General features: G+C 47.1%; 1 protein-coding gene across 1 annotated transcript; it reads right to left on the bottom strand.

Moving 5' to 3' along the window:
• Positions 1-44,165: 44,165 nt before the first annotated feature.
• Positions 44,166-138,225, bottom strand: HS3ST2 (heparan sulfate-glucosamine 3-sulfotransferase 2). The gene is made up of 2 exons (XM_021686822.1): positions 137,738-138,225; positions 44,166-45,524 (listed from the first exon to the last, which is right to left on the bottom strand). The coding sequence occupies exons 1-2, from the start codon at positions 138,223-138,225 to the stop codon at positions 44,906-44,908; spliced, it is 1,107 nt and encodes a 368-aa protein (XP_021542497.1). The 3' UTR covers positions 44,166-44,905.
• Positions 138,226-144,179: the final 5,954 nt, after the last annotated feature.

Raw genomic sequence — 144,179 nt, 5'->3', positions numbered from 1 at the left:
AAACAACAATTTATTTTTGTCTCTCATGGTTCTGTGGGTTCACTGGACTCAGCTGGGTGGTTCTCGCTTGGGGTCTCTCATGCAATTGCACATAGGTGGCAACTGGGCTGCAGTCATGTGAAGGCTTGACTTGTGCTGGATGTCCAAAATGTCCACTTGCATGGCTAGCAGTTGATGCTGGCTGATGTTTGGAATCTCAGCTGGGGCTCCAGGCTGGGGTGCCTACACAGGGCTCTTAGTGTGGTGTGGGCTTCTCAAGGCTTGGAGGCTGGGTTCTGAGAAGCAGCATCTTGAGAGCAAGCATTCTACAAGGTCCAAGGAGAGGGTGCAAGGCTTCTTATGACTTCATCTTGGAAGTCCCAGGACTCTTGCTGCATTCTATTGGTCCAACAAGTCGCTAAGAGAATTCCAGATTCAAGAATGGGGCAATAAGACCCACTTCTCAATGGGAGGAGTGTCAGAGAATGTGTGTTCATCTTTAATCTGCTGCAGAGGCCAATCCGAACAAGCATGAAAATGTTTCCCCAGCATCTCAGCAGAGATGATGAGGGTGCGGTGGACCCTGGGTGGGGGTTTTGCAGGGCAGATAAGGCTGAAAGGATGGGGAGGAAGAAAGGGGGACAGTAAGGCAGGCTCCAAAGACCCCTCATTCCTCTAATCGTCATCATCATCATCATCATCATCATTAGCTTGTTAATAAAATTAGCTAATACTTACAGAATGCTGTCTATGTGCGAAGTTGTTCACAGCAATCCAGTGGGGTAGTGACTGTTATCCCTATTTCAAGGAGAAGAAACTGAGCCATAGAGATACTAAATAACTACAGCAAGTCCACACAGCATGTAAACAATAGCACTGGGCTTTGAACAAAAGGAATCCAGCTCTAGAGTCCCTACTTTCAGCCACAATCCTACGCAACCTAACATTATTGCCCAATTAGCCATTACTGAGGACCTGCTATGTCCCAGGCCCTGTGTTAAGTTCTTTGTTATCTCATTTAATACCAAATGGAAATGAGGAATATTGCTGGAACTCAGCTCTGGAATCCTACAGTGGGTATAATTGCCACTAATTCTACCTGATTCAGCCTCCCATGCCATTCATTTTCTATTGCCTGTGCCTAGGATTTACCAGTGGGTAGGGGGGTGAGTGACTGTCACAGTATGAGCACTAAAGACAGATAAGCCAAGTGAGTCCTGTCACTCAGGCCACCAAAGTGAGACATGGCTCAGAGTTTCCCAAGGCAGCCACAGAGGCTGTGTGTTGGAATGATCCATGGCCTGATGGGTACAGCTCAACTGGATCTAGACAGTGTAGCTGCATCATTGTTTAAGGAATTCAAATATAAAATATTATATGCATATAATGAGTAAGGTCATGTATGATTATACTGGTGTACCACTTTTTGACCCTCTCACGCACCACTGCCATAGACCAGATGAGTAGGTCTTGACTATAAACAAAGATGTTGGTGTGCTCTTAATTCCCGAAGATGGGGAGAGATCTGTTGTCAAAGAGCCTATCCCCATCCTCACTCTAGAATTAAGAATGCCCCTGGACATGAGGGCTGACCTTCCCCCTGAGTGCTAATCTCTCCATGCATGGACAACACCTTGCTTACTTAGGTCATTATGCAAAGACACAGTGATCAATAAAGGTCTGTGAGGAATGCTATCACCAGGCTCCACTGCAAGGTGCTAAGGAATTGATTCCACCCTCAAACTGTCCCTGGGGGCAAGCATGGTGATCTCTTAAATGGAACAATGGCAACAGTGTCATAATCTACAACATCCATTAAAACAGAACTTTGTTGCTGCTTGGGTCAGGGGCAATGGTTGGTTTACCTTTGTCACAGGTTCTCTTAGGTACAAGCACCAACATCTCAATGAAGCTGAAAGACTTGATTGAGTTTGACAATTAAACCAAAACACGTTTACACTTCATTCTTCAACTGATTCCCAGATAGCCTGGAAGGTGAAGCTAATGCTGGAGATCCTGTATTTGTAGTGACATTTGTAGGCATTTCTGTGGTGGTTTTCAGCAGCCTGAACAGATTCTGGGTTAGGGAGGTAGTGGCAGAGGAACAGGGGATTGAGAGTGTGGGTGGCAAGCAGTTAGCTGAAATGAAGGATTGTGGGGTCCAGGCCGGTTAGGGAAGGATGTGAACCCAAGCAGTTCACAGGCTGTGAAAAAGAGGACAAGACCCTGAAGGCATCAATGGTATTGGAGCAATGGAGAGGGGAAGAGATCGCAGCTGGAGAATTTAGCATTTATGACACAAGGCACTTTTAGGAGATGCTGAGAAGTTCCAGGTATGGCTCAAGTTGGTATACGGGAGACATCACAGTTGTGGGGTTTAAGAACTGGAGGGCTTTTTGTTAGACAGGTCATCCTCATGGACACTGACATTACCCAAGCTGTAGGGGAGTGTCCAGGAGATCAGGGATGTCAGTGATGAGGCTCCAGGGATATGTGGTCAGGCAGCATGGGCTGTTTTTTTGCTTGGGGTTGGAAGAGTTAGTGGGGAAGAACCTTGGGATAAAGTGAGGATGGGAAATACCTAGAGGATAGATTATCTTTTTAAAAAAATTTTATTTATTTATTTTAGAGAGAGAGAGAGAGAGCACGCATGAGCAGCAGGGGCAGAGGAGAGGGAGAGAATCTCAACCAGACTCCGTGCTGAGTGCAGAGCCCAACTTGATCTCAAGCCCGGCTTGATCTCAAAACCCCAAGATCACAACCTGAGCCAAAACCAAGAGTCAGAGGCTTAACTGACTTTGCCACCCAGGGACCCCTAGAGGGCAGATGTTCTAAGCTCTTTGTATCTTATATAGTGGCCAAGAATGGCGGAGCTGTCTGGTGGTATGAACTGCCTTCAAATTTCTGGCTCAAGCTAATACTTTTGCAGGAGTCCAAGAGGTGTTGGCTGCTTCTGACTTTTGCTCAAGGTCTCACTTAGTTAGTGGGTCTTGAAAAACAATATGTTCCAGAAGCAAATGAGGAGGTGGGTTGGGAAGCCACCATGTGGACCCAACTCTTACCTGAATGATACATAAGCACACATCCTTCTGTGGAATCACTTACCTACTCTCTTTTTATGTTTCTGTGGAATTTTGGAGCAAAGAAAGCCCCTGATGGCCTCTGAACCCAGAGAAAGCTCCCTTCCTGTGGAAATATCTACCACAACTTCCCTTGTACTGATCTAACATATCTCGGTCCCTCTGGGAATACCAGCTGTGTCCACAATTGTAGTTGTGTTACAGATACTTCCCAAATGGTGAGGGTCTTCCTTTTGGACCTTTGACCTACTCCTAACTACCCGCCTTTTTTGTGTGTGTGACACTTGTGAGGGAATAATTATTTTAGATATTAACCAAGGATTCTCTGTCCTTCCTTGTCCATTAAGTCGGTGGCTTTTAGTGCTTCTAAGGAGGAATGGTATTACAGAAAAGCCAGTGAGTGTATGCTATTTGGGGAGAAGGGTCTGGAAATAGCTAAACGACCAGTGTAACTCTGCCATGGGAATGAGCAGATCTCAGCAAACACTCTGCATAGACAGTGAACAATGGCCAAGGCAGGAGGGGAGCAGGGTGGCTTGGAGGATACCAGTATGGGTGGTGGACAGTGACCAAGGATCAGATTCACCCTTGGCACTTGGCTCTTCTGCCCTCAGAATGTAGGTGTCCCACCCATCCTGGGAACAAGCTGGGATGGGGCCTTTTTGAATTGCTGAGATTATATTTCTACCATCAAAAAGAAATGGGGCTTAGGATACCACTAAAGATCAGCTGTAGAACCATCCAGAAAGTTCAATTTGTGGACTGAAATTCTTACCTTTGGGGGACAGTCTGTCAGGAATTCTAATCCTCATGCTTTATTTTTTTTTAAAGAATTTATTTATTTATTTATTTGAGAGAGCGTGAGCAGGAGCAGGGGCAGAGGGAGAGAGAGAGAGAATCTCAAGCAGACTCCGCGCTGAGCATAGAGCCTGACTTGGGGCTCAATCCCATGACCCTGAGATCATGACCTGAGCTGAAATCAAGAGTCTGACGTTTAACCAACTGAGCCACCCAGGCGCCCCTAATCATCATGCTTTCAATTAAATTGCATGTGTGCATGTGTACTGACAGCAAATGTTAGAGATAAAGCCATGTTTCCTCAGGGCAACACTGTGGCTTTGTGAGAACTAGGGAGCTGAAGTCACTGCTAGTTTTTTAAATGATGGTCCCTGTGATAAGAATGAAGGAGGAGAAATGTAGCTGAGTAGGGGTTAATGGAGAGAAGAGCAGGGAGGGAGACTTGCTTCAGGAGATCTCTCTTAAGGGTGGAATTTCTGAGAGGACTAGATCTTCTACTGGAGAGGACAGGGCCAGGCCATCAAGGCAGAGAAGATCCTGATATCAGGCCAAATCAGCTTGCCTCTTAGTTCTCCTGGAGGTGAGCCACTGAGTTGTTAGGGAGGGAGTGGGTGTCAGATTCTCTTAGGCATGGGGCTCTCAAGGGTGGAGCTGATGGTCAGGGCCCTTGGCCTCAGGAGCTTGGCCCTCATTAGCAGTCTCCGGTGCCCCCAGGCGTGGATTGGAATGGTTTAGACATAAGTGCCGTGTTCCTGATTGACTTGTCTCCATTGAGTCCATACCTATTAGGGATCTGTTGGTAATTATCCAGCTTCACTCAGCCCCTGGGGGCCCGTATTCCGCAGCAGTAATGAGTCTGAGCAGCCTCTCTGGCATAATAAACAGCACCGGAATGGGCACAAGGGCACTGGCTTCCTCTCTCAATAGGGCAACTCGGGCTTCAAGGACGATGAAGAGACTCACGATCACAGGCAAGCTTTAATTGCTTTTGTAAAACTGCAGATGAGTAGCAGGCATTGAGATCCCCTGAGCCTCAGTTGCGAAGTGAGATCTTTATTCGTTTTACTTGTTTAGAAAGTAGTGGGATTAGTCACAACAGCTATCACCGAGTGTTATGTGCCAGGCTATGTGTTAAGTGCTTTCTATACATTTTTTTATTTAAAACTTATCACTACCTTATAAGCTAGGGTCTCCTGTCATCCACATTTTATGGACGGAGAAAAGAAAGCTCTGAAGAAGTGAAGTGATTTGCCCGGATGGCAAAGGATGGATCTGGCTGTAAATTTGGGGATGCTGGGCAGGAGCCAGGGGTTCTAGGCAGGAGGATATGAGGAGTCTTTTCTGGTTCCCTTTGTCTTCAAGCTTGATGATGGGGTGCTGGTTAAAGGACATGGAGGCAAAGCAATATCTTCATGTATGAAATCTTTTGTCACAAGTGTTCCTGTCTCTCCTAAAGGAGAGAAGGCACCAATAAAATCTCATAAAATCTGCCTGTTGAGCAATCCCCATGTTCATGTAAGTTACCGGAGGACCCCAAGAGTTCACAACCCCCTAAGAGTAGTAGCAAGAGGTCCCAATAACCACACATACAATATCTAGGAAAGAAAGAGGCTTTTAAGATAATATATAGATAATATGATTTTTTTTTAAAGGAAGAAGAAGCAGCCATATGCACCAGTGGTTGGAACGATGTATATAACCATCTGAGTGGTAGAATTCTGGATGAATTTTCCCTTATTTTTGTTTTGTATAATGAACCTATTTTTAATTTAAAATAATCTCTGAATTAGTTATTTAAAATAATCTCTGAATTAGTTATTTAAAAAAAAACAACAACCACCATTAAAACTCTCTCCTGAAAACTCAGCTGGGGGGCGCCTGGGTGGCTCAGTCGTTAAGTGTCTGCCTTTGGCTCAGGTCATGATCCCAGGGTCCTGGGATCGAGCCCCACATCGGGCTCCTTGCTCGGCGGGAAACCTGCTTCTCCCTCTCCCACTCCCCCTGCTTGTGTTCCCTTTCTCGCTGTCTCTCTGTCAAAAAATAAATAAAATCTTTAAAAAAAAAAAAAAAACCTCAGCTGTGGATATAAACCATTTCAAAGAAAAGTAGAAATGAAATGTAACATCTTTGATTTTATGGGATAAGCTAAAGCTGGATTCAGGAAAAATAATTGCCTTAAATGCTTTAGCCATTAAACAAGTAAAATGAAAACAAATGAAATGAGTATTGACCTCAAGAATTAGGAAGAGAAGGTCAACAAAATAAACACAAGGAAATCAGGACAGAGCACTTAAAAAAAAAAAAAGAACAACCAAACTGAGATAGAAAATCTAAGACCAATAAACATTGATAGCTAACTGTAAGACCTGGTTCTTTGAAACAGCCAGTAAAATAGAGAGACTTCTGGGAAATGTAAGAAAATAAGCAAAATTGAGAATGGAAAAGAAACCAGATGTATGGAATTAGAGGATCTTTTATAAGAATTATCAAAGCATATACAATACATTACAAATGAATTTAAAAATCTGGATGAAATAGCTTCTTTTCAAGGAAGATACAAGTGAATGAAATTGACTAAAGAGAGAAATGGAAAATGTAGATGGACCAGTAACCCTGAAAGAAATAGTAAAAGTTATAAACAAACAAACAAAACTCCACTTCTCTGAAAGTTTCCATGCTCAGATAATTTTATGGATGAATTATTTATTTATTTATTCACTTGAGAGAGAGCATGAGAGTGGGTGAGGGGAGGCAGAGAAAGGGAGAGAGAGAATCTCTCCACACCTAGCAGGTTCCACACCCAGCGCAGAGCCTGACTTGGGGCTTGATCTCACAACCCTGAAATCATGACTTGAGCTAAAATCAAGAGTCAGACATTTAACCGACTGAGCCACCCAGGTACCCCTTTTAATTTATTTTTAAATTTTTATTTATTTTTTTGTTTAAGTAGGCTCCATGCCCAATATGGGGCTTGGATCAAGATCAAGAATTGCATGCTTTACTGACTAAGCCAGACAGGTGTCCCTATGAATGAGTTTTTTAAAGACATACAAAGAATAAGTCATTTTCAGACTACCTGAGTAGGTAGAACAAACGAAAAGAAGAAGAGTTCCTCAAATTGTTTCATGAAGCTAGCATAACCGATAGCAAAAATCTGATTATAAACATCACAAGAAAGGAATATTACCAACCAAACTTTCTTATGAATACTGATGTAAAAACCCTAAATAAAGCATCATCAAATCAATTTTAACCAAACTGGTTCTAGCACTAACAGTGCAATAAAGCATGATCCAATCAAGCTTAGTCTTGTAATGCAAGGATGGTTTAATATTAGGAAAGTTACCAACACATCTGATTATATTAGTAAGTACAGAGGGAAGCCAGATGATCAACTCTGTAGATTTTGTTTAAACAATGGGTAGTCATTAATATGCATTTTTCTTAACAACTCTAGGTAAACTTGGAATAAAGGAGTAGTTCCTAAATATGGTGAAGAATTTCTATCTTAAAACAACTTCCACATTAACTTAAAAGCAAAATACCAGACATAATCTCATATGGTCAAGAGCAAAAAGAGATACCTATTATGATTCTCATAAGATCAGTATGTAATACTGCCAGTTTTTAAGCAAAGATTTTCAAAGATAATATTATCTAGCCAGAGACAGTCTGAGATGTAGCCTCTTCTGGGCTTGCTACTATTTGGTGCCTCTTCAAATCTAATTTAAAAAATGGAACATTTGAATTACACAAGTTGTATGCGCTTGTTGACACAATTAAAACAACTGATGTAATTCAAGCATCTAAAGTAAAATTAATAATCTTTTCTTCCCCTCTACAGACTAATATCCCTAATAGGCACTGTTAAAAGTGTTGTATATTATCTTCCATATTTTCCTTTGCTTATATAAGGAGATGGAAACATATGAGTGCTTATGTAAGTTTTCTTTAAAAAGTGGGGAATATGGTGGCTCAGTTGGTTAAACATCCAACTCTTGATTTCTGCTCAGATCATTGGGGTTGTGAGATTGAGCCCTGCACATGGCTCTGTGCTCAGTGGGAAGTCTGCTGGAGATTCTCTCCACTCTCCCTCTGCCCCTCCCCTCCACTTGCATGCACTCTCCCTTTCTCTCTCTCAAAAAAATAATAAATCAATTTTTTAAAAAGTGGGGAGTACAAAAGAAATTGTCCTTCGGCTTGCTTTTATCAGTTACCAGTTTACCATGGGTATCCTTCCAGTTAATACAAAATACTCCAAATGATTAAAAGTGATATCTATTAAACATTTGTTCAGTAGTTAAAAAGGAGAGTGTCTGAGGAAGACAATTTACAGCAGTTTTCAGCCTCTGTCTGTCCCCAGCAGTTTGGCTCTGGCCCTGAACTTGCACGCTCCAATATGCAAAATAATATCCCTATAGTTATTTGGACCCACCTTCCTTAGACAGCAGGTTAATGACCATCTACTTGTTCCTTAAGTAAGCCTCTTGAGGGGCTTTACCCCTCCTGTACAAATGGCTCAGCATATTTCTTCCAGCCACATAAAAACCTCTCTTTGAGAGTTTTGGTAATGAAGATGGTCAGTACCATTTGAGGCTCCTGGCAGTGCTTTCACTGATGCCCCAGGTGAGTGTTTAGGTGTCTCACCCCATAATCTGGTTCTGAATCTACTGTGGATGAGGGGGTGGGGAAATAAGCACTCACACACAGTATGTGAAAATGTGGTACAATATTTATGTGGGGTCACTTGTGCATCAAAATTGGCATACTCTTTGACCAGGTAATTTAACATAAAATGATATAATGTAAATAAGTAAATTTATAATAAAATAATCACAGCTATGGGTAAGCTTTTCTGGACAATGTATTTACAGTATCAAAAAATTGGAAACAATCTTTATGCTCACCACCAGGAAATATAATTATGGTACATTCATGCAATGGAATTCTTTTTTTTTTTTAAGATTTTATTAATTTATTTGACAGAGAGAAAGAGAGCACAAGCAGGGGGAGTGGGAGAGGGAGAAGCAGGCTCCCTGCTGAGCAGGGAGTGCCAAAGGCAAACACTTAACTGACTGAGCCACCCACACCCCTCTATGTGGTTGTTAAAAACAATGTTAAAAAGGGGTGCCTGGGTGGCTCAGTCGGTTAAACATCTTCCCTTACCCAGGAGACCTGCTGTCCCTTCCCTCCTCTTCCTGGGAGCCCCCAATCTTAAATCTTTTACCTAAACACTCATCTGAGGCATCAATGAAAGCATCGCTGGGTGGCTCAAATGTTGCTGTACATTGTACTTACTAAAATACCCCTCAAAGAGAGTTTTTAAAAAATTTTTTGTTTGTTGTTGTTGTTGTTTGGGGGGGAAGGGGAGGGGCAGAGGGAGAGAGAGGGAGAGAATCTTAAGCAGGCTCCATGTCCAGTGCAGAGCCTGACATAGGGCTCAATCTTACAACCCTGAGATTATGACCTAAGCCAAAATCAAGAGTCAGACGTTTAACCAACTGAGCCACCCAGGTGGCCCTCAAAGAGAGGTTCTTACGTGGTTGGAAGGAATATGCTGATGAGCCATTTGTAGAGGAGGGACGAAATGCCAAATCTGTCTCCTCTCATTGTCTTAGTGGCAGGGGATAAGTGGGGCCCTTGATGACTGCCTCCCCGCCCCTCCCCCCTAGAGGGGGGGCCCAATTATAGAACAGTTAGAGTGAGGCTCCCTGCCTAAGAATAGAGTTCTGGAGGCCACTCCATGGAGAAAGCAAGGATGGCAGGTGTAGGAGAAAGGAGAGGAGAATCTTCATCAGATACCCCACAGTCTAGATTAGGCCTATTTGTTTTGTACAGTGGGTTTTTAAAATTGAATTTGTTGCCAGCATTTAAAAAATGGTGACGATATTTTAAAATCCAGATTTCTAGCCTCTTTTGAAAAATCACATCGTTCTAGCACCACTGCTAGACAGACATCGTTCTAGCACCACATCCGTACATTGTAATAATTCTCAGGAGCTGCTCTGGTCCTTTAGTTTACCTACAACTTGATTTGTGTTGTCTTCCCAGGCCCTGTAACATGACTGCCAAGTACAGCTGCATAGATTGTGCACTGCACAACTTCAGAGGGTGTCATTCCCATAGACCAATATGAACAGTGCCCCCTGGAATTATGCAGTGTGGTGAAAGCAGATGGTCCTATTTTATTTGCATTTTAGATCTCTAGATTAGGGATTTTTATATATAATGTGCAATTTTCACAAAAGCCATATTTAAGAAAGTCAAGGATCACTTACATCTACATATAGTAGCAGTGCTTATTTCTGGCTGGTGGCATTATGGTTCGAGTTTTATTCTCTTTGTGATTTTCCGTGTTTTCACATTTTTCTGCAACAAACATGTATTCCTTCTACAATCAGAGAACAGGAGGGGAGCGACAATAAATGTTACATTAAGAAAAAAGTAAATGAGGTGCCTTGAGATTCTGGCAGGAAGGAGAGCGGAGGCCAGCATTTACTTGCAAGCGAGAGGCTGGAAGCAGGCAGCGAGAGGATTTCTAATGAGGCCAAGAGTCCAGGGAATGCGCCAGAAGGGGGCTGTGATTACCATCTGAATCTAACAGCCTTCTTTAGAAATTACTAAGTGCACAGTGTCCTGGGAACACAGGGAGACACGGAAACCGGCACAAGCAGGGTACATTGCCCTAGGAATGTGGACTGAGGTTTGCTTTCTTTTCTCTCTGTCCGCCAAAAGGAAGTGAACGTAGGCTCTGAGCTTGGGAGAACTTGAATAATTGCCAAGCTGTGGCTGGTGAATAAAATTTCAGTTACGATTGTGCTTGTTAATGAAATCCAAGTGCTAGAGCAGGAGACCAGCAGAAGCAGCTCTCTTTTCTGAAAGCACAAACTGGGAAGCTGGTAAGGGTGGGGCTGGGTGGGTTGCTGGGGAGCACAGTCAGGTGCTCCCCTGGGCTGGAAGTGCTGGGAGCAAGAGTGATTTCAGAAATAAACTGCGTTCAAGTGTGCAAGCTGTAAACCCTTTTGTACTTCAATGACCTCATCTGTAAAATGAGGATAATAATGCCTTCCTCACAGGATTATCGTAAGAATGAAATGGTGTTACTAATACAAAGTTAGTTCCCCCCCACTTTTTTTCCTCAAGCTTATTCAATATCTCAAATACTGAGAACAGAAGGCAGACCACTGTGCTAGGCTCTGGGGGGAGGAGTAGACAGAGGGAGAAGATATAGCACTGTATTCTTTATGTATGTAATCTCTTTTGACATTACCATGATCCCATGAGATAAATATACATATATTTTAAAGATGGGATTTATTTATTTGAGGGGGGAGGGGCAGAGGGAGAGGGAGAGAGAGAGAATCTCAAGCAGACTACATGCTAAGCTGAGATCATGACCTGAGCTGAAATTGAGAGTCTGATGCTTAACTGTCTGAGCCACCCAGGCAGGCGCCCCAAGATAAATAGTTTTGTAATAACTTCATTTTTAACTTTCCATTGGAAATAATTTTCAGACTCACAGAAAAGTTGAAAAAAATGGTAGAGTTCCTATGTACCCTTCATCCAGCTTCCCCTAATATTAACATTTTATGTAACCATAGTCTGGTTTTCAAAACCAAGAAATTAACATTGGTACGGTTCTGCTAAGTAAACTACAGACCTTACTCGAGTTTCCCCAATATTCTCCCCCAGTGCCCTTTTTCTGGTCCAGAATCCCACATTGCATTTAGTAGTTATGTTTCTTTAGTTTCTTGTCTTTCACAATCTTGACATTTTTGATGAACACTGGTCAGCTGTTTTGTAGGATGTCTCTTGATTTGATTTTGTCTGATGTTTTCTCATGATCAAATTGAGGTTATGCATTTTTAGTGAGAATACCACAGAAGTGATGTGTTCTTCTCAGTGCATCCAACCAGGGGGCTCATGATGTTACTATGTCTTAGAATAACTTTTTAAGAAAACAGGAGAGTTAACTTGCCTGATGTTCACAGTTTGGGACCAAGCAGAATCACTTACCACATAAAAATAGTCTTGGAAGCAGGAAAGATTTATAGATGTCAGAAGTGCAGGATTGAAATGTAAGTGAGAGATCATGACTGCTCCTGATTTAAGTTGTTCTTTGCATGTGGGTGTGAACTAAGCTAATAAGATCCTTCTGAGAGGAAACAGGGAGTTGTAGGGTCACAGATTCAGTAGCTTCAGTCGGCATTAGGAGGTGGAGGGACACCGTGGGGCTGTTGCTTCATCTGCAGGGGCAGTTGTGCTCAGCTGAGCTGGCTGTGGCCATAAAGGAATGTGGGCCTGGTGTGGCCTGATCTTGCAAGTTTTTAAGAGCATCCACTAATCTGGATACGTATGTGAAAAATGGACTATTATTTTTTAATTATTATTTCCCCCAGTTTTATTGAGATAGAATTCACATATGACACTGTATAAGTTTAAGGTATCAATGTGATGATTTCATAGACCTCTATATTGCAAAACAATTACCACAATAAGGTTAGTTAACATATCTATTATCTCACATAATTACAATTATGTATGTGCTGAGAACATTTAAGATCTACTCTCTCAGCAACTTTCAAGTGTATAACACACTATCGTTAACTATAGTCACACTGCTGAATATTAGCTCCCCAGAGCTTGTTCATCTAACTGGAAGTTTGTTCCTTTGACCAACATCTCCCCGTTTTCTCCACCCCTAGCCCCTAGCAACCACCATTCTATTCTCTGTTTCTATGACTTTGGCTTTTGTTTTAGATTCCACATATAACTGAGATCATACTGTATTTGTTTTTCTCTGTCTGACTTATTTCACTTAACATAATGCCCTCGGGCCACATCCATGTTGTCACAAATGGCAGGATTTCCTTCTTTTTTATGGCTGAATAATATTCTGATGTGTGTGTGTGTGTGAGAGAGAGAGAGAGAGAGAGAGAGATTCTTTTTCTGTTCATTTGTTGACACTTAAGTTGTTTCCATGTTTTGGCTATTGTAAATAATGCTGTAAGGAACGTGGGGATGCAGATACCTCTTCAAGATAGTGATTTCATTTCCTTCGGATGCATACCCAGAAATGGAGTTGCTGGATCATATGGTAGCTCTATTTTTAATTTTTTGAGGAACTTCCATTCTGTTTTCCACAGTGGCTTCATCAATTTACATTCCCACCAAAAACACTCTGGAGTTCCCTTTCTTCACATCCTTGCCAGCATTTATTATCTCTTGTCTTTTTTTTAAATTGATTTATTTAATCTCTACACCCAGCATGGGGCTTGAACTCACCGCCCTGAGATCAAGAGTGGCATGCTCCACCGACTGAGCCAGCCGGACACCCCTCATCTTGTCTTTTTGATCCCAGCCATCCTAGCAGATGTGAGGTGATATCTCACTATGGTTTTGAATTGCATTTCCTTGATGATCAATGATGTTGAGCACTTTTTTTCATGTACCTATTGGCCATTTGTGTGTCTTCTTTGGAAAAATGTCTATTCAGGTCCTCTGCCTTTTTCTTTCTTTCTTTCTTTCTTTCTTTCTTTCTTCCTTCCTTCCTTCCTTCCTTCCTTCCTTCCTTCCTTCCTCCTTCCTTCCTTCCTTCCTTCCTTCCTTCCTTCCTTCCTTCCTTCCTTCCTTCCTTCCTTCCTTCCTTCTTTCTTTCTTTCTTTCTTTCTTTCTTTCTTTCTTTCTTTCTTTCTTTCTTTCTTTCTTTCTTTCTTTCTTTCTTTCTTTCTTTCTTTCTTTCCTATTACGTTGTATGAGTTCCTTACATATATTTTGTATATTAACCCCTTATCTGATATATGGTTTGCAAATATTTTTTCCATTGTGTAGTTTGCCTCTTTATTCTGTTGATTGTTTCTTTTGTTGTGGAGAAGCTTTTTAGTTTGATGTAAATGTTGCAAATGAATTAATTCAAAAACAGTGAGAGCAGCCCTTTATGGGCAAAGCCAAACGTGTCTTTTGGCTGGGCATGGCTCACATACCATCTCTGGGCAAGAAGAGCAGAAAGCTGGAAATTATTATATTTGAGGTGGAGGAGGAGAGAGGCCAGCCCCCCAAAGTCAGAAGTCTTGGCCTGCTGGCTGATGTAGCAGATAAGGGCAGCACCCCAGAGGCTAACTGGGGGGGGTGAGGGGAGTAGTGTAAGGTAGGGATGTCAACACTGCTGAAAGCTGCAGAAAGGGAAACAGTGTGGCAGACTGCCAGAGGCCTATTCTTTCTCCTTAGTAACAAGATGCTTACATTTAGTGGAGTTCATTGCCACTTGGAATAAAAGACTGTTTTCCATTTTCTCTTGTAGATACATATGGCCATGTGATTAACTGAGTGACTACTGAGATGCAAGAAGTGTGTAGGGTTTTGGAAAAGTCTCCTTAAAAGGTAAGGGACACATGCTTCTTTCCTCCTGTCCTTCCTCTGGCTGCCTGGAATATGGATGTAATGGCTAAGCACAAGCAGCCATCTTGGACCATGAGGTGACTAAAGATAATGGAACATCAGGAGGCTGGGTCCCTGATAACCAAGGAGTTACCAGAGCAATCCTGGACTCCTCCTCTCAAGGCTTCTTACTGTTGCAAGAGATAAATAAATCTCCGTGTTGCTCAAGTCACTAATATTTTGAGGGTATTTGGTTGCATGCATCTTTTTTTTTTTTTTTAAAGATTTTATTTATTTATTTGCGAGAGAGAATGAGAGACAGAGAGCACGAGAGGGAGGAGGGTCAGAGGGAGAAGCAGACTCCCTGCTGAGCAGGGAGCCCGATGTGGGACTCGATCCTGGGACTCCAGGATCATGACCTGAGCCGAAGGCAGTCACTTAACCAACTAAGCCACCCAGGCACCCTTGGTTGCATGCATCTTGAGCAAGGAATGAGGAAAGGTCATTTGGAGAAGATAGCAGTTTCTATCTGAGATTAAATCAATGTTTCTCAAAATGGGCCATATTCCACCAGACATCAAGGTCACCCGGTGTGGCCATGTAGGTCCTAAGGGACCACCCAAGATCTCCTAAATCAGCCTCTCTGGAGGTGGATTCCAGAAACTGCATTGAAACTTGTTTCCTGGTGGTTTTTTACACGTTAGAATTTGTGACTTAGAAGAAGGTATGTTTTGGAGGGGGGGATGAAGGAAGTAGAGTATTAACCATTTGCCTAAATCCAATTTGCCTGAAGTGGAAGGTTATTATATGCTGCCCTCCCTGTGGGAGAGTTACACATCCCTGCCCAGTTAAGCTCAAGCAAAACAATGAGATTTGCTTCGGTCAGTCACATGTGAGCAGAAGTGACATCTCTCACTTCTAAGCAGAAACTCTTCATGTTAGAACAATGTTTACCACATTTTGGTAATATTCTGGGTAGGGGCTGTACTATCAGCCTGGTTCCTGGGATGAAGATGACGTGGAGTGTAGCCTCACTCAACGTGTGCTGGAAATGGAGGGTGAGTGAGAAATAACCTTCTGTGTGTTAAGCCACTGAGAGTGATGGGTTGTTACTGCAGCAGAACCTAATCCATTCTGACTGGTAGCAATTTATCTATAGACCATTCACCTAGTTGGCTATGCGTATCAGTCTAAGGCCATTTTCTTCCATTGGCCTAAGGAAATTTTTTACTTAATTTTTTATTTCTTTGAAACATTGTCTAAATTTGTACCGTTTCATTCTTTTGGATGTTTTTCCCTCTTCGGTCTGCTAAATAACCTTTCTTTAATGTGTGTTTCTCCCAATAAGTATTTTCAGACCTGCTGCATTTTGTATAGGATTTACCAAATTTATCCCTTTTGATTATTTTTGTCTCCTTCTTGAATATTGTTTTGTTTTGTACCGTGCATGCCTGAGTGTATTTCACGAGCTAAAACCAAATTAATATGTAGCCGGCATTCTCTCCTGTTTAAGAAGGCATTGGCATTTTGATAGCAAGGATGAAGACATGAGATAGAATGGTTCAGAATTGTATTGAATTCCACTCTATTTTATTTTTCAAGATACTTAATTCATAAAGGAATTCTGGGATTATGAGACACAATGATACATGTAATATCGCTACCAAATGTATTTATTACTAAATTATAAAACTTTGCAGAAAAGGGCTCCAGACAAGCTAGCAGAAAGTCACTAATGTATTTGAACATTCATTCATTCAATAAATATTTATCGAGTGCCTCAAATCTACCAGGGCGAAGGCAGGGATAAGATAGGTGTCTGCCTTCATGGAAGGCAAAGCAGGGTTTAGGGCCAGTAGTACGACTCAGCAGTTTACTTCATCCTCCCTCCCTGGAGCCTCAGTTTCCCTGTCTGTAAAATGAGGACGATCATAATTCACACGGTCATATGAGAAATGGATGAGCTCATGACACAGAGCTGGCAGAAGACAAATGCTTAAGGATTGGTAGCCTTGTTGGCATTAGGCAGATGTCTTAGAGGAAGCGGGAACCATGAACAGAGGTTGCTTTTATAGAGAAAAGTGTAATGGTGGAGGAAAAAAGATGGTGGGGGCCTGAGGGAAAGGGTCATTTGTTTAGCTCAGGACACTCAAGGATGCTTCCCAGCAGAGGGAGAATGGAAAAATATTGAAGACTCAAGAAAAGTGAGACAATAGGTAGGATCAAGCCTGGGAAAACCCAGGCTGGTGTGGAATCCAGGGCTTGGAGACAAAAGTTAGATTCAACCCATGAGGTAGGATGGTCTGCAGTGAGCCCCGGGACTAGAGTGCAAAGGTGCCCAGGGATCCTGAGGCAGAGAGGCAGAAGCTGAAGGGCCCCTTGGTCTCTGTAAGGGAGAAGACACTGATGTGGGGTCCCCCACTCCCTGTGGAGTCAATAGGGGCCGAGAGACCTATGGGATGACACTGGCCAGAAATGCTCTCTCCTTCCTTGGCTTTTTAAGAGACTGCCTTCTTCCCCAGTCCCCTAAAATTTCATTTTTAAAGAACTCACATGTTTCCTAACCTGAGAAGCATGACTTTTTTTTTTTTTGCCCCAGGCTTCCTAGGAACCTTTTAAAAGCAGGCAGGCTGTCACTCTGTCCCCAGAGTGACTGTGTGGGAGGAGAATCTGGTCAGCTCCCCAGCACTCAGCCCTTTGATGACTTGCCATTTGCCCTCTGTTTGAGAAAGGCCAAATGAGTTAACCTGGCTTACAAGGCCCATGGTGACCTGGCCCCCCTTGCTCACCTGCCACACCCTACCTCCCTTTCTCCCCAGAGGTGCCTCAAATTTTCCTATGTAGAAGGTGGGGCACCTGTCCCCAAGCCATACAAGTTTTATAGTGGCATAAAAACTTACAACACTTTGCCTAAGACTGAGACCACCTCAGTTGTCCATCTCCAAGAATGGAGGTGTTGGGACCAAAATTAGAAGGCACCCATTGGCTTCTGTCACTTTATGCTCCAGCCATACATGAAACTTGGCTGGGTTGCTCCAGTAACTAAACGATGAGGGAGATTTTGTGCTGTGCTGGTGCTCAGCCCTGGGTCTTTGTCCATGCTGTTCCCTCTGCCTGGAACATATTTCTCCACCCTTCTTAGCCTGGGTAATTTCTGCTCATCCTTCCGACTGTAACTTGAATGGCCCTTGCTCCGGCAGCCTTCCCGGCTTCCCTCCCCTTTCAGCTCTGCGTCTGTCCTCATTACAATTGCCTGCTTACACATCTGTCTCCTCTACTAGACTGTAGGAATGTTGTGTCCCTGGGCCTGCAGCCCAATTCCGTGCTCCTGGCACAGAGCAGAAATCAATACGTGTCTGTGGAATGACTCACCGAATGAAGGAATAAATGAATGAATTCAGCGGTGGCCCAAAAGAAACAGTGACCAACTCTATCTGCAGGTGGAGGTAGCTGAACAGGCAGACGGGAGTGGGAAGGGCATTTAGGAGCCCCCAGCGGGGAGAAGGAAACAGCTGGGATGCTGGTATGGTTCCTTACCGCCCGAAGGTTTTCACCTTTGTGGCTGGTGAGCCAGAGGTCTTTGAGGCTGAAGTTGATGTAGTTTTGGAATATATGTGAGGTCCTGAGTCGATGGCCAAGAATTCTTAAGACGTCTTTGGTGCAAAAAGGTGATTTTATTAAAGCACGGGGACAGGACCTGTGGGCAGAAAGAGCTGCTGCACCAAGGTTGTGAGAGGTGACTGATCAAATACTCAGGAGTTGGGGAATGCAAGGAGAAGGGAGGTTTTCAAACGAACTTTCCTATGCTAAAGAGGACCTACAAGATACTGGAGGCCTTGCCATTGTCAAGGTAAGGTGGGTTTTCCTTCTAGTAAAGCGTTAACATGAAGACAGTTGGGAGTTTCCTCCTGGAAGTGAGGTTATTGATAAGAATGCTTTTTTTCTTGTAAATCACTAAGACATTTTATAAACCGAGGAGCCTCATGTCTTGCAGGACTGTGATCTCTATTAGTTGACCATTTGTTTTTCCTTCCCTTAGCTTTAGGGCAGCCAGGAGTGCCTGAGGCATGTCACACATAGCCCACTTGGGAGTGGGGGGGGATTGTGGGGTGTCAGCTTGGGCTTTGCCCTCAGCTTGCCTTCTGCTCCCTCATCAAAGTGATGGCCTTTATCAAAATATGGGTGCTGAGCGGTCACCCCATGATTAAATCAAGACCATCAGCTTTGGAGTCAGACTTTTGGAGTTTAAACCCAGGCTTTGCTACTTGCTGGCTGTGAGATCTGGAGCAAGTCACTTAGGGTCCCCTGAGCCTCGGGTTTTTCCTCTGACAAATGGGCATTATGATAATAGCACCCACGCCCTCGCCCTCGAGATGCTAAAAGTGGCAGAAGCGAAGCATTCAAGGGTGCCAGGCACGGAGCAGGGCGCAGGCACTTAGGGATGAACAGTCTGAGAGGCGGGGGTTAGTCGGGTTTGGGGGCATCGGGCTCCCCTCCAGCTCATGCAGCCGGCATGGGGGCGGCCCTCCAGGCCTGGCGCTCGGGCTCTGAACTCCTGCAGCAGAGGTTCTGGGGGATCCTCTGGGGGCTGGAAAGGAGGCTTGCGGGCGCGTGGCTTCCGCTGCTCCCCTCCTCCTCTGGTGAAAGCAGCGCTGCCGGCTTACAAAGTGGCCCTTTAAATGGTTTTTATAGCGGCGTAAAAGCACCAGCAGTGCAGGCGGCCGACCCCTTCCGTGACCTCGGAGCTGGTGGTAAATTGCCTCTCTTGGCAGAGGCGGCTGCGGGGGGGAGCGTCGCGATCGATCGAGCCTGGCCTGCGGAGGGGAGCGCTGGGCGGGGCAGCTCGCGCCGGATTGCCGGCCCTGCGGCGCGGTGTGTGGGGCGGGGATCGGGGTGGACTGGACAGGCAGGGCTGAAGCCAGGCCACCGAGGCCCCATCCTGCCTGGGAGGCTGGGGTCTCTGGGTACTAGGAATCCTGGGGATCAGAGGGAGTGTGTTGGGGGGTGAAGCAGGCAGAGATAGCACTGGATCCTGGGCATGAAGGGAGGCTCTAGCCCGAGCCCGAAGCAGCCCTCACTGTCCCCTTCCTGCCCAAGGGCCATGCAGGGGCTGGTGTCAAAGTAGGAGGCTGTCCTAATAAGATGGTGATTGCAAGCGACAGCCCTGGCAACAAGTCTAGGTGTGTGATTCCACCTTTGCCTCTGTGACTTGGAGGAAATGACCTAACTTCCAACCTCCCTCCCTTATCTGCAAAGTGGAATGATAAGGTATCCCCGCAAGTTGATGTGTTCTCACAGGTGTGGCTGGTACAGTTCCTGTCCAGTCTGCTGGGGTCTGAATGCTTGTGCCCCCACCCCACTCATATGTTCAAGTCCGCTACCCCACGCGGAGGTATTAGGAGGTGGGGCCTTTGGGAGGGGATTGGGTCACGAGGGAAGAGCCCTCTGGGATGGGATTAGTGCCCTGGTGAAAGGCCCTAGAGCGTTCCCTCTTTCCTTCCAGCCTGTGAGGACACAGCAAGAAGTGGGTTGTCTGAACCAGGAAGAGGGCTCTCACCAGACACCAGCTCTGCCCGTGCCTTGATCTTAAACTTTACAGCCTTCAGAGAAAAATTAATTTCTGTTGTTTATAAGCTCCCCCAGTTTATGGTACTCTTGTTACAGCAGCTGAAGGGACGAAGACACAGTCTTATGGCCATGGAGACATGACTAGTCGATGGCTGCAGCCTCCACCTAAGCGTGGATAGCCTCAGCCTTTGCTCTAAGAGCTAACTAATCAGATTGGGCTCAGGATGAAACCTAGGGTCCATCACTGACCTTGGACCTTGATAGACCAAGGGCTTCAAGCTACATCACAGTTACACCCTCTTAGCCTCACCTAAGAATGAATAACCCTGCACTTATTACCCATAAGTGTGTTCCAGCTTTCGCTGCACTAGGGAAGTTTATGTCAGCCAGTAGGTTTACGTGTATATGTGCATATCTTCTCAGACGTTATTTAGAGGAGGAGGATGTACATGAGGACACTTCATCTGCAGAATCTAATGAACATCATCAGATACTTACTTAAATGGAAACTTTGGTGAATTGTTTGCCTGTTAGGACCTATCATGAGGATGTAATAGCTCATCAGGTTTTGAAAATTAGATGAGAAAATATATGGAAAGTACTTGGCACAGTACCTAGAACGTGGCATTTGCTCAGTAAAAGTTAGCTAGCACTAATATTAAGATACAGAGACTGCAGCCCATAGGGTGTGAGCGTGCATCAGTGTTTAGTTAGGATTAGTTTCTGCTGCATAAGTAGAAACTACTCTGCTTGATGAGGCCATGGCCATGCCTGACCCACTTCCCTTCCAGTCCCACTCTCCCACCCCCCACCCCCACCCATGCAGGCTTTTCTTGGGAGCACAGCTAGTAAATGACTGTCACATAAATCCTTGTTTTGAGGCCGGCTTGTGGGGAACCCCTTCTAGGACAACCACCCCCCCTACTCACTGTTATTGGGACCAGTCAGATTCTAACCCAGTTCAACCGATCAGAATTCAGTCGCAATCTTATCCTTGCTGGTCATGCTCACATCAATAGCAGCTAACATTTGTACCAGTCACTACAACAATTGCTTGACATATATGAACTGATTCCATCTTCCCAGTAACTCTATGAAGTGGATACTCTTGTTATTCACATTTGCAGGTGAAGAATCTGAGAACCAGAGAGGTCGAGTGACTTGTCCAAGTTACTTACAGCTAGTAAGTCATAGAGCCTGAATTTAGACCTAGGCAATTTGGCTCTTAGAGTTTGGGTCTTAACGGTACACTCTGTAGCCAATCACTAAAGGCACCCAGGAGAAGTCAGGCAGGGGATGTAAGGTAGGGGACTGGAATATTCAGGATGGCTTCTTCATTCACACGTAGGTACCTGGGCTGGGACGGCTGAAAAAGCTAGATGCTGGCTGGCACCCCTGTCTCTCTCTCTGTCCGTCTCTCTCTTTTCATGTGACCTCTCCTTCTGGCTAGCTTGGGTTTCCTCACAGCATGGAAGTTTCAAGGTAATCTGACTTCTTACATGGAGGTTGGCTTCCACCCAAGTGTGCAGTCAGAGGCTATTCTCCCTCTTAAAGGCTAGACCTAGACTGGCACAGCATCACTTCTGCCAAAGTCCATTGATCAAGTCAGTGATGGGCCAACCCAGCTTGAAGGAGAAGGGGAAAAGACCCCATCTTTCTGCTGGAGGAGTGGCCAAGAATTTACTTTGCCACAGACTATGATGTAAGAAAGATATAAAGGTTTATTGTTAAACTACTAGGCTGTTGGGACTGTTTGTTACAGTAGCTGGCCTATACCAACAGATATACCCTCTCATAACTCAAGTGTAGGGGCTCATTTACATCTTCCCTCCTGTAGAAAGGAGTGCCTTCTACAAGGAGCATCTAGTAATTGAAGCAAAATTGAGAGAGAATTGAAGACACTGTACCAGGAATAAGCTCTGGTTCTTATGAAGACCTCCTTTTTCTGATCTTCCAACTCCTTTTTGCATGAAAGGAAAATAAGTTCAAGCAAGAGATATAGGGACTCATATTTGGTTCAAAGGAAGATTTTATTAAGGAAATCAAGCTGGTAGTCAAAATGATCTACAGCCAGACTGGACTGTCTTGGAAGTAATGAGCTTCCCATCACTGAGAGGTGTTTGAGCCGAGGCTGGTGTCACTGAGATGTTGGAGGAAGAATCCAGTCATCATTGCTTGCATCCCCCAGACAAGTTCATACCCAAACCCTGTGAGATCCCAGTTTGGTGGGAAACTTTCCCATCCCAGAAGACCACCTGGTTAGGAATATAAGCTCTACAGCATATTGAGCAGGCAGCTAAGGAGCATGAACATTGATCTTTCTAGAAAGTTCTAAGGCCAGGTAATAAGAAATTGGTCCTTGGCATTTGATAGGAATAATGTATTTTATGAAAGTCTTTTATGGTCTACTGTGAATTTCTCTAGAATAGGAACGGTGCCTTAAACATGCTTTGTTCCTTCCTCTCTGCCCCTCATCCCCAACATCAAGTGCTTCAGCATGACCTGCCATCCCTATCTCCAAAATATAACCAGCATGTGTCCACTTCTTGCCATCTTCCCTGCCTCCACCCTGCTGTAGCCCGCCATCATTTCCTACCTATAGTACTGTACCAGTCACCAAACAGACTTGACCATGTGTTCATCTCTCCTCCCACAATCCATTCTGTACACTTGAGGCTGAGAGATCATTTCGACATGAACCATGTACTCTCCTGACTAAAACTCTCCAGTGGTTTCCCATGGTGCTTAGAATAGAGTCAGAATTCCTGCTATGACTAGAGGCTTTACAGGTTGGGACTTTTCATGTCTCATTAACTTCATCTCCTACCCTGTTGTTTTCACAACTTAGGCTCGGCCAGTTATTCACACACACCCAGCACAATCCCTCTTGCTTCTTCTCCCTCTGCATGGAATACTATTCTCCCCCATCATCTTGTTGTCATCCTTACCCTGCTCAAGGTCACCTCATCAGGGGACCTTTTCTGATCAGCCTGTGTAAGATAGAGACCCCTGGGGTTCCTGGGTGGTTCAGTCCGTTGGGCATCCAAATCTTGATTTCAGCTCAGGTCATGATCTCAGTGTTGCGGGATCAAGCCCCATCAGGCTCTGTACTCAGCACGGAGTCTGCTTGAGATTCTCTCTCTCTCTGTCTCTCTCCCTCTCTCCCTCCCCGTACTTGTGCTCTCTCTCTCTAAAATAAATAAATAAAATCTTAAAAAAAAGAGACCCCTCATCATTCTCCAGCTCCCTACACTGCCTTAATTTTCTTTCTATCATCAATTTATTTGCTTAGTTATTTGTTTATCTTATGTCTTCTCCCATAAAATGTTATTTCCACAAGATGCCTGGGTTATCTTGCCTTCACATTGTATCCCTAGAGCCCAGAACAATGGCTGGCACAGAGTGAGCACTCAAGAAGTATCAGTGAAATGCATGAGAAAACGAACAAATATTTGGAGCTCCCTCAGCCTCTAGTGCAGAGCAGGCAACCACTGACTTTGTTGAGGGCCTGAACAGACTCTGAGACTGGCGGTGGCTTTGAGTTGTTGCCTATGTTATGGGTCTGTGTTTCAGTACCTGCAGCATGATGATTTCATTCTTCAGAGGGGTCTTCGAAATCCAAGAGAGAATGATGTGGGAAACTGCAGGTTGGGGTCAGGCCACGAGGGATACTGCCCGGCTCTGTCCTGAGCTTCCAAAGATTCTTCCACCTTCCTCCTCTCTGGAGCACCTCACTCCCACATGAACGTCTGATCCAGCAATGAGCCGGTGGGCAAGTATCTTCAAGGCTTGGTTAAAATACCATCCATACTCTGAGTGTATTGGCATGCTCCCGAAAGGACAGACTCTCTGGGTGGATATAACATGTAGTCAAGGATGTCTTAAGTGCTGGTGTTTGGATAATATTGCGAGACATGAATTTGTATTTTCTCCTTTTTCCTTTCTCCTATGTAGGCAGGTGGCAGGCTTGGTGTTTGATTGTTTCGGGGGAGGAATGTGTCAGGGCTGGAGGCAGAAGTATCCCCCGAGATTTCTGTTGTTGTTGCTGAAAGCCTAAACATGTTGAGGATAGGTTTGTGGGAGGAGGCATACTGGCTTGGAAGACTCAGGAAGGAGAGAGACTAAAAAAAAGAGAGATCCCCTGGGCTGGGGTAGGTGAGAAAGGCCAGTGGGGCCCCAGAGCAGTGGGAAGGCAGAGCAAGCCCAGGGAGAAATGGGTATATGATGTGTCCGTGGACACAGAGTGTAAGGACCTGCCACGTACCCCATGTCCCACCCCTGGGGTGGAAACAGCGCAAGCAGACCTGAAAGCACCACACAGACGGAACGATGGAACTCTCGGGGGGTAACTGATGGCTGAAGATCCTGGGCCCCACGCCTGGGCACTGCACAAAGCCCCAGATCCTTGACAGCATGGTCTGGGCTGAGCCCAGGGGGCCCTGAGAAACTGAGGCGGAGGTTCCCGCCAGCACTGCGAGACCCGGAATGGGGAAATAGGCTGGTTATTGAAAAGAGAGAGATGTGACCATTCGCGCACCCCTGACTTCTGAGACAGGGATTCATATCCACCCTATATTTATTACCGATGGGCTGAGAGAGCAGCGTGAGAGAGGAAATGATCGACGAGCGCGATGACCACCTTTCTGGATGACAGAGGGGGTGGCTGAGTCTGTACTTGGTTTCCAGCTTGTCCTTGAGGAGTTTCAGAGCGGCTGCTTCCCCCGGGCTTCTGTATTCACAGTTACGGAAGCAATCCCTGCCTAATGATGCCATACGCACCATCACACCTTCTTTGTGTAAATAATGTCTGATAAAATGAGGTGTGAGCCTGCTGCTGCAAAGAACACTTAGCTGTTAAATGCTTTCCTTTCCACTCCATTGGCTTCCCCTCTTTATAGTGATTCCAGCAGAGCGTTTGTGTCGTATCTGTTTCCTGCCAGCTGGTGGTTTCCTCATCTTTGCTCTGAAGGGAGACCCACAGGGACCTCCCCAGGCCCACCCAGTCCCTGAGGCCCCGGCCTCTGCTTGGCTCAGGTGTCACCACAGAAATTGCAGGGCGAGGCCTCTTGTCTCTTTCCCTTTGGACTTGGCCCAGAAGCTTCTTTTCCAGCTGAGGCAGTAACAGTTCCTCGACCTGGGTGTAGCTGCTGGTGTAGACCCCTGAAGAGTCGAGGGGCATAGCCTGGGGGGAGAAGCTTTCCTGTCTTGCAAAGAGGGTGTAGGGTGGCGAGGTACAGCTAACCTAAGGACTTCCGGTGACTTCTAAGGAGGATGGTGAAAGACGAATACTGAAAGTAACGTTAATACTAATAGTAATACTGGTCGTTAATCTTTATTGAGCTGCTTGCTATGTACTGAGCACTGTACTAAGAACTTAAATACATTCCCATTTAGCCTCATCCCGGCCCCACGAGGTAGGTCTTGAGTAGGCAGTATTGATCAGAGGGGAATCCGCTTACAGGAGGAGATAAGATATTGTGGCTGGTGAGCAGAAGTAAAATGAATTATGTGGTACATTTGGGAGAAACCATAGAGGTCAACTCTGTGTTGTTTGGAGAAAGACAAAGTAAGGAACTAAGGCATGAGGAACAGTGGAATGTTTTTTTGTTCTCTGACCCCACAAGTGGATTTTAACCAAGTAGAATTTAGGTCCGTGAAGACTGAATCCACAAGGCACCACTTCTGGTTGCCCCGGTAATAGGACTCTCACTTTAGGATAATAACATTATAATGAGAAAATGCAAATGAAATAATTAATTAGAGAAAGAGCTGTTGTGGCCCAGTGAGTGCCACCTTGGGGAAGACAGATCATTGATGAAGGCAGGAGGGAGAACATTTGTGCTAGATACAAAAGCTACCTGGAGAAAACGGGTCATGGCATGTATCTTTGGTTTCTCCCATGGACTTTGGTGAAAAATGGAAGGGATAGTAAGTCATGCAGCTGCTTATGCACATTGGCTTCCTTTTTTGCCATTGGCTTTTCCTATTTATAGCTGCCTAGAGAAGTGTTTTCCTGGGACATGGTGAAAGATCGTCTTCACGGTGACCCATGCATGGCTCTGTACTTGGCTTTGGACACTGGGGTCATGGCTGACCTGGGATCTGAATGGGCAGCACAGAGTCAGCCTTTGCCTCTGCAGGCAGGTAGGCTCAGGGCCACCACCAGATAGTGATTTTAACAAACTGCTGTTTCGATTTTTCTTCCTGTCCTTACTACCAGAGGGTTGGGCATGCCCCATTGGAGTAATGGGAATTCACCAAGGGGTCAGAAGTTCTGGCTACTGATGTTACTGTATAGATGAGGAAATTGAGGCTCGGAAAGCCTAAGTAATATGTGCGCCAGAGCTGGTTAGAACCCAAATGTTTCTGACTCTAGTCCAAGCACATCATTCCCTTCAGCCTCTTATGCCCCTTCTTAAACTTCAAGAGACCCAGTGGGGCAAAGAGGATATAATGGATTGACTATTTTTTTAAAAAATGGTCACAGTCCTTCCCTTCTCTGAATCCTTTTGCCCTGCAAGGTGACCCTGAAGTTCTTTTTTTTTTTTAATTTTTATTGTTATGTTAATCACCATACATTACATCATTAGTTTTTGATGTAGTGTTCCATGATTCATTATTTGTGCATAACACCCAGTGCTCCATGCAGAGCATGCCCTCTTTAATACCCATCACCAGGCTAACCCATCCTCCCACCCCCTCCCTTCTAGAACCTTCAGTTTGTTCTTCAGAGTCCATCGTCTCTCATGGTTCATCTCCCCCTCCGACTTCCCCCCCTTCATTCCCTGAAGTTCTTTCTATCAAGAGGCACTTAACGCTGGAGACTGGGCTGGCCTGGTTACTAAGGATGGAAGTGATGGTGTGTCAGCTGTGAGCCCAGGCCTCAGGGGGCTCTCATAGGCTTGCATTCATCTCTTGGAACCCTGTCATTGCCATATGAAGTAGGACAGGCTGGTGTGCTGGAGGACGGGGAAATCCCACAGAGCAAGGCTAAGGACCCCAGCTGATGGCACATGCAGAAGATCAGCCAGTGACGGCCCCAAGCAACAGAACAGCTCAGCCAACCCAGGGGCTCGGGAGCAACCTAAATGTTTGCTGTTTGATACCCCTTAAGTTCTGTGATTATTTGTTACACAGCCCTACTGTGGCGATAAATAATGAACACAGAAAGCTGTGGAAACTCCATCCTGGAAAGATGCCCAATAGAATATTGGACAGCAGGATGGCCAAGTAGATTTGGCAGGTCACAAGGGCTCTAGGAATCTGAAACCCTGTGAGGATTCTGCACTCAGAGATGGATAGAAAAAAATAGATATTATGCAGTACCATCCTCAGGGACACTGCCCTTGGAGAAAGAAAAAGGAAACCAACATTCTGCACCAAGTAGTCTGTGTTCACTGTTCCATTTTGTCCTCACCGCTACTCCCAAGGACACCATTTCACAGCCGAGGGAGGGGAGGGGGCGTGCTCAAGGTCACACGGCTAGGAAGTGACAGAGTAGGGATTCTCAAGCAAGCCCTATGGACCCCAAAGACTGTCTTCTTCTCCATCAATTCTGTCTTTGCCACTGAGTCATGGAGCATTATTTATTTATTATGCTGGGCCCTGTGCTCAGCCTGGGATTTTCTGGTTGAAGGGAAGATAGTCTCTGTCCTCAGAGAACTGGAAGTCCATGGGAAATAAGGTATTTTGGGTGCCATGAGTCAAGCTTATTCAGAGTGTGGTTCCTTCCCAATAGAGAAATGCTGGGTCAGAGGGTTGTGGATTTAGGTAATGACTAATGCATGATGGTTTCTAATAACTCAATGCCTTTGCCTCCACACCTTATTCCTCATCCTGACATGGGCTTGGGATTTGGACCCTGGTTATGGATTTAAGGCAAGACAATGCAGGGCTACTATTTCCTGGGTTCTGGATTTGGCAGGGTTCCAGAATGGGTTATGGAGAAGGATCTAAATTTAAACTTAGATTAGACTTCGGCTTGTGTCCGAACTGCCCTGGGAATTGTTGGGTCCTTGCTCACCTTTGAACTGTTTTGTGTTCCTTTAAATTCTGTACTTGGCTTTGGACACTGAGGTCTTGGTTAAGCTGGGATCTTAAATGAATAAGGCAGCTGGGCCCAGGGCTGCCACTGGATAGTTCTTTCCTTCTCTTGCTCAAACGGCCCCTAGCATCTCATCTCCTGGGAGGTCTTCCTCATCCTCATTAGAAGAAGGCCATACTTTCTCCCTCACCCAGGAGTGCACATGTCAAAGCATGGTTTGTATGATTCCTCAACCTATTTGCTACTTCCTCAAACAACTATACCACTTCCCTGACACTGCTTATCGGTGAGTCCTGTGTTAACCTATGTCCCAGAATCCAGAGCAGGAGAACTCTAAGGACACATTCTGCCTATAAAATGCCAAGGTCCTTTCCAAGAGCCTGTGACCACTGGGTTGAAGGAGCCAGGTACTCCCTGTGGTCACCTTCTGAATGGGCTGGGGCTGCCAAGCTGAGAGCTGAGCAAACCTGGAGACCTAGGATACTTTCTGGGCTGGGTTTTTGTTTTGTTTTGTTTTGTTTTGTTTTTAGCGGGGACGGGGTTCCTAACAGAAAAGTTGGTAGGTGCTCTATTTCTGCAGGGTCCGGGCCAGTGGGTGGCTGTCTACCTCTGCTCAGTAAAAAGCCATAGGACTAAAACAGGTTTACAGAAGTAAAATTCAAGATTCTGGGCAGGAGAAGACAGCATGGACAAAGATGGGGCCACAGCTGGAAGCCACATTGAGAGTAGAGGAGCAAGGAGATGGGAAATTTAATAATCACATTAAAAAATTAAACATCAGGCCCCTGTAGTTGTCGCTTCCCATCCGCTGAGATTCACAACACTTGACATCCAATTATAATTGTGGGTTCCTATAAAACAGCCCATTAACTGCAACTATAAATTATTATTGCTTATGTGGAGTAGGCTGCTGGCTTAGTAGCTGATACTGAAGATTATGGAAATTATTAACAAGCAACAATGTCTCGTTGAGTCCTCGTGCTCTGCACAAGATGTATGGACAAGGAGAACGAAGACAGCTGCCTGGGAGTTTGGAACTGCGTGTTCCGCCACAGCATACAGCTGCCTTTGTATCTGACGGAGGGAGGGCTTCTTTCTCTGTGCTCCTCCAATTTCCATCTGGTCACCTTCCACAGCAAGGAGCCTATGTGGCTGTGCCTGAGGATCTGGAATACAAATAGGTGCATGCATGTACCCCCCCACACCACGCCCCCACTCACATGTGCACACTCACACACATTGTGTCACTCCTGCCAGCAACCACTGTATCTCTGAAGGAAGAATCAAGGAAACACTTGCAAAAATTCTTTAAGGGTGTATTCCATTCTTTTCTCAAGCCCTGAGTGAGCAACTCTGCTTTCTTCATTTCTCCCCCCTGGGCAGCACTCCTTCCCCAGAGGAATGTGCTGGAGAGCCAGGGGGCAAGGATTCTGCTCACCCCCAGCAGAGCTGGAGTGAGCAGCCCAGTGGGGAGTTTTCCGTCAGTCTGTCTGTCCTTTTACATCTTCCAGGAAGTCTCCAGAGTTTCTGAGTATTGGTAGTAGCTTTCTCTCTCTCTCAGGGCTACTCAGATTTTTGCTTTGTATTATTTCATTGGTATTTGGGGAGAGAATAGAGGTGAACATGTAGGCTAAATTCACTCTCTAGAAACCAGAAGCTGTCCATTGGATTTTAAAATAGGCTAAGTTTTTTTTTTTTTAACAGCAAGAAGAATATGTAATATTAGTCACTGCTTTTTGCCAAACAGTGGACGTATATCATCACATTAATCTTGAGAATTCTATGAGATAGGGACTATCATTACCAGCCCTTTTTACAGATGAAGAAACCGAGACACAGAGAGGTCACGCTCACAGCTGATAAATGGCAGAGCCAAAATTCCAACCTGGGTTGTCTAAATCCAAAGCCTTTCCTTTGAACCTAACCATGCTGTCTTTGGGCTAAAAACAGTATTTCTTAATTACTGTCTTTTTATAAAATGTAGTGTCTTGTTAAATCTCAAGAAAAGATGAAGTAGGAATCAGAATAAAGAGCTTTCTCATTTTTCCTGGCTTAGGTCTAACACAATCTCTATTTAAATTCCCAAATCTTCTCTTGGTGGCACACTGCCCCCCCATCGTCACGGCTCCCCTGCCCCTGTCATTTTTCTCTTTGGGCATCTGTACAGAGGGAGAGCTTCCTGTCCAATCCTGGGTTTTAAAAAATAGGTCTGTCAGAGAGCCTGTGGGTCCTTGTTTGATCTTTTTGTCTCTGACAAGAGGGAGATGGGGAAGCTTGTATTTTTGTAGTTATCTTTTGCTGGACTGGGGTTTTGGTTGCCTGCAATGAGTAGTAGGAAGTGAGTTTCCGGGGGAGTCAGCATTGCAGGAGAGAAGTTTCCTGCCGGGCAAAGCAGTTTCCTTTCTGAGTTTATTTTGGCAGCAGAAGTTAGTAGGGCACTGCGCTCCCCTCTAAGTGCCCTCATAAGGAGCTCGTTGCAGAAATGCCTCCACGTGGCTTGGCCTGAAGTCTGGGGGACCCGCCAGGGCCAGCAGCTCCGTGGACCCATGGCCCACAGCCCACCACCCGTGTCTCTCCACGCTGGGGATTCGGCTCACTGCCTGGCAAGCTTCCCTGTTTGTCAGTGCTGATGAAAGTCTCCCTACCCCACACCACCTGCCCTCTTTATTTACTTTTCTGTGACTATTTCAACTGGGATTTATGAAGGAGAGGAATTATAAGCACGTGTTTACATAATTATGATAAAAATGCAAATTTAAAATTTCCTTTTTAACAAGAAAAGGGACTGAGTGGATAAATACACAAAGGTATATCTGGCTAGTGGAATTATGGGTGATTTTTATCCTTTTCTTTGCAGTTCTTCTTATCTCAGTTGGGTATTTATTGGTTTTACTTAATACTGTTTTTGTCTTTTAATTTCAAAATTTCAAATATATAGGGAATAATATAACAGACATCCAGGTACCCACCACAGATGTTTAACAAATGTTAGCATTTGCCCTATTGGTTGCAGATCTTTTTTTTTTTTTTTTAAGAGCATCTATTCCTTTTATAATCGAAGGCTTCAATACTCAGAGAAAGTTAATTCAGGGACCCTGTAAAGTCCTTCTGGATGGAAATAACTCATTTCTTGACAGTGAAACAGGAAGCTAACACTGTCAGTGGGAGGCAGGTAGGTAACCTGGCTGCCCAGGAACCCAAGTCAGATTTGGAGGCACTGCTCCTATTGCCACAGTCCACAGGAGGGAAGAGGGGGGTGGGGGGGGGGCAAGCACCAGCCAGGTGCCTGGGAGCAAATTCCAGAGTCTAGTGACATCCACTCCCTGCCTTCCAGACCTCGGAGAGCCTTGCTACTCAAAGTGGGGTCCACAGACTAGTAGTGTCCCTTGGCAGCTTTTTAATGTTTTGAGAGGGAGGAGAAAATCCTTTAGTACTGTCTTTTTAAAGCAGCTTTATTAAAGTATAACTGTATACAAAAAAACACAAACCCTGCGCATGTTTAATGTGTATGGTTTGATGAGTTTGGACGTGTGCATACACCCATGATACCATCACCACAATCAAGATAACGGACACAGCCAACACCTCCCAAGGTTTTCTTGTGTCCCTTTGTGATTTAAAAAAAAAAAAAAAAAGAGACTACTTAACATGAGATCTACACTCTTAACAACATTTTAAATACACAATATGGTATCATTCACCATAGACACTATGCTGTACAGCGGATCTCCAGAACTTATTCATCTTGCATAACTGCAATATTATACTTACTGAGCAACAACTCCCCATTTCCCCATCACCACCCCCTCAGCCCCACCCCCAGGCAGCTTTTCAGAAACGCAGAGGTGCACTGTGCTTCTTGCTCATTAACGCATTAACGTGCATATGAATCACCTGGGGATTTTGATAAAATGCACATTGTGATCCTATGGATCTGGAGTGGGGCCTGAAAGTCTGCATTTCTGACAAGCTCCTAAAAGACTGATGATGCTGGTCTGTAGGAGGCATTCTGGGTAGCAAGGTCTGAGAGGTTTTTTAATTGCCCCAAGCTGAAGGAGGCCACACTAGTTGTATATGGTTGGAATCTGTTCTCATTGTCCCAGCCAATGTCGTACTGGTTTTTATTGTTATTTTTTTTTTTAAGATTTTATTTATTTATTTGAGAGAGAGAGAATGAGAGCGAGCACATGAGAGGGGGGAGGGTCAGAGGGAGAAGCAGACTCCCTGCTGAGCAGGGAGCCCGATGCGGGACTCGATCCTGGGACTCCAGGATCATGACCTGAGCCGAAGGCAGTCGCTTAACCAACTGAGCCACCCAGGTGCCCTGTACTGGTTTTTAAATCTTTTGAATATCTCCCTGCTCCCGGGTGATTTGACCACTAGAATGCTTTAGACTTTGCTCTCAGTTTTGAGTGCCCCAATTATTACAAATTATTATCATTAACTCTTTGCATAGAGTCCATCAGGGTAAACTCAAAGTATCATCTATTCTAGCTAGAAAAAAAAGGATAAATTTCTATAACTTCCCAAATTATTGTCCATTTTTGGTGTATACCAAAGTGGGACAAATGTCTTGTTGGTGCATGAGAGGATTTTAGGTAGTAGACTGATAATTTCTTTAAAATGTTAAATTTGTTGGGATTTGAGGGACGTAATAAGTTTTGGGGATCCAACCCTATTCTTTCCATCTGAATTCTGAATCAACTGAGAAAAAAGACAAAAGCAGAAGGTGGATGGGAGATTACAATGGCATCCTTACTATGATGAAGGCTAGACTGAAGCTTGGTTCCTTAGCCTCACTAATACCCTCCCACATCGCCCCCTAGCTGACACCTTGCGCAGCACCTGAGGCAAAGAGAGGAACAGACCCAATTGCGGCAGATTATTGCCTTATTCCAGTCCAGGTGTACAGGGGAGGAGAAGGAGACAAAAATTGTATTTTTTCTTTTTTCTTTTTTTTAAAAGATTTTATTTATTTATTTGACAGAGAGATAGCTAGAGCAGGAACACAAGCAGGGGGAGTGGGAGAGGGAGAGGCAGGCTTCCTGCCGAGCAGGGAGCCCGATGCGGGGCTCGATCCCAGGATCCTGAGATCATGACCTGAGCCGAAGGCAGACGCTTAACGACTGAGCCACCCAGGCGCCCAAATTGTATTTTTTCTTTATATTAGCCGTACCAATCAAGACATTTGGACCAAATGACTATGCCTGCCAACTAGGTAAATTCTTGCTGCCTTTGGTAAGAGAAGAAATGTTCTACAAGATTCTAGGAATGTTCCGTGAAAATCCCGTCTTCTTGAAACCAGAGGGATGGGGGCAAAGACATCCGCTCATAGTGATAGTTAAGCTTTTGTATTTTGATTAATTCAGGCTAGTGGGACTGATTTTCCATGTATGACAGAAACGTAAGGCTTCCTTTTAGAATAAACATAAGCAAATGAAAAGGAGATGATTAAAAGAAAGAGATTAAGGTAATGATAGCACAGGTAGTTTGTGGGTGTGACCAAAATTGTAAAGATGGTGCTCAGATGGCTCAAGTTTGGAAAATGCTGGTCGAATTCATATTCCTTGAAATCTCCATGTCACATTTCATCTTTACAAACTGCAGATCAGGGTCACTTGTCCTAATGTTCTCCGTGAGGGACAGGTGGCTTTAGTTCACTTATTTGACCATTGATCATGGTTTGATTCTGTTTCACTCAATAGAGAACGTTTAGAACGAATAAACTAAGACCCCTGATATATTATTGGCTTTTATTTCATGTATATAAATCATTTATGGTTCAAGTCATGTGATCTTAATAGTATCGATCCAAGGCTTTTAATTCCCTCTCTCTGTTTCTTCCACTCATTTTTTCTAAATTCACTGTGAGAGTCAGAGTGGTGGGTAGGATAGCAAGTTCTGTTTTGTTTTTGTTTTTAAATGGCATACAATGAGACTGTCCTTCAACAATTTGACACAGTTTCTATGTGAACTAGAAACATGTCCTCCTGTCCTGGCAAACAGGGAGACCAGGATCCTTTTATCCATTGGATGTCAGGGTTATATTCACAGGTGCCAGGAGACAACATGAAACAGTCAAACTGGTGGGCTAAATGCTGCCAGGTAGAATTAGCTAAATGTGAATTTTGCCAAAAAGAAAACCTGTGTTCGGGGGGAAAAAAAAAAAAGTCTTGGCATCCAAATGGGAAATGTTAAATTACCTACTCAAAAAGTTCATTCACTCAGTTACCTGGGGGCCATTTTGCTGCCGAATTTTCCAGAAAGGTTAATTGCTACACACTTGTACTCAAAATTGAAAGTAGTCTCCCAAATAGGCTTATGTAAGGGATGGCAGCTCCCTCCACTAAAAAATTCCCCCAGAAAAGATAGAGTCATCTTATATTTGAGTCCTTAGAAAGTCTCCTTAGTAAAAGACTTGTCTCTAAATTACTTAATTTTGAACCATGAAATATTGTTTGTACATCCTGAAGTGGAGTCAGTGCTACTTCAGGATGTTTATATAGGTCGCTGGGTGGACTTGGTACCAGAGAAGGCAAACAAATTTAGCACAGATTTAGTCATCATTCTTTGTGATATGAACTCAAGGGCAAGTGTCGGATGGAATCAAGCCATTGGAAGGTCGCCTTACAAAGTGAGGTGTTAGGTGGTTATGTTGATGGGATCATGACAACACCCCTTCCTGACCAATGACCCGAAAAGTCAACTGTCCTAATGTCCTGGGAATGGGTACATGAGACAGGGAGAAAATTCCTGTGGTGTCACACAGTGGGACTTGACAGACAAGTATGACAGAACTGTTGGATGAACTCAAGGCCCTGATGCCAAAGATTAATGAGGAGAATTTGAATAATACCATTTCATGAGATATGAGGATAGGGGAAAGCAGTCTTATAAGTCCATATATTTTTTCCAGATGATGCCATTTTAAATACATCTGAGTAACTAAAATAAATGAGACATTACAGGTAGCTAGCTATTTCCTCTAAATTTCTAAAAAGTTTATATTAGGTTGAACTGAGTGAATCTGCCATTTTTGCAGGTCTAAACAGCAGTTTCCCATGGTTCGACTTCATAAACTCAAGTTGACAAAACACTTCACAAAAATATCATTGGGAAATGGTGGGTCACCTTATATGCAAGCACGTACGCCACAGGGTCCCCTTATGTGCAAGCATCTATGCTTCAGGGTGACAGTGGGACCTTGGAACTTTCTAACCACAGAGTCTTCAAGGCAAGGGCCGTGATGATATTTCGGAGATTTAATGGGGCATCTGTTGAATTTTGTAATTAATGGAGGACCATTTGGGGACACAAACTCTTGGCTCTGTCAGTTGTTACACCAGTAATCCTCCTTTTAGAATAATCAAGCTTGTAGTTGTTTTCATTATAAATTATAATTTTTGTTCATTATTTGCCAAGTTTCTGTAGTAGAAGTTCTTTCACATGAAGTTACAGAATACTTGTCTTTCATGTGCTCACTGGTGACATCAGTGGTGAATCCTTTGCCTACAGCTAATGCCAAAATCAGATGGTTGATGTTCCAGGAGGGATAAGGTAGTAATTATTCCCTCAGAATTCTCCAGACTTTATCCCTGTATGAATTCAGACCAGTCACTGTTTGCAAATCTGCATAATGCCATCTTGATCTCCCACAGAATCCCCTTAACAGACCCATTATTCCATATTCTTACTATGTCTGGTTATCATTCATTTAGGTAAGAAAGACAGGCGATTATCCCAGGAATTCCTGTAAAAGTAATTATCAAGGATACATTATGCTGACCAACAGCTCTTAGGTAAAGCTCTCCCCCAGGAAATTGATTCTCTCTGCTTTGAGGTCACTTGATGGGATCACGTGAAACACACTACCCATCGGTCTTCCATAAGAGCCACATTTGAACTCAACACGGAACCTTTATCATATCCTTGGATGTGATACATCCACATACATACACACAAGCACACCATGTATCACACACATTTCTGCATGTGATGCTATCTTCCTCTTGGTGGTTTATTGTTTCATCTGGAATTTCATGTTGACTGTTGCTGCTACTTGGCTCTCCGGATGTCGGTTCAGTCTCCAAGCGTTGGCTTGTGTCAAATCCACACCCCTCTCTTGCCCTTTATTGCCCCAGACAAAAACCAGGATTTATGCCCAATTTCTTCCTATTATCTCCGCTTCTCAGGTATTTAATATACTGGCCTTCAAGCCTGCTAGCTAAAAGACGACACCTAGCTGTTCCTCATTCCCAGACCTGACCACCTTTGTGGGTGTCAAGTGTTTTCCAGAAGACAGCTTACATTTTAGTGCTACAGTGTTAATAAAAAGCACGGAATTTGGAGCTAGAATATACAGATTTGAGCCCTGGCTGTGTGACCTTAGACAAGTCGCTTTAACAAATACTCTGGGCCTCCATCTTGTCCCTTTGCAAAATGGGGCTAAAAATCTTGGTTATTACAAAGAGAAAATGCTGTTAAGGATGTGAAGGCAGTTTACAGATCCTGTCATCATTATTCAAAGGCAGGAGAAAGATTGAAGTCCTGCTTAAATACCTTTGTTTCCCAGATACTTGGCCTCTACTGTTTTATCTTTGTGTCTCTCTGTTACCCTGAGTCCCCTTGCTCTGTCCCTGCCCAAGGGCTCTGAACAGCTGCAGCCTCTGGAGAGATGCCTCGAAAGCCATGGTGAGGGGCCCAGCGTGGAACCTCATCAGGACTGGGCTTATCTGGATCACGTGAACTGCAGAGCCCATGCTGGGCTCTGATCCAGATGCCCAGCATGGGAGGAGGGGCCGGGTCAGGGGCTGAGGAGCAGCTACAGCCCAGCTGTCCATGCATCCTTTGCTCAAGGCCTACAGAGGAAAGGAGCCCTTCCTAGAAGCCTGAGGGCAGGACTGAAGGCCCATCAGCATGTGGCAAGATGCCAGCCGCCCTGTAGGATTGAGCAGCTGTCAGTCAGACGGGTTCCCGCAGACAAGCTCCAGGCTGAGGTGTGCTTGCTGGGTGGGCCGTGCCCACAAAGCAGGTGTCAGTCAGCCGTGATCCAATTAGTCGTGTGTCGTCAATCATGTTCCAGTCAGACGGGGATTAGTGAGACACATGTCAGTCACATAGATGCCTCTCCAGTCCTTCGAGGCACATGGAAGTAAAATAAACATCAGCCACACACAGGCCCATAGCATGCATTTCCCCCAATGCTGAGCGAGGAAGGGGCACAAACCGTGTGCCCCCAGCCGTGAGCAGGAGGAGGGATGAGGTAGTAATAAAGAAGCTGCTGGAAGCCTTTCTGTCCTCCCCTGCTCTTCTCTTGCCACTTTTCATTCATGTTCTAGTCCCTTCCTCAGCAGTCTGAGTGTGTGTCTACAGGGGATGCAGATGCCAAGTGGTGGGGGCACAGGAAGGGGACTGCCTCACACTCAGAGACTGGGTTCTGAAGTCACCAGGCCATGTGACAAAGGCAAAATCATCGTGAGAAATCCCCTCAATCCAACACCGCCACGTTTCCCTCCCATCACTGCTATGGATTTCTGTTCTTTATCGAGGAGGCATCTGAGGAAGGAGTTGGCTTGCGTGTAGGGGCCATGGAGTATGAAAACAATAAATAATAGTCGACATTAGAATCACAATCATTGGAGCAGAATGCTCACACTGTGACGGGGATGTAGGGCCGGAGGGGATAAGAGGGTCCGTGGCACCTTCTCATGGTCACTGTCATATATGTTCATGTAGCAAAATGGCCGATGAAAGGGGGTGCACGCTATTTAAATCACCCCTTTCCTTCTCTTGCTGAATAATAGAATTGAATTTAGGTGAACTGAATGCTTGTATGACGTGACTCCTTTGCATCATCAGATGAAACGCAATCTGCCTCGTTGTGGAGGTGTTGGAAATATGCTCGGCCCAGTGCCCAGAGCTCAGGGTCCGTCCAGGTGCCAGGGATACAAGTGCATAACAAGATTCCAGGGCCTCTGACTCATTCTCTCAGATGTTTCCTGGCTAGGAGGCAGGGAGATGAGAGATGGTCCACTCTCTCTGCCAGAGCTGGCTTTAGAACAGACTCTTGAGCGGGGATAGAGCAACCTCTGGAGAGAGGGAACTTGACATCCGTAGCTTGAAATTGCCTGGGGTGGGTGCCCTCACACCAGGGAAATTGGTAAATGACGCAAATCAGATGTCTCTTCCCCACCGCCCCCTTCACAGAGCCAGTTTGGTGTTGAGGGAGGGGAGAAGGTGGTGCTGGGGTATGTGTCTTGAGAAGTCAAGTGGAGGTGATGGGAAGATGAATCAGAGATCTCAGATTGGGAGATACTAGAAGATGGTTGTGGGAGGTTTTGCAGATGGTGGGAAAATACTGGGAAGCTAGGAGACAGCTTTTTCAAACAGTTGGGAGTTTCACTGTAACAGAGATTGTGAATTGTACCCACTCTCCTTCTTCCTTAACATCAAAATCTTGGGTTGTCTGGGAGAAGATATATTCAGCTAAGAGACTACATTTTCTGGCTTCCCTTTCAGCTAGAAGTGGTCAATGATATAGAAGTTACTGGTAGAATTTCTGGGCAATCTCCTCAAATAGGATTGACTTGGTTAGGAGGAGTGTTTTTCTGAATTCTTTCTTCTCCTCCTCCTTCTAACTGGTACCTATATAGATGTGGTGGCTGGTGCACCAGCATCCATCTTGGGCCATGAGGGCAAAACTAATGGACAAAGGATGACGTGGCAGAAAGAGAGGAGGAAGCTAAGTCCTTGATAACAAAATGGAGATGCTGTCCTAGGCCTAGTCTGACCAGCTCCAGATTTCTTTTATTTTTATTAAAGATTACTTATTTATTTGACAGAGAGAAAGAGAGAGCAAGCACAAGCAGAGGGAGCAGGAGAGGGAGAAGCGGGCTCCCCACTGAGCAGGGAGCCTGAAGCGGGGCTCAATCCCAGGACCCTGGGATCATGACCTGAGCCAAAGGCAGATGCTTAACTGACTGAGCCACCCAGGCACCCCTCCAGATTTCTTTAAATGACGTCTTTGAGAGATTAATTCCCTAATTTGTTGAAGCAACTGTTGCTGGTAAAAAGCAGTTAGGAATATAATTTCTAAATGACACATTCATATTTCCGTTTCACATTAGAAAATGGAATAAAGTTTGTTCTAAGTTTGTTTTGGGAGCTGAGGTATATAAGCTTTCTTATTATTTTTTTAAATGATAAAAGCAGTTATGTCCTCCTTATTTATCAGGAAGCCAAGTTTATCAAGAGCCAAGTTCATTGTCAAGGTGGGAGGAGCCCCGCTGGGGCACCTATTTATCCATCTGATTTGGTTCTTCAGATTTCCAGTGCTGGGCTCTGGGAGGTAGGGAGAGAGGACAAGGAGATTACAGATGTTCCCCATGGAAGGACTCTAAGTTGACTAGTGGCCCATCTTATCTGGGAAAAGAGTAGATCTGCATTTCTCCTCTTAGTATCTGGTAGGCAGGTATGAAGTACACTCTGAATTGGTTAAAAAAACTGAGAGTAGCCTTGGAACTAGGGTGTGGCAGAGGTGGGTCCAATCCAGTGACCAGAATTTATTTAGCCCAGTGCTCTGGTTCCTTGGTCGCAGTTGGCCCCACCTAGAAAAACCATGCTCCAGGGGCATTTCACACTGGCATAGACCACTCTTCTCCAAAAGACGAATTCCTCCTCATCCTTCAAGGTTTGGCTCGGCTCCATTGTCACTTCCTCCGGGAAAGTCCCTGCTCTTTCCCCCTTGTCATGCAGTTTCAGATTATTATGTAGTAATTGTTTAGGTAACTCTCATCCTTGTTAGTCTAGGAGCTCCACGAGGGGAGCAGAGAGGAAGACTAACACAACTGTGCATCCTCAGTGCCCAGCTAGTCTGCGTAACGTGTTCAGTAAATTAGGCAGAATGAATGAAATCCCATCGATGATTCATTGTTGTATACTTCATCCAGTAGGGTCTTCACCCAATTTGAGGAGTGGTCCACATTATGTCATTCTTGTTCCTGGGAGATGTAACATGATCATACCCGGGATCTCATGAAAAAGTTGAACTTTATCCAAGAGGGCATGAAATTGGTTATAAGGGGAGAATGAGCGGGAGGAGCTCCATGCCCTTCATGGAGTCTTTGCGGATTCCGCCTTCCGTGCCTGCACTGGCTTCAGGTATTGAACTTGCCTTCCTCTCTTGGGTATCTCTTGTGTGACTTGCTCCAGGGCAGCATCCAGAGAGCAGCAATCAAGGCTGCGTTACCCTCACATTCTAGGGGTGGGAAACAGAAGCATAAGGAGCATAAAATAGCTTGCCTGAGGTCCCAGAGTAAGAGAGTAGTGAGCTACAGTTACAACTCAGACTCTTTTTTTTTAAAGTTTATTATTTTTTTAATTAATCTCTACACCCAACGTGGGGCTTGAACCTACAACCAGAGATCAAGAGCTGCATGCTCTTCTGACTGAGCCAGCCGGGTGCCCCGGGCAGCCCATGCTCTTAACCACCATACTTGACATCTTGTGTCTACTACACTTTGAAGTAGCACTTGCTTCGAAGGGCAGAGATATGAAAAGCACAACAGCTGCCACACCCAAAGCACTCAGTACATGTTGGCTGTCCCTACGCCTTACTCTCCTTTTGCAAACACTCTGTAAATACTTGTTGAATAGTTTTGAGTGTTAATAAGTGTGAGTGAGGATATAGAAAAGAGACACACACACGAGCATGTGTCCACAGAGACACATGGGCGCACATGCCAGAGAGATCACACGTGATGGGTGGGCAACCACGAAGCACCATGACACCAGCAGGGGCAGAGGAGCTCCACAAAGACAGGCCGGCAGCCAGCAGAATCCAAAGCATCTTGGACGTCTCAGTGCTAATTCCAGGAGCATTCAGGGCCTGGGAACCCCAGTGAACGGGAGGAATGGTGGTCAGGGCTGCCATGCATGGTTGTGCGGTCTGCGCCCTACAGCTGGGGCTGGGGAGAGCAGGGGCTGATAGCCAATCCGCACTCCATTCACTGTACGTACGGTGCACCTGAAAGGCTGTGTGCATCCCAAAGGGGCACCCTTTTCTCATTTATCTGCCAAGGGGAGTAACTTTCTAAATCTCACAAAGATGCTGTATAAGCTAATAATGGCGATAAAGATCCCAAGAGACCGAAGAGATCCCAGGCAGAAGATAGTGCTTAGGGGCAGCATCCATTCTTGGGGTTAAGCAATAGTCAAAAAAGGCTGGTGTTTAGGGACAGAGCCCCAGTAGTTCATTTACTCAATTATTAAGTACCTACTGTATGCTGGGCACTCTGCTGAAGAAGATGGATATGGGCTGCACTTCCATGGAGCTTACCGACGCATGGGTGAGACAGATGTCAAACAAGGAAACTAATCTATAATGTCAGCCAGTGGTTAGGGCCATATGAGAAGGAAAACAGAATGAAAGATTGACAGTGACAGAGGAGAGGGAGAGCAATTCTGGGTAGGTGTTTGAGTTGGGAATGCAATGTTGGGAAGGAGCCTGCCATGATATCTTGAAGATCAGCCCTGTGAGAGGAATGAATGAACTGGTGTTGGGGTTCAGGGTAATATCCAAGTAATAGCAAATGGTTGGAACCAAAGAAAGGCAACCTAGAAGGACTGAGTTCTACCCAAAGGGATGTGAGAGAGAAAATAGTACTATTATCCTTGCACAAGCCCAAGGGGCCCCACTCATGATAGGAGGAAGCTGTGAGCAGGAAGGATGTTGCAGCCTCAAATGGAGAAGGCTTATTCTGCCTGTGCCCTTTTCCTCCCAAGAGAGTGAGTGTTCAAATGGACAACAAACAGCCAGGCCAAATACGACAACAGAACTCTGACCCACAATCTCTGTAGCAGAATGATCAGGACCTATTAATGACTGCCAGGACTCCTATTTTGATGTCCCTGCTTCCACCTCAGGACCAACCAGAAAAAATTACATAGCTATGCAAACCAACTACATAGGAGGCCCCACTTCTAGTTCACCTGCCTCCAGCTTCCCCTGGCCAACAGCCTCTAGTCAGGGCAGACCTGAAGCCTTCCCAATGCAAGACCCTTTGCTACAGCAAGCTCTGTGTCAGTAGGCTCTGTTCTCTTTTGGGAGAGTCTTCATGGATTTCTAGACTCCCTTTCTGCTGAGTGGGGATGCAGATATGGGGTGAATCGTGAGAGCTAGAATGGAAGCAGCCTAGCGGATTGTGGAATTGCCATATACCCTGGACTGTTAGAAACACACACACACACACACACACACACACACACACACACACACTCCCGAGGAGACTTTTTGGTCTCAGATTGAATGGTCAAACTTCATCTGTTTAAACTGTACTAATTTGGAACTTGTGCAAGTTTGCCTGGAGCGCCCTGGGCGAAAGGGTACATTTGCACTGGATTAAAAATCAGAGTTTGCTGAGCAGATTCATGTACACCAGATTTCACTCATTTACTGGGATATTTGAGGTACTTTAGCCTCTTTCATTTGCATACAATGACGGATATGCTAATTACAATAGACTCTGACCTATTCATTAGTACTTAGAGCGCACTTAGTCTGGGTGGCCTGGGAATGCTTGGAATGGAGAGGAATAAAGCTGCTCCGGGACCCACAAAATTTTGAACTCTTGTCAATTTTGACTGGACTCCCCCAGTCGGGATGAACAAGCAAACCTTACTCTTTCTTGGATATTTTGTGTCCCCAGTGTAAATCTGTCTTTGGATACAGCTCTGGCCACCACGTGGCCCAGGATCACAGGACACCACTCTGGATGGGGGATGTGTAAGGCCAATTCATTAATGTCTACATACAACCGACCCACCCTTCTTCTGGTCACTGCAGCTTCTTGGTGGTGACAGCCCCCACTGGTCTCCACGTCACTTCTCTAAGGGAAGCACAGAGGGGGCAAACTCCCAGACTGGCTCCTTGGTACCGTGGCCTCAGTCATTTGATCTCCTAGAAGCAGCTTGGGGCAGGAAGATGGGCCAAGATACAGAACTAATGTCTTAGGCTTTTGTGTCCTCCAGTCTCATAATTCACTCTCATTTTCAGGAACCTTGCGCCACACTTGACCAAGCAAAGACCAAGTGGCCCCTGGAGGTTCAGCAATCCTTCTCGGCTTACCTGTGAGTACTATGGAGCTATCTGGGAATCATGACCCAGAAGTGTAGTTCTTTGGAACATTCCTGTCCGTGCCCCCAGGCCTCCCAACACCTCTCCACCCATTCACACATTCACTCATCAAACATTTTCTGTGTGCCTCCTGCATGTTAGCATGACACAGTCTTGACTCTGGAGGAGTCGTGGTCTACAGTGAGACAGACATTTATACAAATAATGCTAATCTAGTGTGATAAAAGCTGTAATTGAGATGTGTGCAAACTACCAAGTGAATGCGGAAGAGTGAGCAGATAACTCAGCTTGATTGGGGAAGGCTTCACAAATATCAAGCAGGTGACGCTTGAATGGAGTCTTGTGGAAGCTTCCATTAGCTGGAGACATGGGTAGGAAGGGGAGGCATTCCAGGCAAAGGCAGGAGGACTTAAAAGAGTCAAGAAAAGGCATATAGTTCTGTGAGGTTGGAACAGAGGATGAGGGAAGGAAGAGCCCAGAAACTGGAGTTGAGGTTGTCTTGGGCATCCTGCTGGAGGATTTGGGCTTTATTCCGAGGTCACAGTATCCACACCCAAAGCAGGGTTGTGAACTCACATGCCAACAGGGGCCAGGCGATGATGTCAATCAGTGAGGTGGGCCAGGAAGCCCCGGGAGCACAGGCTCTATCCAAAGGCGGCAACTGATTGTTACCATGCTAGAATGCACTCAGTGTCGCCAAGTTCCCATTAAAACAAAACAAAAAAAGGAAATCCATATTTTTATATGAACACTCCCAAGTTTTAACTTTTGGAAATTATTTCAAAACATCATGCTGGCCAAGCAAAAACATCTGATGCCCTATCAGTCCCCAGGCTTCTAGTTTGGCACTTCAGATGTAAAGCTTAAGCAGAGAGCTGTCATAGTCAGACTTATGTTTCAGAGTGTCCTCACGGATCTCCATGTGACGTTTCTGCAGCAGCCTCTGCCAGCAAGAACCTCTTTTCCCCATCTTCACCCTCTTGCTCCTTGCCCACATGGTTTTTGCATCCCTTGCTGCCCTCCGGGACCACGCCCACCCCTCACTGTCCTCCGCGACCATGCCCACCCCTCACTGCCCTCCCGGACCATCCTCGGCACTAACCACCACCCCCATCTTGCACAGGAGGAGCAGGATGAATGAGCCGTGCTCCAGGCCTGGCTTAAAGAGAAGAGCCCAGCATTAAGGACACGAGAGAGCCATATTTATTTCACATGGACAAGCATGATTCCTTCGCATGCTGAACATGAAAGCTCGCGTGAGGAAAGTACCCGTAACAGCAGAATTAATGTGCTTTTGTCCACAGGGAGCAGGGAGGGTCACAAAGTGGTTTTCAAAGACAGTTACCCTTCAAGCAGAGACCACAGGCTTTGAAATCTCTGGTTTATTTCATCATCGAAGGGTCTGTCTGCTAGGAGTGGCCAGGGGTGCTTCCGGCTCTGCAATGTCTCGATGAGCTAAGGTCAGGAGGAAGAGGACAGTCTCCTGTCTCACCACCCAGGGCGGCTAGGGAGAGTGAAGCTCAGAGGGGAGGTACATGCCACCTGGAATTAGCAAGTCTGCACTGGGGTGGACAGTGACAGGTACAGACTGCTGTGTTCACAGCAACAGAACCATCACCACTTATAATATCTAGCATAATCAGAAGATCTGCTCTTCTTAAAGCAATTTCCCAAGGCCTCTGATGGGCTGAAGGGAAATGATTTGAAATTGACCAGACATGGCAGAAGCAGGTCAACTTTGCCTAGACAGACTGGGGAGAGCTAGTGGCAGGGACCCCCTGGTCTCATGGCCTTTCAGGACGATGGAACCCGAGATGGGAAAGGGGGCTGGAGCCTGGGTTTGGTTTGCTGGGGGAAGAGGATCACAGGCTCTAGGGGCAAACCTCATGGAAGAGACAAGCAGAAGAGCCCTTGCATCTTGGTGGCTCACTCCCACCTGAAGTCCTGTCCAACCGTTTCATAAAATTTAATATTATAAGGTCTATAAAATTCCCGGAGCTGGTCTATCACTTCCGGATCGATCTGTACATGAGTTCTGCCTTTCGATTTGCCCAGGCACCGAGGCAGGAGGCTCGATTCTGTTTTTCTCAAGCAAGGGAATCCTTTGGTCTTGTTGAAGTAGAAATGCTTGTCCGTGATGAACCTCTTGATGCCCAGAAAGTCCTGGACCCGGCCCATCTCGCCCGCCGGGTCGGTGATGAGCCGCTCGCCGCTGACGAAGTGGATCTGAGCCAGCGGGAAGTACTGCAGCCAGCTCTCCAGGTGCAGCGCGTACATGCCAATGCGGATGGCGTTCCACGACACGTCCACCTGGCCCAGCGTGCGGTTGCGGAAGGACAGGCCCTCGAAGGTGGGGATGTCCGGCTTCTTGGAGAGCGTCTGCGTGTAATCCGAGATGGCTCGGGTCACCGGGTTCCGCACGACCACGATCAGCTTGGTGTCCCGGGACATGTTGAAGATGCGCCGAGGGGCCTCCTGAGTGACGAAATAGCTGGGTGTCTTCTCCAGTGTGATCTGGCTCTCGAGGGTCCGGGGCATCAGGCTCCTGTGGGGCAGAAGCAACACATCATCAGACTGGGTCCCCATGGGGAAGGGGAGCAGGGAGATCACGAGCGGGCCCCCCCCCCCCCACGCTTCCTCGGTGACATCTGAGCTCCACCTGCATTCTCCAGGGGAGAAAGCCACTTTTAGAACTAGTCTTTCAGCAAGCGTGATGCTTACAATACTGTGTTGTCGACTATAATCACTACACTGCATTAGATCTCCAGTGAGGAAGCCACTTCAACTCGTGCTAGTTGTTTAAAAAAAATCTTCCTTTAACAGGTCTGGTCCCAAGAATTCAGCTGGGTAGGGATCAAACCATTCTGAACACCTACGAACTCAACAGGAGATCGAAGAAAAGAAGAGCAACAACTCTCTGAACAGAAAAGCGACCACTTTCTGGAAGGTAGGACGTGCAGAGAAGTGAATCTGAGGCGATATTCGGGAGGGTAGACAGTGGGGGAGGGGGCCTCCATCGGCCACTTCTGTCAAGTGATAGAGCAGCGGAGCACAAAATCGGAACTTTTAGAAGTCCACTCTGCTGAGGGACGTCGCTCCAGTGGCTAAGCAGGGGGGTGTAACCCTCGCTGGGACAGTGTGGTCTCAGGACCCTCGGGGTCACAGAAAGACAGGGGGTGCCTGAGTGTGGCAGAGCTCCCAGGTATCGGAGCGGGGAAGCTGGCTGCAGAGACGTAGCCGAGGAGCTGGCTCTCAGCTCAGGGTTGCCAAAAACTGTGATCTGGGGCACAGTCGGGCCACTGCTCCTCCAGCAGGGACCCAACAAGCGGCAGATCTGGGGAGACTCCCCTTCCTCCCCCGGGAGGAGCATCAGGGGAGCGCACCGCAGGGATCTGCTGGGTTTGGAGACTCCACCCGGGGTCGGGTGCCAGAGATAGAAACGTGCGGTCACAGGCCGGGTGAGCACGGAGTGCAGCCAGAGACCAGGAAGACGGGAGTGACTGACTGCTTTTCTCTGGGGCTCACTAAGGAGTGGGGCCCCGAGTTCTCAGCTCCTCCAGGGTGGAGATTGGGAGGTTGCCATTTTCACTCTCGGCCTCCAAAGCTGTACGGAAAGCTTGCAGGAAACAAAAGCTCCTGAGAGCAAACCCGAGCAGATTACTTAGCCCAGACTGAGCAAGGGCGGGGCAATTCTGCCTCCGTCAAAGACATTTGGGAACCACGGCAACAGGCCCCTCCCCCAGAAGATCAGCAAGAACAGCCAGCCAAAACCAAGTTTACTGATCAATGAGAATGGCAGAACTCCAGCGCTAGGGGAATAATGCACATAGAATTCATGGCTTTTTTACCATGATTCTTTAGTCTTTCAAAGTGAATTTTTTAACTTTTTAAAAAAATTTTTCTTTTTCCCTTTTTCAACCAACATCTTATCAATTCCTTTTTTAAAAAACATTTTTATTTTTCATTTTTAGAGTCATATTCTATCCCTTCATACTAGTTACCCTTATTTTTGGCATATATATATATATATAAATTCTCTCTTTAAAATTTTGAGATACAGTTTCTTCTAACAGATCAAAATATACACTAAATCTCTAGTGTATGGCTTTGTTCTAGTCTCCTGCCTGATCACATTCTCACTTTTTTTTCTTTTAAATCCTCTTCTTTCTTTTTTCAAACAACTTATCAATTCCTTTTATAAAATTTTTTATAATTTTCATCTTTACAGTCATATTCCATCCCTGCATCATATTAACCCTTATTTTTGTACATACAGAAGTTTTTCTTTCTTTAAAATTTTGGGAGGCACTTTCTTCTAACAGCCCAAAATACACCCAAAATCTAGTGTGTGGCACTGGTCTATGCACCAGCCTGATCATATCTGATCATATTCTGGTTTTTTTTGTTTTGTTCTGTTTTTGTTTGTTTTTATCTTTTTCTTTTTTCTTTCTTTTCCCCCGGTTTCAGGTCTTTTCTAATTTGTTCAGAGTATATTTTCTAGGGACCTTGTTACCCTGTTAGCATTTTATTCTCTCATTCATCTCTGGACAAAATGACAAGACGGAAAAAATCACCTCAACAAAAAGAACAAGAGGCAGTACTGACTGCCAGGGACCTACTCAATACGGACATTAGTACGATGTCGGAACTAGAGTTCAGAACCATGATTTTAAAGATACCAGCTGGGCTTCGGGGCGCCTGGGTGACTCAGTCGGTTAAGTGCCTGCCTTCGGCTCAGGTCATGATCCCGGGGTCCTGGGATCGAGCCCCGCATCAGGCTTCCTCCTCAGCGGGGAGTCTGCTTCTCCCTCTCCCACTGCTTGTGTTCTCTCTCTTTCAAATAAATAAATAAAATCCTTAAAAAAAAAGATACTAGCTGGGCTTCAAAAAAGCATGGAAGTTATTAGAGAAATCCTTTCTGGAGAAATAAAAACTAAAATCTAACCAAGTTAAAATCAAAAAGGCTGTTAATGAGGTGCAATAAAAAATGGGGGCTCTAACTGCTAGGATAAATGAGGCAGAAGAGAGAATTAGTGATATAGAAGACCAAATGATGGAAAATAAAGAAGCTGAGAAAGAGAGATGAACAACTACTGGGTCACGAGGGCAGAATTTGAGAGATAGGCGATACCATAAGACGAAACAACATTAGAATAATTGGGATCCCAGAAGAAGAAGAAAGAGAGAGAGGGGCAGAAGGTATATTGGAGCAAATTATAGCAGAAAACTTCCCTAATCTGGGGAAGGAAACAGGCATCACAATCCAGGAGGCACAGAGAACCCCTCTCAAAATCAATAAAAATAGGTCAACACCCCGACATCTAATAGTAAAACTTACGAGTCTCAGAGACAAAGAGAAAATCCTGAAAGCAGCTCGGGAGAAGAGATATGTAACCTACAATGGCAGAAACATTAGATTGGCAACAGACCTATCCACAGAGACCTGGCAGGCCAGAAAGGACTGGCATGATATATTCAGAGCACTAAATGAGAAAAATATGCAGCCAAGAATACTATAGCCAGCTAGGCTGTCATTGAAAATAGAAGGAGAGATAAAAAGCTTCCAGGACAAACAAAAACTAAAGGAATTTGCAAACACGAAACCAGCCCTACAAGAAATCTTGAAAGGGGTCCTCTAAGCAAAGAGAGAGCCTAAAAGCAACATAGACCAGAAAGGAACACAGACAATATACAGTAACAGTCACCTTACAGGCAGTACGATGGCACTAAATTCGTATCTTTCAATAGTTACCCTCAATGTAAATGGGCTCAATGCCCCAATCAAAAGACACAGGCTATCAGATTGGATTAACAAACAAGACTCATCAATATGCTGTCTGCAAGAGACTCATTTTAGACCCAAAGACACCCCCAGATTGAAAGTGAGGGGGTGGAAAATCATTTACCATGTTAATGGACACCAAAAGAAAGCTGGGATGGCAATCCTTATATCAGACAAATTAGATTTTAAACCAAAGACTGTAATAAGAGATGAGGAAGGACACTATATCCTACTTAAAGGGTCTATCCAACAAGAAGATCTAACAATTGTAAATATCTATGCCCCTAACATGGGAGCAGCCAATTATATAAGCCAATTAATAACAAAAGCAAAGAAACACATTGACAACAATACAATAATAGTGGGGGACTTTAACACCCCCCTCACTGAAATGGACAGATCATCTAAGCAAAAGATCAACAAGGAAATAAAGACTTTAAATGACACACTGGACCAAATGGACTTCACAGATATATTCAGAACATTCCATCCCAAAGCAAAAGAATACACTTTCTTCTCTAGTGCCCATGGAACATTCTCCAGAATAGATCACATCCTAGGTCACAAATCAGGTCTCAACCGGTACCAAAAGATTGGGACCATTCCCTGCATATTTTCAGACCACAATGCTTTGAAACTCGAACTCAATCACAAGAGGAAAGTCAGAAAGAACTCAAATACATCCAGGGTAAAGAGCATCCTACTAAAGAATGAATGGGTCAACCAGGAAATTAAAGAAGAATTTAAAAAATTCATGGAAACAAATGAAAATGAAAACACAACTGTTCAAAATCTTTGGGATACAGCAAAGGCAGTTCTAAGAGGAAAGTATATAGCAATACAAGCCTTTCTCAAGAAACAAGTAAGGTCTCAAATACACAACCTAACCCTACACCTAAAGGAGCTGGAGAAAGAACAGCAAATAAAGCCTAAAACCAGCAGGAGAAATAAAGATCAGAGCAGAAATAAATGAAATAGAAACCAAAAGAACAGTAGAACAGATCGACGAAACTAGGAGCTGGTTCTTTGAAAGAATTAACAAGATTGATAAACCCCTGGCCAGACTTATCAAAAAGAAAAGAGAAATGACCCAAATCAACAAAATCATGAATGAAAGAGGAGAGATCACAACCAACACCAAAGAAATACAAATAATTATAAGAACATATTATGAGCAACTCTATGCCAGCAAATTAGATAATCTGGAAGAAATGGATACATTCCTAGAGATGTATCAACTACCAAAATTGAACCAGGAAGAAACCGAAAACCTGAACAGACCTATAACCACTAAGGAAATTGAAGCAGTCATCAAAAATCTCCCAACAAACAAAAGCCCAGGGCCAGATGGCTTCCCAGGGGAATTCTAACAAACATTTAAAGAAGAATTAATACCTATTCTTCTGAAACTGTTCCAAAAAATAGAAACAGAAGGAAAACTTCCAAACTCGTTTTATGAGGCCACCATTACCTTGATCCCAAAACCAGACAAAGACTCCATCAAAAAGGAGAATTACAGACCAATATCCTTGATGAACATGGATGCAAAAATTCTCACCAAAATACTAGCCAATAGGATCCAACAGTACATTAAAAGGATTATTCACCACGACCAAGTGGGATGTATCCCTGGGCTGCAAGATTGGTTCAACATCTGCAAATCAATCAATGTGATACACTGCATTAATAAAAGAAAGGACAAGAACCATATGATACTCTCAGTAGATGCAGAAAAAGCATCTGACAAAGTACAGCATCCTTTCTTGATGAAAACTCTTCACAGTGTAGGGACAGAGGGTACATACCTCAATATCATAAAAGCCATCTATGAAAAACCCACAGCGAATATCATTCTCAATGGGGAAAAACTGAGAGCTTTCCCCCTAAGGTCAGGAACGCGGCAGGGATGTCCACTATCACCACTGCTATTCAACATAGTATTAGAAGTCCTAGCCACAGCAATCAGGCAAAAAAAGAAATAAAAGGCATCCAAATCGGCAAAGAAGTCAAACTCTCACACTTTGCAGATGATATGATACTTTATGTGGAAAACCCAAAAGACTCCACCCCAAAACTGCTAGAACTCATAGAGGAATTCAGTAAAGTGGCAGGATATAAAATCAATGCACAGAAATTAGTGGCATTCCTATATACCAACAACAAGACAGAAGAAAGAGAAATGAAGGAGTCGATCCCATTTACAATTGCACCCAAAACCATAAGATACTTAGGAATAAATCTAACCAAAGAGGCAAAGAATCTGTACTCAGAAAACTATAAAATACTCATAAAAGAAATTGAGGAAGACACAAAGAAATGGAAAAACGTTCCATGCTCATGGATTGGAAGAACAAATATTGTGAAGATGTCAATGCTACCTAGAGCAATCTACATATTTAATGCAATCCCCATCAAAATACCATCCACTTTTTTCAAAGAAATGGAACAAATAATCCTAAAATTTGTATGGAACCAGAAAAGACCTCGAATAGCCAGAGGAATGTTGAAAAAGAAAAGCAAAGCTGGCAGCATCACAATTCCGGACTTCAAGCTCTATTACAAAGCTGTCATCATCAAGACAGTATGGTACTGGCACAAAAACAGACACATAGATCAATGGAAGAGAATAGAGAGCCCAGAAATGGACCCTCAACTCTATGGTCAACTAATCTTTGGCAAAGCAGGAATGAATGTCCAATGGAAAAAAGACAGTCTCTTCAACAAATGGTGTTGGGAAAATTGGACAGCCACATGCAGAAGAATGAAACTGGACCATTTCCTTACACCACACACAAAAATAGACTCAAAATGGTTGAAAGACCTAAATGTGAGACAGGAGTCCATCAAAATCCTAAAGGAGAACACAGGCAGCAACCTCTTCGACCTCAGCCTCCCTAGAAACATCGCCAAAGGCAAGGAAAGCAAGGGCAAAAATGAACTATTGGGACTTCATCAAGATAAAAAGCTTTTGCACAGCAAAAGAAACAGTCAACAAAACCAAAAGACAAGCGACAGAATGGGAGAAGATATTTGCAAATGACATATCAGATAAAGGGCTAGAATCCAAAATCTATAAAGAACTTCTTAAACTCAACACCCAAAGAACAAATGATCCAATCAAGAAATGGGCAGAAGACATGAACAGACATTTTTCCAAAGAAGACATCCAAATGGCCAACAGACACATGAAAAAGTGCTCAACATCGCTCGGCATCAGGGAAATCCAAATCAAAACCTCAATGAGATATCACCTCACACCAGTCAGAAGGGCTAAAATTAACAAGTCAGGAAATGACAGATGTTGGCGGGGATGCGGAGAAAGGGGAACCCTCCTACACTGTTGGTGGGAATGCAAGCTGGCGCAGCCACTCTGGAAAACAATATGGAGGTTCCTCAAAAAGTTGAAAATAGAGCTACCCTATGACCCAGCAATTGCACTACTGGGTATTTACCCCAAAGATACAAATGTAGGGATCTGAAGGGGTATGTGCACCCCGATGTTTATAGCAGCAATATCCACAATAGCCAAACTGTGGAAAGAGCCAAGATGTCCATCAACAGATGAATGGATAAAGAAGATGTGGTATATATTTACCATGGAATATTATGCAGCCATCAAAAGGAATGAGATCTTGCCATTTGCAACAATGTGGATGGAACTGGAGGGTGTTATGCTGAGCAAAATAAGTCAATCAGAGAAAGACATGTATCATATGACCTCACTAATATGAGGAATTCTTAATCTCAGGAAACAAACTGAGGGTTGCTGGAATGGTGGGCGTTGGGAGGGATGCGGTGGCTAGGGGAGGGTATGTGCTATGGTGAGCACTGTGAATTGTGCAAGACTGTTGAATCACAGAGCTGTACCTCTGAAACAAATAATACAATATATGTTAAAAAAAAAAGAAGAAGAAGAAGATAGCAGGAGGGGAAGAATGAAGGGGGCGAAATCGGAGGGGGAGATGAACCATGAGAGACGATGGACTCTGAAAAACAAACTGAGGGTTCTAGAGGGGAGGGGGGGTGGGAGGATGGGTTAGCCTGGTGATGGGTATTAAAGAGGGCACGTTCTGCATGGAGCACTGGGTGTTGTGCACAAACAATGAATCATGGAACACTACATCAAAAACTAATGATGTAATGTATGGTGATTAACATAACAATAAAAATTTTTAAAAAATCTTTAACAGGTTTGCTTTAAGAGAGGAAAGAACCTAAATGTTCATCAATATGGCTTAAATAAATGGTGGACTAGCCAATTAATAGAAATAGGCATATCTGTTGCATACAAAAAGGGGATGATTTCCAAGATACAATGTTAAAGGAAAAAAGGCAAGATACAGCATGTTCACCTCAGGAAGGACACACAACAGACGGATAAAAATGGCTGCTTCTGGGGAGGGGTCTTGAGGTGGGGGCAGAGTGAGAAGGTCAGGGATAAATGAGAATTACTTTTATTGTATAACCTTTTGTGCTGCTTACAATTTTTAATGTATTTATTGATTACATATTCAAAAAATACAAAAGGAAGCCACTGAACATTCTTCTGGCAAAAGATCTTTCTCCAAACATATTAAGAAAATCTTTTTTTGGGGGGGGGGGAAAGGCGTGTTTTGCAGGAATAGCAAGTGTTTTAGAAACGAGTTCTGATGCCTTTTTCTGCTGGAACACATCTGAAATACATCCTTGGTATAAGCCTGAAATAGCATGGAACTCCAGGCGGTTCAGGACCTCAGCCAGAAGCCAGGTAAGGCAACCTCTTGCTCCCTTACTTTTTAATTTCCTGGTTCTGCTTGAGACTTTAAGGGACTATGGTGGGAAGCTCTGAAGTCTCCTTCCCTGATGCATCTCCTTCAGGCCTTGATGGAGGGGAATACTCCTTGGCTCCCACTCGCTACTTCTCTCTGAAGGTCATGTTTTACACTTTAGACCACCCAAGGAATTTATTTTTTTTAATTAATTTTTTTTTTTAAGATTTTATTTATTTGCGAGAGAGACAATGAGAGACAGAGAGCATGAGAGGGAGGAGGGTCAGAGGGAGAAGCAGACTCCCTGCTGAGCAGGGAGCCTAATGTGGGACTCGATCCCGGGACTCCAGGATCATGACCTGAGCCGAAGGCAGTCACTTAACCAACTGAGCCACCCAGGCGCCCACCATCCAAGGAATTTAAAAAAACGCAGATGTCTGGGGTCTATCTTAGACCAACTGATTAGAAATATATGGAGTGGGTACTTTTTAAAAAAGCTCTCAGATGGTTCCAATGTGGAGGCAGAGCTGAGAACCCCCACTAGAGATCATTGTTTCCCCACTGTAACTCACCTACCCCCAAAGCATTCATCTTCACCTTCCTCTGGAGCTTACAGCCCTGGCTCCTGGTCATCGTCTTCCCAGTTCCCATCATCTACTCCATCCAATAACCCAGCTTCACAGCTCTTTAACCAAAATCTCCACTTTCTCTTTCCTTTTAGAAACTCTTCCTCATGGCCATATGTTGGGTTTTGTCATTGGAATTGCCCTAATTCTGAAATGGTTCACCCTGAAATTCCACTCTAGGACTGTGGAGGGGGTCGAATGGTGACCCTCTGAAAGATATGTCCACTCAGAACCTATGAATGTGACCTTACTTGGAAAAAGGGTCTTTGCAGATTTAAGTAAGTCGAGGATTTCGAGATGAATCCAGGTGGGCCCTAATCCAACGAGCAGTAAGCAGCCTTATAAGGGGTAAACAGGGGAGAAGAGACAGAGAACGCGGCGATGTGAAGATGAAGGCAGAGCGCAGGGTGATGGATGTACAAACGGGAAATGCCAAGGGCTGTTGGCCACCACCAGAGATTAGTGGTTTCAGCCACACAGTTTGCCCAGGAAACAAATACAGACTATTATAACCTTATTTCTTTCCACCTTGATTTAACAGTCTCAAACTCCTTATACCTGATCTTCAAATCCATCTATGAATCCCTTGATTCCACGGTCCTCCATGCCTGCTCTGGACCCACAAATACCCATCACAGTAGCGCCAGGTCATGGTCACGAGCATCCTCCTCCTCATCCATTTCCTTGTGCTAGGTGTTCTCCCATCTCTAGCAATGGTCCTTCCCACCTTGCATCCTCTCCTTGCACTGAGAGACAGCAGCAGAGAACATTACTGACCCTGACAGCTGGATCCTGGATATACTCATTAATTCGGGTTGCAGTGGAACTCTCAAACACTGCTCAGTAATTGTTTATATTTGTCTTTCCAGAACCCCCTACGGTTCTTCCTAATAAGTGCTCCACATTCTCACCAGGAGTCCCCAACTCTACTCCCATTCCTTCCCCACCACACACATCAGCTCCTTCTGCCTTCCCCTCCTCCACCTTCGGACTGTTCTCTGTACCCATCCTGCGCCCCTCCCACCGGTCTCGGAGGACAAGGTGGGCTCACCTGTCCACCTGTGCTCTCAGATCCCTTCCCCTGGTGCCACCCCCTGAACCTGCAAATCCGCTGTGACCTGACAGACAGACACAACTGTTAGCCTGCTTCCGAGCTCAAGGTCTAGAATGGACCCTTGTGAGTTGAAAGTTTAAGATTTATTAATGCTGAGTAGGCTGATTATTTTTAAAAAATAGGATATCATTATTAGCAATCACAAGTGCACATGAACAGAATTCCTTGGCTGGATTTCCTTAGAAATATGGCTATATTCTATTCTGACCCTGGCATACCCTGAAATTAGGCATTGGCTTTAAGGACAAGAGCAGACGGCATTATATAGATGTGATGGTGTGCTGCAAGCTAAGGACTTTCCAAACTCTATGGGAGTTATTTTTTTTTATTTTTTATTTTTTATTTTTTTAAAGATTTTATTTATTTATTCGACAGAGAGAGAGACAGCGAGAGCAGGAACACAGCAGGGAGAGTGGGAGGGCGAGAAGCAGGCTTCCTGCTGAGCAGGGAGCCCGATGTGGGACTCGATCCCAGGACCCTGGGATCATGACCTGAGCCGAAGGCAGACGCTTAACGACTGAGCCACCCAGGCACCCAAGGGAATTATTGATATAAAGGTTTTCTCCAACACAGAAGGCTGACTTGACAAGCTACTAAACAGATTTCTTTGCAATACCCTTTAACATACTAACAAATACCCAAGAGAGAAATTTGTGGGTACAGCATTCCCAAGCTTATTTGACTAAGGAGAGGTACTTTTGCCAGGAGCACCAACGAACATCTCTCTGTTACCAGTCTGGGAAAATTCTGACCAAGTCCAGTGATCCCGGAGTACTGCATCATGCCCCCAACTGTGCCCTAAAGGGAAGTCCCATCCTTCCCAGTCCTAACTAGCATCTCAGTGGCAAAACCAAGTTACAGATACTAAGGAGACTCTCACTCCAGACTGCAAACAACATCACACAAGTGTCATGGTGCCATGAGTCAAATGGCTCCTGGACCTGGTGCATTTTCTCCATCCCTTCTGTATCGGTTTTTCCTCAGGTCATCAGGATAGACTACTGGGGGCCTGGGATGAGCATGTGCAAGGAGACTCTACATATACCCCGCTGCTCTGTGCCCAGGCAGGTGTTGGGGGGCATTGGACTTTTCCTCGAGGCTCATTTTCCCTCTTCACGTCATTGTTTAAATTTTGCTTACCTGTTTCCAGCTGCTAATAGCTGAACTCTTCTCTCCCAGCTCTGGCCTCCTTTCTTTACTATGTAGCTCTGCAAAAATTACTGGAAGAACTGTCTGACACCCCCAGTCTGGACTCACTCACCTCCCATCTGTTAGCGTAACCTGCTCAGTGGCAATTTTCCCTACATCTGGCAACAGCTCCCAGATTTCTCTATGAAGAACTCCCACTCCCGCTTTGGATAAAATCTTGGCAGGCCAAGGGGGTGGGTGCGTGACTGAAGTTAAGGCAGTCAGGCCAATTGTGTCATAAAGACTGGAAACTGTGGGACTGAATCCTCCAACTGGGCACAGGAGCCTGGAAGAGCCTCCTCACCAGCCTTTCCTACCAAATCCCTTTGGCTGTCTTCATTCTCGTCCTTTAAGATTTATTTTAAGAGAGAAAGAGTGCGAGAAAGAGTGGGAGGGGCAGAGAAAGAGGGAGAAAGAGAATCTTAAGCAGATTCCATGCTGAGCATGGAGCCCAATGTGGGGCTCGATCTCACAACCCTGAGATCATGACCTGAGCCGAAACCAAGAATCGGACGTTTAACCGACTGAGCCACCCAGGCGCCCTTGTTCTTGTCCTTTCTGAGACCTGGTTCTTCCATTTTCCTCTGTGTTCTGTGACTCCCCACATGTCCTTCCAATAAAGTACTACTAGTTTAAGTTCGTGAGCCTTGGTTTCTGTTGCTTACACCCCAAGAATCCAAATCTTATCTTTTTACAACCTGGCTTCCTCCCTGTTGAAGCCCTGCTCGCCCCACTGGATTATAAACTCCATGAGGGCAGGGCAGACAGCCACTGTGGATCTTCCCAACACCTCCCCGCATTCCACGTGATCTCCCCAGATGACCGCACCCCTCCACCAGCCCTTAACCAGCACCGAGGAGCTGCAGACTCACAAGTCTGTAATGGTAGATCCGACTCGCCCATGCTCTAGCCTGGAATGCCCAACCATCTGTGGACTGGACAGCATACCTCGACAGCTGAATGCCCCATTTTCCCCCCAAACTCACTTCTCTCTTTTGCCTGTGCTTGCAGGTGATACCACCATGAATCCACTCACAAAGCAGAAACCCTGAGGGTCATTCCTGACTCCTCCTCGCATCATTCCGGTAAGTTCTCAAGGAGCCCCCTTGTCTCCCAGCGTGCTCGCACAGCCTCCGGCTTGTCATCTACTTCTCCCTGACTCCATGTTTCTACTCTCCTCCCTCTGTCCGTTCTGCATCCTGCGTCTGCCAGGGAAATCTTTCTAAAGCACATCCAATCTTGTCAACCATCAACTATTCTTTTGACTATTCCTTGACTTGGTACTCAAGGCCATTGCCTTACCTTTCCAGAATTAATCTCTTGCCACTTCCTGGCAACCCGATGCTCGTGTCATGCTGAATACAAAATCCGCTTCCCAAACACATTGTGCTCTGTCATGTGTTTTGCAACTTGCTGAGTTTTTTGTTTTTGTTAAGACTCTAGATCATTTTTCCTGTCTCGTTCACCCTAGAGAATGTTGACTCATCTTTCCAAGTCCAAACTACAAGTCACACCGTCTGTGAACCCTTTCTTATAATTTCAGGGCATTTGGTGCATCCAACTACCAGCACCCTCATCCCATCATGCAGAACTTATCAGATATGCATTCGCTTATATCAACACATGGTCAGCCACTTGGGCAGCTTTCTCGTTAGTTTTTACCTTCTAGCACAACACCCGGTATACTACAGGTGCTCAATACATGGGTCAAAGATCCAGTGTCAAAGGCAAATACCTACTGACAGGTTATCTTGAGTCCTCAGCAGTTACTAGTGTTCGTTCAGGAAGCCCAGCCTTTTCTTGGCCTTCTGGCCGTGGGCAGAGGAAGGTTTCAAGAGACAGGCCTGGGAGGGAGGGGGTGGTCATGGTGCCATTTTTAAGATTTTATCAGGGCCACAGGTACTCAGGCTCAGACCAAGGGAGGTCCAAGCTCGGCTTCAACCAAACCTCCACATGTAAGAAGGTAAAATGAGATATAAGAAGGATCTTGTGCCCTTTCTGTTTTGCCGACCACACACACTCCTTCGCCCAAGGCTCCCGCGGTGTTGAGAGAGAACTGGGCTGTGGCCGGTCTGCAGTGTGACTGGGGTGGGGGTGGGGTAAAGTCCTGCTGCCCACTGAGACCACCTGCAAAGCTTCTGGAGATATTTAAATGGTCGGGCCCCACACCAGACTATTTAATTAAATCAGAAACTCTGAAAGTGGGGCCTGGACCCCTGCAATTTTGAAGCTCCCCAGTTGATCCCAGTGCGTCCCAGGGCCAAGAACCACTGATGCAGACTGTATGTCCCTTCAGCCAGTGAGCCTTTAATACAGTTGTTCGGGAGTATCAGCTGGGGTGCACCTTAGAGGAAAAGACTCCAGGCCCCTCCCCTGGACACTATGATTCAGTGGGTTTGGAGCGCAGGAATCTACGTTTTTAACAAGCGCCCCCACGATTCTTCCCCTCAGAAAAGCCTGGGAAGAGCCACCATAATAACACGTACTCTCACCAGAAAGGTGCTCATGCTCGTTCCTAATATATACTTATGTGTATGTTCATGTCTCTGCCCGTCCCCACCCCCAAGCACAGACTCTAAGTTCTAAGAGAAAAGGCTTGGTGTCCCTCTTGCTCACTTTCTCAGCACCAGGGAGGAGACTGGCACTCAGTAAGGGAGCAGGAAATGTTTGTCCGAGGGAAACACGAAGTCAGGGAATTCACGTGGGAAGAGTGAGGAAGGAGCGATTTGTGTCACTGGACACGTGTGTCTCTTTCGTGCCACAGAAGTCTGCACTCTTACCCTCTTCCTGAGGGAAGAATCAGACTTCCTGAGGACCCTACCAAAAAAAGAAAAAAAAAAATCTAAATACTCTCTTGCCAGCCTGAGGTTCTCTGGAAAGGATGTTGTTTGAGCTACCTGGTGGGGCTCAGGCTGCTCCTGGCCCCCCGCTGTCCACACCAGGGACATCCTCTGCGTGTCAGCACATGGGAGCCTGTCTCAGCTGGGCCTGATTATGACCGGTAATACTCTCTGGAAGGTTTCATTTTCTACAAAATCTATACACTCCACGTATGTGTTCTGGAAGGCCCAGCTGCCTGGGGGACTTTGGTGATTTATTAGCTCCTAACTGGGCAACTAGGCTCCTTGAAAATCACTGTGGTCTCCAGAGGGAAAATTAAGAGCGGAAGAGGAGGAAAAAGGCTTTATTGCAAGGAACTGTTTCTTACAAGGAAAGCTGCTCACCCCCTGCATGCTGAGCCAAGTGCAGGCCAGGCCTGGTGGTCGTTTATCCTCATCTGGGTGAGAGGATAAGTGAGGACCCCTTCCTTCCAGGTCCACAGCCCAGAATCCTTACTCTTATGGGACCCAGGAGCAAAATGTGAAGTCCCAGCTTGAACTCCATCAGCAACTCCTCATTGCTCACAGGATAAAGACTCTTCCTAATCTGGCCCGTGGCCACCCCGGGCTCTGGCCAGACTGGACCCTTCAGGGTTCTCCCCACGAGACTATATTTCAGGCTCAGGGACCTTTCACATGCTGTGAAGCCCTCGGTAGCCTGTCAGGCAGAACTTCAGATCTTAGCTCATCATCACCTCCACCAGGGAGCCTTTCCTGCTCTGCCTTCCCAGAAGATGTAGGCATTTGCTACCCTTGTGATTCCATGGTGCCCACTGCAGACAGAGCCCCCATTTCACACATTATCTGTGTCCATCAAAGCCCTAGAGTGTAAGGTCGCGGAAGGCGGAGATCATGACTGTCACATCTCTGTGTCAATGACACTCGGCCTAGGCCTGGTAGGCACTCATGTATTCATTCAGTAAACAAGCATTCATGAAGCACCTACTGTATGCCAGGGATACAAAGATAAGCAAGGTGTAGCCTCTGTCCTCGAGTTAACAGTCTTGTGGAAACAGGGGTGGGGGGGGTCCTCATTTCCCAGTGTGAGGGCCAGTACCTGAACCTGGCTTCCCACAACGGCTGAGGGCTTCCTCCCTCCAGCTAGAGGGCCTTGGCCTGAGCCCAGTTTCCCCCACAGGTCATCAAGGTACCGGGCAGTGCGCTTTCCCAGATAACTCCTGTGCCCAGCCTGCCTGGCATCCCAGTAGTATGACGATCCCCCAGCCAGCAGGGCTGTGCTCACCCCTCCCCAGAAGAAGGGAAGCTGCTGGAGGTGTGGGGGCAGAGTCCCTTCCCTGGAGCATACACCCAGGCCCTGGCATGTCCCTCGGGGCAAAGTCAGAAAACAGTTAACCCCACACCTGCCTCTTCTACTAGGACCCTTGGTGTGCAAGTTTAACCAGTGCAGCCTGTTCTGTCTTCCATATCTCGTGCATTATGGAATTTGTCCTGGATCCTGCCATGTGACAGAGACCAGAGAAGGACCCTCCTTGCATGACATGTCCCTACAGAGATGTTTGGGGGTAGTGGACACCTCTAGTGGCTGGTTGTGAGCATGGGATCTGGAATCCACAGAAATGGGCACACAGCTTATTTCACTGAGCGTAATGTGCCCCAGGTTCACCCCACGCTGTTACAAGGGGGCAGGATTGCGTTCTTTTTTTACGGCTGAAAGAAGTAAGCCAGACACAGAAAGACAGATACTATACGATTTCACTTAAACGTCGAACTTACAGAACGAGAGAGTAGAAGGGCGGTTGCCGGAGGCGGGAGGGAGGGGGCAATGGGAGATGTTAGTGAAAGGGTAGAAACTTCCAGTGAGAAGATGAATAAGTCCCGGGGATCTAATTACAGCATGGTGACTCTAGTTAACAATACTCCATTGTGTACTTGAAATTTCCTAAGAGAATAGATCTTAAGTCTCAGCGCGTGCACGTGCACACACACACACACACACACACGGTAACTATATGAGGTGATGGATGTGTTAATTAACTTGATTGTGGCAATCATTTCACGATGTATACATATATGAAATCATCACATTCTAGATTTTTTTTTTTTAAAGAAAGCAACAAACGTGCAGCATGCATTGGCCGTATGCATGGTCTGCTAAGGGCTGAATGTTTATATCCTCCTTCAAGTTCATACTTGGAAGTCCTACCCGCCCCCCCACACCCATGTGACCATCTTTGGAGGCAGGGGCTGTAGGAGGTAATGAGGTCATGAGAGTCAAGCGCTCACTGATGGACTTAGTGCTATCCTAAGGAGAGAAGCAAGACAGATGATCCGGCAGGAAGGCGGCCGTCTGCAAACGAGGAAGAGACCTCTCACCCTGAACCGGATGGGCCGGCAATCTGATGTTGCACTTCCAGCCTCCAGCAATGAGAGAAGTAAATGCCTGTTGTTGAAGCCCCCCCGGCCCCCGTGGTAGTGTGACAGCAGCCCGAGCCGACAGGGATGCCCTGGACATAAGCTCGCGCCTGTTGCACACTGGCCCGGGGCCTGCTCTGTGGGAGAGCTGCCTCCCTCGGTCTCCACATGAACTCCAGGAGGCCGCCAGCCTCGCTAATTCCTGCCTGCGAGCGGAGGAAACTGGGGCACTGAGAACGCACGTCATCGCTAAAGCCACCGCAAGTCACAGAATCGGGATTCAAGTGTGACTCTAGCACTAGAAGAAAACGTGAGAATGTAAAATTAATCTTGGCACGAGGACAGCCTTTCTAAGCATGAGACAAAAATCATGAAGGAAGAAACTGAAAAGTTAGACTCTGTGAAAAATGGAAGTCTCCGAGATGGAGGAAAAAAGAACCATAAATTGAATAGAGGGAAAATTACCCCTTGGAAACATATTTGCGGCATGTGAGCCTGAGAAACGAAGGGGTGACTTGTTTCGGAGTTTTTGCAAATTAGTAAGAAAGAGAGAACCAGCCGGTAGAAGGAAGGCACACAGGCCATGTGAAGAGTGAATAGTAAAAGAGCTTGATTAAAATAAATACGTGAAGGGGCGCCTGGGTGGCTCAGTCATTAAGTGTCTGCCTTTGGCTCAGGTCATGATCCCGGGGTCCTGGGATCGAGCCCCACATCAGGCTCTCTGCTTGGCCGGGAGCCTGCTTCTCCCTCTCCCACTCCCCCTGCTTGTGTTCCCTCTCTCGCTGTGTCTCTCTCTCTCTCTGTCAAATGAGTAAATAAATAAAAATCTTTAAAAAAATAAAATAAATACATAAAAAAGATACTCCATCTCTCGCAAAGTTAAAGAAATGCAGATTAAAACCATGATGAGATAATATCCACCTTTAACACCGGGAAAATATATTTTCCAAAAATGCTGACAGTTGCTGCTGGCCACAGTGTGCTGAACTCAGCACTCTCCGACGCGGGCAGGGGTGTCCGTGGGCGCAGGATGGCAATAAGAGATCACCTCCCCAAATGGAAAACGCACCCTTAAATCCAGCAATGCCACTTCTGGGAGTTTATCTGTCCAGGCGGGTGAAGGCCTGGGTGCATGGGTGTCTGTGGCAGCATCTGGGGCAGAGATGGGGAGGCCCTACCAGACGCCTGCTCCTGTTTGTCAACGGCAGCTGCCCAGCCAGCTGTGTGCGCGTGGGGCGCTGTGCCTGGTGCCTGCCCCGGATGGGGGGTTGGTTAGAGGCGTGGTGTCAACCTCCAGCCAAGCTGCTCACAAAGTACGGGCGTCCTCCTCACTGTCACTCCTGTCCACTGGCTGAATGCAGGGAACTCTGGAGGTCCCAGAAGGACAGAGCGAGACTTGATTTCTACCTTTCCCTTTCTGCGCTCAGTGTATTTTTCTTTGCCATAACTATGTTCTTTGTAGTTAAAAAAAAAAAAAAAAACACTAGCTAATAAAAAAAGGGATGTTAAAATGTCTCCATTGAGAACTGTTTTGGAAGAAGATGACTCCAGTTCCGTGGAGTGAGGGGGAGGAAGCGTGTTTGGAGGAGCCGAGGTGTGGGTGGGAAGCAGGCACTGGGAGGCCCAGAATGTTCAGCCCCCCTCTCAAGACGCTTGGCTCAGAAGAGAGGGAGGGTGACCATGGGTGTTGGATGAATAGTTTCTGCTGCTCCACAGACAGCTCAGTGAGTTTCCAGGCAGCTGGACCTCAGTCTCTCAGGCACTATCTGTGGCTAGCATGGCCTGACCACGGGGACACTCTCGGGGCGCTCTTTGGGGGTAACTCCGGATTCCTTCTTTCTCAGTCTGGGCTTAGCTCCTTCCCCACACTGAAGCCTACCCTCCCTTTTCCCTGGGGGTGGGCCGCTTAAATCGGTGCTTTTCACACTTTAATGTGCATCTGAACCTCTCTGGGCAGGGGGTGGCTTGCTGGGATGCAGAGTCTGACTGGGTAAGTCTAGGGAGGGGGCCTGAGACTCTGCATTTCTGACCAGCTCTGCAGCGAGGCTGACCTGCTGGTACACGGACCACCGTTGGAGCAGCAAGGTCTTACAGGAGTCCCGGTGATAGGCGCACAAGGCACGTACCCAGCAAACATTCACTGCATTCAGTGGAATTAGCTCTTTCTTCTTTTTATTTATTTAGTTTTTGGGATGTAACTGACATATAACATTAGTTTCAAGTGTGCAACGTGATCCGCTATATGTATATACCGCCAAACGATCACCACAATAAGTCTAAGTAGCAACCATCACTACAGTGACATTTTTTTTCTCCTGATGAGAACTTCTAAGATCTAGTCTCTTAGCAACTTTCAAATATACCATATGATTAACTGTAGTCACCATGCTGTAGAGTTCAAGTCTTTTTGATTTTTAAAAAGCTAATCACCGGTCCCTTCACCCTCTCCTGCCACAGTCTTATTATCTCCTTTTCTCTCCCAAGTTCTTGAAATAAAGCTCAGTGGCTCCACCTGCCCTCCTCACATGCATCCCTGACGTGTCCCATCTGCCACCCACCCCGTCACCCTGTGCAGCGGCGCTCCCTGAGGACACTCCCAAACAGCAATCCCAGCTCTGTCCTGGTCTTGTCACACTTCCCCGTGGTATCAGAGGCACCCACTCCCTACTTCGTGAGAAATGTGTTTGTCCTGGCTTTGGGAACATCTTTTGGTCTTCTCCATATATATTTAAGAGATTTTCCCTCCACTTCCCATTTCCCTCCTCGTGCCTCAGTTAATGATCCCACTATCCACCAGTTGCCCCAGCAGCTCCCACATCTAGTCCATAAGCAAATCCAGCTGGTAACCTCCCACCCAGTCTCCTCTGACGCTGGGCCCAGCCAGCTCGGGAGCGGGCACGGCTTCCTCGTCCATGGTCAGAGCTGCAGGGAGCAGCTCGGCACTTTGCTCCTCGAGTGAGGCACCAGCTTCTAGTGTCCGTTCCGAGCCAGCCCGATCCCGTGTGACCCTCCCCAGGGGCACCAGCACCTGGGGGCCACCAAGGGGGACCAAGGCTACCAGTGATGGTACCAAGTGGTGGCTTAGGGGATCTTCACCCCCTCACAGTCTCTCAAAGACAATCTCTGTGAAAGTAGAGAGAGGAAGGGGGAGGAGGCCAGAGCACCCCTGAAAAGCAGGTGAAGCCGGAAGATTGGCTCCTCTACAAATGTCCAACTGCCCCAACACAAGGGGACCTTGGCCCAGTGGGCACTTCCGCCGCGTTCCTCTGGCCAAGCCGCTCTCCCACTCTCCCACTCTGCGCGACAACGAGTTCAGACCTTCTCTACCCTCTGCCAGTGATTGGAGCCTGCCCTCGCCTGCCCGTCTGCTGCTGAGCTCACATCATACTCTAGAGAGAAGCCGTTCGGATGGAATGTCCTCACGATCCTGCTGCCAAACACACAGGGTTTTCCACCATGACCAACCCCAGGCCGAGGCTGCAGGTGTCAGCCCAGTGGCCTCTGAAGCCAGTGTCTCCATCTCCACCTTCCAGTGTTCCCTGCCTGTAGCGGCCATGGAGGTTCCACCCTCCACCTGTGCCTGGGTCCATTCTAAGGACCTGTCAGGCCCTCCCAGTTCTGAATGCTCCCCAGGCATCTGCAAACTCTCCAGCTGATAATCGGGTGAATCAGTGAGTTTACGTTATTTTTTAACACCAAGCTTTACAATCGCACACTCCAGAGTCCCTGGGGCTACTAAGTTTTGCAGGGCGGAGCTGCAAGCCTGCCCCACTTCCTGCAGCATCACAGTGCCCCCTCGTGGGAGGTGATCTAACTGCAGCTGTTGGAATGAAACCCCCCGCCAGCCCCCAGCCCCCGGCCCCGAGGCCTGCCCCTCTGCAATGCTCCCCTCCCATGCAGGGAGAAATTAGCCCCAGACAGGAGTCCTTTCCATCTTGCCTCCCACACACACAAGTGTTCCAGAATACATTAAGCTCCATGGTTGCAAAGGGTTAGCGGGGGCTGGCTTTCTGATCATGCAGGGAGTAAGGAAAACTGTGGACAGGGCTGCTGGGAAGTCAGTCTGCTGCTCACATATCATCCAGGCCTCTGCTGTGCCCAACGCCACATGTATGATTATTGAGTCAGTAATACTTGTGCACGGTCCAAGGCCTGCCCAAACTGTACAGACCTGGATTCTTGTCCAGGCTATGGTGTAGACAGTCCAGCTCTGCATTTCAGATCTGGAAAACATTCAGGATGCCCCAGCACAATGAGCTAGCAGACGCTCTTGTCTTGTCCAGTCCTACCTTTCCCTGTCTCCAGGCCTTTGCTCTTCTTCCTGCCTGGGACACTTTCCCTGGTCTCCCCATGGCTCAGTCCTTTTCTCCTTCGGTCTCTGTTTACCTGTCACCACTCTCGGATATCACTCTCTACACCCCGTGGTTTATTTCCTGCAAAGCTCTAAGCAGGATCTGTCATCATCTTGCTTATCTGGTTGTGTATCTAATGCCTTTCTCCCCAGTCGGTCTGCAAACCCCATCAGGAAAGGATGGGGTCGTCCCTGCTGACTGTGGTATCTCTGGTCCTCGTCCCTGTGCCATCCTGTTACAGGCAGCCAAAAACCAGTGACTCACGCCGGCTCAAATGGAGAACACGGGAGGGAATCAGCACCCAGATCAAGAAGAGCTGAGCTCCTTGAGGAAACCCAGCAGGCCAAGCTCTTCTATAGAAAGGGCTTCCCCAGGTGCAGTCACTGCTCATCCGTCACGTGCAAGCAATTCATGGACAGAGCTTACATGTGTTACAGTTATGTGTTCATTTTAATGTATTTTAGAAAACTGGAACTAGGAATCACCTTCATTTCACAGATTTCATTGCTGAGGGTGAGGCTTAACTACGCGGCGAACGCAGAAAATGTGAACTGATCTAAAGACGAACGTTCAGTAAATAATAGTACAAATGGCACATGAATACGGAAGAAAGGAGATCCTTCGATGACTGAAGTCTGGGAACCTCTGGCTCAAAGCAATGCTGGCAGGGCTGAAGGGAATCCAAGCCAGAGTGATGTGGACCTATACTCATTCGACAAACAATTATTAAGTGCCTACTGTTTGCTAGCCATTGCACTAGGCACTGAGGCATGGCTCTAAATAAAACAGATGTAGCATGAAGCCTCTAATCTGGTGGGAGAGATGACAAATAAATGCAGAATTACAATGTGGCATGAAGGAAAAGGAGAGCAAGCATAACAAGGGAATTGAGTGGCCAGAGAAACCCTGGAGGGGACATTTGAGCAGAAGGTCAAGAGGTAGGTATAGGCTTGTGTGAAAAGACCAAGGAAGACAGGAAAAGACAACAGGATAAGAAAAAACTGGATACGGATGAGGTAAGATGGTACTGCAGAGAAGCTAAAAATGTATCAGCAAATGACACTGGTAGCAAGAAAGAGCAGAATTAGTGACACAGAAAATTAAAATCAGAACACACTTGAGTCTGATCTTGGGCTTCTCAAGGAAGGGTCCACAAGACTGAACTGATGAGGGAGGAGGTGATGTGGAAGACAGAATTGTCATAGGCAATGCACAGTCTGCAGTGTTACTGAAGAGGAAATCCGGAACAAATTGGAGAGTGATAGGCCAAGATTTCATTAAAGAGATATTTATGAGATAAAAGATGGCTATGGGGGCAGATCAAAGGCCAGCTTTGTCCTAACGAAATAAAACCCACATCCAGGAATCTATCTATCCATGCATCCACCCATCCATCAATCCATCCATCCATCATCCATCCACCCATCCATCTTTCCATCCACCCACCCACCCATCATCTATCTATACAAACACACATCAGGACAAACATTTTAAATTATACAAAGACTGCAAAAGTTCTTTTAAGTATTATAGGTACCCAAAATGGCTAAAGCAAACAAAATGGGTTTTCTACAAATTCAAGCCAGACAAGGACTTTGCAACAGCATGAAATGCTAGAAAACCACGGATTATCATCTATAGAGCTTTGCAGAAAATAAAAATTGTGACTTTCAGTACTTAGCCAATTTGCTTGTGAAGGCAAAAGAAAAGCATCACAAGATGTGCAATAGCTTTAAAAGCATTCCACCTCTTTCTCCAAAAAGTTCCTTGAAAATCAAAGCAATGACCTATGTGATGGTGACAAAGAATTCGAGAATGGGGAAGTTGTGCATAAAAGGGCAATGACTGGGATCAAACAAGTAGGAAGTCCAGATAACCAACAAATTCTGCTTCTAATATCATGATTTTCCTTTAAGAAATTGAAAAAATTAATCAACAATAGTTAAAAATTAGTGATTTGATAAATCAAACCCAATATCCCAGATTAAATTAGTAAAGAAGTTGGTGACAGAGGAAGAAGGGGAGGGTGGCAGAGTGTGTGAAAATATGAGACTCTTTCCCAAAGGGCACTGCCCACTCATTTTCTCTATTGGAGCAGAGTGTAATGAACAATTCAAAACAGGACATGTATCTTCCAAAACACTGGAAAATAAAGAAGCAAAGAAAATGCAGCTCATATAACAAAGGAGACGGGAAAGGAAAGCCAGGGGAAAAAATAGCCAAAATTGTAGAGCAAGATGACAGAAGTGTACGAGTAGGAATGATTGTGGTAATATTAAAAATTACTGAAAATAGGCTAAACACCCTAATTTTTAAAAATGACAACAATAAAGATTTATCATTCTAAAATAAAACCTAGTCATTTTTGTGTTTACAAGACCACCCCAGGACACAAGGACAGAAACATTTCATATGAAAATGGAGAGGTTCAGATACATCAGGAAAATGCCAGTCTAAAAGAGAGCTGGAGTCATGATATTAATACCAGAAAAAGTAGAATCCAAGGCAAAGACATTAAATGAGACAAAGTGGATCATTTAATATCAATTAAAGGGCCCAAGTCCCAGTAGAACTTCCATCTAACATGGTGGATCAAACACAGTGTTCATCTCCACTCCCTCTCGGGTCACCACTAAATTGATAATGAATAGATAAAAAATATAAAGTCTACATAGTGAAAGAAAAGGTAAGGAGCTGGTGGCAGACAATGAAGAGAGACGTATTTTTGGAAGAAGGGAGGCCGACATGTGAGGGTATTGGAAGAGAGAGCCATAAGCGGCTCAGGGAGGGGAGGGGGAGTCACTAATGAAAAGAAAGTGGATTCTGGAACCGGAGCCACCAGGGAGCCTGGTGGGGTGAGCAGCACAGGTGAATGTATAGTCAACAGTCAGGGTCCTATAGATCTCTACAAGCAGCAGCTCCATTGCAGAGCTTGCCCCCAACCCTTGGCCCAACCCAGGCCACTGCCCTGCTCCTGGCAGGGCAGAGGAGGGGAGATTATGCTTTGGAGCTGCTGAGCCAGGCAGCCCCCGGACACCCGCACAGTGGACTGGGCCGAGACGCCTGCCAGAATGCCGACAGGCAGGCCCACCTACCCTAGGCTGACAAGCAGAAGCTCCCTGACCAGCCAAGATTTCGAGTAGTATCTACCAAAGCATAATTTATTAAAAGAAAAGCTGTCGCGTCCCATTGAGATCCATTATCATTACCTCTAATACGAAATCATAATTCAGCGCAGAAATAGGTCAGAAGAAAAAAATGATCATCTCAACAGATCCTGGAAAGGCACTTAGTAAATTCAACATCCATTACTAATCAAGGAAAAAAAAAAATCTTAAGAAACCAGGAAGGCTGCCTCTTTAACATGAAAAAAGAACATCCACCTCCAACCCACAGCCACCGGCATATTGAAGGAAATAATACCAACAGCTAACATTTAGTGAGAGCCATGGGGCAGGTACGGCTCGAAGTACTTTCACATGTATTGTCTCATTTAAACCTCATCACAGTATCACCAGGTAGGTATTTGTATTAGCCTGATTATTCATGTAAAGAAATTTGGCACAGAGAAGTAACCCGCCCGAAGACCCAAGGTACTGATTGGTAAAGCCAAGCTATAAACCCAAGCATTTTGATTCTAGTGACTCCGTGCTGGTAACCCACAGGCTCCGAGTCTCATTAAAGTTAGGCAAGACAAAGATGCCTGCTAACACAATTAATATTTAATATTGTTCTATAATTTATAGACAGTTCAATTAAAACTTTAATAAATGGAGAGATGGGAAGTCATAACATTAGAAAGACATTCATTCTTTTCAAATTAATCTATAAATCAAACATAATAGCAATCTAAATCCCAAGAGGATTTAAAAATTTGAATTTGACATGACAATTACAAAGTTTCTTTTGGATGAATAAATTAAAGGTAAGAGCTAATGCATCATGCTGGAAGGAAGAATCATGGGCAGGAAACTACAATGTCACACAATATATATTATGAAGCTGTAGTAATTAAAACAGTGTGGTTCTGTCTTGGGAAGAGGCAAATGGATGGGCAGAATCCGAAATCAGAAATAAGCACAACTACATAAAAAGCACACGGTAAAGGTGGCATTTTAAGTCAGCTGGTAAATTGGCCCATTGGGACTTTGTTGGGGGCAATTAGCAAATCGTCTGGGAAAAAACATGGAATCAAATTTCCTCATTCACACCTACACCACTGTGAATTCAAAATGAATGAAGTAATTCAAAGTGAAAAAGAAAACAGTGGAGTAAGCGATTAAAATATCAATAAATACGTATATATTCTTGAGAACTGTGAAGGCTTTATACTCATAATACCAAAGGAAGAAAGCAAAGCAAAAGGCTTTCATATAACCACATAAAAATTTTAAAGTTTTGGGAGACAAAAAAAAAAAAAAAAATCACCATAAGGGGAAATAAAATGCAAAGGAACAAACTCTGCTCTACGTAATAGATAAATATTTAATATCTGCAACAAATCAGTAAGGAAATAGCCCACCAGAAAACTTAGGAAAAGATACAATTCCTGAAAGAAGATATAAAATATAAAATTGGAAAGATATTAAAATTCATCAGGTATCAAAGAAACACAAATTAAATCCAAAGACAACATTTTGACTTATCACAAAATTGAGAATTATTTAGTGTTATCCACGGTGCACAGAAACCTGCTAGGTTTTGCAAATAAGTTTACATTTTATGGAAGGCACTCATTAGAATTTATCATGTTGAAATGTGAAGGTATTTGCAGGCAGATATGTATTTTAAGGATGCGCAACATCCGCTTAAAGTGGTAAAAGGTAATACTAGAAACAACCTGAATGTATATGCATTTAGGTAATGTTATGCTGTGATTATAAATAATGTTTCAGAAAATAAGAAATGGGGAAAAAAAGAAGTCAGAAAACACTATATACACATGATAGCTGGTCTGTGTGTGCAAGTGTGTATACTTGGATATTAAAAAGAAGGACATAGTCACCCCACGATATTCTGGTGTCCTCTACCTCTCCTAACCATATGTAAAAATAGATGACCTGCTGTTCGTGATGACTTTTCCTGAAAGATGTGTAGAATAGCCTGTTCTTTGCTTGATATTTGTACAAAACCCTTCCACACTTTGCTCCCAAAGCATTTAAAATTTACGAATTTTAAATAGGAAAATTCAGTATAGAGAAATAATCCATTTTAGCCAAATAACTTATAATAGCAACTTCAAAAAGAAAATAAGGTGTAGATGCATAGAATATACTGGATGATACAGAAGAATATCAGGGTGGGCCTCCAGGAAGGAAAACCAGAGGGCTAAGAGTTGGGAGGAAACTCATTTTCCATGACATATCCTTTTTGTATCCTTTGACTTTTTTTTGTCAAATGCATTTTTTTTTCTTTTCTTTAAAGAGAGAGAGTGCGCATGTGCAAGCAGGAGGGGCAGAGGCCGAGGGAGAGAGAGCATCCTCAGTAGGCTCCACGCCTAGTGCAGAGCCCGATGTGGGGCTCCATCCCATGACCCTGAAATCATGACCTGAGACGAAACTGAGTCAGCCGCTTAACCGACTGAGCCACCCAGGCACCCCTCGAATGCAGTTTTTTTCAAATGAAGAATGCAAAAGAGGAAAAATACAGGCTTTGGGGCCAGCCTTGTCTAAGTTTGAATCTCTATTTTGCCACTCACTCATGTGCAGCCTCGGGCAAGTCACTAACCTCTCTCAGTTTCCCCATTAAAGGAGGAGAAAATAGAAGTTAGTCTGCAGGATCATGGGAAGGATTGATGATGTATGGAAATTTCCCAATGTGTTGGCTGGTGCATAGTAGGCTCTTGTTAGTTGTTGTTATTATGATTAATCTTGTACCTGCCTGAGACTGGAAGGAGAGCTGGAGCAGAATCTAATTATCCATGTTGGAACAAAGCCAGGATACCTGAGTCTTGCAAAACATGCTGTTGAATGTTCAATCAAGATATGTAAGTACACACAGCCACAGAACATACCCAGTGCTTTCCCCCAGGGTTCGGGAAGTAAAATGCATTTTACCATGGCACATCTGCTCGTTTTTTAAAATTCCACAACTAATTAACCAGAATCCTCATCAGCAATCTCCTTGTGGATTAACTAAACATGTCAGCAAACCCTGGCCCTTTTCTGTTAAACACAAGCGATTTCTTCTACCCACTAGCACCTCCAGCAAGATGCTGAATGCCTGGGGAGTTGAACAGAAAACAAAATCCAACTTTTACTTAACCTACTGGAAGGAATTTCTCATGCTGGAGGTCAGTGTGATAGCTCTTGAAAATTAGGAAGGCACACTAACTTAGCAGTTAAACCCCACAGGCTCTGGAGTCTGTCTGATATGACTTCTAATTGATCACCCCTTAACTGAGAAGTCACTGGTAAGTTACTTGACCCTCTGGTAATCCTCATTCTTCTCATCTGTGAAATGGGGCCAATTGTGGTGCTTACCTCATAGGATTATTCTAATAGTTAAGGGTAAAGATGGCTAAGAATTAAATGTATACACTATATCAGTGTTGCTCGGCAAGGCCTCAAAAAAACGTTAACAAAACAGACCTATGTGCTTTTCCAAAGAAGATCCAAAGGGAGGATAATGTCCTCATGAGTGCAATGGAGAGAAAGATGTATGATGTACATACATGTTTGTGTAGAAAGATGTAGGATGTACGTAGCTGCACTCTCTTTAGGGAACCCTGTAAATGACCAGGAAAAATAGTTGCAAAGAACAACCATATTGTCCTCTGTGTTAAGCTTATAAATGAGATTTGCTTATTAAGTATCTCCAAGACAAAAAGTGAGGAAAACTGTTTAAAGGTATGATTCCATTATAATCAAAGCCATTTCCTGAAACTAATGTAATACTGTGTGTCCACTATGCTTAAACAACAACAAAAAAATACAAACAGTTCAATGGTTTAAAGGGTTAAAAAATACAGCGATGCTCCTTTAAGAAGAAAATCCCTGGGGCACCTGGGTGGCTCAGTTGGTTAAGCGACTGCCTTCGGCTCAGGTCCTGATGAGCCCCGCATCGGGCTCCCTGCTTGGTGGGAAGCCTGCTTCTCCCTCTCCCACTCCCCCTACTTGTGTTCCCTCTCTCGCTGTCTCTCTCTGTCAATTAATAAAATAAAATCTTAAAAAAAAAAAAAGAAGAAGAAAATCCCTTTAGAAAACCCCAAATTCTGGTTATTATTGTGATTATCTAATGGGATCTCTCATATATCAACATTATTCAAGGGATGGCTGTCATATAAATGTGATTAATTATTATTTACTCTACACACTTATTAGAAAAGTAATTTTCTGATTAGTAAGGAGGTCAAAGGAGAGATGTCAGAAGTTTTTTGTTTCCCTTTCTGATTGTACAAGATTGTCTTGAGGGAGACATGGGTTTTTCCTTATAATACCAAGATCTTGAAATGGAAGAAGCCACTATGTAACTGCTATACCTTCAAATCAAACCTAAAAATAGTCATTGCTCCAAAGGCAGTTCTTTGGTCTGTTTTATTTTTAAAGAAACATTTTGCCAAAAGTCCATTATTTTCCAACTGAGAGCCTTTCCCCTAAGGTTAGGAACAAGACAAGGATGTCCACTCTCCCCAGGTCTATTCAACCTAATTCTGGAAGTCCTAGCCATAGCAATCCGACAACAAAAAGTAATAAAAGGCATCCAAATTGGTAAGGGAGAAGTAAAACTTTGACTATTTGCAGATTACATGATACTATATAGAGAAAACCCAAAAGATTCCACCAAAAAACTGTTAGAACTGATAAACAAATTCAGTAAAATCACAAGCTACAAAATCAATCTACAGAAATCTGTTGCATTTCTGTACACCAACACTGAAGCAGGAGAAAGAGAAATTAACAATCCCATTTACAACTGCACTAAAAATAATAATATGCCTATGAATACACCTAACCAAAGAGGTGAAAAACCTGTACTCTGAAAACTATAAAACACTGATGAAAGAAACCGAAGAGGACGCAAACAAATGGAAAGACATTCCATGCTCATGGATTGGAAGAACATTATTTTTTTTTTCTTGAAAGAACAAATATTGTTAAAATGCCTATACTACCCAAAACAACCTATACAATTAATGCAATCCCTATCAAAATACCACCAGCATTTTTCACAGAACTAGAACAAACAATCCTAAAATTTGTATGGAACCACAAAAGACTCCGAATACCCAAAGTCCTCTTGAAAAAGCAAACAAAGCTGGAGGCATCGCAATTCCAGACTCCAAAAACAGTATGGTAATGGCACAAAAACAGACATACAGATCAACAGAATAGAACAGAAAACCCAGAAATAAACCCACAATTATATGGTCAATTAATCTTCAATGAAGCAGGAGAGAATATGCAATGGGAAAAAGTCTCTTCAACAAATGGTGTGGGGAAAACTGGACAGGGACACGCAGAAGAATGAAACTGACCACTTTCTTACACTGTACACACAAAGATAAACTCAGAACGGATAAAAGGCCTCAATGTGAGAGGTGAAACCATGAAAATCCTAGAAGAGAGCACAGCAGTAGTTTCTCTGACATTGGCTCTAGCAACATTTCTCTAGGTATGTCTCCTGAGGCAAGGGAAATAAAAGCAAAAATAAACTCTTGGGACTTCATCAAAATAAAAAGCTTCTGCACAGCAAAGGAAACAATCAATAAAACTAAAAAGCGACCTACTGAATGGGAGAAGATATTTGCAAATGACATATCTGATAAAAGGTTAGTGTCCAAAATACATAAAGATATGATAGAGGCCCCTGGGTGGCTCAGTCCATTAAGTGTCTGACTCTTGATTTCAGCTCAGGTCATGATCTCAGGGTTGTGAGATGGAGCCCCACGTAGGGCTCCACACTGGGCATGGAGCCTACTTAAGATTCTCTCTCCCGGGCGCCTGGGTGGCTCAGTTGGTTGAGCGACTGCCTTCGGCTCAGGTCATGATCCCGGAGTCCCTGGATCGAGTCCCGCATCGGGCTCCCTGCTCGGCAGGGAGTCTGCTTCTCCCTCTGGCCCTCCCCCCTCTCATGTGCTCTCTCTCTCTCAAATAAATAAATAAAAAATCTTTAAAAAAAAAGAAGATTCTCTCTCCCTCTGCCCCGCCCCCCCATATTAAAAAAAAGAAAAAAAGAAATGACACAACTCAACACCCAAAAAACAATGCATTGGGCTCCCTGCTCAGCGGGAAGCCTGCTTCTCCCTCTGCCCCTCCCCTCTGCTTGTGCTCTCTGGCTCCCGCTATCTCTCTATCAAATAAATAAATAAAATCTTAAAAAATAAAATAAAAATGGGCAGAAGACATGACAGACATTTCTCCAAAGAAGACATACAGATGGCCAACAGACCCATGAAAAGATGCTCATCATCCCTTATCATCAGGGAAATGCAAATCAAAACTACAATGAGATACCACACCTCACACCTGTCAGAATGACTAGAATCAAAAATTCAAGAAACAGGACGTGTTGGCAAGGATGCGGAGAAAAAACTCTCCTGCACTGCTGGTGGGAATGCAAACTGGTGCAGCCACTATGGAAGATGGTATGGAGGTGCCTCAAAAAGTTAAAAATAGGGGCGCCTGGGTGGCTCAGTCAGTTAAGCAGCTGCCTTCAGCTCAGGGCATGATCCCAGGGTCCTGGGATCGAGCCCCGCATCGGGCTCCCTACTCCGCGGGAAGCCTGCTTCTCCGTCTCCCACTCCCCCTGCTTGTGTTCCCTCTCTCGCTGTGTCTCTGTCAAATAAATAAATAAAATCCTAAAAAAAAATGTTAAAAATAGAACTACCCTCTTATCCAGCAATTGCACTCCTGGGTATCTACCCCCCCAAAATACAAAAACACTAACTCAAAGGGACACATGCACCCCTATGTTTATAGCAGCATTATTTACAATAGCCATATTATGGAAGCAGCCCAAGTGTCAATCAATAGATGAATGGATAAAGAGGATGTGCTACATATATATAATAGAATATTAGCCATAAAAAGAATAAAATCTTGCCATTTGCAGAAACATGGATGGAGCTAGAGAGTATAGCGCTAAGTGAAATCAGTCAGAGACAAATACCACATGATTTCACTCATACGCGGAATTTGAGAAACAAAACAAATGAGCAAAGGAAAAAGAGACACAAACCAAGAAACAGATTTTTCAACACCCAAGAAACAGACTCTTAACTACAGAGAACAAACTGATGGTGACTGGAGGGGAGGAGGGGTGGGGGGATGGGTGAAACAGATGAGGGGATTAAGGAAGGCTTTTGCTGAGATGAGCACGGGATGATGTATGGAAGTGTTGAATCACTATATGGTACACCTAAAACTAACATAACACTGTATGTTAACTACACAGGAATTAAATATTAATTTTTTAAAAGTCCATTATTTCCCAGGAAAAGGTTATAGGCAATTCTCAAATCCCAGTTCTTAACCCCACCTCCTTAGTTGTGGTAAAAACAAAACAAAACAAAACAAAAACCAAAAAACCTGCTGAATGTGTAAAGCATGACCCCAAGGAGAATGTTTCAATGTAGTAAACCCTCGGGCCTGGGTGGCGGTCCAGTGTCTCCTACTTTGAGGTCGAGGTACACGGAGCAAGTCACAACAGCTCTCAGACTCAGTTTCCACACATACGAAGTGGAGAAAGTAGTATATTTCTGAGATGCGTAGTTTTATGTGTCAGTTTGCCTGGGGTGTGGGAGGCCCGACTAGCTGGTTAAACAGTATTTCTGGGGGTGTCTGTGAGGGTGCTTCTGGAGGAAATTAGCACTTGAATAGAGAGTAAATCCTGAGTAAAGAGATCCACATTATCTGATTTGGAATAAAAAGGCAAAGGAAGAGTCAATTCGCTTTCTGTTCTTGAGCTGGGAGGTCCAGCTTTTCCTGCCTTCCGACCTTGGGGCTCCTGGTTCTCAGGCCTTCAGACTCGGACTGAATTTATCACCAGCTTCCCTGGTTCTCCATTTTGCAGACAGCAGATTGTGGAATTTCTCAGCCTCCATAACCGCGTGAGCCAATTCCTATAATAAATCTCCTCTTATATATAATCTATATATATCCTATTGGTTTTGTTTCTCTGGAGAACCCTGACAAATACAATTTCTTACAGGGCTTCTGTGAGGATTAAATAAAATGTATATAAAATATTAGCACAGTGCCCTGCATACAAACAATGTAATAATGTTCTGCTCAGCCTCCCTTTTCTACTTGTTATCATTGTCACTATGTTTGATTTTGGTTGTAAATTTATCACCCAGATTTTTAAGTCAGACGCTTTCTTTGTTCTCTGCACTTCCTCCTTTGTCTATTTTCAGAAATGCCTGAGTGCATGTGTATCTCCAGGTTTTTCTATTCGTGTTATTGTTACTTGTATTTTGTGACGGTTTCATATTTGTATATTGTCTTTGTATTGTATTTCAGGTAAACACATCTATGTGTGTCTAGAGTGTAAGGGAAGATAGGTAAGATAGGTTGATCTCGATTTTCACGATGCAATGGTTATTATAGTTTCAACTCCTTCCTGCAAAGGTCATTGAGAAGCTCAGTTGCTGGTGCCAGGCGCTGTCCTTGGTGCTGAGAGCAAATATTTGGCCTGAATGAAGGGCTCATAATCTAGCCGAGGAGACAAATAGCTACAGAACAAGGAGAAATGCTGAAGGGGAACATGCACTGAACATACAATGAGGGCAAGTGAGGAGGTGACCTGTGAGTCTACTCCAGAACGTACAAGAGTGAGAAGACTTCTCAGAGAGAAGATGTGTAACTAGAAAAGTAAGAATGTGCCCAATGGGCAAGGGAAGGGAAAGCATCAAATGCAAGCAGAGTGTGTTAGCAAGCATGCGGCATTCTAGGGCAAGAAAGCTCAGGGTGGCAAGAATGAAAGGTGAGTATGAGGCAGTGGATAGAAAATTCAGGTAGGGGTCAAACACAGGGGTGCCTTTCATGGCATCCTTTGGAGTCTGACCTTCATGTGGTAGTTGATGGGTAGCCATTGTGGGAGTCACAGGACGACTGTACCACAACCAGACTCATACTTCAGAATGGGGCCCAAAAATGCCTACAGGGGCCAGACAGATGACATACATAAGAAGCCCACTGAGTTGGTTCTTGGGGAACTGGAGAGCCTATGTCCCACCTCAGTAAGGCAGCTACTCCTCAGCTGCAGGAATTGCTGCCATGCAGGCTTGATATGGAAACGTGAGTTTCATGCTGAATAGCTCGATATTTAGATGCTGACATCTAATGACTTTTAGAAAACCACCACGTAGACCAAAAAAATCATATGTAGAGCGTGATGATGGCTCAAGACGTCCAAAATGCAACCCCTGATGGCAGTGTGGAAGGGGCAGACGTTGGAGGGAAGGAGACATGTGCGCAAGCTTTCTTAATACAGTAGGAATGACAAAGGCTTGAAGTCACCGTGTGGTCAGAGAGGAAGCATGAGGTATGTGTGTGGAAAGTCTAGTCTACGGTGACTCTCCAGCTTTTGACTCAAAGGGTGAAGGGAGGAAAACTGACACTCGCCAAGGTAGGAATATGAGAGGATCAATAGGGTAAGGGGCAGGCAGAGGAGCTCATCAGCTCAGGTTTTGCATGACTGAGTTTGGGATGCTGAGATCATTTACGGTCGGCACTGGGGAACCCAAGCCAAGAGAGCAGGAGAGATCTGGAAGGTTGGATCTGAGGGGGTGCAGCTGGAGAAGCTCCTCCAGAAACAGACTATGAGCGGTGAGAGAACCATGGGAAGCACAAGAGCTTGATGGGCTGACACAGGAAGGAGACCGGGCAGAGGACTCTGAAGAACAGGATGAGAAGAGAGGAGAACCAGAAACATGTGACTGCTGTTTGCCCCCTAGAGCCTATTACCCCCTGTCCCCGCAGTACTAGAGCCTCTTGTGTTAGCTGCACATGCACCCGCCAAGGGGAGGACTACACTTCACAGCCTTCCTTGAAGCTCAGTGTGGCCACTGCGTCTAAACCAACCAGATGCAAGCAGATGTGATGTGTACCCCCACCGCACCCCTACACCCATGCCTGCACCTTGCTTCCTGCTGAGCCACACTGGACTTTGGGGGTAAGAACAATACTCCAGGGATAGAGGAGCAACAAGGCAGAAGGGGTGTGGGTCCCTGGTTGATGGTGTGGAACAGAGCCGCCTCGTGCTGGCCCTGGACTGCCTCCCCACACTGGTAAAGTAAGAGATGCATCAACTTCCATCTCAGTCCAGCCAGTATTAATCTGGCTCCATCTATATTTTAACTAACTCTCTGGTGAAGTGGAAGACAAGGGATAATAGAGTTTCTGGAAGGAGCAAGGTGGTCAGTAGTGTCTAATGCTGTAAACAAGCCAAAGAAGTTTCTTTAAAAAGTAGCCCTGTGTTTATAAGATCATGAGATGATGGGTGGTCTCAGAGAGAAAGGAGTGTAAGAGCATGGGTCAGCTGGTCAGCTCTGAATGAGAAAGACCCGTGATGGCATTAGGGAATGTCTAGGTTTGATTTCCCCCCAGGAAGTGTCATAGAGACAAGGATTTGAGTGCGAGGAAGGTGACACTGAATGCAATAAGGTAATATCAACTTACTGGAAGGTGATATTAGGAGACACCAGAGAACAGGAAGAAGAGGTAAGGACAGAAAGGCCAACAATAGAAGTGTTATCAAGCCAGCTACCACTGTGGGCAACTGCAGTGCGATCCTGCTGGGAGCTCTGGCAGACGGTATGGAACACACCCCAGAGTCGTCCCAGTGGAAGAACAAGAACTCTGGAGTATCTATCCACCGAGCCTCCGTCTGTTATCGATGGAGTGTGGTCTCCGGGGCTGAGAACTCACCAGCACTATGACTGCCCTCCCGAGGCCACGCGTGCTTCTGCTGAACCACAGCCTGCAGTGTGTGCGGGTGATGACCAGACAGGGGCTGCTCGAGGTGCACACGCGCGTGGAAACAGGTGGGCGGGAGATGGGAGGCTGGGAGGGAGCAAGGTCACCTGCTGAAGGTACCGCCCTTCTGGTAAGACCTCAAACAACCCAGAAGTTCTGAAGTGGCCCCTGGGGGATGGGTGTGGGAGGCCACCAGGCACGCACCAAAACAAATGCTCAGAAATGCTAGGGACTCTGATGAAGTCTGTGGCTCAGAATCCCAAAGTGGAATCAACGGTCACACGGGGACAGCTTTACAATGTGAGGTTATGAAGCAGCACAGAAGAGGGGGGAAAAGGTCTCCTTGGGTTCTTGAGTTTGTTTTGTTTTTAAATCCATGAAAACAGAAGCCACTTTCTAGCTGGTGTGGATGCACCTGCACCAAGCCCACTACTTTATGCTGTGCGAGAGCTTTCCTGCCCAAGGGTGCGCGGCCGGGGGACGCGGGGAGAAATCCCGTCTCCATCTGGTTCACCTTGCCATGAGTCTCCAGATGCAGCCGGGCTCACCAGGAGTGGGGCCTCTGTCGCTCCTGCAGGAGGCTGGCGCCGGCCCTGGGCCACATACAAGGGACCCCCATCCACCAAGGTCAGGGCCAATCGTGGATCTCCAAAGGGGGGATCATCCAGGCCCCGTGTCCAATGGAGTAATGTGGGCACCCCCTTATCTTATAGCACCCCTCCCCAAGTTATCCTTGCCCAGAAAGGTCTTCTGCCTATTAGTATCAGGGAGAGCAAAGAAAAGCTCTATTTCAGTTTGTTTATTGCTCTAAAGCATCTGTTACTTTGCTATGTTTTGCGGGGAAACTTGGCATCTCATATTCATAAACAGGCTGCTTTGGGTTTAACTGTGCAGCTAACTTGAGCTATCATATGGGATCTGTGGTGGCCTGGAGAGGTTTTTGAGGGAGAAGCAAATGAGCCTTGAGAGCTCCTTTGCTTAGAAGATAATCTACATGCTAACTGTACCCCTGAAAAGGATGCACAGTTAGCTCTCAGTCTTAGGGTGGAAGGGAGCCTGGGCTCCCACACGAGTTACGAGAAGGCAGCTGATCTCTCAAGACCTGACCCTCACAGAGAGCTCGGCTGGGTCTGGGAGAGTCTGCTGAAATCTCTTGCTCCCAGCCTTTTGGCGTCCGATAACCAGTCCCTGTGCATCAGCCCTTCCGCACCGCTCCCAAGACCTCATCTGTTCCTGACCCACCAGGAGAGGCAGCTGATGCTCCTCTGGGGAAGGCCCCCACTCTATCCCCAGTAGAGGAGCATCTCTGGTAAAAATCCAGGACCAAAGGGAATCCACAGGGACATACACTGAGGCCACTCTCGTAGGAAGTGAGATGTGAGGGCAAGAGCCCCAAGTTCAAACACTCTGTTCTTCCTGGGGTTTTTGTTACTTCTGCCAACAACCCCCCCTCCAGGGCCTTTCGAGGATTCTCCCTGCACTGGAAGCTTCAGGGAACGAGGCGAGCAGACTTTCTTCTGCCAAGCCACCGCTCACCAAACCTTCAGTGGCAGGGCAGAAGCCGGGGGTCGGGTGGTGGCGGTGCATCGTGTAAGAGTGACAGAAGCACAACGGTTAGAGCTGAAGATGCCTCCAGCAACAGGAATGATGGTCAAGGCCGATGTCTAGGTGGGATCGGACACTGCCTAACTTTTCACAGGGGGTAAAATGGACAGCAGATGGTTTTTCCCTCCATTTTACAGATGGAAGAACTAAGGCTGGCGGAGTTACCTGAGATCATCCAGCTTGGAGATGGCGGAGGTTTGACCCAAATCCACTGGACCCAGAGCCTGCCCTGGAGGGTGATACTGCCAGGCCTGTCCTTAGGATCCAGGGAGAAGATCTGGATGTGAATCTCCTTCTGTTACGGAGTCCTGTGCCTGGGGCCACGGAGACTCCTGCCAAAACTTGCATCCTCTTGGAAAAGCTTAGTGAATGAAGCTTCCGCTTCTTCGGTCTTGGCAGGAGCTCCAATTTGGAGTCAGACAGACCTGGGTTTGAAGCTCAGCTCAACCACTTACTAGTAGGGTCTTAGGCACATTGCTCAACTTCTCTGTTCCTTGGGTTTCTTATACATAAAACAGAGATGATAATAGTAACACTCCATAGGGTTGTTGCAAGGATTAAATAAAATAGTACAGTGAGATAAATCCGATCATGTGAAGTTCCTAGAAGGGCCCCTGACACACAAGAAGCACTCTGTGTCAGATGTCTGAAGTAACAGTTATATGGTGACATTTGGGTAAAGTATGGCTCAGCTTCTTTCTTGACCCCATTTCTCCTTCCTTCTCTGTCTCTGACTTGCCTCGAATTGGAGCCCTTGTCCCACCTGGGGCAGGACCCACCTGTTCTGGTTTCTAGAGGCCTGGCTAGAACCCTCTGGCTTTTCTCTACCAGACCCAGAAGAGAGTGAGGCAGGTGTAGTTCCTCTCTGTGGCCGGCTGGGTGGGTGCCCCAATTTCTCCTGCAGGCTGGCCCCTACGTCAGGGGTAAGGAGTGACGGGTAGCTGCAGAACGCCTAATTTTGATCTTAGGTTCAAGATGCACTCTGCAATCTAGCTTGAGCAGAACACAAGTAGAAATTACATTTTCATTTCCACTAAATTCAGTTGAGAACCAGGAAGTGAGGAGGGGAGTGATTAACGGCTAATCTCAACAGAAGGGACGTCCAGCTAGCATCTTCTATTTTATCCTCAAGCCAGAAACAACAAAAACCCAGGTAAGTGGTTATTTCAGCCACACCAGTGATTTTCTAAAACAGCTCACTTCCTTTTTTTGATGACGGTACCTGTGATTCCTTGAACTTCGCATCTGTCTTCCACAGCACGGCGGGCCTTCCACGTAACATACTTCTATCACAGAACTCTTGTTCGAGCAAGACTGCTCCTATTCCTTCAATCTTGCCCAATGGACCAGTTGTTCTGTTGTGTGTGTGCGTGCATGTGCATGCATGTGTGTGTGCGTGTGTGTGTGTGTGTGTGTGTGTCCTCTGGCCTCTCCAATTTATCTGGCTCACCCTTAAGGGTGTGAAACTCTGTGCGCTGCTAGGCTAATGTTTAAGGCAGGCAGCACTTTCCTGATGCAGTGAGGCTGAGAAATGTTCTCTGGCTTCTTTTTTTTTTTTTTTTTTTTTTTTAAGATTTTATTTGTTTGAGAGAGAGAGAGAGAGAACAGGGAAAGGAGCAGAGGGAGAGGGAGAAGCAGACTCCACGCTGAGCGTAGAGCCCGACACGGGGCTCGATCCCAGGCCCCCGAGATCACGACCTGAGCCGAAACCGAGAGTCTGAGGCTTAACCGACTGAGCCACCCAGGTGCCCCTCTGAGCTTCTTCTTCTTTTTTTTTTTTTTTTAAAGATTTTATTTATTTATTTGAGAGAGAGAATGAGAGAGAGAGAGAGCATGAGAGGGGGGAGGGTCAGAGGGAGAAGCAGACTCCCTGCCGAGCAGGGAGCCCGATGCGGGACTCGATCCTGGGAGTCCAGGATCATGACCTGAGCCGAAGGCAGTCGCTTAACCAACTGAGCCACCCAGGTGCCCGACCCTCTGAGCTTCTTTACTATCATTTCTTTTCACCCTGTGACTCTCGGAGAAGGAAGCACAAATGGTCAATGTGGCCGGGAGCTGGCATCTGTTGGCAGTTTATAATATTCTGCAAGCACTACACAATGATCCAAATTCGCCCCAAATGGAGCATATGGTTAGCAGGGATGCTGCTATGGTCTGGGAATCTGAACGCAGCTAAGTTCACCTGCCTCGCTGATCCCCAAGACTCTCTCTGGAAATCCCACATACGCTTTTTTTTTTTTAAAGCGAAGTCAGAAATAAAGATGTTCATGTGGAATTTCTCAATTATAAAATTTTGGCTAGTGTTCTTAAACAACATCAACAGCCACGGAAAACCACAGTAAGGGCCAAGTCAGATGTGTCCCCTGATGCCGCAGCCTCCTGGCTGCCACTTTGCAACCTGGGCCACTGGCATTTTCTTTCTTTCTTTTTTTCTTTCTTTCTTTTTTTTTGAGAGAGAGAGAGAGAGAGCTCGCAAGCAGCGGGGAGGGGCAGAGGGAGAGGGAGAATGTCAAGCAGACTCCATGCTGAGTGTGGAGCCTGACGCAGGGCTCGATCTACGACCCTGGGATCATGACCCGAGCTGCAACCAAGAGTCAGATGCTGGGCCACCCAGGTGCCCCAACATTTTCTTCCTTTCTTTTACCAGATGTCTGTTAAGGACCCGTGAAATGCCAGTAACTTGAGAAGATGCTGGGAGCAGAGAAGCAAGCAATGGACCCACAGTTCTTGCCACTGTGGTCTTGCAAAGAACTAGATTAGGCTATGAACCTAGGGCAGGAGTCTCTGAGATGCTACGAAGTGACGTGTCTTCTCTGGCTTCCCAAGGTCACTGGAAGCCTGTGTGTCCTCATCTTGGTGAGGAATTAGGGTTGTGCCATAGAAGCCGCCTGTCCCTACAGACACTTTTGTTCCTCCTCTGGTCAGAAAAGCTCTACTTCCTCTCAACTCATTTCCTTTGCTTCTCACAGGGCTGGACAGGCATTCTGGCACGTTCTTTAGAGCATGGAGCGGGGACTGGTGACCAAGGGGAGACGGGGAAACAGAGGAAGCAGGGAGAGACAGTGCAAGAGGCAGGACCCGAGAGCAGCCCTCAGAGCTCGTGGTGTTCCCGAGGGTTCCACCACACCTCCTCCTGACAGCGCCAAAGTCTGCCTTTCCCACCACGAGGCAGAGTGTCCTCCAGGCCTCCCAGTGCAGAACGGAGGGAAGGGGACCAGCACTGCTCCGAACACCTGGCAACGTCACAGAATGGTCGGGGCATGCACACTCACCCCTCCCACCAGCCCCACAAGGCACAGGGCTATTATTACTCCCATTCTGCAGATGAGCAAAATGAGTTGAGTGAGTTCCCAAGATCACAGAATCCATGGACGGCAGAGCTGGGATTTGAACTGAGGTCTGTCGCTTGGTTGCAAGTGATGAGACTCCACTCAAACTAGCATAAACAACAAGGGGATTTACTGCCACACATTCTCTGATGGCCAGTGATTTATCTGGTCTCAGACCCGTTTGAATCCAGGGGCTCAAACAGGTCATCCCCATATGTGGGTCTGTCCCCAGCACTTGGCTCTGCTGTCCTTGCTACAGTGGCTTCACTTTGCAGACCAGTCCCCGGTGGGACTGGCAAGGATGTGCGTTGGTGGAGCTGGAGATCCCAGAGGAAAAGGGAGTTATTTCCACCAGAGCCCACAGATCGTCTCTTAGGGAGGTTTTGACTGGCCCGGCTGGAGTCACATGCCATCCCTACAAATCTCGGTGGCCACGGAATGAAGGTCTCTGACTGGCCGGCCTGGGTCACGTGCCCACCTCGGTAGATGGGATGCAGTCTTCTATACTCAGCCAGGACCCCATGGCACAGAGCAAGTTCTCCACAGGAGAACCCAAGCCTGGCACCAGCCAGAGAAGGAAGGAGATGCTGAGCAGGCAAAACGCATGAATGTTGTCTAGACTTTGGGTACCAAAGCTTTCCCCACACCTTTACTAGAAAGAAGACAAATCGAGAGAAGAGACTTCGCAAAGCTGAGCCTTCCGTCACTCACGCGCTTACTCGCCAGCATGGGGGTTGGCAGAATGGCCTTAACTCATCCCAGAGGCTGGGCCCTGCGCTCTCTGGAGCTCTGTGGGGCTGCGGACGGTCCTCGTTCTCCTCTCTCACCACGGCGGCCAGTCACGGGTTCCCTCCCGGGCCCGTGGCCCTGAGCCCTGTCGGTGGGGCTCGGCCACAGGAAATCCTCATGCTTCGGTGGCCGAAGACGAGAGTGACGGCCTCGCCTACTCCGGGCGCCCAGGGAAGATCTCAGGCTCACACGTATGTGGGGCAAGAATGCAGCAGCGGGGCTGTTACCTCCAGATTAATTTACACTCCGGTGGCCCCCAGAGACGCTGGAGGCTGATGGATGCCCATGCCTGCTGGGTGTGCGGCCGCAGGAATGTCGCCACAAGCTCAGCTCATCGCCTCCTCCCCATGCCTCGGACATGGTTAATCTGTGAGATGGAGCCGGCTCGCCAGGGCCACGTGCGCTCCATGGCAGACCGCTGGGATGGGCACCGGACTGGCCTCCCACCACGGCAGAGGGTGCTGGGCCCCCACCTCCACCCACCACCTGCCTTGACCCCCCCCAGGGGCGAGGCGCAGACGTGCAGGAGACCTGGCAAGAACACATTCCACAAGAGGGGCTCGATTACCTTCCGAACCTGGGAGCTCAGTAACGGTTGAAAGGACAGGAGAAGGACAGCTCCTAACACCACAGGCCAGCTCGTTAGGGCGCTGGGCCTCGAAGGCTCCGGGGGTGGTCTACAACACGCTGAAACTCAGGAGATTCTGCTGGAATCCCAGGAGATCATCAAGCTGGGTTTTGCTCAGAAAGCAGAGACTGGGCTTGGGGCTGTCTAGACACAGAGGCTGGGTTGGTAATGACATAGTACTCGTGTTGCATGTGTAGCCAGGGCCCAGACAACCTGTTTAGATGGTCCTGACACTGGCTGGTGAAGGCAGGTGCTCAGCTTGCGAAGATGGAGTACAAAATGGCTGACTGATTTTCTCACTCCCCCCAGCTAAAGTGGTTGTAGGGATATACAGATGGTGCTTTGGGCAAATGCCAAGAGACTGCCTGCACCCTCTCCCTTACTTCTGTGAATTCGTCTCCAACCATGTGCCCTCTCCCTTGCTCCCTCCATTCCAGCCTCATGGGCAATTTTGCAGGCGAACACACCAGGCGCACTCCTACCCCAGGGCCTTTGCATGTGATGTTCTCTGTGCATGGAAAGCTCTTCCCTCAGATCTCCAAGCCTCCCTCCCCTTCTTCTTCAAGTCTGTACTCAAATGCACCTTCTCAGGAAAGACACCCCTGACCGCCTTATCTAGAAGTGTAACACTCCTCCCCCTGCGCTCCTTTTCCTCCTTTCTTGTTCTACTTTTCTCTGCATCACTTGCCACCCTCTAATTACTCCACAATTTACTTGTTTCTGTTGTCTGAGTCACACTGTGCCGCTGCTTAATATCCTTCATCCACTCCCCATGGCTTATGGGTCCCCCACCAGGTGGGGTAATTTGGGGGGTGCTGGGGCTCAGCGTCAATCAACACTGAGTCACAGACCAAAAAGACTATTATTCCCTTTCCAACCTCTCCTGCTTAGCCAAGGACGAAGTCACAGTTTGGCATTAGCGTGTCTGTAACACCTGTTATTCTGCATTTTTAACAAAGAGAGAGCACGTCTCATGCTCCAAGCCCATGGCAGGCAGCGCTGTCTAACCAGACGTGAATAACATCATTTTGTTTTTGTTAGATCTATTTCTTTGACAAAAGATTCCAGTTTTCCCTTCACCACAGCAAGAAAGAGTTTACTCGCTAAATAATTAAAGAAGAAAACCCAAATGCCTGACACAAAGAAAAATCGAGGGGCTCTGCGAATGACAGAAGTTTGAGAAATCGTCATACACACAAGCAATTCCAAATATCCTCACATGGCGCCCTCGGCCCTTCGAGATCTGTTACTTGCTTCCATTCCGCGAACCCCCCACTCGGGAAATTCAGGAGGATTTAAGGTGCCCCCGGACTCTGTTTCCCACGCCCCTGCCCTCCCAGTGAACTCCTGCCCCTGCTTCGGAGCTCGGCGTCGGCCTCGCCTCCTTGGAGAAGCCCCCCACTATCCCTCTGTGCACGACCGAGGCTGTCCTTCACCCCTCTCCGCTGGGCACCTCGCTTACCCTGCGCCACCTCGCGTGCGTGGACAGCAGCTCCCGGAGGGCAGAGGCGTCCTCTTCCTCTCCCGCCTACCCCGCCCAGCACGGTGCCTGGCACTTTCCGGATGCTCCATAAACGCTGAGGGAGACAGACCACATCTCTCAGATGCGGGACAAGCTGGCTGCCTGGTGCGGCAGGGTCAGAGGTAGATCCGGGACACGATCCACGCGGAGACTGACCCGGCACCGTCCTCAGGGAAAGTCGTGACTGCGGGACACAGCCTCGGAGTTTCAGATCCCCGCCCCATGCACGTGAGACTCTTGGCTGTGGCAAAGGGACAAGCATTCTCCTCTGTACGTGTCACCGGCCACCGGCCACCGGCCAGTGTGAGAAGGGGCCTCCGTTTCCCTGCCACGGCAGCCACGGAGAAAGGCCTCAGCTCGAATGACTCCTGGTCTCTCCCCCTCCGCTCGCGTCGCTCCTCACGCTGACTGAACTAGCTGGCGAGTTTGGGAGAAGGCGCCAAGGACAGGGTGGTCAGCAGCCCTCCCCGAGCCCTGCTAGAACCAGCTACCCCACCCCCAACCCTGTAGGGCACTGCCCACTCCTCTGGGCCATCAGTGCTGAGGGGCAGCTGTGGGCGACACCAGCAGTCACTCAGCTATGCTGGTGACCAGGCGGGTAAGTCTAACTCAGCAGGACGACTAGCAGGCTCTCCTGACCACATTCTCCAGCCACCTCCATCGGTGACAGGGCTGACATTTCAATCACCTGTTGTCTGACCGTCGACCCCACTGGCTCTGAACTTGGGGAGGGAAGAGAGGAAAGCAGTCTTAGGTACCACCCTCCCCCTCCTCACCCCCAACCTTCAACAGGCGTCAAGTCTTGGAAGTCTCCGGAGGCCAGAGGTCACGGGTGCAGGCAGAGGCCCTGCGCCTGAGCTGCCCCCCAGGGGAACTGGCAGCACTGCGGGTGCTGTCGGAAGACCAGGTGCCCCTCGCCGAAGCTCCAGGGTCCCGGCCCCTTCCAAGAGATGTGGGCTGGTGAGAACCACACCAGGGCGGGAGTTCACCCTTCCTGCGTTCACTCATTCCCCCTTGCTGCTGTCTTTCCCGGCTGCCTCGCAGATCTCTCCCGGCAACCTCAGTCGCCCTCCCTGGCAGCCCGCTGTGGGGCTGAAGGGCGCCCGAGTCAGACAGGCCAGGCCTTGATCTTCGCCCCCTCCACTTCCTGCTGGCTGAGCCGGCACGAGTGACTTCCTGTCCCCGTGTCTCGGCTCCCCTTTCTTTAGAGCAGCACCACCACCAATACGAACCGCACAGGGCACGCACTCAGCACGGTGCCCGGCACACAGCGAACGCTGTCCGCGTCGGCTGCCGCTGCGACCAGCCCATCGGGGCACGTTTCTGCAGCCCTGGCCTCCAACGTCCTGTGTGCTTTGTGATTTGGCGCCGACACCCAGGCTCCAGCTGCAGCCGCATGTCCTGCACCGCATCACCCAGCCCTGGGGGTCGCACACGGGGACTCAGCCCATGCTGCCTCCCCGCAGGGCAGGAGGACAGGCAGGTCCAGGCTGTCCAGATACTGGCAAAGGTCTCGGGGTGGAAACCCTGGGGCGTCTCTTCTGAGGATCTCGGGGACTCAGAACACAGCCCCCCTGGGGGCCTGGCTTAGGGATACAGAGCGCAAAAATCTGAGAAGAATCAGGAGATCTGTCGCTGGTCCAGCCTCTTGGGCCTACAGGGACAACGGGTCCCAGTACTCATCCTGATTGTCCCGGGTTCTGGCCCCAACAGCTGCCTCTGCCCATTCTCAGCAAGGACGTTTGCAGTAACTCAGGCCTTTTCCCAGACAGCATACGGCCTTGGCAGCATTTGGCACACAAGAGGCCCAGACTCCCAGCTGCACGGGCTCGCTGCCTGAGCTATTCTAAGCTAGGCCACACCGGGCCGCAGGGGTTCGGGGGCTTGACTAGGTGTCTCTGGGCACCAGGCTCGAGTGGAGCACAGCCCTGCAGGAAGGCTGGTCGGGGCGGCTGCTGAGGGACAGAGTCCAGCAAGCCCAAGAACCTGGAGGTGGGACCCTGGGAAAGAACACGCTCGCCTTTGGGTTTTCTACTTAATAGAAGTTGAGGGGATCAAACTGATCGCAAAACCAGCTACAATAACTCCTCTTCCTGTGTTAATGTCCTTTGGGAGAACACGGTCACGGTGCCTCCAAACGTGGCCACATGACTTTCTGCCGCCAGAGGACAGGAAATGCGATGCGTGCAGACCCTTCAAAAGCTCTCGTGCCCCGGGGCCTGCCCTCTTGCTGCTCCTGGAACCCCACGGCCACCACAGAGCACACCCGGGCTAACCAGCCGGAGGGTGGGAGACCACCGGCAGATGGGGCCCCCTTCGTCTCAGGTGTCCTGGGCCAAGCTGCACACACCGGCCAGCCCCATCGACCTCCTGGTTGGCCATGGATGCGTGAGCGGGCCCTGCCAAGGGCAGGTGAGCCGGGCCCAGCCCAGGACCGCAGAGGAGCTGCCAGCAGAGCTGCTGGGCTTCATCGATGGCTGTTGCTTTAAGCCCGAGTTCTGGAGGTGCCCCACAAAAGCCCACGGATTTCATGTTGCCAGGGATCACCAGAGGAGAGCCAGACGCAGACGCGTGCCTGTTCAGAACACCCCCGAATGGTCATTTATAAAATCTGAATGACAAAGGGAATGATCAGGCATCCCAAACTACCTGCACCAGGAACGAAAAGCCATGTGCTGCTCCTCCCTTCCTTCCAGTCTGTTATCGCTCACCCAAGAGTTTTAGTTGGCTTTAAGTAGAAGTCCCAGGAAACCGGTCCTAGAAGCTTGACATTTAAGCAAAATAAGACTTAACGAACATTTGAGTGTCTGCTATATGCGAGGCGCTGAACCCGGTTTTTTTTTTTTCAAAGATTTTATTTATTCATTTGAGAGAGAGAGAGAGCGAGCGCACAAGCAGGGGGAGGGTCAGGCAAAAGGGGAGGGAGATGCAGGCTCCCCGCTGAGCAGGGAGCCCAGACGCAGGGCTCGATCCCAGGACCCTGGGATCATGACCTGAGCTGAAGGCACAGGCTTAAGCGACGGAGCCACCTGGGCGCCCCTGGACCCGTTCCAGTTTCATTGGCCTCGGCCACCCCCAGGTAATAACCCACAGCACGGAGCCTGCTCTCACAGGTTGGCTCGGGGTGGGGGAGCCGGGCTTCGAAATGCCCTCTGCTGACTCGCAGCTCAGCACTGTCTCTCTCTCACGACAGCACAGAGTTCCCGTTCAGTGAGTTCCTGTCCATCACTGCTCACGTGCCAGGTCCTTTTCTGGACGCTTTATGTGAATAACGTAACCCGTAACCCTAAGCGTCCGGCATGGGACTGCTGTGGTCCTCACCTTACAGAGGAGGGAACAGAGGCACACAGGGGGTAGGAAATCTGGGTCAGGTCACGAATGATGAGGAGGGCTCCAGCCAGGACTTGCCACCACGGGGCCTTCTGCCTCGGGAGCCCACTTTAGCCGGACTGTTCAATATTAGGGACTGGAAGTCTGGAAGTCATTATAAGAAATAGCTCCTTTTCGTCTGCCTCTGGGAAACCAAGGCAGGCCCCCAGGCAGGGCAGTAGATTGCCTCACAAGTCCGTGTTTTGGATTCTTTGAGATGAAGTTTGGGAGAATCTTGCGCTCTGGGGTCCAGAGCTGTCCCCTCCCCCACCTCTGTGGAGCAGCGCCACACCCAGCGGTGGGCACCAGGGCAACCAGTTGGGACGCCCGCTGGGGTTACGCAGGTAACAGGGGAGAGGGACGGGCTGGGCGGGCCGGCAGCTGCCACCGAGACAGGAAATCCTTTCTCCCTACCTGCTTGTCAGAAAGCAAAACCGCATCCCTGAACGCACCCAATCTCATCCGAAAGCAAAAGTACGGGTCCGCCATTGCCCTATTTCCCCATTTTTCAAGACAAGCCAGAAATGTATTATTTCCATGTGCTATTTTGAAGTTGGCACCCAGTGGGGGGAAAAAAGTTTTCCCCCTCAAAATACTGTGTGAGCCAGTATTTCTCAGGGCCAAATATTGCCCAAGAGCAGCATTTGTGACATTTGGTACAGAAGATAAAACTCAGGGTAAATGACAATAAAAATCAGGATGAGTTTAAGGGGGAACTTATCTCCTGGAAAATAAGTCTGGAAGAATCATCTTTAGGGTCGATAGGAGAAGTGAAGGGTGGATTATTAAACAGTCTTTCACGCGGGTTTATCTCCAGGGCCTGCCACCTGACATCCTAACACTCAGCTGACAAATCACACGGCTGCCCCACTTCTGTGTAGAGAGCAGATTTATAAGCCACGTTCTGAAATTTTCATCTCGGGGTGTCTGCGTGCTGCCGGCTGTCCGGGTGTCTCCGCTACACAGATCTCGTTTCCGTCGACAATAAGCAGACTGACGACAGGAGCCCGAGGCACCATCTGGAATCATCCATCCCCCTGGCACCAATGCAAGGCCCGCATGTCTGGTCAGGTCCCCAGCGGGCCGTTCTGGGCCTGCGTGCACCCCCGGGGGAGCCTCCCCCGGCCCCAATAAGGAGTTCTGCTCCCTTGCCAACATCGGAGTCGCAGCCACACACACAGGTCCCTAGCCCATGAGCTGTCACCAACAGCGGCTGCTCTCGGCATAGGAGCTTGGCGAGCTTTCCCAGAACTTTGCCTCCAAATTCCAGGCCCCTGCGAGGAGGATATGTTGGACCCGGTTCCTTCATTCATCAAATATTTATTGAGCATCTACGCATGCGAGGCACTGAACCACAGTGTCCATGCAGGAGACTGAACCACAGAGACAAAAATCCTTGCCTTCACGGGACTTGCATCGTTGTGGGGAGATGGGCAATAAACAAGGCGAATAAACAAAACAGGCAGCATGCGAGGTGACTTCAAGTGCCAAGGAGAGAAAATAAGGCAGAACGGGGATTATGAAGGGTGAGGGAGGTTAAAATTTACAAAGGGCATTGAAGGAAGGCTTTGCTCAGAAGGGGTGTTTGAGTGGAGACTTGAAGGGAGGGAGAGAGGGGAAAGGGGCAGGAGGCTCTTGGAGGAGCGAGCGTTCCCGGCGGGCAGACACAGGTGCGACGTGGGGCGCCAGGCACCAGGAGGAAACCGGTGTTTCCAGAACAGGATGGACGAGGAGAGGAGATCAGAGAGACAGAGTGGAAGAGACAGGGGCACAGGACCTTGGAGGTCACTGAAGGACCTGGAGGTTTACTCTGAAGGAAACGCCAAGCCGAGGCGTGACCCGATCTGACTCCTGTTTTGGCAGATCTCATGGGGCTCCAGTGCCGGGGACAGACGGGAGACAGGGGCAGAAGCAAGAATCAGGAGGCTGTTGGCAGACGCTTGCAAAAGAGAGGACGGTGGTGTGTCTGCGAGTGGGCGAGAGGCAGGCAGACTGTGGGGACATGCAAGTCCCCAAAGTCTGTTATTCCTCCTACCACAGCTTACTGAGCACCGCCAGTGGGACTTGGGGCATGGGGGATGGAGTCCCTGAAACGCTGTCTTGTGTCTGGTACACACCCGTCCGCTTAGGCAGGTCCATCCCAGGGACTGTAAACCAAGCTCAGCAGTCAGACGGCCAGAGCTCAAATTCCACAGGAGCCCCTTACCCTCTAGAACCCTCGGCAAGCTTTCAAACCTCTCGCTGAGCCCGAGTATCCTCACCTGTAAACACAGGGATTTGAACAGCCACACCCTCCTTAAATGTGAGAATTTAAGACCATGTTTGTAAGACACTTCATAGTAAGTGCTCAAAATATGTTAGCTGTTTTTTTTTTAATTAAAGATTTTTATTTATTTATTTGACAGAGAGAGAGATAGCGAGAGCGGGAACACAAGCAGGGGGAGCGGGAGAGGGAGAAGCAGGCTTCCCGCCGAGCAGGGAGCCCGATGCAGGGCTCGATCCCAGGACCCCGGGATCATGACCTGAGCCGAAGGCAGACGCTTAACGACTGAGCCGCCCAGGCGCCCCTATTTTTTTTTTTTTTAAATCCAATTTCCTGAAGGCACTGGTGACCCGATAAGGTGGAGACTCCAAGGCTTTTGCCTTCAACCTAAACTGCATCACAGGTGACGAGAAAGGGTTCCTTCTGCTCCCCTGGCCCAAATTAAAAGCAGGTTTGGGCGCCTAAGTAGCTCAGTTGGTTAATAAGCATCCGACTCTCGGTTACGGTCGTGATCTGAGTGCAGAGTCCCCTTGAGATTCTTTCCCTCTCCCTCCCCCTCTGTCCCTCCCCCTGCTCATGCTCTCTCTAAAATAAATAAATCTCTAAAAAAAAAAAAAGCATTAAAATAAATAAAAGCAGGTTGAAGATTCGGGGATGTCCTCCAGTCCCACTCTATAATCTTAAATCAGGAAAGTGAGTCTTGGGTGGGCTGAGTAGTTTGCAATAACCTACCCAAGATTACAGAGCTAGAAAGCAGCAGAGCTGGGCTTGAACCCACGGCTGGGTGGTGCTAAAGCCACATCTTTACAATAGCATGTTGCCTCCCGAATGTGATGGAAGACTTCTGCTCCAAGATTTGTCCAGCAGGGCCGGTCAGGAGGCCTCTAACAGAAGGCAGGGTCCGAACCTGCCCTGCCTCGGACGGCTCATTTTACAGAGACTCCCTTCTCTGGCTTCACTGGGCTTCCTTCTGTTCTCTGAACCACATAAATCGTAGCGGCCGGTCTCCCTGTTGAATACCTGTCAGGAAAATGCTAATTTCACTGCAGGTCCCACTGCTGTTCAGATGATCACAGACAGGTCCATCAAAAATCCTCAAGGGACGGCACTTATAAGAGATTCCCCCTGTAGACTCTACCGATGCAGCCTCTTAAAACTGCTGCTTCATTAATGGGCCATCTTCATACTTGTTAACGTCTAATTACTGACACTAATGGGCCCATGTATTTTAAAAATGAAATTATGGGTTTTATTCAATTAGGAATTGAATAAATCTGGCCAGGGACACAGAGGACTGGTAGTTAAACAGGCACCCCCAGCTCAGGAGACCTCAGGATGCTGTGGCAGCAAAATTCACTCCAAAAAGAAACCAATCAATGCCGGGACTTGTAAACTGGATGCATTCATCTGTAGATTAACAGCAGTCCTGCGTAGGGCCCAGGCTCAGAAATGGATCTGAAACGTAACTGCTCCTGACTTTAAACTATTTCCTGACTTGGCATTCTCTGGCTGATTTACATGGAAATAACGCAGCGGATAAGCAGAAAGGGGAAAAAAATGAAGATCCTATGTAATCCCACCAAGCAGAGATAAACACTATTAACAGTGTGGTGTATATTCCTCCAGACTTTTTATGTTTCTCTTTGGGTGATTTTGTGCAGGCAGAGTATTTTCAAAAAGAAACCGAATCGCAATTAAATGAATGTGGTGTTCCGTAACTTTTTAAAACTTAACACACACTGGATAATATTCCTTATTAAAGTTTGCATTCATATTCTTTGTCTCTGTAAACAGTTGAGTAGTATTCTGTAACAATCCCCTAGGCTGGATATTTGTTTCAATATTCAAACAAAACTTACAAAACCTCCTTGAGGTGAAATATGCATCCACTTTCTTTTTGACACTATCTTCTAAAAGCAGAATTTCTGGGTGTGACTGAGTGTCTAAGGCTTTTCAACAAACGGCCAAATTTCCTTCTAGAACAGTTACACCAATTGACATTCAAAATAGCACCACAAGAGGACAGTTCCCAAATTCACAGGTGGAAAAAAATGCTATCGTTATTTTACTTCATTTTTCTCATGACTGCGGAGTGGAGCGTTTTCCTTTCATTTGTAAATTGTCCATTTGATTTTCTCTTTTACACATTATGTGTTGCGGACACCATTACCCGTGTTACCTTCTGCTTTACTTTTATGATTTCTTTTTTAGTGTAAAAATGTCTTTATGTTTTTATGTAGTCCAATTTCTTAGCCTTTTCCTTTACATTTTCTGTCTTGGGTGTCATGTTTTGAAATTTCCCACCGTTCCATAACTATAAAGTGGTTTTATTTTTAAATCAAAACCTGTAATCACATTGAGACATTTTGATACACGTGAAGGAAGATTTATTTTCCAAATGGCCAGCCAGTTGTCCCAGCACCGTTTGTTGAATAAACCTTTCCCACAGATTCAAATGCCACCGTATCATGTTAAATTCAAATTTTTCAATGGATTTTCTCTTCTATTCCACTGATCTTTCTTTTATAGCAGTACTATTCTTTTAATTATTACAAACTTACATTTTGTTTATTATTGTTATTTTCTTAAGTAGGCTTCACGCCCAACGTGGGACTTGAACTCACGACCCTGAGATCAAGAGCTGCATGTCCTACCGACGAGCCAGCCAGGCAACGCCAATTTATATCTTAATATAATAATCTTATTCCCCATGTTAACAATTTTCTTTACTGCTCTCACTGATCTCCAGATGAGCCTTAAAAGTCAAGGTTAAAAAAAAAGTCAAGATTTTTCTTTTCACTGGAGATTCCACTTAGTTGAATAAAAGGAGTAGATTAAGGAGAATTGACATCCTGGTACATACATGCCATGCTGTGCACTTAGGCCTCCTGTTTACATCATCCAGTAGAGTTCTATAGTTTTCTTCATACAGATTCTTCCTGCATATTTAAGTATTTAACATTTTTGTCTCTGTTATAAACAACCCTCCCCCCCATAACAACACACACCATATTACTGAACTGGTTACTGTGTGTGTGTGTCCCCTTTGCCAAACTTTGCTCAGCTCTCTTATTCATTCTAATAGACTGCCAGTTGGTTCTCTTTGGTTTTGTGGGCGCACAATACCATCGTCCTCTAATTCTTGGGGAAAAAATGTGACTTCTCTTCAGGATTTGTGTCTATTTTCTCTTTTTTCTTTTCCTATTGCATTGGCAATACCATCCAGACCAACACTAATTTACTGCAGTCATCCTAGTGTTGTTCTGGGCTTTACACATCATGTAGGGAGCCAGTCAGATAAATAAAAGAGTATCCTCCATCCTAATTTAGTATTTTGTTTTCAGACATGACCACCACTGACTTCCAGCAATGCCTAACTTAAAAGCCACCCAGTTCTGCATTTTTCCTTCTTCTGACCCGCTGCAGTACCTTGGCGGTGTTAGCAGGCGTCCTGATGACAAGCCATTAGCATTCCTGGAAGAAATACTACTTGGCTACAACATAGCCCCCCCCCCCCGCCGAATTCTCTAGATACATATTTCTTTGTGCTAAGTTAGCCAAATACTATTTGCTCCTGTAGCATTCGGGTTTTTTGCATCTGTATTCAGTCTGGTATCAGGGCAATCCAGTTACTTGCTAGTAAAATAAACAGGGAAGTATGTTTTTCACACGTACATCTGGAACGGCATAAATAATCTGGTTCCCTGAAGATCTGATGAATTCATACATCAGATATTTCTGGTCTAGCAGCTTTTTGGGGACATTATTTTCAAATACATCCATGATTATCAGTATATTTTCATTTTTTCTATATCTTCTTGAGTCAATTTTCCCCCTAGAAGACCATCTGCTTAAATGACATCTTAATAAATGCCATATATATTTTTAAAATCTGTTTTGTCTTTCTAACATTGTGCATTTGAGTTTTCTTTTTTTTTCCTCCCTTGATTTACCTACCCAGAGATCTCTTCTGCCTTTTAAAAAAAGTATCACTTGAGGGGCGCCTGGGTGGCACAGTTGGTTGGGCGTCCAACTCTTGGTTTTGGCTCAGGTTGTGGTCTTAGGGTTGTGAGATCAAGCCCCACGTTGGGCTCCACACTCAGCGTGGAGTCTGAGTTTCTTTCTCCCTCTGCCCCTCCCACTTGTGCGCTCGCTCGCTCTAAAATAAATAATTGTTTTTTTAAAAAGCAGCTTGGGGTTATTAACTATAGTGTCTTGAGGGCCATGCTCTCGGAAAAAGTGGTAAATATGTGATTTACATGTACTCAGTCACTACAGTAGATACATTCTGGGCTGACATCTCCCTTTCTTCGAGCAGCCCCCTCACCCCCAGGACTGGCCCCCTGTGGCCATATTTGGACTAAATAAGCCTGCCCACCCTGATTTGAAATGGACCAGCTGCAGACATTTGGTTCAGGCTACGGCAGTTGAACAAGCCCTCTCTCTGAGGACCTTGGAACTGAGAATCAGAGATGCTACTTCATGTTTGCCATTTGCTCAAACAGGTAACTGCTGCTTTGGTTCCTGGCTACAGTTCTTCATGAGGACCTGCCATATTTCCTATACTTAGTTCCATGAACTATCCCTGTAATTTTATAATAAATCCCCTTTTCTGCTTTACCTGATTTGAATAAGGGCCTTCCCCTTGTACACCCCTTAGATAAGATCCTCAGAGAGCTTAGCAAAACCCTGCTCTTTTTGGTCTGAATGGACCAATCTGGTCTTAGCCCAGAAGCCCAAATTCCTCCACACATGGACCCCAATGGCATGTACCCCAGGTTCTGCCTCTCTCTCTGTGGCCCCTAAAATGTGCCAGGTACTCCCTCTAGGACCTGTGAGTCATTAACTTCTCTATTCCAATTTCTCTTGTGGTCTTTGGTTGAACCTCCTCACCATCTGGCACCCTGTGTTCCACTTAACAAATGTCAATTTAGCAAAGTCTTAACACGTGGTCCATGCGCCCCATGATCAGGGGCTTTCAGATGCAGTGAGGAACCCTGCCAAACTCAACTCAGGAAGGAACAGCGGAGCCTGGTCACGGGTGCTGGGAGTTACAGAGGGTGAGAGAAGAGGGTGGTGGGTATTTGCCACCGAGCTTCTTGCATGGCCTGGAAAACTACAGGTTGTGCTACTAAAAATGGAACACAAACTAAGATGAAAAGGGCTTAAACGGGGAGAGAATTTCTGCCACCAAATGGGAAGATGCAGATCCCGCCAGACCCCAGGGGCTCGGATGATGTCCTCAGAGCTCGGGCTCTCTCTGCTCCTCTCAGCTCTGACTCCCTCAGTGTGTTGTCCGTGTGGCAGGACGAGGCCTCCTATGGGCCCAACAGCCCCACTGGAAGAAAGCAGGGATCCTCGTGAGTCTGGCAGGAAAAACCCTGCAGCAGACACTATGGTTCAGCTTGTACCGAGAACCAACTGCCACAACCCAGGGGGATGGACGTTCTGGGATGTGTGGGGTTTGGAAGCAGGATAGGATGGCAGAGGGGCAGACAGCATGCCCGGGCCTGACAGAAAGCTGGACGGTGGTGCAGATGTCTTGGGATTTCAGTTGGAGCGATGGGTGGGTGATACGTTATAGAAGGCCTGGCCACATCTGCCTTCATCTTGAGGCTCAAAAGGTTATGTGTCTGTGTGTGTGTGTGTGTGTGTGTGTGTGTGTTTATTTTTACCCCAAGTGGAGCTGTTTCCTGTCAAGTTCAAGTTCCTGGGGACAGGAAGCTTGTGCCAGGGAATTTGGATACACTGGCAATGGCAGGTGTGTTGAACTTTGTATTGGGCCGCCCACACGCACTGTCACTTTGTCCCCCTGCATCTTAAAGACACCATGGGGTGGCAAAATCACCACTGTCTTCATTCCCTGCTTTTACCAGGTTGATGGGGAAAGTCATAAAACCTAACTAATTAGGGATACTGTGAGTCCCAAAGCAAACACTGTCATTTCAGCCACGGCCATTTTTTTAAATTTCACTCAAGTTTTCCTTGGCATCTAGTAGTTTCCGAGCTGTGCTAGGTGCTACAGATGCTTGCAGTGAACAAAGCAGGCCCGGCTCCCGCTCTCCTGGGCTGCCTTCTGCCTTCCCATGGGAGACATTCCAAGGCTCTGCTCTCCAGCCCACCCTCCTTTCTGCTCGGCCATCAACCCTGCTCGACTTCTCTGGAAAAACGAGAGCATCAGCCATACCTCTCTACCCCCTGAGCCTGGTTCTCCAGCCTGCCTCCTGAGAATGGACTCTGATCCACGAGGAGAGTAGCGGAGTCCCCAGAAGGTGCCGGAGTGTTCCAAGTCTAAGTGATCCTGCAGCCCGGGGTCGGTAAGCTCAAATGCTACATGAGCAGGCACATAACGGGAATGTAAGGCACGGGAAAAGTTGAAGACAATGGATGCCAAATGCCAGGATTGCAAGAATACCAGGTGCCTGGTTCGTTTGCCTTTAAAACTCTGTGGGAGGCCAATCAATCCCCTTCAACAAAGCCACAGGCTCCATCCAGCTCCATGATCTGCCAGCTTGCAACCTCTGCTGTTGATTCTCTTCAAAGGAATGGAGGAGAAGCCCGCCTCGTGAATGAGATGCCCCCACCAGTCGCCTTTAGATCCCGAAACAAGAATGCCTAATTGGCTCGCTGGTCCGTTCATTCATGCCTTCCTTGCAGAGATGCTCACTGAGCCCCCACGGAGTGCCGGCCGCTACGTGGGGCGGGAAGGCTACGGTGGCGAAGCTCCCGTTCCAAGGGGGGGTCGGAGAAGCAGTGGAAACCAAACACGTAGGAGAAACGTGTCAGGAAGAAAATCAAGGGGAGGGGGGAGGCTACTCTGGAAGGAAAGGTGCTCCGATGGGATACGCTGGGCTTGGCTTTGAAGATGAAGGGGGTGTGCAGAGCACTTGGGGAAACAAGGGTAAAGGCCCCGAGGCAGGACAGTGGTTTGGCGGTTCGAGAAACACAGAGGGCCAGGTGGCCGGAGCGCGGGAGGTGAGGCTGTGGAAGCTGCGGAGCTTGGCGGTGGCCAAGACCTGAGAGGCCGAGGCAAGAGGTTTGTATTTCATTAAGTTCCACTAACTCCTGGGAGGAGGCCCCCCCCCCCCCCCGCAAGCTCTGGACTAAAATGTCATCAGCGGTCAGATGATGGCGCAGGTGCCCGCTGGCGAGAGCCATCTAAGGCCGGTCCTGGGACCGCAGTTCCTCCGGCCAGCCTGTCACCTCGCCCCCCACAGACAGCCGGGGCACAGCCCAGCCTCCGGGTGTGTCCGAAACAAGAGCCACCCGCCCGGCAGGCACAGCCCCCACCGAGTTCGGCTCTGCGTGCCGCTGCAGGCCACAGGCAGGGACACGGCGGAGGCCGGTGCCCGTGGAGGCCAAACAAGGAGCCGACACGTCCAAACCCTGTGGCGGGACCGGCTGTTCCGTCCGTTCTCTCCGCAAATTATTGGGAACCTACGATGTGCCAGCAAGGGTTGCGCGAGGTAGGGATCAGAGCAGTGAACACACAAGCCAGTTCCTGCCAAGAGGGGGAGAGAGCGTCCCTCCCCCAGAGCAAATCAGACACCATGAAGGGATCGGTGCTAGGAAGGAAAATAAAGCCCAGGCGCCGGAGGGCAGACTCTGGCATGTACGGGAGGGGGGCTGCAACCTTCAACTGAGCCATCAGGGAGAACCTCACTCCCGCCAAAGCAGAGATTCGAGTGCCCGCCAAATGCAAGAAGGGCTGAGGTTCTGAGGCTGGGTGTGCCTGACACGCTAGGGGAAGATGATGTGCCGGACGTCAGGGTGCAAGGGGGGGCGGGCGGAGCTGGGGTGCACATCATCAGAACTCCGGTCCCACAGCCCCCTCGTCCCACTCACCACCTGCCCCAAAGCTACCTCTCTGTCAGGTCCCACTTCCTGCTGGAGATTAAGATTTTAGGTCAACTGCAGCCATAGATTGCTGGAATTTTCCATCAAGACGGGCAGTGGGGATTTTGAAGGCAGAGGTGGACACTTCCCCGGAGAAGCCAACACTGGCAGGTGAAGACCACCCTGGCCCGCTCTGGCTCCAGACCAGGACAGGAAGGTGAGTGCACGGGATTCTTGATACAAGCCCAGAAAGGAGATAAGCAAGTCTGGCACCTGCTACACCGAACATGAGAATGAGTAGCAAAGTTTTAATTCAATTACGTTTTCAGCAAATAATAATAGAGCATGTACTAAATTCTGTTTTCTGGCCTTCTGCAAATTTGTGAGTCCCCAATATCTCTTCCAAAATTATTAGAGGCGGTGGCATTGTTTGCAAACAAGAAAAATTGCAAAATACTTCCACCTGTCTCTAATGTGAAGGCTCAGCTCTTTCCAAAGTATGGTACGGCTAACATTTGCCCGGGAACCTTGGGAGGGGAGACAGGGTCAGAAAACAAGAACTGTGTGGTTTTATCATATTTCCGATCAGCAAGACTTGGAGTTTTCTTTATTATACTGATGTTGCACTTTGCAATCCATAAGACAAATTCATGAACATTATCCCAGAGAAGGCCAGTGAGGGAGGCATTTCCCTCCTTCTTCAACGTAGAAACAGGCTCAGAGAGGTAAAGGGACTTGTCTAAGGTCACACAGTACAAAGCGGGGACTTGAACCCGGGCTGACTGTACAATCCATGCTCTTGCTGATCGGGTTTCCTCACTAAATTGACTGCCTCCCCAGAATAGCTCACTCCTCAAATAGAAGAAACTGGTTCCAAAATAGGTCTTCCTAGAATTATATCCATAATAATACAGTAATCTAATTATCCCATACTTCATGATTTGAGAATATAAAATATCTCGGTTGTCTCAGCAGCTGAATTTTCTGGTTTAAAGATCAGGGCCATCCGCACCACAAATGTGTCTTTATGCATCCGCCTCCACAGTCCGTGAGCTGCTCAAGACGGCCAAGGTATGTGTGATCCTTTTACCTTTGGTGTCTAGCACTGCGCCCTGCACGTTGCACATGTCGGGGAAGGTCTGTAAGATGAATGAATGAGAAAAGAAAAGCCATCCTACTTGCTGCTGGTCCCTTCCATCTCTCCTTCAGCTCCCCTCTGATGCACCCAGTGGCTTATTAATTATGGATGGGAATGGAGGCTCTGGAACAGAAGCCGATGTGGGTATAATCACACCCTGTGTTTGCATGATCATAAGTAGATTATTAAAAATGGATAAGGCAGCCATAATTGGGCTCCAGCCTACCAGAAATCTTAGAGGAAGCAGATGGAGCATTTGGGCATTTTCTGTGCTTTAATCTAAACCAGCAGAAAAAAAAATTGATTGGAAGATTGTCTTTCACATTCCATTATTGATGTGCGGGCTATCATTAGCAAATGGGTCACTGTAAGAGCCTTCCCCAGCACAGAATCAGAGACATGGGGATTTTATTTAGAGAAAGTTAAACTTTGTTCTGTTTGTCAGGCTCTTTTGAGAGTTTGGGCATTTAGCCAAAGTTGTAAGTGAATTTTTCCCCAAACACATTTCCCTATCATTTTGAAATGGGCCTGGAAAGGAAATGATATTAACGCGTTTTCAACTGTTTATGCCTTAAAATCATCTCAAATACTCATCAAGAGGCTTTGGTGGTAATAACAAGGGGGAACTTTCTTAAAGGGAAATCATCCGGCATAACGAACGTGCAGAAAGATGCAGGAAGTGTCTTGTGAAGCAATCAGAGTTCATATTTTCTAATGGAAGAATTAGGACTGTGAAAACCCATGGCAAACAAGTAAATACATGTAAAGAATCAAGAAGACCATATATTATTGAGTGCTTATACCATCTTGGGCGTGGAGCCCAACACGGGGCCTTGAACCCACGACCCCGAGATCAAGACCTGAGCTGAGATCAAGAGTCAGACACTTGACCGACTGAGCCACCCAGGCGCCCTGAGTGCTTATGCCATCTTAGGAAGCAAGTTTTATCATGTCCACTTTACAGAAGAGAAAACAGAGGTTCGGGGTCAAGTGACAAAATCTGAACCCAGCCCTGTCCGAAGCACATCGCACCGTCATCCACATTTGCTGTGGAGTCATTACAATTATTTTGTCACTAGACTTAGCATTAGGAAATAACATATAGAGTCATGTGTGTGAGACCAAACAGAATCTTATTTTTAAATATCCAGGTGTTAGGGGCACCTGGGTGGCTCAGTCGGTTAAGCATGTGACTTCAGCTCAGGTCATGATCTTGGGTTCCTGGGCTCCCTGCAGACTTCCGGGGAGTCTGCTTCTCCCTTCGCCCCTCCACCACTCCATTCGTGCTCGCTCGCTCTCTCTCAAATAAATAAAATCTTAAAAAAAAATAAACATCCAGGTGTTATTTAGCCTCTCTAAACCTCACCTTCCTTACTAATAAAATGGGGGCGTCAGTAATATGTAACTGGGGTTTGTTATAAGGATTAAATGGCACAGTGTATCTAAAACAGCCAGGGAAGTGCCTCATACTTGATGTTACATATGAGCATTGAAGAAAGGGTTATTGAAATTATGTAGCATTTGTCGAAATGTTGTTATTCTTACGATTTGAGGATACCCCCACCTCAGATCTGAGAGGTGGGAAAGCCTTCAGAAATTACTCAGCCCTGCTCCCTCCTATAAAGGCCCAGCAGAGAGACACGACATGCCCAAGGCAGAGAAAAATCAAGACTGCCCCTTCCTGGGTGCTCTGACGTAACTCTCAGCTTGATGATGTATCAGTTACCAAGTGGAAGCAGACAAGGGCCTCTCCTGTTCTTCCAGAGCCTAATCTACTGGCCCCAGAATGGACTTCCCACCACTCTCTAACACCAGAAATGCTACGAGATAAGGGATGGGGAAAGCATGGTTTCTTAGTGAGGGTATATGCTTTGGGGCTAAGCATGGGGGCACAGGAGAAGAATCATCCTATATTAGCAATAAGATTTCTATTTCTGAGAAATGACACAAGGGTGAGGACTTACATACTTAAACATGCAAAAGCAAGCTAAAGAAACTGCATCAGCCCTGGTGGCTCAGGAAAAGGAAGTGCAGCTTGCAAAAAGAACCACCGAGTTACAGCACCTTAAGAGGCCTGCTCTTTGATACCAGCCTCTAAGGCACCTTTATGCAGTTAGCAAAAGATGCCCCATCTGATACTTCTATCTGTCAGAAAACTAAAAGTGATACAAATTTAGAATGTCTATGATGTGACTTGGGCTCCCTGAGATGTGGCATGGTTATATAGTGCACAACCTGCCCAACTATACAGAGCAGCCCTGCTGGGTCCGTTCACCACTTGCTACTCTGTGGAAACAGAGCAGTTTTACCGAATTAAGTGGAGGAGTCTTCTATAACAGACATCTATTGTTTGTGCCACTACCATCCATTCATCCTTCTTATAGTAATGGTACCCCAACATTTCTTTTGAGGATTTGGATGTGGCAGATTCCAATCCCTGCTTGAGAAGTGGACATATAACCCATGCCTAAACCAGGCAGAATATCCCACCCCCTAGATGTGACGAGCAGTTCAAAGACGAGCATGTGACCCGATCAGAGCCAATGAGTCTACAAGTAGACTTTTCCTGAAAATGCTGGGAGAAAAGAAATTATTCCTTCTGTATTTGGAATTGTGAGGATATGAGGACTGAAGCTATAGGGGGCATCATGCCACCATAAGGAACCTGAGAATGAAGGGGAGAGACAGACAGACACTTGATGCATTGTTTCGGATACCCCTGAACCCAGCCGTACCTGAAGCCACAATGACTCCTGAATGTTTCAGTTCCGGGAGACAATAAATTCTCTTTTGCTTAAGCTAGTCCGGGTTTGTTTTTATGTCATTCATGCACAAAAGAGTCCTGAACATCACTGTGAGGGCTCTGGACACCTGGGGCATTTGAAACGTGCCACGGTCCCCTCGTCAAACGCGGGGAAGTCACAGTCCTGTGCTGGGATGGTCTGTGGCCTTATCTTCCTTCTCTTTCCCCCAGGATGTTCAATCCCTGAACTTGCAAAAAATTCCAGCTCAGGATCCATGGTGGGGGTGGGGGGGAGGGATTACTAGAAGAACCCACTCACCTCCACGTGGGAGGAAATGGCAGACCTGGATAGAACTCTCATCAATTAAAAGCAGTAAGAAGAGGGTGCCTGGCTGGCTCAGTCAGTGGAGCATGAGACTCCTGACCTTGGTGAGGTGAGTTCGAGCCCCACAGTGGGCATAAAGCTTGCTAAAAAAATTTTTTTTAATTAAAAAAAAAAAAAACAAAAAAACCTGTGAAACCTATGAGAACTATGTCATGAAATGGGCAGAAAAAACATGCTTTTGAAAATGATTTTCTGCAGGAAATAGAAACAAATTCCAACAGCATTTACTTCATACTTTCAATAAAGTTAAGGAAAATGCAGACATCATGAATCAAAAACATAGATGAAATTAAAAAAAACAGATGAAAATGATTATGGTTTTGAGGCAGAAAGGAATTAAGCTATTTAACAATGTGTATCATGAACAAGATACTAAAATAAATGTAGCAGGAGCAATATTCGATACAAGAAACAAAGTTTCCTGAATTAAAAAAAACCAAAGCTGTGCTTCAAAAGAGTGCAAACCGTATTGGGGGTAAAAAAGAAAATTCATAGACACCAAAACCAAGACACATACCCTGGTCAAGTTCAAACTTTAAGGAAAACAACTGGACAAATACTCAGGGGAAGAGCTTACCGACAAAGGGAAAGAGTCAGCCTGGCCTCAGACCTCACCTGTGTGGCATCAAGCAGAAGGCAATGTCCAGTTGTGGGTTCTGGAAGCCTGCGACCCCAGGGCTCGACACACCAGCCAGGTTGCCATCCCCGTGTGCAGCAATAGGACCGTCTCTCAGCTATGGAAGGCCCAGAATATTCAATACTCCCATTCTACACTCCTGAACTCATACTCCAGCCAGTCATCAGCTGATTCAAAACACAATTCTGAGAGCACGTGTGTCTGTGCCTATAAACGAAAAATTGGATGAAATGGATGTTTTCCTAGGAAAGGATAAATCACCCAAATTGACTCAAGAAGAGTCAACCTGCTTAGACCAATAAGCACGCCAGGTATCTTGCTCCAGCCAACAGCCAGCCTCAGAGGATGCCCAATCTCCATGGATTTTTATTTGCTTTGGCTGCCAGCGCTGGGAGATGCCTTCCACGGAGCTGTTCTGCACATGGCAGCCTTCCAGCCTGGGAGGAAGCCCAGCTGCCATGCTGGCTTCTGCTTTAGGGATCTCTGCCTACCCGTGGCCCTCTCCCCTCCTCTCAGGATGGGGAATGCGAGGCTGCCCTCCCTGGTACCTTCAGACCAACCTCATTGCTACCAATGTAGCAGAAATGCCTTCAAGTTTCTACCAAACAGGAAAGCTATTCCCAGAAAAGTATCCAAAACCAATGCAGAATTTCCTCCTGTTGTGTTGACCATTCTCCTGGAGGGGTGAGGGGGGGGGGTGCGGCTTTGGTCCCTGTCTTCTCCAAAAGTCCTGAATTCTCTTTTTTACCCATTCACGGCCTCCTGAAATAGCAGCAGCAGAAATTTTACCAAATCCTTTCTCTTTCCTGTGGAAGAAGCTATTGAGAGTCCTTCAAACACATGGACAGAGAGAAGCCAGACACAAATGAGTAAATAGTACATGACGCATCGTATGATTCAGGCTATGTGAAGTCTTGAGAACAGACAAAATCTTGGGTGATGAAGACAGAATAGTGATTACCTCTGGGGGGGTGGTGACTGCCTGGAAAGGGGCACAAAGGGACTTTCTGAGGTGATGGAATGTTCTAGATCTTGATCTGAATCGTGGTTACACGGGTGCATACAGACGTAAAAACTGATCCAGCCATACCTTCGGGTTTGGTGCATTTTACCGCATGCAAATTATACCTCAATTTAAAAAAAAATCCTTCAAAGTGGGTGGAAAAGGTAAGCTGATATAAAATGGAATTGCTTATTCGGAAGGTAAAAAAAAAAAAAGCTTCTATAATTTCTTTTGGGCAGATTAGTCAGAACCCGATCCTTTTCTCAGTTTGGAAACCAAACTACATAAGAAGCTCTTAGGGGATGTGAGGATTTTATAAAGGACCAAAAGGAATGATTTTCATCTTTTCTGAGAAAGTACAGAATGAATTAGGCTCCTCGGAGACACGAGTCACCACCGAACACACGGAGTCGTCAGGGCTGGAGGGGCCAGCCTGAAATGATGAGAGAAAAGGCTGAGCCTTCCTGCAGGAGAAAACAAGCAGTAATAACCAGCTGGAGAAAATTCTTCAGACAAATTGAATGTGACAGAGAGGGGAAGGGCCAGGCCTGGCGAGGGAGAGAGTCATTAAGGGCTTTAGGAGGCAAGGAAGAAGGTGACATGAGGCTTGAGGGAGGAATCTTCGGGGCCTAGGGTGGTGCCTCCCTTCCCTAGGGGGGTGTCTGGGAACCAGTAAGAACACAAGCTGGTGAGCTCAGCAGCCCCTGACTGGAATGACCAGGGACCAGCACCAGTGAGATTATGAAGTTTAGCGGAAAGCAGCCATCTATGAACTTGGGTCATAAAACGTGGTTCCCTCATCTGCCATTATATCTGCTACTTATTACCCAATAATGCCGCATTAAAAACCTCCCCCCAAACTCAGGTTTCAAATAACAGTCAATTAGTTTTGCTCATGTGTCTATAGATGGGGGGAAGTTTGCTCATCTAGCCCCAGATTTCTCAACCTCAGCACTGCTGACGGTTTGGGCCAGATAATTCTCTGTCATGGGGGACTGCCTGGGCATGGAAGGATGTTTAGCAGCATCCCTGACCGTCAAGGCCCACTAGATGCTCAGGGCACCCTCTTCCTAGTCTGACAATCAAAAATGTCACCAGACATTGTCAAATATCCCCCAGTGGGCTGACACTTGCAGCCGAGAACCACTGCTCCAGGCTGAGCTGGGGCTGGGCTTCGGGCTGGGTCCAGGCGAGCCACATGTCTCCCATCCTTCTAGCCCGCTGGTTCTTTTTTTTAAAAAATATTTTACTTATTTATTTGACAGAGAGAGACACAGCAAGAGAGGGAACACAAGCAGGGGGAGCGGGAGAGGGAGAAGCAGGCCTCCTGCTGACCAGGGAGCCTGATTTGGGGCTCGATCCCAGGATCCTGGGATCATGACCTGAGCTGAAGGCAGACGCTTAACGACGGAGCCGCCCAGGTGCCCCTAGCCAGCTGGTTCTTGTAACGACTGCAGAAGCACAAGGGAGCAAGCCCAAGGATGTGAGCATGTCTCAAATCTTTGATCACGCGACATCAGCGGCGAACAGCCCTTTAAGCCAAGTGTGTCACATGACTAAGGCCAACACCGATGGAGTAAGGGAGCGTACTGTGCCATAATGGAGGGTGAGGCATGTGAATATTTATGGAATAATAATCCAAACTATGCCCACCATCAACACCATCACTGGCTTAAGATGATATTAGTCTAGGACGTTATCTTTTATCTCAAATTATCCTAGAGGACACAGAGAGAGTGTGACACAACCAGCAGAGAGGGGGAAACTCCCCTGAGTCAGGAGAATCCAGATTATATCTGAGAGCCTCCTCCCTCAGGAGGATGAATTTTCATCTGTATTCTTAAATCCATGGGCAATGGCTGGACCAGGCCAAAGACGAGACAGCCGGGCTGCCACAGAGAACAAAAATATGGACTTGGAGCCAGAAGACCCGACTTCTACTCATTGCTTTGCCGTCTCCTACCCGTTTGATCTCAGGCCTGTCTCTGGACTCCACGATGACTTCGGTTTCCTCATCTATAAAACGGTGCTACATTCGTTTCTCCCCAGTACAGCTGGTGGGGGGGTGTTAAATGACATAATGCACGTAAAATGCATGCAGCCGACAGTCTGCACGATGACTCCATCCATCCCTTCCCTCTCTGTACGTGCTCTAATTCCCCGGCCCCTGAATCGAGACTGGACTCGGGGACTGGCTTGCCTAAGAGAACCCAGCACAGGGGAGGTCCAGGGACTTCTGAGACTAAAGTCATAAGAAGTCCTGCAGCTTCCCCGTGGACCTCTTGCAATGCTTGCTCTCAAGAGGCTTCTTCTCGGATCACAGCTGCCACGCTGCCAGAAGCCCACGCTACACGGAAAGGCCGTGTGTGGACACTCTGGTTGGCAGCCCCAGCTGAGCTCCCAGCCGACTGCCAGCCCCGGCCGTCAGCCGCGTGACAGTGCCATCTCGGACATGCATCCCTGCAGAACCTTCAGATGATCATGGCACCAAGTGACATTTACTGCCGCTGTATGCAAGATACCATGCACGAAGCGCCTGGCTGAGCCCCACTTGCCCCCCCCCACGGAACCGGGAGAGGTAATAATAAACTACTGGTGTGAGTGACTATGGGAGGTTGTTTGTTACAGGGCAATAGTAACCGGAACAGGGTCATGCCGTAATAATGTATTATTTTAGGGCTCTATGACCATATACACCTAGAGGGAGCATCGCACACATTCGCAACTACCACAGTTATTACACCGAACAACTGCTTTGTGCCACTCAGTAGACACGGTCTCTTATTCTGATAATACAGCATCCCGACTTTGCTTTGGAGGAACCACCCTGTCCCTGCACATGGTCTGGGAAGGGGTTCCCATACGGAGCTGCCAGTTTTAGCAAATAAAAATACAGCATATCCAGTCAAATTTGAACTTGAGATAAACAATAAATTATTTTTTAGTGTAAGTATGTCCCCTGTGATATTTGGGACTTCCTTATACCAAACATATTTTTTGTTGTTTATCTGAAATTCAGATTCAACTGGGGATCCTGTATTTTATTTTATGGGAGCAACCGTACTCCTATACCCAGCCCCAGAAGTGGGGGTGACCTACACTAAGCTGAGAGGGCACTGCACTGCCCTAGCCGTGGTGATCACATTGGTATGGCTATATTACTTAATCAGGGGCAATGAGGGGGGCGCCTGGGTGGCTCAGTTGGTTAAGCGACTGCCTTCGGCTCAGGTCATGATCCTGGGGTCCTGGGATCGAGTCCCACATCAGGCTCCCTGCTCGGCGGGGAGTCTGCTTCTCCCTCTGACCCTCCTCCCTCTCGCTCTCTGTCTCTCATTCTCTCTCTCAAATAAATAAATAAAATCTTTAAAAAAAAAAAATCAGGGGCAATGAGAGAGGGACTCTCAGGATTTGAAACTACTTGAGGAGACTCTGTCTCTCCTGCTGAGTTGGGTGCTCTGATGTGAAGATTAGAACTGCTAGAAACTAAGGATGGAGATAACCCAGAGGGAGCAGATCCGAACAATGGAGCACTGTGAGCCCTGGATCGAGCCTTTCCTGAAGCTGCTCCCAGATAGACACATTAAGAGCGAGTGCACACTATTGAGGATGTTCCCTTTCTACTTCTGTGGTGACTTTGGGAGCACATATCCAGAAGAAGCCTCCATGAGCTGGGTCCCTGTGTGACCACGATGAGTAGAGGTCCCCTGCGGATCTTGAGGGTCACTAGCACCAGCAAGAAACAAGCCTGTGCTGTGCTAAGCCATGGACACACGGGGGGCTGTGTGTTAACTACAGCACAGCCGAGCCTACTCAGCCTGTCTACACGGACTGAGCCCGAGAACTAGACAATACGACGGGTGCTTTCCCACAGACAGAAGATAAGCCGTAGTACTTCCGTGCGCCGGCAACGTTTTTGTAAAAGGTTTTTTCCTCCTTCATTTACGCTGTGAGTCTCTGGGTGGGCTGGCTGATCTTAAAGAGATGGAGGACTAGACTATTTTAAAGAGGTAAGTGTGTGTGTCTGCGCGCTCCTCCTGGCAGTGGCACGGGAGCGCGGGTGGACGAGTGAGAACCGGGCGGGGAGTGAAAATCGCGGCTACACCTGCTATTTCGGGCACCCGGCATGCTTCACGGCCCTCGGGGCGTTTCGACGCACCGTGCTGAAGTTCACGCCCGTTTCCTAGATGAGAAAAACAAGGCACAGAGAGAGGCAGCAACGCCCGCCCCGATCGCATGGTTTCATGGTCCAAAATCAGCCGGGTTTAAAACATTCAACGTGTGAAAGCTTTTACAGATTCTTGGGTTGAATGCAAGATTTTAGAAAGCAGCTGGATAATTTTATAGCGAGTATAACCTGCTGCTAGGATGAATGCAATCAATCTAAAGGCCTCAGAAAATCACCACCGTCCACGGGAGGGTGTCAGGATTTCTACAGTCTGCGGCAGGCGTGGGGGTAATCACCCAGCCCTGCATCAAGTTCTGGTCTAACAGACAGCAGAGAACAAAAGGGAGGGGGAAGCCAACCTGAATACACACAGTCCTTCCCTCCGAGACCAGCAGGGAGGAAGGTGAGTGAGGAGTCACAGAGTCCCCAGGACTGAATGTGGAGACACAGAGCTGGGGAGGGATGTGGTGGAAGCGTGTGTTTTCCACAACCGCACTCAGAAGCAAGCTTGATGTTTTAAAAACAAAAAACAAAAAAACACCATGTAGAAGTTCTGTTTTAGCTGGACCCAAAGCCACCATCTTTTGCTCCGCTTTACCGTGAATATCAGAGTTCCCTTCTGTCTACAAATTTTTGATAGGACCCCTATCATGTGTGGAGACCCACGGGAAACATAATCAAGGAGAGGATGCTTTACTGATTTACTGAGTCTCTGCTATAGGCTCTGTACTGCGAAAAACCGTTCACACTTCTCACTGAGCCCTAGTAACAACACTCAGAGGTCCTTGTTCTCCAAATGAGGAAACCGAGGCTCAGAAAGAGGATGTGACCTTGCCCAAGGTCAGACCGTCCGTGGAGGAGGCCCACCTGACCCCCGATCCATCGACTTTCAGCCACATCTTACTGCAGCCGTGTAACAAAGAATAAGACACAAATGCTGGATTTAAAGAGCTTATCAAGAGAGTGCGGGGGGGGGGGGCAAGGGGGAGAGACGCATAAAATAAGAATTACAGGATTCCAGAAAACACGCGAGGCTAGCCTGATCAAGCAAGAATTCAAGGAGAAAATGAGACTCCCAACTGAACAAATGTTCATTTCTTTCTTCTTTTTTTTTTTTTAACATCGTGTACTGAGAGTTAATCATACTCCTTGCTCTATGGCTTATCATCACTGTTGATCTGTGCACGGCCCCTTTCTTACCTATATGTTAATAATGTATTCGCCTCCGTTCTCATTCTCCTCTGCCATAGGCAATCCATTCTCATATATTTAATGTGTATCTTTTTGCTTGAGTGTGTTCTTGCAAAATGTATACTGTTTTGCATGTGGGTTTTTAAAAATTTACATAAATGGTATTATGCTGAAAATCCCATTCCCTTTCCTGCATTTGTCACTCGGCCCTGTACTTTTAAGGTCTATCCGTGTTGCTTTGTGTTCATCTAACCTGGTGAGCCAAAGAGCCACAGGGGACTCTGTGCTGTGGACCCCCACCTCTGCACCCCCACTTTCCCCGGCTGGACACTGCGATGGTGGCCACCTCCCCCGCACCACTGCTGTGTCTTGCTTTGTATGTGTCTTTGATGGAGCGCTCTGAGAGTGTCTTTAGGCTATCTGCCCAGGAATGGAACTCTGGAGTTGGACAGGTTTCATCTGGCAGTAACGTCAGACTGCTTTTCAGAGTTACACCTGTCTGCCTTCCCATCAGTGGTCCAGGAGAGTCCTCATATCCCCACGTCATGCCAACACATAGCGGCATTCTAATTTTTGCTAGTCTAATAGGTGTGAAATGACATCTTGATTTATTTTAATTTTGGTATCCCCAATGACAAATGAGTTCATAGAGTGTGTACAGATTTTGTTTTTGAACTGCCAACTATGTGCTTGGCATGGTGGGGGGTAGGACACAAGTACATGACCCAGATCTCACTAAGCTTATGCAGGGTACCGGGGAAGGTCAAGCATATAACAAGGGAGGCATTAAAGGTGGGAGGACAGAAAAGGCTTGCAGTGAGATCTGCTGGGGACACCATCTAAAGCCAAAAATAATATATTAGCTGGTGTTGACCGGTCCTCTTGCTCCAATATGGTAACCAGTCTGAAGGGCCCACTCAATGTCAGTCCATCCTCAAGCAGCATCACACCAGAAGGGTCATTTGTTAATGAGAAGAAAACTCAATTTCAAAAGACTGGGACTTTACCAAAAGCTGAATTTGCTTTAACACAAAAGCCTTCTCTTCACTGTTCTGCTATGCTTCTTATTGAAAGCAAATGTAGCCACACTTAAAGAGACATCATGAGGCCCCATAGCAAAGTAGTCTGAACCAATGTGAACTTTCCTATCAACAGAAATGCTTGACAAAAGATTACAATAACAAACGCATAGGTGAGTTCACAGAAAAGGGGAATCCCTGAATGCCAGGAGTGAAGAGAACACGGACGGTCAGTGTGTGCCACAGTAGCCAAAAGAGACAAAAACCACCAACAGGCTTTAGTTGAGGAGTTGGTATGTCCGGAGAAGGGCCCTAACCACGTCAGAGTACCTAGAACCAAGACCCCTGCTTAGAGCCAGGAATCCTCAAGGGGTTGCCATTGTTGGGATGGGGCACTAGAGAAAGTCTTCCCTCTGGCCCAGCAGAACCGCCTGGAACATTGTCTTTACTCAGGGCTCAGGGAGGAAAACCTAAGTCTCAAGAAACTGAAACCCTAAACTTGCGTTTAGGACACAAGAACTCCAGAGCAAGAAATTAACACAAGAGTTTGTCCCCTTGCGGTAGGAGCAAATGCAAAGCCTCTCAGTAGAAAACACTTCCACAGCCGGGACACATGGAACTCACAGGGCAAAAACCACCCCGGCTAAGATGAGCTCGCAATTTAAAAATCACAAAAAACACGCCAGGAAATGATCCATCATAATGGAGAGTAAGAAATACGACAAAAAGGGAATGGATCTTCCAAAGAACTTGAGATAATAAAGTAATTTTTTAAAAGATTTTATTTATTTGAGAGAGAGAGAGAGAGCACATTGCACGCGTGGGCACGAGCAGGAGGAGGGGCAGAGGGAGAAGCAGACTCCCCACTGAGCAGGGAGCCTGATGCGGGGCTTGATCTCAGGACCCTGGGATCATGACGAGAGCCAAAGGCAGAGGCTTAACCGACTAAGCCACCCAGGTGCCCTATAATAAAGCAATTAAAAAAAAAGATAATAAAGCAATTTATTTTTGTTAAAGATTTTATTGTGTTATTTATTGGGGAGAGAGAGAGAGTGAGCATGAGCAGGGGGAGAGGTAGAGGGAGAGAGAAAGAGAGAAGCAGACTCTCTGCTGAGCAGGGAGCCTGATGCAGGGCTCGATCCCAGGACCCCAGTATCATGACCTGAGTAGAAGGCAGATGCTTAACCAACTGAGCCACTCAGGCACCCCAGCAATTTATTTTTTTTAAAAAGATGTTTTTAGTTATTCATTTTACAGAGAGAAAGCGAGCAGGAGCATAAGCAGGGGGGGCGGGGCAAAGGGAGAGGGAGAAGCAGACTCCCTGCTGAGCCCAACGTGGGGCTCCATCCCAGGACCCTGGGATCACAACCTGAGCCAAAGGCAGAGGCTTAACTGAGCTATCCAGGTGCTCTGATAATAAAGCAATTTAAAAGAAACTGTAAAATAACTATTTTCTTAAGGTGAAACCTCAATTAAAAATAAATAGAAAGCTTTTGAAAGGTTCAAAATAGGACAAAAAATAAATACATCCTTAATATAATTTAAGAGATTAAAAGAAAAAAGAACACAAATGAAAAAACAGCACATTATAGGGGGAAAAACCTCCCCAGGCAAATCCAAGTTTTGGAAAAATTCTAGCCTTTCCAAATTGAGCCTCTTTCTTGTTAAAAACAGATACTCTCAAACAAATGAAAAATACAAAGGAAATTTTCTATAGTTCAACACAGAGAGCCTAAAGGAAGGAAAATGGGAAAGTGTAAAAATGTGAAGTGCTAGGGAACATTCATTAGCAGGTGCAACAAGTGTCTAACAGGCGGAAGGAGAGAATGTGGAAGCGAAAACAGAGAGATGATGGCTGAGAATTTTCCAGAACTGACAAAACAGCATTAAACCCTCAGATTTAAGGAAGCAAAATGTGTCCTGATCCAAAAAGAAAATAAAAACCTAGTGCATACTAAGATATGTTGTAAAGAAATTACAGAACACCAAAGAAATAGCAAAAAGCAACCAGAGATACCACACATGTTCCCTCCAGAAGAATGACGACTAGATTCAGAGCAGATTTCTCAATGACAGTAAGGAATTTCAGAAGATGCTAGAATTATACCTTCCAGAATCTGCGGGAGAATAACCACCGACCTAGAATTCTGTAACTATTAATCAAGGGTGAAGGCAACATAAAGACATTTTCAGGGGGAAAAAAGTCATTGGCAGAATATTTACTGCTAACAAGACAACTACAGCGCATACTTTGGTAGAAAGCAATTCAACTCAGAAGGAGGACGTGGAGAAAGAAGCAATGTGAGCCAAGGAATTAGGAAAGCTCTGGATAAATCTACACAGCTATTTACTCTCTTTCAAAAAGGCAGGAATAAAAATCACAGGATCTGGGCTGTAACAGAAATCCTACGTGGTACGTGGTCGTGGACGTGGGGTGGTGACAGCAGTTAGTAGGTGAGGTTCCTGTATTATTCGGGAAGAAGGTACGATCCTGATACATTCTAAGATGGTTACGGTAAAATGGCAAGGATGGCCTCTCAGAGAACACGGGCAGAAGAGAGAACTTCCAGAGCCGTCGAAGTAGACAGGCTTTTGAGCCGCCTTGTGGCTTGGAGCAGTAAAGGAGAGAGGAGCAGCGCCTCTGGAGAGTTCTGGAGCCACGGACGTTTCCCCGACAGCTTGAGGCAGGTCACGGGGGGAACGCGAACTGTGCCACCGATCCTAGCACGCTGCTGGATGTCAGTCCCGCTACCTCCCCGTGCAGCCGGCCGCTCGCCTTCCCCTCTTAAGTGCACCCTGACACCATCACGGAATTCCTATTTTGCGAGCTCCTTTGGGTAATTGCAAAAGCAGACGGCAGCTCTGAAATAATGAAGGTTCTTTGCCAAGCAACGAACATGCAGACCGGGCTGGAGGTGACCTCCCTGACACGCGTGCAACAGAAATGATGTGGTGTGATTTCCACTTGGGGAGTCGGGGGAAATCTCGTGCTCTTTGACACAAGGCCACCCTCCTTGGGCGAAGCTGCCTGTGGAATCCCTGATTCCATCCGCTTCTACTTGCCTTTCTAAGTCAGGTGCCCATCGCCATGAAAACCAAAAAGTCAGAATCGATTTGATGTCAAAGATGGCATGTGCACTGCACCACAATTCAGCTTCTGCGCAAGCGAACAACATTGGCAACACTGGCGCCAAAGTTGCCTTTTGAGCAAACCTGAAGGCTACTCTTTGTCTTATTTTGCATAATTTGGGGGGTTCTGCAACCCCCCCAGAAAATGACCACTTACATGAAAAAGCAGAAGTAGAAAAAACAGAGCTCTTGGCCACGATCATACTCCTGTCGCACGCATTCGAAGGCAATCAATTTCCACTGCAATAAGATGAATCCTCTGCAAAATGTTGCGGGTATATATTTATAAATTTGAGGGGGATGGGAACAGAGCTTTCAGCATGTTGTCAGAGAAATTTATGAGCAAAATGGAGCTGGAAGCATCCGAGGCATTAATTCTAACTAGCAGGAGTGGCAGGTGAGGGGTATATCTGATCTTTGGGGACAAAGGAGAGAAACTGTGTATCATCTTAAAAAAACAAAAACCCAGCATTTAATATGATGCCTTGAGTTGAAGAAAAAGAGTGAAGTCGCGGCCACCCTGGAAAGGAAAGTTCACCTAACTCACGGGAGTTACCTCCGCAGTTGCTTTTGTGCCAAAACGAAAGCAACGTGCGATATGCTGCTCTAAGGTGTGATTTCATGTATCAAATGTGATTGACGGACCATTCAAAATTACTATTCTGAAGCTGCAGGCAGAAAGGAACATTGTTGTGCCCCTCCTGCACTATGTACGTACGCTTTTTTTCTTTTCAAGAGCTCCTTCCAGATTTCCCTGAGAAGCTCTTCACCCTTTCGTGCCTTCGCAGCTGGGGGTTCGTGGCTGGGCAGGGAAAAGCAGCGCTGGGCTGGGCTGGGCAGTCCTGGGTTTGCGCAGCGATACCAGAAGGTCAGCATCACCACACCCGTGAGTCCTACGGTAATGACACCACGGCAGGATTTCCCAGGAAGAACGAGCACCCCGGGACCCCTTTCCTCCCCTGCAAACGGCAACAGGGCACACGCCAGGTGACACCTGAACCGCCCACCCTACACCTGCAAGAAGGAAGAACGGACGTTTCAGGGACTGCCTGTCTCCACACGCCATTGTCCTTTGAGCAAATTGCCTCCCCCTCTCTCAAGCACATTCTTGCCCTTCTTTATGACCCCTGGCCTTTCATAAATGTGGCTCTAGGAGCTTCCGCTGCTGGGTTTCAGCAGCTGTGGACACCTAATCGATAGCTTTGCCTAACGATTTTCTCCCCAGCGAGGATGTCGGCCCAAACGCTGCAGCAGCAAGCACACCTGGCCTGAACTACACAAGGATGTCAAACAGCCAAAGAGGCAATTTAAAGGTTATGATTTTTGAGGGCCTGCTCTGTGGCTCCTGTAGGAGACAGAAGGGTCCCCCAACTGTCAAAAACGCCTCTTTGATCCCATGTTGCCAATACTGCACCTGAAGAGTGGTTTGCTGGGAACACATTCCAGAGCGTCCAAAACGGATCGTTCCAAATCCCAGGCCACGGAATGTTGTATTTGGAGTCCCAACTGCATGATAAATTTTTGCTCAGAGAGATCCTTGAGCTGGAAGGATCCTTAAGTTGATTTTCTCCAAATTTAGTCAGTCATATACAACTTCCACAATTCTGGCCATATTCTTGCACTTGTGTTTATTTCATGTTTCTCTTTAAAATCCACTCACTTTTTTCTTTTTCTTTAATTTTGCTTACATAAGTCTCTGTCTTTAGGTTTTTGTGTTTTTTTTCCCCTAAAACGTTGTTAGAATCACATATAAAAACCCAGTATCTCTTGCCATAAACAAATACAGAGGAGGAAAAGATTTAGTTCTACCCAGGTGGTGTCGAGCTGTTGGGGACGTGTTACAGGCCCGTGAACACCAAGCTGAGACCTTCTCTTTGATATAATCAGAAGGAGGCAATGAAAACTGACAAAGTCATGTGCTCACAATGTGTTTTGATGTATGTAATATGAGCGCGTGTCATCCCAGATCCCCTCAAGGGTCACCCCAGACCACCCGGTTCATGACACATTCACCTCTCAGGACACCCAAGTCCAGTCTAACTCTGTAATTCTACAACAGAAAACAAAGACACTAAGAACACTCAAGTCATTTGCCCAAGGTCAAAGGCAAGCCCACAAACTTACCAAACCTAGAACACGGGTTTCTTGTTCTTTGGACACCACTACTGGACTGAGATTTCCTTCCCTCGTGGCGCAGGACCCTGAGCACCATTTAAGATGATTCCTTAGACGTCCTCAGATTCCCCAGCAAGGCTGAGCTCCAGTCACCATACTGTGGACCAGGTATCCATAACCAGCCCCTCCTCTTCCCTGCACCCCCTCCTCTCTATCAGTCCTGCTTTCGGGAATCACTACCTAAATAAACTCCCTGCACTCATGTTCTTGTCCAAACTCAGACACATAGTAAGGTCAAGAGTGCCAAGCTCATGCACTCCAGATAAGGTGCCCAGAGTCACACTGGATAGAAACTCTGGATAGAAGAGGACAACTCCTGTCCCACTCAGCGAGGGCATGCTTTCCTGGAGAGAGAACAAGCACAAAGCCCAGGGACGCAACAGAAGGAAGGAGAAGAAAGAGGCTGTCTGTCAGCAAGAGAGTTAGACTGAAAATCCGCACTACAGTGCAAAACACCGCAAAGAAATCCGGTAGTTCCAGGAGGCAAAAGACGGTTACGATGCTGGTTTCAGGTAAAAAGGCCTCCTTGTACCTTCAATGTCCCTCACCCCACCTTGCCGGCCCCTTTTGCTAATGACAGAAATAGGAGATGTCTGTGTCCGCACTGGGACCTGGGGACGCGCTTAACTCACATGCCAGTAGTTCCAAGGATTTTTTTTTTTTTTACAAGATGTACTTAAGATGAGACCACAATAGCCAAGACATGGAAACAACCCAAGTGGCCACTGACAGGGGAATGGATAAGGAAGATGTATGTATTCACGACGGAATATGATTCGGCCAAGGGAAAGAGGGAAATGGGTCACCTGTCTACTGCCACAGAGAGGGGAGAAAGATCACCAGGTACACGGAAGGAAAAGGCAGTTCAAAAACTCGGTATGAGGAATCAGAGTGCATGTCATCAAAGCAGCAGAGTTGCAGCAAGAAACAGAAGTAAGGTCAGAAAATCGCCGGCCGCATCCTCAACGGGACTCAAGAAAACATTACATCCGTGCATCCACGGAGAGGGAATGATCTAGGGGCAATAACAGCTGCAGAAGAATAACCAGTAATGATGGGGAATGGAAAAGCCAAGACTGGAGCTGGAACCCCAGATGCCACGTGTCAAACTATGGGTCAGTGAATAGAACAAGTCAAGAGAAACAGCAATCAGAGGCAAAGGAAGAAAGTCCTGGTAGAGGCGAGGACCAAAGAGGACAAATCTGCAAAAGTGATTAAGATTTTTTAAAAATTTTTTAAAAGATTTTATTTATTTATCTGAGAAAGAATGAGTGGGTGAGCACAAGCATGGGGGGGAGGTAAAGGAAGAGGGAGAAGCAGACTCCCCACTGAGCAGGGAGCCCCATGAGGGGGCTGGATCCCAGGACCCTGAGATCATGACCTGAGCTGGAGGCAGATGCTTAACTGACTGAGTCACCCAGGTCCCCCCTGAATAAAAATTTAATGGGGAATCTGGATGACTAGATAAGGTGGGTGCTACTGATCAGAAGTGCTAGTAAGTGGTGATGTGAAGTCAGGAACCACACCTGAACACAACCTGATGAAATGTTTTAATTGAAACAATAGAGAAAAATTGTATAAACATCTAGGCAGGGGAAAATGAAATAGTTTGTCTGCTGAGGGAAAAAAATGAATCCAGCTGACATCAAACTTCTCCTCTGCCATATACACAGAAACACACACACAGATACACATACACAGACACATACACACACACACCCCCTACGATAATATGACCACATCTTCAGAGGTATTTTTGAAAAGATGTTGTCCTAAAATTTTTAATTCTGCCAGATTATCGCCCACTCATGAGAAAAACAGGAAGAGTGTCTCTGAATCCGCAAAGGACTCAAATTAAAACACTGAAAAAAATTTTTTTTCTTCCTAAGAGTTTGTCCACTGGTTGAGAGATAAAAATGAACAACTAAAGAAAGGTATTAATTAGGAGAAAGGAAGGTGAGGCTCGGTACCCGTAAACACAGAGTTCTGCTGTTACTACGGTTTCGAAGCTGAAGTAGGACATCAAATGTAGCATTTGAAACAGAAGACGCATTACAGGAGACGATTTAGTAACAATTACTTAGCAGCAAAGTCCCCTGCAACAGTGGCTGAGGCTGCCTGTTTTCTGTGGCTCCTGGGCATGACCTTTCCTCAGTTCTCCGCTAAGACTGTGGCTTTTAGCTGTAGTCCTTGTCTAACTCCTCCCGTACCTACATTTTCTTGAGCATGTCCACGATTTACCAGCAGATAAAGTCTGGGGAAAATGCTCCCCTGCTCCCCGCCCAGGCCACCGTGCTGAAAATTAGCTTGAAAATGGTTTTCAAGATCATGCTAAGAAAATATCTTTAAGATACACAGAGTGCTTTATGAGGACTAAATATTAGATTTTACCTACTTCTTTTGCAGCATCATAAAGATGCTTAAGTCTTTTGGGGATTTTTAAAAGTCTGTGGTTACATGCTCTTTCTCATTCCTAATTTTGCGTATTTGTGTTAGCTTTATTTTTTTTTTTCTTGATTAGATACCATTTGGTGTTTGTTGATTTTACTGATCTTTCAAAGAATCAGTTCTTGGGTTTATTATTTTTTTTAAATCAAGGTTACTGCTTCCCTAGATTAATCTTCTGTTTTTATCTTTCCAAAGGACTCCTTCCTTATGTTTGTTTCATCATTCGGCTAACTTCTGGGGCAGAATCCTTAGTCAATTCATCTTTTTCATGTCATAAAGAAGCCAAGGTGCTCCAGCATCCAGCTTTGGCTACATGCGACTGGTTTCAACACATATTATTATACACATTATCATTACTTTTTACATATTGCACACCTGCAGTTTTGAAATTCTTCATTTACCTGAGCAATTGAGAGGTGCAATGTGAGCTCCCAAGGTTAGCCTTTTTGTGATTTATAAGACGTGGCGATATAAACATATTACTTGGTAATATGGAGGAACACAGAAGGCTGAGAAAGCCCAAGGAATCAAAATTGGTTGCTCCATTGCATGCGAATCAGAATGTCGGGAGTCAGGCGGTGGGCTGCAGTTTTGGTGATAAGCCTTATGATATTATTTAACTGTTTAGACAATGTAGGCATTATTTTGATGAACATTAAAATCACAGAAGTGGAATAAAATACTGGGCAACCATAACATGGACAGTGTTGGGGTGGGGAAAGGTTGGGAGTCATGATCCTCGATTACTTTTTGTGAAGGCTTTGTTTGGTCAGATGTAAGGGCGACCATTAAATGCACAGAAATAGCTTGTATAACCTCCACTCCAGTAGAGGGAAAAAAAGAAAGCTCCACTGATCCAATAGCAGAGTCAGGAGAGGGGGGACAAAAGAAGGAAAATGAACAAAATAAATGATAGAAAAAAATCCAAATCGGTTGATAATCAGAACACACATAAACAAGCAAACTCTTATTGAAAGATGATTATCAGACTGCAGAAAAATATAAAAGCCAGCCAAATTCTATTCACCCAGAAACACATCTGAAATAAGATGATGCTAAAAGCATGAAGTGAACCCAGAATGAGCATCCTAAACCCCTCACCATCTCTTTGAAAAAGAGAAAGAAAAATCTCCGGAGGTAAAAACAATTAGCCAAAATTTTCAGAAAATAAATACAAATGGGCAGTAGACATGTTTCAGTTGCTATCAAAATTTTTCAAATTAAAAGATTATTTTTTTTGAAGATTTTATTTATTTATTTGACTGAGAGAGCAAGAGAGCACAAGCAGGGGGAACAGTAGAGGGAGAGGGAGAAGCAGGCTCCCCGCCAAGCAGGGAGCCCGATGTGGGGCTCAATCCCAGGACCCTGGGACCATGACCCGAGCCGAAGGCAGACGCTTAACCATCTGAGCCACGCAGGCACCCCAAAAGGAGATTATTTTCATGTGTTAGATTGGCAAAGATCAAATCGGTTGTTGATAATCAGCGCTGACAAGGTTATGAGGGGAAAAGCCCTTTTCGGCTCTGCCAGTGGAGTAGAAATGCCTCCGCCATATTGTCATGGGGTAGGGGAGGGCTGGCAATTTCTATCAAAAACTTTTCTTTTTTCTTTTACGTATACTTATTCTCAAACCCAGAAACTCTTCTGTAAGAGACTGATCCTCAGGGAAAAGAAAATGGACAAGATGCTTGCTGCTGATGTTTTTATTTTTAAATAATAAAACGTGAGGACAATTGAAGTGTCTGTCAATAAGAGATGTGATGAAATAGATAATGGTCTAACTGAAGGCATTTACTATGATCCTGTAGATCCACGTGTACTGTGAGGGAAGGCTAGCCATGTCATACTGTTAAATGAAATCGCAAGTCATAAAATGATGTAAAATAATATATGTGCATGCATAGAATGGTATAGATGTGTCTGGAGGAGTAAAAAGCAGAATGCTAACAGTGGTTCCAACTGGAAGCACCATTCTAGGGGGACTTTTTAACCCTTTTATCAGTTTCCTTATTTTGCCACAATGTGCAGTTTCTATTTTCATTTTTCAAAGAATATACTCATATAGCTCAAAAAAAATAAAAGGTGTGTAGTGACAATCTCCCTCCTACCCCATCCCCATCCACCCAGTTTCTTGTGTATCCTTCCAAAATTTATGTATGCAAAAGTAAGAAAGTTCAGAAATATATTATCCCCCCGCCATTTCACACAAAGTGTGTTTTTCGCCTCGCTCTTTTCTCACCTGAACAATAGATCCTGAGAACGTCCCATATCAGCGTGTATTCTTTACCCACTATGCTGAATTCCACCATGTGGCTATTATCTTTGTGTGTGTGTGTTTTCTTACTTCTTTACTTAGAGATGAATCATAATCAGAAAAGCCTGAATATTTGTATGCTGGGGACCCTGAGGACAGTGACCGATGTCAGACACCTTGATGTGTAGTATGATCATCATTTTTAAAATAGGTTAATATGATTTACTGAAGCCGACTGTACAAGAGCCCAAATAGACCGGGTAACGTCGAGAAATAGAAATGGTCTTTCCCTCAGTGGAGGGAGGGAGGCTGGGCGGGGGGGCACCAGGAACGTACCCATGCGCACGACCCCTGCTCCACTGTGGTCAACGCACAGACCACCCTTCGCCTCCTCCCTGTCGCTGCGTTCATTTACTCCCTGGGCATGCCTCCTCTACCCCCACCCCATGCCCTCCTTCTCCAGCTATTCGGGCTCCAGAGTTCTTGCAGCCACTTCGTGAATCCGATCACCACCCACAGGCTGGCAATGCGCACACTTCTGCCTCCAGCCCAGGCGGCTGTGGTACCACCACCCAAGTAGTGTCTTAACCACCTAAAAAACCCATTCAAACCAAGCCCAGTAGAAAGTGCGGTTTGGGGAAGGATGCTAGGGGAGTCTGGTGGCTTTCGTGGCTGCTCTCTGTTGTACGCATGGTCTCCGTGTCCAACTTCAGACACCATGGGAAGAGAGAACATGACTGGGCGCGCATCTTTAGCCGTGGCTGGGAAGTGAAGCCTTATGGCCCATAGGGCTCTGGGAAGCATGGTTCTTTCCCAAGTACTGGGAAGAGGGAAATGTGGGCACCTCCAGTCCACGGTGCTCTTCCCCAGCTCTGGGGGTGCTCTGGCTGGAGGGGGTGCATTCGAGAGCTGTTTGTCCCTGCGGGGTTGGCTGGGGGTGGAGAATGCGGGAGCAAGGGGATGCCTCTAGCTTAGTCCTTAGGCTGTCTGGTGGTTGGGAGGTTAGACACGTTGTCAGTACACTGTGAACGGTTTTGTTTGGGGGGAATCCTTGGATTCTTCTTCCAATCATGGTTTGTGACCCATTTTTTCCCCCATGCTCCATCTCTTCCAACTGTCCCTGGGAATCCCAGGCAGGTCTGCTGTCCACCAGCAGGCCCTCTGATTACAAGGTGCATTTCCCACTGCTGCTTTCCCAGTCCTGACCTCAGCCCCTCAGGGGGAAGGCTGGCTGGACGTCTGTGCTGGCCACGGTGGCCCCAGACCTCAGTGCAAACTTCCCAACCTTTGCTTCAGATCCTAGCATCATTCAGGACTGGACGCTGGGATGGCGGTGGGGGTGGGGGTTACTGCTTCTAATTTGCGATCAGGATGGAAGTGAGGGAGGCTGGTGAACTCCAAACACATGGGAACTGGGTCGCTTTTTGGTACTTAGGATTTGGGGCATAGCATGCCCATCCGCTGCAGAGTTCTACAATCCTGGACGTTTTTTTTTTTAAATCAAGTTGGTTTTTTTTTTAATCTTTAAAAGTATTACACAGTGAAATAGACTTTTGACTGGTGTTCAGCTCTATGAATTTTAACACACGTATAGATTCATGTGACCGCCATCACAGTCAGGATACAGAATGGCCCCATCACCCCCAAAAAATCCCCTTATCTGCTTCTTTATAATCATACCCTCCCCCTGTCCTCAACCCTGGCAACCACTGATTTGTTCTCTACCCCTGTAGTTTTGTCTGTTTGAGAGTATCATATAAATGGAATCATACAGTACATAACCTTTCTTTCACTCAGCATAATGCCTCTGACATTCATCCAAGTCACAGTTTTTTGTTTTTTGTTTTTTTAAGGAGCAACAGAGAAAGGTTTTACGTACGTTGTTTAAATTGGAATTGTAAAGCAACTTTGGGTTAGCCCTCAGTTAATAGAGAGAAGGTACTGGAACTTACCAAACCCAGAGTCCAGATAAAATTATACAACACCGATCCGGGGGGGGGGGAAAGGAAAATCTAAAAATACAGCAGAGCTGGATCTTTTCCTCCAGTTCTTCACGTCTCCATTCGCTTTTCCCATGATGCCCCATCAATTTGCAATTAAAATTGGAATCACAGCTTTTGAAACCACCCAGACTTTGTAATGTCAGCCAGTCCCTCCCAAGCTGTTGATGGACCATGACAAGCAAGTATGATAAAATAATACAGCGACTTCAAAGCAAGAGGGATCTAAGGGGGTCGGCCAGCGTGTCCCCCAATATACACACACTTTGGTGGTGTGTACCACCAGCTGAAAAAGAAAAATGTAGGTGGCCCACGGACACAACTTGAAATGCCACCTAATCACATCCCTAGAAAATAATGACCTTTCCTTTTTCTTTCTGTTCAAATCTTCCGATTACACGATGGAGACAGTCTTAGGTGCTAAAATGTTGTTAACGCCTCTCTAATGGGTTTCGTTCCCTCTCTCCTCATCAGAAAGAACAAGAGTGCCTCAGGCTGAGTATGGGCTGAGACTGAAGTGTGCTGTTTGGTTTACACGGACTTTGTGTTTATGACAATTTTCTACTCTGGGCTAGTGGGGATTCTCACATACGATGGTGATGCGAAGTTTCATGTTTGAGTAAATCGGTTTTAAAGCAAAAGTTATGAGTGGACTTTAAAGTCATGTGAAGTCAGTATCTGTAGACACATCCAAAGGTAAATCATGAAGATGGTCCCCAAGTGACTGAAGGTCTCGATGTGCCGTCAGATTTCAGACAGAACCACGAAGACCCAGTGCCTGAGGAGGCTTGCAGACAAGACTGCCCCCCAGGCACCACAAAGCCCACTCTTCCACCGACGGTTCAAGCATCCGGGCTCTCAGTACTGACCATGCAACCGATCCCAACGGACCACCCTTCCCATGAAAGTTTTGCTTGGCTTCAGAGGGAACTGTGTCATCTCTCACACAATGGGTCCTCCTCACGGGCGGCTGCTTTCTCGGCTCCATCCTGATCTCTCCCCCCAGCATCCTCTGCAGCCCTCACCCCAGGCATGCCCAAGAGCTTCGTGATGGTCATACCTCCTCCAAGCACGATCCAGGAAGGGGGAATCACAATAGAAAGAAAATCTAATGCATACTTAGGACATCAAGTCAGTACCACAACCTGGGAGGTAGGAACACATGTCATCCCCATCTCGCAGAGCAGAAAGCAAAGCTTAGGATGGTGGTGACTTACCCCACAGCGAATACACGCCCGAGGCAGGACTGGCAAGCAGCAGTGCCTGTTTTGACGACCCAGCCCATCAAAGTCACGAAAGGACAGTGACAGGTAACATCCAGCCCCCAAACATGTTTTACAGAAATTGTCAATCAGTAAGACACAATTATAAATTGAGATTTGCTTTTTTTAAAAGATGCCATATTTCAAGCTTGTTCTAAAAAAGGAAAAAACCTAGAAGATTTGGCAATAAATCTGTTGAGATTAACTAGTGGTTGTCCCCCCTAAATGGGACAGCGCCCTCTCTAACTGGGACTTGTCCTTATCGTCCCTTCTCTTCACTGTCCCACAGCCAACTTCATTCATTCACACACGTGTCTACAGAGTCCCTGAAGGATCTGAGTTTGTGACGCCATCATTGTTCCAAACTGTTCCTCCACGAGATGCAAGGTCTGGGCAGCTCGGTCACTGCCCTTGCTCACTGCTCGAGGCTCTCCATGCTTTTACACACCTCCCTGGGCGTCAGCCACCCGGATAGGGTAGAGGTACTCGGGGGTTCATGTTTGAGAGATGACCGTGAGGGCACACTTGTCATTTGAATGATGTCCAAATTTGAGTGCCTATCAAAACAGCTTTGATAGAAGTACCTCCCAGATTCATTTATGCCCATTTCCCCCTCTTTATCCTCGGCAGGAAAGAAGAATTGAGTTAAGTCAACTTCTTTCTCTCCTGGAGAAATGACAGACACGTAGCAATCGGGCCAAGGTGCTCCAGGATTTCTGGTTAAGGGAGAGGTCTGTGCTAGAGAAAATACCAGATGGGGGGACCTCCAGTAGGGATTTTGCCACCGCGGAGCTTTGCAATGACTTAACTCATTTTTCACGGAATTAATAATTCAGATCCCCCATGGTTTCAGCCAGAAGTGGCCATAAACTGCAGAGAGTTTAACCAACCACTTCTGAAAATGGGATTGATCCTGGGAAATGCTACCTCCACTTTCAGCCACCTCGCTTGAGCAAAATGAAAGCTGTTAGGTGATTTCATATCTTCATTAAAACCATCAAAGCAGAAACACTGCAAAGAGGCTGCCAAAGCAAAGAACATTTCCCCAAGCTCCGGCAGCTCTGGGGAAGTCAGGGAGACGCAGACCCCGATTACCTTGCAGGAAGGCGTTACGGTGTTCAGTTCTGTTTGAAGGGACCCACACACGCAAGTCCCCTAAATCTAGCAGTACCAGCAAGGCTGTTATCTTGCCATGCATGCTGATGAGGCTGGAATGAGAATGAGAAACTGGGACGGACACACACACACACACACACACACACACCCTGAGGGGCAGGTACCTCTTCTGGGTTGGAGCAAAGCTAATTCAACCTTTAAAGGATCTCAAGAGGTTACTTAAGAACACTGCAATTGCGGGCGCCTGGGTGGCTCAGTCATTAAGCGTCTGCATTCGGCTCAGGTCATGATCTCAGGGTCCTGGGATCGAGTCCTGCATCGGGCTCCCTGCTCCTTGGGAGCCTGCTTCTCCCTCTGCCTCTCTCTCTCTCTGTCTCTAATGAATAAATAAATAAAATCTTTAAAAAAAAAAAAAAAAGAACACTGCAATTGCAAAAAGAGCCTCAAAGACCCCTAGAAAGAGGGACTATGCCATCTCCCAGCCTCCAAGCTACAGTAGAACATGATTTTCCTGTCTTTGGTTAGTTCAAGGACACCTACAGATAGACCCTTGGCCAGTCAAGCCAGGGGCTGTCACAGGAAGTGTATGAGGATCAAACCCCAGCACCACTACCGTCCTCAGCCCACCGTAGGCTTCCTTGATGCCCGTCCTCACGCCTTGCCACAGCAAAATCCCTCAGCATATCCTACTATGAACCTTCACACCGTACCCAGTGTCCGACACAGATGTCTTTGAGTAGGTAACACCTGAGCTGGAACCAACACGATGCGAAGCAGCCAGATCTAGGATACAGCAAAGGCCAAATCCCTAAAGCTGAGGCACTGGCCCCCCAAAGCCTCTCTAACCCACGCTGGGTGGGGACCCCTCCTCTGTGATCCCACCGTGATCTCACAGTCCCTCTGCTAGTCTCACTCCTGGACTTGTTTGCCCTTCAGCTCTTTAAAGGAGAGATCCTATTTCCCATCTCCACTTTTCCAGGGCTTGGCACAGTGCCTGGTACATAGTCAATGGTCAATAAATGTATGCAGGACTGAAATGAGAAGTGAAATCATGGCATGAATATATTTAGAAACACCCTTGACCTCCCCACCACCAACTTCAGCCACTCCCTTTGAGAAATCCTCTCTGCCCCCTGAGACCCAAATAACATACTGCCTCCTCCAGGAAGCCTTCTAAATTTCTCCCAATTGGATTTCATCTTCTTTCTGTGCTGCTATAGCTCTGCTTGGATCTCTACATGGTATCTCTCACCATCTGATTTCCCATGAGCATCTCGTAACTGCATCAAACCATGAAGAGCCCAGTGGCAGTACCCATGTCCTATTTATCTCCAGCTCAATACAGACTGGATGGAAAAAAAAAAAATCAATGACTAATAATGACAGGTAACCCTTGTTGGACACCTTCCACATGCCAGAAATCTGAGCACTTGTCCATGTTATCATTCATCCAATCCTCACAGCAAGCTTACAGGGTAAGGCAACGTGAATCGTCCTGGTGTGCAGATGGAACTGAGGCACAGAGAAGCGGCTGGCTGGTGGGCGCACACCTGGCAGGTGGTAGAAGTGAGAGCCCAACCCGTTCATTCTGGTTCTAGAGCCAAGTTTTTAATCACTGTGCCCAAACTGCCTGCCCTGGGGCTCTCTGCCTCCTTACCCCCATTTTGAGGTCATCTCGTCCACGCCCTTTGAATCTGGGCTGTTCTCCCTCCTTCCAGTGAGATGCTTCTTCTCATCCCCCCACTCCCAGGAGCACCGCTCCCCCAAGAGCCAGGGCTGCAATGCCTGGAGCATCTCTCTCCGCCAGCCTCAGGGAGGATGCGGGACTCCTTCACCCAGCTGTGAGTACCCAGGGGGGCGGGGGGGGGGGGGGTGCTGAGTTCATAGGAAGCCACCTCTTCATCAGCGCTGATGGCTATCTGCCCAACTAAAGGCAAGCTCCGGGAGCCCTGCTGTCACAAACACCCTCTAAATTGCCGCTGCTGGATACGGTTCTATTCAGGGACAATAAGTCCCAGGGACAATTTTCCCCTGTGGAGCTCCCTCTACGGAGCTGAGAAGGCCAAAGTGTCACCTTGCCCCACCACTAGGTTGAAGTGTCACATCATGCATCCCAGAGTGGAAGGGACTTTGCATCCTGAAAATTTAAAAAGACACCCTGTCTTGCATGAGCCTCAAAATTTAAAAAAAAAAAAAGGCTTGAGCCCCATTCCCATAAGTTGCCATAAATTGCTGAGTCTCTGGTGGAAACAACTTTATGTCTGACTTGCCACACTGACCCCTGCATGTATGTATGTGACTGCCTTCGTAGATCCGATAATTGTGGGGAAGAGCGCTGTTTTTCCACCCATGGGGACAGTAAAGAAACCAATGGCAACTTTGAGAGGGTTGGGGGTTTTTTTCCCTTTAAATACCTGCTATACCCTTTATTCTGGGAACCCCTGTTCTTCTGAAGGCTAGACTCCCTTGTAAATATTGCAAGTCAAAATACTTCTTGAATGCTCTTATTTGTTTGGAGTTTTCCTTTGGCTTGTCTCTTCCAATCATTAACACATCAAAGGAATCTGAAAGCTAGAAACCTCCCTGGATTTACTCAGGGTGGATTTCCTGCAAATTCTAGCAGCGCTTCCCCAGATGGGATGTCGGCTGGATGGCCCATCTCGGTAATCTGGAGTACTCCACAGACCTACTAAATATCACCAGGTAGTTATGAATTATTTATGAAGTATCACTGACTACTTCCCACTGTGAGAAAATTTGTTATTCTTTACATTTTGTTTCCACTCCTTCCATTCTCCCATATCAAGGAGAAAGGAAAGGCTCACACTGAAATTAAGATTTCTTTAACTAGCTCTTACTAGTATCCCCTAGTACCCTCTTTTATTATTATTATTATTTTTAAAGATTTTATTTATTTGACAGAGAGAGACACAGCGAGAGAGGGAACACAAGCAGGGGGAGTGGGAGAAGGAGAAGCAGGCTTCCCGCCGAGCAGGGAGCCCGACGCGGGGCTCAATCCCAGGACCCTGGGACCATGACCTGAGCCGAAGGCAGACGCTTAACGACTGAGCCACCCAGGCGCCCCCTTAGTACCCTCTTTTAGACAAAGCCACGGCAGGCCACAGGCTTGGAACAGTCTAGCCATCTGAGGAAGCAAACTTTAATGGCACTGTTTTGTCTTCAAACTATTTATTCTTATGATTCCCTTGTAATTATGGCACATGAGGCTGGTTTTCCATGTAGGGTGGTTTTGAAATCAAGTTGTTTTTTAAAAACACGTATTTTCACTCTCTCTGCCTACCCTGTGTTGGGTTTACAAACGCACAGCACGTCTCTAGAAGGACACGCAAAAGCGGGGACCTGTGATGGCTCTGGGAAGAGGGACCACACAGCAGAGAAACGGGTGGGAAGGAGGGGGATAATTTTCACGGGACATCCTTGTGAAGTTTGCATCATGTTTCCAAAATATTCGCACTGAAGAAAAAAAAAATAAGCCCAATTCTCTAAGAAAAAAATCACAATCTGCAAACGTGCTGACCTAAACAAAAATATCAAGAACATAAATAGTAGAGGCCAATGCCGGAGTTTGGCAAATATCGTGAAGGTGGCACAAGAATGTCTGACACTTGGAAAACGCACCCCTCGGAAGATGGCAGGGAGCAGCCCCCCGCCTCCACCCCGAGCAGACGCCCCAGGTTTCTTCCTCATGGGAGCTGGTGGTCATGGGCATGGAGCCTCTGATTCCAAAGCTTGGGAAGACACCGCCAATGGACTTGTGCCCGGGGAAACCACATGTCGCCCAAGCCCCAGATAACCAGGTCAGCACCCCTGGCCCGGGTGCCTTGGAAGAGCGTGCCCAGTAATACCCCCTTGCCCCTCTCCCTCTGCCATTATCTTGCTGAGAAAGCCGCCCCCCGCGAGGGCAGCACTGGGCCAACACCCCAGCTGTGTGGCTTGACAGGCAGCAATTATGTCTGAAATGCTACGTTATGTCCACTCACTGGTGGCTTTTACCCACCTCGTCAAGCTGCCCATGGACTACAAAGCACCGCAGCCCCTGGGGAGAACAAAGTGGCAGCAAGGGCTGGCCTAGAGCAGCCTGGCACGGAGCCTGGCACAAAAGGCAGGCATGTGACAAGTACACGGATTAACCCACCCCGGGGTCAGCTCTGGAGGAGAGAGGGAGTCCCGCCGGTTCAGCTCGGCTGCGACCTCTCCGACCCCTCCAGCCTGACTCACCGGCCGCGTGCCCGTCTACCCGCCCCCCGCCCCCCAGCTGCGGGGCCCTCTGAGCCTTCCGGAGGACCCAGACCGATAGAGGGCTGTGTGCTTCCACCCCTCCCCACGCAGTCCGTGACTCAGGCATTCAGGGCTGACTCATGGAGGTCTGACCGAAGGGGAGGAGGTCGTCCCCAGTCCCACGTGGCAGGTGCACGGGCCCATTAGCCAGGGTGCGGGCAGCAGCACCTGCTGGGTGCCGACTCTGCCCCGAGCCTGTTCGGGACTCCCAGTATGTGCCTCCAAATATCTGGGCGGTCCAGCAGCCCACAGAGAACGTGCCCACCATAGCCCCTTGTTACCTCCTTGTGGGAATCGGGCCGCACCTTCTCATGTCAGAAGGGACGTTTTCGGGGAGATGGGCGCAGCTCCCTGACCCATCAGAAGAGGCCCCCGCTGGCCGCAGAGACAGCAACCTGGGGGCGCTGGCACTTGCCACCTAGCGTCGGGCTCTTCGGGGGGGTCCAGTGGGTCCCCACGGCAGAAGGCACCTCTGGGCGAGAGTTTCCACCCAACATGGAAGCATTACCTCACTGCGTCTAAGACCCCATCAAATACCCTCATTTCAGAGATGTTAAAATGTGGGGGGAAGTGTGCTCTTAAAATCTTTGATAAATGATATTTTCACATCCAAAACAGCCTTAACAATGTGGGGCACCTGAAAAGCACCAAAGCTGTCGGGGCCTTTTCCCCGCCTAAACAGCCACACACCAGAGGCCGTGGGAACAGCCCGTCCTAGGACGAGCTCTCCCACTGTCCCTGGAGGCTCCAGCAGGGAGCGAAGCCAGCTCTTCAAGACATGTCTCTGGGCCCTGCCAGTCCTGCCTGCCCATCCTGCATGTTCCTCGGTGCCTGACAACTGGACACGGGCGAGAGCTAACTATTACATCTCCAGCGCGCCGCCAGGCTGACAGCGAGCATACGAAGGACAGGGGATTTATGGACTCAATGATTTCCTTTAATCAGCGTGGATGACATCCTCCTGGACTGAGGCAGGAAAACTCCTCCGAAGACCTGGGTCTGCACAGACGTTGTAACCGCGCATGCAAGGGAACCCATGTGGGGTGGGCGCGCGTGTGCATCTCTGCACACCTGACAGGCACCGAGCAGCCCGTGTCGGGTGTTGCTCAGTTGGTTAAAGACGGTAGAGTCTTTGGTCTTAGTTCTGCCTTTGGTCTTAGTTCTTTCTAAAGTTTGGCTTTGCTATTAGAACCTCACTTCTTGATTGAGAGGAGCTGGAACCGGTGATAGACCGTATTCTCGGCTTTTGATTCTGTGTCTTAACTTAAGACGGTTGCGTCCCGGGCACATGCTGTGTCTTCTCTGCCTTACACCCTCCCCAACACCACCATCGATGCTGAACAAATAAACAACCTGAGATGTGATGTCTAAAGTTTACAGGACAGGCTTATCTATCAAAACGACGTCACCAAAGCACAGAGTCAACGATTGTGTCTTAACTAGCTCATGGTGGCATTTCAATGCATTTTAGAGAAGGTTTGGTTCCTCCTCACACCCCACCCTCACCCCCGGCCATCCCTAAAAACTAGCAAAATCAAGAACACTTTGGACGAAACTCAGCTCCCCCTAAGACTCAAAAAACTACTAGATGATGCACCGTGTATATCTCCTGATGAAAGATGAAGACCCCGAACAATTCTGCCTCACACGAGAGCATCCCACATATGATCTCAGATTGGGAGCAGCCTCTTCGCATGTTCTGTCTTACTCGAGTTTCACGAGATTGTAAAGCAGGTCAGACATCAGTTCCATTTTTAAAGGTGAGCAAACGGACACCCAAAAACATGAAGTGACTGTTTATCGATGCCAAAGGAAGGAAGCGGAGGTGGGGGGGGGGGGGAGAGTGGGAGGAAAGCAGAGAGAAAGAAGACCGAAAAATAAAAAGGCAAATTAAACCAGAGCTGGAACTAGAACTTAAGACCGGGACGCTATCTCGTCTATCATGGAACTACTTTTCTAGCAATTAGTCATTTCCTCAGCCCCATCTGGTAACAGCAGCAGGAGTGGAACCCAATAGCTTTAAAAGTACTAACAGCACTGACGGCAATCCAGAAGCCTTGGAAGGGATGCAGAAGGTAGCCACAGCGGCAAGAGTGGTAACGTGGCTGCCCTGTCTTTATACCCCCCAGACTTTTCCAGCACACTTTCCCACACAGGGTTTCATTCATTCTGCAAAACAACCCTCTGCGATGGTCGCTACCGGCCCCATTCCAGGAGGAAGCGGAGACGCAGGAGGACCACGGTCGGCCAATCCCACAGCATCTGGGCGCCCTCCCTGGTTCCCTCGTCAGCCTGCTGTCGCTTTGCCCACCTGTCCGAGCATCCAGCCGAGCCCACCCTGCAGGCCCAGATGCCACCTTGGGGAGGAAACCGGGAGAGGGGAACCAGGCCAGACACGCACATTTGGGATGGAACTCAGAGAAACCTCTAAGGGGAGGGATCCCAAAGCAGAGGGCTGGGCTCTCCTAGGGTGGCCCGAACTGGGCTGGTTCCCAGGAGGGGCTTGGGGTCGACACAAGGCGGGCACAGATTCTGCCTCCTGGTCTCTCCGGCTGTATCACTCTGCCTTCAGGCACCGTGTGTCACCTCTTGACTTACCTCCACAGAAAGCAGGCTCTCCTTTGGGTTAGGAGTGAAGCTGGATTCTTCCATTGTCTCTCTGTACTGGGGCCTCGGGACCCAGGAAGTTGTCCCCAGGGGCTTGGCCATGGGCGGATTATAATGCGATGCATGGCCTGCTCCTCTGCCATGCTGAGCTCTGCCTCTGGGAAACACAGTCTGCTGCTATGGGTGCTCTTTGGCCATGTCTACCCGGGGGACACTGGCCCTATGGTGGCAAGCTGTGCAGAGCAGGGGCCAGAGCGCTTGGCTGGAAATATGCGCACACACGCACCCACACCCACACATACATGAGCATGTAGATACTGCATGCCAGTGACTTCTGGCTCATCAGCTTGCTTTGTGACCCCATTTCAGATGCTCTCCGTTTTGGGGGCTGCAGTTTTTACATCTGTGAAATGACACGGGCCATGGGCAGAAAGAGGAGCATCTTATCACCTGCTGTCCGAACTCACAGAATTTGGGGATAAAGTGAGAACATGGGTTTTAAAGGATCCCAGGAATCCCTGTCACTTCTGCAATTAATACATATTTCTTGAGCAATAATAAAGGATAAAGCACATGCAGAGAAATGTTCTGGAAAGTCTGGAAACAGCATCCAAATGGGGCAGCATTACCTTACCTAGAAACGGCAAACCACAACCAAACCCCTGGACTCTGAGGGTGTGGGTCTGCAACGAAGAGAAGTGCAAACCACACAGCGCTTTCCTGAGCTGTACACTCCTGGCCCTCCTGGGGAAGCGGTGGGATGGGGCAGTTTGCACCAGAGCTCTGGGCTCATCGTTCTAGAAAGGCAAAGGGTGAGAGGGAGGGTAACTCAGACCCTGGGAAGCGAGGTGGAGGAAAGAAGTGGACCTGTCAGTGTGCTTAAGGCTAAATAAAACCTACCAAGACTCAGCTGAGAGTTTCAGCAGAATCCAAATGTGCTATTAAAAAAAAAAAAAAAAGGCATGGCTCCCATCTCTAAGGTTCACAGCTAAGCTGGCTTAGAATCACACATGCCAAGGTTAAAAATAAAAAGCAGCCATCCCTGAATGACACGGGCTCTGGGAAGGAAGCCTGGGGTAAGCTGTTTGCTGGTGAACCTGGGAGAGGGGAGTGCAGACACTGGGTGCAGGGTACTGATGTTTATTGGAGAACACAATATCTAAAAGCCAGATGCTCAGAATTTTGCTATTTTGCACTTAAAAGGCACTTCATACTGGCAAAGGGTTTCATAATAATCTTCAGATTTTCCATCGAGGAAAGCCTGCTGTGCATTAGAGTGTGACCACGGCTGACCCACACAGGGTTCTGCTGCTCCATGCATTTGCCTCCCTCACCCTGGGGTCTGGCTCTGGCGCTGTCCTCACACACCTCATACACCCAGATGGGATGCCTGTGGGTCACAGCGTGGAAAGCACCGGGACCTACCATTCTGTGTCACTCTACTCCATTAAGCCAACATAATGGTGCTGGGACCACCAACAGGCCGCGTATCCCCTGCTGAGCTCCACTGGAGACAGAGTGTGTGTCTGCCTCCTAAGGACAGTACATGTCCCATCCCTTGGCCCCACAACCACGAACACTACAGGTCAGGCCTATCAGCCTCATTACCCCCTTGCAAATCCAGGACCCCTTATTATGACCCCAGTGGGGTCCCCCTTCTAATGAAGTTTTCATTTGTCCAATATGCTTATGACTTCTACTCTCTAAAGGGTTTATTTTTATAAACATTTTTAAAAATTAGCTCTAGTTACTGTTACTCTAGTCAGCTACCATGTTACTCCTCCTCAGCTCTGTAACTATGGAGACATTTCTAGAAGGTCTTCAAGGGGTCAGGTGAATGATGGGAATTCTGTGACCCATGTGTTCAACACCACCCTGGGGGACGCCCTGACTCAGCCCACGTTTGGGCCAGTCCTACACCACAGAACCATACAGGGGTTGGGAGGCGGATGGGCCCTGAACAGGAGAGGCAGTCACCTTCCAGAAGCTTCAGGCTATCCCCAGACACCACCAGCCTGGGTGACTGTCATCCCTGGCAGGGCAACAGAGGAGTGGACAGACTGGCTGTCCCTAGGATTCAGCCAACCCTTATCTGAGGTGCTCACCATATCCCAAATCCCGCATCCTGGCTGCCGGTTTGGAAGCACCACCCAGGGCAGATGTCTTTTTTCACACCTTGAAGGCACTTTAGAAAGACCTCGGAAAGCAGATGAGGGAAGGGACGATTTTCCTGCCCATTGTGATGTATGAGAAAATCGAGGCTCAAAGAGTTTCAAGTATTTGCTCAAGCTAAGTGACAGCATGACTCAAATTCAGGGTTCCTTTCCACTACCCAAGACCACTACCTCAGGGTCAGAGCGTCTGGGGGCTCTCAGCCGAGGCACAGCAGCAAAGACCTGGAGCTGGGAATGACCCTCCAGAAGGGACCTTCCTCATCCCCACACCTCTTTTAGGGCCAGCGCGGAGCCCCGCCGCAAGGGGGCCCTATTCGGACCTTCTCTGCTCAGGGTCCTTCAGATACCTGGAAAGATCGGCGAAGGTCAGGAGAGGGCCCCCTTCCCCGGGCACCCTGCTCCACCCCAGAGGCTGGACAAGCAGGCAGCCCACCAGCTCGCCCTGAGGTTTGGCTAGAGACACCCCTTCCCTTCCGGCGCCTCCAGAAACAACTGCCCTTTGCCGTTCGAGAAAGTGCGTGGTCTACACCATCCCTGGGAAGTTCTGAGTAAATCCTGCTGGAGTCCCCCCACCTGTCAGCCTGAACCCACACAACGAGCTGGATTAAGGGGGAGAGAAGACGCAGGAGGAGGCCCTAAAGGATGGACCCGACTGGGGACCCGGCGCGCGGAGTGGGGCGCTCCCTCTCACCTGTACCAGTCCAGCCCGCGACCGTAGTTCCTGTCGAAGAAGTGGGGCTCGGTGCCCAAGGCCCTCACGTCCGGGTGCACGCGGATGAACTCCAGCACGGCCCGCGTGCCCCCCTTCTTCACGCCCACGATGAGGGCTTGGGGCAGCCGCTTGGTGCCCATCCTGGCCGAGCCCGAGTGGTTGGCAGCCGGGAGGCGAGGGGCGGGCGCGGCGGCGGCGGCGGACGCGCTGGGAGCGCCCGGCGCGCTGGGCGTGGGCCCCGGGGGATCGCAGGGGCGGGACTTCGGGAGAAGTTTCTGGCCGCCCGCGCTGGGGCCGCGGAGGCACCGAGGCGCGCCGAGGAGGCGGCTCTGGCCCAGGTCGTCGCAGCAGCACAGGAGGCTGTAGCACAGGTAAGTGCAGGAGAGCGAGAGCGTGAAGGCGAAGAGCAGCCTGCGCGCCCTCCGCGGCTGAGCTGGCCCCGCGCGGCCCAGGACCCTATAGGCCATGGCTCCATGGGCCCGCGCCGGGGGTCATGGTTTCCGGGGAGCGCCGGCGGCGGAGCTGCTGTGGCCCTGCGGCCGCCTAGAGGGCTGGCGCGGCGCTGCCCCGGCCCCGCGAGTCGGGCGTGGGGGGCGCCGTCTTCCCCGGGCGCTGCCGGCCGGGGCGCGCACCATGCCCGGGGATCCCGGGGGCGGCGGCTTCTCGGGGCACAGGCGGCTGCGCGTCCCACATCTCCCCGTCCCGGGCCACGGGGCCCCGGGCAGCGCTCCTCGGGTCTCACGTGCGCCGGCTTCGGAGTGCGCCCAGCGCCCGAAGCTCCATTCCCGGTCCCTGGAGCGCGGCGCCCCGAACGCTCGGCGGCGGCGCGGCCGCTCGGGCTGGCGCGCGGACCGGACGGTGGCGCTGGCGCGGACCCCGCTCGGTCTCCTCGAGAAATGCCGAGCCGCGCGCGCTGCCGGCTCTATTTAAGGAGTCGCCTGACGTCAGCCGCGCGGGTACCCCGAGCCCGCGCCCCGCCCTGGGACCTGGCCCGCCCCCTGCGCCCCCACTCTCCTGCCCCTCCCAGGGACGCGCTACCCCGGGCCCTACCCGCGCCGGCCGCTTCCTGAGGAGCCCCGGCGGGCTTGGGATGGCGAGGCATTTACTCCTCCAGGGGCGGCTGGACGCCCCCACCACCCCCAGGGCTGGGAACCGCGGTCCGGGTTGCGCCAACATCCAGACCCGGGCGCAGACGCAAGCACTCTACACTGATACACGGTCCCGCCACACTGACACACACACACGCAAGCACACACACAGGTACACACGTACCCTGACCAGGACACACCCCCTCACCCCACATGGGCGTGGAAACACCGACAGGGACCCTCCCCTGTCCCCCTCATCCCCATCTCACCAGACACACACACAGCCTGGAATCGGACATCGTGCCGTGTGCGCACACACGCGCGGGACTGGGACACACGCTCTAGACGGGGATGGGTGGAGGAGCCGATCGTGAGATTCCGTGACTATTCACGGAGCTCCCTAGCCCCCCGCGCGCTGACTCATACCCAGGCGGCTCGCTCTGTCTAACACCCATGAAGCATGCGCCCCCACCCCACTGTCACCCCACCGTTCCCGGGACGTGGCGGGAGAGTGAGCCCCAAAGGCGCGGACTCCGCGAGGGAGTGTGTGTGGGGGGGGTTCCTCTCTTAACGGCCGCCCCCTAGCGGCGGACTGCTCCCCAGGGAGCTGTTCCGGGGTCCCACAGTGTCCCTAAGGTCCAGGATGATGCAGACTTCACCCAGGGGCACGAGGAGGAGAAAGAGGGGAGGACTGATCCAGGAGCAATTCCACTTCGAATGACTCCCAAGTAATTGCTCACAGTGACCATGCCCAGACCAGGCATGTGTGACCAACCCCAGTGCTGCCCTGAGTGACCCACACTAGTGGATCAGAGCAAACCTAAGTCACAGTGCCCAAGAACGCAGCTAGCTAAGTTGTCACCCCACAGCAATGCCAAATCCCTGTGCCCAGGTGTTCACCAAGTGCTACCCCACAGAATGTCTGAATGACCACCACCCCCTCTACCGTCTCTCCCCACAAACTAAACATCCTTCTTCAGGGAATAACCTGATCAGGCTCTGTGGACCTTAGCCCAAACCAGGGAATATTAACCAGGCCCATCCTAGAAACCTTAGGCCAGTCCTTCTAGTACAGATCATAACTACCAACTTTGTTTCAAGCCCTCCCCAGGTTAACTCAATATCAACCACAGCCTATGAGTTTGTTACCATTATCCCCACATCACTTCCCTTCCTTAATTCGAATAGCAGCTAACATTTATTGAGTGGTTTGGTGCTGGTAATGTGCATATCACTTGACATGCACTACCTCCTTACTCTTTGGAGATAGGTTACTCATTTATAATCCCTGAGTTATAGACAGTGAGATTAAGGCTTAATGAACACATAATCAATAGTCAACAGGGCTGGGGTTAACCTGACTCCAGGATTCAAGCTCTTAATGACAGTGCTTTACAATTCCCTCTCTTCCTTTGATCATTCCTAACAGCATTCCCTGCTAGGCTCCTCTTCCAGGTGTGAACTAACACATCTGTATTACCGCTAAAACCTGACACCTGGGACCCAATGAAGACTTCCAGGTGTAGGTTGAAAAGTTCACCCGGATGCTCACCTCCCTTCTGTAAACTCTGCCTCCAGTAATGCCACCTCCGACTCCATTATATTTTTCTTGTAGCTACATCAAGCTGCTGACATCTCAAGCTCATAGCCAAGTTCCATCTCTAAGTCTCTTACAACTGCTGCTGATTAAGGCATATCTACCCCATACTGTGCTTGTACAGTGGGCTTTTTTGGACCCAACATGTAGGTCCTTACACATCTGATCTGATTAAATTTTATCTTGTCTCATCAGCTCACTGCTCCAGTTTTTAACAAATGTCTACTTGAATCTTAAATCACAATGCAGCTTTCAGTTATTCAAAAAGAAAACGTAGAAAGTTGAATTCTGGCAGCCTGATCCTTGATTCCAGGTGTACCTTGGGCAAGGGTTGACCTTTCTGAGCCTTGGTTTTCTCAGCTGTAAAACGGGGAGTTAGGATTAACTAGGAAAACCTCCTGGGGTTCCATTATTCTGAACCACTCTGTTGGCATTATGTCATCTCCGTGTGTTTGATTACAGTTTAATTAATTCTTCTCTCACGTTTTTAATAATGTCAAAGTAAATATGTTGGAAGGATCTCTAAGATAGACCTTCGACAGTTTTTCACACTGTGAACCTGTTATTTCTGCACTTAACTGTTAGAATTACAAGGTTAAATGTGGATTAATCCACTCTGACAAGAAATTTTTTCTTGCAAAAAAAAAATGAGTGTAGTTATTTCTCCTCATTCTCTACTTGGCTCAATTTAAAAATTATTTTTATCTTTGAATTCATAAGCTGTGAAATGCCTGGGTATTCCAGCCCATCAGAGCCAGGCAGATTTGCCTCTTCAATTTTCCAACCAGAGTAGTGACCGTGATTTGGATAGAGTTTCTCAGGAGTGAGACAGCGGACATGCCTGCTTATCATCCCCCACCCCTCTCTTTTTTCTAGAAGTACCATGATTCTCCTTTGAGAGCATCAGGGAGGATTATGCATGGACTAGGACTGGAATCCTTCAAAAATTAGACACAGTACTAAGATCCAGCTACTTCTCTCCATCTACTCTATTCCTCTTTGGACCTTATTTTCTTCTCACTCCTATCTGCCTTTTTACCCCCTTTATTTATAAACCAGGAAGGGCTACTGAGTTGCAAGCAAAAGAAGCTGATTTTGGCTAATAGAAGCAAAAAGAGGGATTTGGAATAGCTCACACAGGAAAAGAACTTAGCAGTTGCTAACAGAATGAAGAAGGTGGGGGAACTGGGCGCATTAACAGAATAGCAACCACAGGACACAGATCCTTCTCTTGCCTTCCTTTGAGTCTTCATTTGCTGTTTTGCATCAGCATTCTCTTGAATCTTCCCATCCACTCTTACACTCTGCATTTAAGACCTTGATCTGAAATTACAAAACAAGGAAATGTTCTTTCCCGTAAGTCTATGGACCCAATCAAGCCTTATTATTCCGTCGTATTTCAGTGTAAGTTTCCATTCTGTTCCCCCTAGAGCCGAGTTTTATAAAATGTGAGAAAATGTTCCAAAGAGGGTGGTTCCTAAGAGGCAAAGTACTGTGAAATGGACTCACATGGTCTTGAGGGGTTGTGTGAGATGCAGAGTTCACATCTGAGCCGGAGGGTGTGCATGAATATTATACTTTTAGGAACAGACTGGGAGTGAGGATGAGAGAAGGTTTTCCATGTGCTTCACGCTCTGGCTAAAGTCAGAGGGTGAAAGTTCGAGGGACCAGATGCTGCCTATAGAAGGGAACAAATCTGGAAGGCCAGGAACCATGGTTGATTTTAAGTACTTTGTAAGATTCCAAACTTTCTGTCATCTCCATGTTGGTTTACTTGTGCTGTTGGCAGCATTCTTCTTCATCATCTTCATCATCATCATCATCGACATGATGTATTGACCACCAGGCACTGGGCTAAGCATTTAGGTGCAGTACCTAATTTAATCCTCGAATAAACCAATAAGGTAGGGCTTATTAGTATCCCTATCTTATAAATATGGAAACCATCTCAAGGAGGTTCATTTTTCCATGTTCTCCCAGATGCTGCAGGCTGGAGAAGGGGGAAACCAGTGCAAAAAAAAAGTATGAATGGGGCTCCTGGGTGACTCAGTTGGTTAAGTGTCTGACTCTTGATTTTGGCTCTGGTCATGATCTCAGGGTCATGAGATCCAGCCCCCAGCCCCGAGTCGGGCTCCGTGCTCAGTGAGGAGCCTGCTTGAGATTCCCTCTGTCCCTCTCCCTCAGCCCGCCCCCTCCCCCGGCTTCTCTAAAATCAATCAATCAACCAAACTTAAAAAAAAAAAAAAGCCAGAATGGGGAGGCTGATGATCAGCTTCACCCATAGCCTTCCCTTGGGTCAGAACTGTTTCGTGCCTCACCTCCCATCCTGCATTATGTAACCCACACAGTCTTCTGCTCACCTTATCTTACCATCTTGCCTTCTTAATGTGACTGTAAACCCCTTGGGGGCCAGGGACTAAACAGCTAGTTCCAGATCAGCCTGGTACTTAGAATCTGGGCTGCATATTCATGTTGGGACTCCCCTGGATTCCTGATCTCCTTTCTCCTCCTTGATGGACCACAGACCACTATTACCCTGTTAGGTCTTCCAAGAAAGAACTAATATTTCATTTCACAATTTATCCAAAGTGGATTATTTGTAATGTCTGGGAAGATACTAACCTTGTACAATAATGTGGTAGAGCTGACCCAGAAGTACCTGGTGATACTCCCTCTCGTCTCCTTGTCTTTAACCAAATGGAAGCAGATGAGAATGTCACCATTGGTGACCCCCCGGTTTATCCATTGCTGAAATGCAGATCTTAGTGGTATAAGAAGAGTACGTAGCTACAGAGAACAACTCAGGGAGATATATTTGTTGGCTTGCATTGAGTTTTCTGTTTCCCTCAACATTATTACTCTGTAGTAATATCCTGAATGTAAAAACAAATGAAAATCCTGAGAAGCAAAAAGAAAAAAGTCCCCCAAATAACAAGACTCAGAAATAACTATCACTTAATGTTTTTTTACATCCTTCCAATTATACATGTGTTTGTTAGTTTATGGGTCAGCCCATATCTATTGTTTTGTAAAATGCTTTTATGCTTGACAATATGGTGAATCTATTTTATATCATTAAATACAGACCTATGTAGGTCTAGTACTTTCAGAAAGAGAAAATAGCTTACTTGCTTTTCTAAGTATGGGGTAAGCTTGCAGCTACCATGAATGGAGAGAACTGAACACGCTTATGAACTAATTCAACATGTAAGTAAGCAGAGTGAAAGGGAAAGACTGAGTCCCAGTAATAGTGTTTGAATCCCTGGATCCAGCTTTGCCTGAAGCTGTCTCTTCAAGAGACAGTAAAGCATAGTGGTTAGGAGTGCAGTGTCTGGAAACAGGCTGCCTGAGTTCAAATCCTGGCTCTGCTAGTGAGATAAAACAAGATTATAAATGTAATGCACTCAGAACAGAGCCTGGCTAACAGTAAGCCCTCAGTAAACATTAGCCATTATTATACTGCAAACTTTTCAGTTATATCCATCCATAAATTCTTTTTTACTTATTTTGATTGATAGAGATATGTATTTTTCAACTAGATCTTTATCTTTCAACCTACTTAAAAATTTTTATTGACAATAAAATAAAGTCAACCTGTGTTCTCAGTAATCACCTGAGATCCCTCCTGCTTTGGATCCAACTTATCTTCCTGATACTTTAAATGCTTCTAGGGAAGTAACCACATATCCATTCTGGACCTAGTTCGTGGCAAGTGTTCAGTAAATGCTTGTTAGAG

This window comes from Neomonachus schauinslandi, chromosome 5, assembly GCF_002201575.2.
Source record: "Neomonachus schauinslandi chromosome 5, ASM220157v2, whole genome shotgun sequence".
Classification (NCBI taxonomy): Eukaryota; Metazoa; Chordata; class Mammalia; order Carnivora; family Phocidae; genus Neomonachus; species Neomonachus schauinslandi.
This window is presented reverse-complemented; position numbering and strand designations above follow the sequence as displayed.

Coding starts and splice junctions, on each gene's coding strand:
- HS3ST2 (XM_021686822.1), bottom strand. CDS start 138,225: ATGGCCTATAGGGTCCTGGGCCGCGCGGGGCCAGCTCAGCCGCGGAGG. Junction 45,525..137,737: donor CGCGGGCTGGACTGGTACAG/GTGAGAGGGAGC, acceptor TCTGCCCCACAG/GAGCCTGATGCCCCGGACCC.